This window comes from Neopsephotus bourkii, unplaced genomic scaffold, assembly GCF_033783945.1.
Source record: "Neopsephotus bourkii isolate Nb327-2 ecotype Australia unplaced genomic scaffold, CSIRO-AGI_Nbou_v1 NB_1755, whole genome shotgun sequence".
Classification (NCBI taxonomy): domain Eukaryota; kingdom Metazoa; phylum Chordata; class Aves; order Psittaciformes; family Psittacidae; genus Neopsephotus; species Neopsephotus bourkii.
Window position 1 is genome coordinate 1 of NW_026902229.1, and position 129,004 is coordinate 129,004.

Sequence of the window (129,004 nt, forward strand, 5' to 3'; positions counted from 1 at the left end):
AGTGGGGCCGTGTGCTGGTCACTGCATGGGCAGTGCACTGGGGACAGTGGGGCCGTGTGCTGGTCACTGCAGGGGCAGTGCACTGGGGACAGTGGGGCCGTGTGCTGGTCACTGCATGGGCAGTGCACTGGGGACAGTGGGGCTGTGTGCTGGTCACTGCACGGGCAGTGCACTGGGGACAGTGGGGCCGTGTGCTGGTCACTGCATGGGCAGTGCACTGGGGACAGTGGGGCTGTGTGCTGGTCACTGCACGGGCAGTGCACTAGGGACAGTGGGGCTGTGTGCTGGTCACTGCACGGGCAGTGCACTGGGGACAGTGGGGCTGTGTGCTGGTCACTGCATGGGCAGTGCACTGGGGACAGTGGGGATGGGTGCTGGTCACTGCAGGGGCAGTGCACTGGGGACAGTGGGGCCGTGTGCTGGTCACTGCATGGGCAGTGCACTGGGGACAGTGGGGCCGTGTGCTGGTCACTGCATGGGCAGTGCACTGGGGACAGTGGGGCTGTGTGCTGGTCACTGCATGGGCAGTGCACTGGGGACAGTGGGGCCGTGTGCTGGTCACTGCAGGGGCAGTGCACTGGGGACAGTGGGGCTGTGTGCTGGTCACTGCATGGGCAGTGCACTGGGGGCAGTGGGGCCGTGTGCTGGTCACTGCATGGGCAGTGCACTGGGGACAGTGGGGCTGTGTGCTGGTCACTGCATGGGCAGTGCACTGGGGACAGTGGGGCCGTGTGCTGGTCACTGTGCTGATGATGGCACTGGCAGCCTTGCACTGCATGGGGAATGTGCCGCTCATGCTGCGAGTGCCGTGGTGACAGTGGGGAGCTGCAGGCACAGGGAAGGAGCAGAGGTGCAGGAAAACATAGGTTAGGAAAGAAGGGGCCGTGGTTTCTGTGGTGCTTGGGAGCACATGAGGAATGAGCCCATCTGGTGACGGCCTGGTCTGGTACTGGACGGGGATCTATGTCCTCATGTTTGTAAACGTCAGCGGCGTGCTCATCACTGGTATTCTTCCCTGGAAGGAACAAGCTGCGGCACTCGCATCATGTGCTCCCTGAAGTGCTTCCAGTCTGCTCCTCGTGGGAAAATGGAAACCTCATCTCCTAGGGCGCATAAATACAAAGAGTCCCTCAGATGGCTTCCCAGTGCCAGGAGAGCTGGCCAGGGAGGTGTCTGCCCTGTCCGGGTAATTCCCAGTGACTCTTGGGTTGCTGGGGAGGCTCTGGGAGGGAGCCGGTGCTTTCTGAAGCCAGCAAGGGCCTGGTGATAGTGCAGCCGCATCTCCTGAAGCAGGCAGGCTCTAGTCTCTCTCAGATCTGCTTCCCTTCGCTCTGCAGTGCAGCTTCGGGAGAGCTGGAGACCTTTCTTCTCCCATCTCATGGAGTGTGTGTCCCTAAGGGTCTCCCTGCATCCCTCCATATCTGGGCTCCTGGCTGAGGCTTTTCCCTGGAGCACACTGGGCTCCAAGACCTGCTCAGAGGCTTCCCTCCTGTGTCTGTGTGGGGCTTCTTGTCAGACTCACCCAGGTTTATCAGTGTCCTTCCCATGCTGTGGCCACTGCTCTGGCAGCATCTGCAGCCAGCACAGGGGTCACTGGACCGCTCTGCAATGATTCATCTGGGGCTGTCTTCTGCTGAGCTACCAGTGGCATTGCCGAGGACGGTCGTGCTCAGACACCCTGCCTTCTGTCTCCTTTCACCTAGGCAGGACTTTGTGCTTGGCTGCATCAAGCAGCACACTGCTTGCTGAAGCGCAGCTGAACAGCTGTCTCCCATCACCCCAGTGCTGTGTTTCCTCCTCTATTCTCCACTTACTTGGTCTCCACTCCTGCAAACGGCACAGTCGCAGCATCCATCCGTGGTTCACTCTTGTCTTGCTTCGCTGCCGCCCAGCCCAAGCTCTTCATCAGCACTCGCCCTGCTTCGAAGAGCTCTGGGGCTCTTGGGCAGCGCTCCTGCAGTGCCAAAGGGCTCCTCTGGCTGGGCTTGTGATGCCTGTGGATCGGTGCTGCTGTGACCCCCTTAGCGGGGGCTGGGGTTTAGGATTCCTGCTGGTCCCTGTGGGGAGCTGCAGGGTTTGTGCAGGGCTGACGCGGGAGCCGGAGCTGTCCTGGAGGAGCAGCACATGGGGTCAGGCCCAAATACACCGCACTGTTAGATGGGCAGGGGGGTAACTGGGTACCTCCAGCCCCTGAGCCTCTTGGCTTGGGGAATGAAGAAGCTGGTGCAGGATTCAAGCTATAGGAAGCACAGGAAGGGGCAGTGTGTAAGTAGTGCATGTCAGTGCTCATGGAGGAGTTGGTGGGTGGCAGCATCAGAGTTGCAGTCCTTGGCTCAAGGTGCAAATGGAAACCAGTAACAAGTGGTGTCCCATAGGGGTCCATATTGGGACCAATGCTATTTAATACCTTCATCACTGATGTAGTGGGATCAGGCACCCGCAGTGAGTTTGCAGAGGTCATCAAGCTGAGGGGTGCTGTTACCACCTGGAGGGAGGAGCTGGGACCCAGAGGGACCTGGGCAGCCTGGAGAAGGGATCATGAAAATCTCATGAAGTTCAACAAGGTCAAGTGCAGGATCAGGTCAATCCCCAGTGTCAACACAGGCTGCGGGAGGCAGGGGTCGAGAGCAGCCTGGGGAGTAGGACTTGGGGGTGTTGGGTGAGGAGCAGCTCCCATTGACCCATCTTCAGTGAGCGCTTGAGCCCAGGACCCCGCTGTGTGCTGGGTGCACCCCCAGAGCGTGAGCAGCAGCTCAGGGAGGGGATCCTGCCCCTCTGCTGCGCTATGGGGAGACCCCCCTGCAGCCCTGATCCAGCTCTGGGGCAGCAGCACGAGCCCTGGAAGAGCTGCTGCAGGCTGCAGGGTTGGTTTGTCCTGATGGAGCCGCCCTGCAGGACCCGCCTGCAGCCATGGGGCTGTGTGGAGCAGCAGGCAGGAGCTGCTCTTAGTGTTCCCCGAGGATCGACCCCTTCCTCCCCCTTGGCCTCTCACCCGCCTCCATTCCTTGGGCTTCTTATCACCACAGGGCTTTGTAGAGCGGTCGGAGCAGGCTGTTCTGGTCCTTCCCACCCACCTTCTCTGCAGCAAGGTCGGTCACTTGTCTCCGGAGAGGCAGCATCCTCCTGGTCCCCGAGACCTCCTCACCTGGAGGTCCCTAAACACCACCCATGCTTGGCCTTAGCACCGAGAGCCCTGGTTTATGTCTTCATGTCCAACGCGCGCCTGCAGGGCTCCTGGAGCCGGGCATCGCTGGGGCTCTTATGGGGGGGCTGCGTGCAAGCAGGGCTGGAAGGCTGCAGGGCACGGGGCAGCTCTGGGGCAGGAGAGGGCACCGTGTGCGGAGCAGCTCCTGCTGAGCCCGGTCCTTGCTGCGCAGGCTGGGGCGGCAGGGCTTGAACTGCTACATGTACGCGCCCAAGGACGAGCTGAAGCACCGGCTGCTCTGGAGAGAGCCCTACACGGAGCATGAGGCAGGTACCGGCTCTGCGGCTGCTGCCGCCCCGGCTCCTGGGGGGAAGCGAGGGCTGCGGCACAGCCGGGCCAGGCTGGGGTTACGGCATCAGCCGAGAGCCTGCCCACTGCAGGGAGCCCGAGGGGACCCCAGATCCTGCCCACTGCAAGGAGCCTTCCCAGCCCCGGCCCATCAGGAGCCCCTTGGAGCCCCCCGCATGGGGACCTCCTCGCGTGGGTCTCTCACAATGTGCTCCAATGCACCAGGGCCCAGAGCCTTGCGGAAAGTCCCCTGTGTCCCAAGGGACTGGGACTCGCTCTCCTGGATGCTCTCCTATCTCCTGCTGCCCCCAGCTCCTTCCCTGTGGGTCACTGGTTTCCTGTCCCTTCCTCCCTTGTCTCCCTCCACCCCTACTCTCTCCTCACTCCTCTTCTCCCCCCATCCCTTGCCTCCCACCGCTCACAGCCCGTTCTCTGTCCCTAGCCCACATGCGTTCTCTTATGGAGGCTGCCCAAGGGCAGGGTGTGCAGTTTGTGTTCGCCATCTCTGCTGGCCAGGACATGGTGTTCTCAAGCGCTGGGGATCGGCTCCTGCTGCAGCAAAAACTCAGGCAGGTACCGTGGGCCACTCCTTCATCCCCCTGCTCCCAGGCGAGGGCCATGGTGCCTCCGTGGGGCTGTGCTGCTGCACAGGGAGCAGGTCTGGGGGTGCCCGTGGCAGACGAGCCGTCCCTGTCACGCTGGGGCCCTGTCACCTCTGGGCTCTGTGAGTGCCTGGCTGCAGTGCTGGGGCAGCACAGGGACCGGAGCTTGCTGGGCAGCACTGGTGGCCAGTGCAGGCCGGTGCTGAGCGCCAGCCCCCAGGAGGGTAAAAAGCTGCTGGCACAGGGGGTTTGCTCCATGGCATGGGCGGCTCTGCCCGTCCTGTCCCCACGGGCACCCCAGACCTCACTGTCCTCAGTGGCACGGGGCTGTCAGGGACCCGCAGCAGTGCAGGGGCCCAACAGCAGCCTGTGTCGGTGCCCGTGCCTGCAGGTGGCTGCCATGGGGTGCCAGGCCTTTGCGCTGCTCTTCGACGACATCGACCCCTGCATGTGCCAAGCTGACAGAGACGCCTTCCCCTCCCTGGCGCAGGCTCAGGCCTCTGTGGCCAACGAGGTGTACCAGGAGCTGGGCCAGCCCCCCGTCTTCCTCTTCTGCCCCACAGGTACCGCCTGCAGCCCCCAGTGCTCGGCCAGCCACAGCACCCTCGGCAGAGCTGGGTGCCTCCGGCTGCCTTCACCCATGTGTGCTAAGAGCTGACTGCCCCGACAGCTCCCCCAGCTCCCCCCGCAGCCCTCATGCCCTTGAGGGAGCCCTGGGGATCCAGTACCAGGGCAGGACAAGGCTGCAGACAGGCTGGTGCTCCAGCACCCGTGAATGCGGCTCCCCCAGCCCCTGCCACTGAGCCCTGGCAGCTCATCCTCTCCCTGCCTCTGCCCTTCAGGGGATGCTCTGTGCTCTCTCCATAGAGTACTGCAGCTCTCTGTGCTCTCCCAGCCCCAGCCGGTCCTGCTACCTGCTGACCATCGGCCGGGAGCTGCTCCCAGGGATCGGTGTCATCTGGACTGGTGAGCACCCAGCCCGGCAGGGGGGGATCCCTGGCCCCGGGCAGCTGCTCAGCGGGAGCCCGGTCTGGGAGCACTGCAGCCACGGGCTCGCTCCCGGGACAGGCAGCAGCAAATGAGCAGCGCGGGCAGGCAGGGGCTCGGGCTGGGCTGGGGGTGTCCTGGCTGCGGGGCTGAGCTCGGCCCTCATGGCCCTGCGCAGCACCCAGGGGTCTGCGTGTCCCTGCTCCGAGCGTGCCCTCTGCTGCCCCAGGGCCCAAGGTGGTCTCCCAGGAGCTCTCGGCCGCGCTGCTGGAGGAGGTGGAGGCTGTGCTGCGGCGCCGGCCCCTCATCTGGGACAACCTGTACGCCAACGACTACGACTGCAGGCGCCTCTTCCTGGGCCCCTACACGGGACGTGCCCCTGGCCTCATGGCCAGGCTCCACGGGCTGCTCCTCAACCCCAACTGCGAGCTCCAGGCCAACTTCATCCCCATACACACGCTGGGCAGCTGGTTTCGGAGCGAGCTGGGGAGCTGTGCCCACCCTGACCACGCAGGTACCTGGCCCCAGCACCCCCGCAGCTCTGAACGTGGGGTCTCGGTACAGGCAGCCAGGGCACAGCCATGGGTCTCTGCCATGGTCCTGCAGGCAGCCTGGGTGAGCCGTTCACCTGGCTGGGCACATCCCGGGCTCGGGATCCCTGCGGGGCCATGTCCTTGCAGGGGGCTGCCTGCCCTCAGCACGCCATGGGGTAGCTCTGCCAGGCAAAGACTGGGGCTGCCCAGAGTGATGAGCTCCAGTTCCTTAGGGACAGAGCCTGCAGCAGCACAGGGGGACAGCCAAGGCCGGCAGGATGGAAGCTACAGCCCCCAGGAAGCCTTGGAACTGGCGCTGCGTGACTGGGTGGCTGAGATAAACCGGCAAGCCTTGGAGCCAGGTAGGTGATGACGGAGCACCGAGCAGCATCCACCAGTTCCTCAGTCCCTCTGGAGCGGCTCTGCTGGAGGTTGGTGGGAGGCAGAGCCCCATGTCTGGGTGCTGTGGGTGCTGTGGCTGGTGCAGCAGCAGGTCTGTGGCCCGTGTGCCACATCCCAGCTTTGGTCTCTTTGCTGGCAGCGTGGGAGCCGGGCCAGGATTCGGCTCTGGGTGAGAGACTGAGCCAGGGCCAAGCTCGGTGCTGCGCAGGGTTTGCCCTTGCAGAGCCCGTGGCCGCACCACCCCCGCGGCCCGGGCTCCCGAGCCCAGAGCCATGCAAAGCCCACGATGCTGAGGGCTCAGAGGTGGAGCTGCCCAGCGTGGCCACCCCAGGGTGCTGCCCCCCGGGCTGCAGGTTCTATGTGGGTGCCCCTGCTCCTTTCTGCCAGGAGCGAGGAGCCCGGGACACGCCAGCGTCAGCCTCAAGGGAGGAGCGGAGCTGGAGCCTGGCGCAGCGGAACGGGGCATCGAGCCTGGCGCAGCGGGACGGGGCATTGAGCCCGGCGCAGCGGAACGGGGCATCGAGCCTGGCGCAGCGGAACGGGGCACCGAGCCTGGCGCAGCGGAACGGGGCATCGAGCCTGGCGCAGCGGAACGGGGCATCGAGCCTGGCGCAGCGGAACGGGGCATCGAGCCTGGCGCAGCGGAACGGGGCACCGAGCCCGGCGCAGCGGAGCGGGGGGTCCCGCCTGGCCCCCGGCCCCACGGCGCGGCCCCCGGAGGGACGGAGCCGCCCAGCCCCGAGCCCTGCGGCGCGGCGCCAGGGGACAGCGGGAGGAAGGTGACCCCGGAGCCCGAGCGGGGCAGCGGGAGCAGGGCCCGTGCCGGTGGCCAGCAGAGCCCTGCCGGGTGCCGGGAGCAGCTCTCTGCGGGGGGCGCAGGGAGCCCAGAGCCCGCCTCTGCCGTGCCCAGCGCGGCTCGGACTCCCCAGCGCACGGGAGCGCCGGCGGCTGCCGAGGCCCCGCGCAGCCCAGGGCCCGCCGTGTGCCGCAGCGATGGGACCAGCGCTGCCCAGAGCCTTCTGCCCACCGGTGGTGCCAGGACGGGGGCTGGCAGCTCCCACCAGCCCTGCAGCAGCACCCGGCCTGAGCCCAGTAGGGCTGATACCCCCCAGACACTGCCAGGGCCTGGGGCCGGTGACAGCTCTGTCCCCACAGCACTGCCCATTGATGGGGCTGGTGCCAGCCCTGGCCCCACAGCACCAGTGACCCCAGAGGAGCCCAGGTCCAGACCCATGTCCCTGCTGATCATGGAGGAGCCCAGGTCCACCCCCACAGCACCAGTGACCCCAGAGGAGCCCATGTCCAGCCCCACAGCACCATTGACCCCAGAGGAGCCCAGGTCCAGCCGCACGGCACCAGTGACCCCAGAGGAGCCCAGTTCCATCCCCATGGTACCAGTGACTCTAGAGCCCATGTCCAGCCCCACGGCACCATTGACCCCAGAGGAGCCCAGGTCCAGCCCCACAGCACCATTGACCCCAGAGGAGCCCAGGCCCATCCCCATGGTACCATTGACCCCAGAGGAGCCCAGGTCCAGCCCCACAGCACCACTGACCCCAGAGGAGCCCAGGTCCATCCCCACAGCACCAGTGACCCCAGAGGAGCCCAGGTCCATCCCCACAGCACCACTGACCCCAGAGGAGCCCAGGTCCATCCCCACAGCACCAGTGACCCCAGAGGAGCCCAGGTCCAGCCCCACAACACCACTGACCCCAGAGGAGCCCAGGTCCAGCCCCACGGCATCACTGACCCTGGAGGAGCCCAGGTCCACCCCCACAGCACCACTGATCCTAGAGCCCAGGTCCATCCCCATGGTACCAGTGACCCCAGAGGAGCCCAGGTCCAGCCCCACAGCACCATTGACCCCAGAGGAGCCCAGGTCCAGCCCCACAGCACCACTGACCCCAGAGGAGCCCAGTTCCAGCCCCACGGCACCGCTGACTCTGGGGGAGGTTCGGATGCTGGTGGAGCTCTTCTACCTGCCCTATCACCACGGGCCGCTGGCGCAGCGCCTGCTGGAGCACTTCCGGTGGCTCCGGGCAAACAGCCTCAGCGTGGGGGTCTCTGCGGCGGCGCCCGATGCCGGTGCGGTGAGTGCTGGGGCTGCCGCGCGTCCCGGCTCCGGGCCACGGCCGCGGTGACGCCCGCTGTGCCCGCAGGCCCGGTGCTGGCGTGGCCGAGCGCAGTCCTTCACGCGGCTCTGCGCCCAGACCTGCCGCCTGCACGCCCGCCTGGTGGGCGCTGCGGGGCGGGCGCTGCTCTATGACCTGCACCCCTACCTCTGGGACATCCGCAACGTGCTGCTGGCCGCCAGCGCCTTCGTCCAGTGGCTCGGTACGAGCTGTGGGTCTGCGGGGTCCCGCGCACTGCGGCACCGGGGCTTGCTCTGTGGCGCTCCCCCATAGGGGTGACAGCGCCTGGGGATCCCCCAGAGGTTCGGGGTCCCTGTGTGTAGCCAGGGTCGCTCCTGGGGTGCACCCCCCATGGAGACCCTCCCCTCTGGCCCCTGCTCAGCGCCTCTCTTCCTTTGCAGATGGCCACCTCCTGTGCGAGCCAGGCCCCACGGGCGCCTGGGGGAGCTGCTTTGGCTGTAAGTACCGGTGCTGCCTGGCTCTGCCCCTGGGGAGGGGCCCTGGAGCTGCCCTCGGGCCCCCCAAGCCCCATGGCAGCAGCAGCGCTCAGCACCGAGCTGCCCCGTCCCACGCTCTGCCTGCTGAGTGCAGCGGGAATGGCCATGGGGAGGCTGGCACCCCCGTGCCCTGCACACCGAGGCAGGAGGGGGCGCTGCTGCTGGGGACAGGGCAGATACCGGAGCAGCTCTGCACCACCCCATAGTCCTGAAGGGATGCCCATGTCTAGGACATGGTTCCTCAGCCCTTTGGATCCAAGGACCTCTCAGCCCTTCCAGTAAAAGGGATCCATGGGCTACTGGGAGCAGAAACATCCTCGGTGTCATAGGCGAGGTTGGATTTTGGATGCCCCTGTTCTGCTGATTCAGGTGTTCCTGGCTGCTCTGTGTCCCTCGTGGCCTCTTACAAACCAAGAGGTGTCAGCCTGAGAGGGTCTCCACTGTGGGATGTGGCCAAGTGCCTTGAGCCGCTTCCACAGGGCAGAGCGCGGGGCGAGCTCCCGCAGGCACTGCAGGGCCCCCTGGGCAGGGGTACCCGGGAGCTGTCTTTTACCTGACACGTTCATGGGGGCAGGATCATTCCCCATTCCCACTCTGAGCCCTATTGTGGAGGCTGTGCTGGACCCCAGTCATGGCGAGGTCCCTGGGGTGCACAGTGACCGGTGCGGATGGTGATGGTGATGGTGCTGTGTGACGGAGGCTGAGCTCCCCCCAGCCCCGCAGGTTTCTCTTCACCTCCTGTCTCTGTTCCCTTTGCCTCCAGGGTGCCAGAGCATCACAGCCCCGATCCTGCTGTGGGGAGATGCTGAGCCCTGGGCATGGCGCGGCGGCCTCTTTGGAGAGCTGCAGGTGAGAGGGTGCCCATCACTGGGGGGGCTGGAGGAGCCTTGGGAAGCGGGGTCCCAGCTGCTGCTCCTGCCTGGAGCCTTGGGAAGCGGGGTCCCAGCTGCTGCTCCTGCCTGGAGCCTTGGGAAGTGGGGTCCCAGCTGCTGCTCCTGCCTGGAGCCTTGGGAAGCGGGGTCCCAGCTGCTGCTCCTGCCTGGAGCCTTGGGAAGCAGGATCCCAGCTGCTGCTCCTGCCTGGAGCCTTGGGAAGGGGGGTCCCAGCTGCTGCTCCTGCCTGGAGCCTTGGGAAGTGGGGTCCCAGCTGCTGCTCCTGCCTGGAGCCTTGGGAAGCGGGGTCCCAGCTGCTGCTCCTGCCTGGAGCCTTGGGAACGGGGTCCAGCTGCTGCTCCTGCCTGGAGCCTTGGGAAGCGGGGTCCCAGCTGCTGCTCCTGCCTGGAGCCTTGGGAAGCGGGGTCCCAGCTGCTGCTCCTGCCTGGAGCCTTGGGAAGCGGGGTCCCAGCTGCTGCTCCTGCCTGGAGCCTTGGGAAGCGGGGTCCCAGCTGCTGCTCCTGCCTGGAGCCTTGGGAAGCGGGGTCCCAGCTGCTGCTCCTGCCTGGAGCCTTGGGAAGGGGGGTCCCAGCTGCTGCTCCTGCCTGGAGCCTTGGGAAGCGGGGTCCCAGCTGCTGCTCCTGCCTGGAGCCTTGGGAAGTGGGGTCCCAGCTGCTGCTCCTGCCTGGAGCCTTGGGAAGTGGGGTCCCAGCTGCTGCTCCTGCCTGGCACTGGGTTACCGCAAGGGAAGGCAGAGCTGCCCTGGGCCTCTGTGCCTTGGCTGCAGCTCCCAGGGTCCAGGGTGCTCAGAGGGACCCTCCTGCTGCTGCTCAGGACGAGGTTTGGGGCCAGCGGGACCCACTCTGCTGGCTCTGTCTCTTCCAGGCGCTGCTGCCCGTGGGGAACAGCTCGGACCTCTTCCATCAGCCACCTCCGCTCTTCCCATCCCGCCAGCTCCACGTCCTGCGCCCGCTGCGGCCCCGGGACAAGGTGGGGGCTGCAGCACAAGGAGCAGCCCTGGGAGCCTGCGCTGCACGAGTGCCATGTGCGATGCGCCCGCCTCTGAGGGGGGCTGAGCTGCAGCGCAGGCTCTGCGGGTGGAAGGGACCTTCGAGCAGGCAGGGCTGGGGCAGGGCAGCCCCCAGGACGCAGAGCGGGTGCTGTGGCCGGGGCAGGGCAGGGAGACCCAGCCCAGCAGTGAGCCCCGGTTGAACCGGCTCCAAGGTGGGACGCCAGGAACCGCGGGCGGGCTCCAGAGCACCCCCAGGGCTGAGCTCCAGCGGTGCCTGCGAGCAGATGCCAGGAAAGGTGCAGAGCAGGGCAGGCCGGGGGGTGACCTCCTGCAGCCTTCAGCAGCCGGCGGCTCTGGCACTGCCTGAGCCTGGTGAGGCTCAGCTCCCAGTCAGTCCCTTCTTCAGCTGGGAGGATGATTCCCCTCTGGCGGCGCAGCAGCCTCTGTCAGCTGTGAGCAGTGCGCTGCCAGCGCCCTCGCCCCGTTTCCATCCCCGCAGTTCGATGCCATGGTGAGGGACAGGGAGAGCTGGGACATCCCCGTTCAACTGCTGCCCAGTGCAGCAGAGCCCCAGGCAGCCCAGAGCCGGCAGCAGCCCCCGGCTCCCTTCCCCTGCTGCCTCTGCCAGCGAAGGGAAACGCAGCCGCTGCAAGTCCAGCATCATGGACACAAGCAGAGGAGCCGGCAGTGCTCAGCTGAGCTCTGGTGAGCAGCAGAGGAGGAGCTGCCAGCGCAGGAGAGCAGAGCAGACTGCCCCTGGCAGCATGTCCCATGGCAAGAGCTTCCCAACTGCCTGTTGCCAGGTCTCATCTGAACTCAACAGCCTGAATCCGTGTCCGGTGAGAGGGAGGGGGAAAGTGCCGTGGTGGGAATGGTGCCGGGAAGCACGCTCGCTGTCCTGCCGTGTGGCTCAGTGCTGGGGCAGCCCTTCCCTGGGGCAGCAGTGCTTCCGTTGGGATGTGCCTTTCACTGGTCCCACAGCAGCAGCGGTCTCGAGTCCGGCCGAGATAGGAGGTCCTGAGATGTCCCATGTTGAGCATGCTCTGAGCAGACTCGCGTTCCAGTCCTGGTTTCGCCGCAGCTCTGAGCATGCTCCATCCCTGGCGAGCTGCATTGTCATCAGCTGCTCCCCCGGGATGCCTGCCTGGAATGGCAGTTTCCCATTCTGAAGTGTTCCTGTGCTGGGATGAGCAGGCTCAGAGGCCAGCAGAAGGTGGTGCGCTGTGCATTGCACCCTTGGCTGCTGAGGCGCGTACCTCCATATACCCGGGTATAGGACACACTGGAGGGCTGGGCCCTGATCACGGTCCCTCTCTGTGGCCAGCTTGGGAAGCTGATGGCTGTGATGCTCTGTCGGGGGCTGTGGTGGGGCAGCGGAGGAGCAGCAGTGGGGCAGGGACCAGGCAGGCACTGAGCTGGATCTGACTCTTCCAGGGAGAGCTTTACCGCATGTGCCGGGAGAGTCTGGACTGTGACCCCGAAGTCACCGAGATCCTTGTGGCCCACCCCGACCTGCTTGGGGACAGGTACGATGTGGTCCCTCTGAGTGTGCCCAGCCTGGCCGTGTGCTGGGTGATGCTGGGCTGTGGTGGGATGCAGTGGCCTCTTGCATCCCAGCAGGGCCCAGCTCTGCCTGCACCATGGCTGGCAGTGGCCTCACCTGGGGGAGCCATCCCTGTGCCAATGCCCAGATGGGCTGTGGGGATGGACCCGCTGCCATGGCTGCCCTTGGCTGGGGGTCTCAGGGGTGTTCTGGGGCGGGGGGTGCTGTCCCACGGGGCAGGAGGGAGGAGTTTGGCTGCTCTGAGCTCTCCCCAGGGCAGGCTGGGCCCTGGTGGCAGCTCAGTGCAGCTTTGCTCCGGCTGCAGGCTGGGCCCCGGTGACAGCTCAGTGCAGCTTTGCTCTGGCTGCAGGCTGGGCCCCGGTGGCAGCTCAGTGCAGCTTTGCTCTGCCTGCAGGCTGGGCCCTGGTGGCAGCTCAGTGCAGGTTTGCTCTGGCTGCAGGCTGGGCCCCGGTGACAGCTCAGTGCAGCTTTGCTCTGGCTGCAGGCTGGGCCCCGGTGGCAGCTCAGTGCAGCTTTGCTCCGGCTGCAGGCTGGGCCCCGGTGACAGCTCAGTGCAGCTTTGCTCTGCCTGCAGGCTGGGCCCCGGTGGCAGCTCAGTGCAGCTTTGCTCTGCCTGCAGGCTGGGCCCCGGTGACAGCTCAGTGCAGCTTTGCTCCAGCTGCAGGCTGGGCCCCGGTGGCAGCTCAGTGCAGCTTTGCTCCGGCTGCAGGATGGGCCCCGGTGACAGCTCAGTGCAGCTTTGCTCTGGCTGCAGGCTGGGCCCTGGTGGCAGCTCAGTGCAGCTTTGCTCCAGCTGCAGGCTGGGCCCCGGTGACAGCTCAGTGCAGCTTTGCTCTGCCTGCAGGCTGGGCCCCGGTGGCAGCTCAGTGCAGCTTTGCTCCAGCTGCAGGCTGGGCCCCGGTGACAGCTCAGTGCAGCTTTGCTCTGGCTGCAGGCTGGGCCCCGGTGGCAGCTCAGTGCAGCTTTGCTCTGCCTGCAGGCTGGGCCCTGGTGGCAGCTCAGTGCAGCTTTGCTCTGCCTGCAGGCTGCTGGGCAGCTTCCTGAGCCTGAGCCCCGAGTACACCTTTGTGCTGGAGGATGAGGCTGGGCCCTGTGGCTACGCTGCCGGCGTGCTCTGCGCTGAAGGCTTCCTGCAGCAGCGAGACAGCGGCTGGCTGCCGGCCATGCGACACAAGTACCCCCGGGACCTGGCCACAGGAGCCCCGGCGCTGGGCAGGGTGAGGGAGCTCCTGGAGGGGAGTGAGCGCGTTTGGGGACGGGGACCCCTCACAGTGCTTGTCCCCTGCAGGATGCCCTGGAGGAAGCGCTGCTCTTCTTCCACACAGAGCCAGCGGCAGTGCCCCTGCCTGTGCTGCGCCGGTTCCCCTCCCTGGTGCAGCTGGGCACAGCCGCCCGCACGCTGGACGCGGGGGCCAGCCACAGCCTGGCCCTCTGCCTGCTCAGCGCGCTCAGGGCCAATGGTGAGCATCCCCTCGTGTGCCCTCATCCAACCCCATCCCCACTGCTCCCTGGCCCCCCCCGGAGCCAGGAGCTGGCCCTGCCTGCACCCCACCCCTCAGCACCACCGGGGTGCCCCCACCAGGGCTCCCCATCCCCTCAGTGATGCAGTCTGGCCCCAGCGCCCTGACACCCCCCCCCACCCCTTGCACCAAGGGACCTGTGCCTTGGGCATCACAGAGGCGCAGTGCAGAGGGGCAGTGCAGGAGTTGACCTTCTCATGGAGGGGGTCCCAGTCACTGGCTTCTAGTGCTGGGATCCTGGTACCAGCGCCCTGACCCCACACCTCCCTTCCAGGGTCGCGGGGAGTGTTCTGCCAGGTCAGTGCCACCGACCAGCAGCAGCTGAGCTTCTACAGCAAGCTGGGCTTCGTCGCCCTGCCAGTGGCCTGGGACGGTTGTCCCAGTGCTCGGCTCCTGGGACGCCTCCTCTGAGCACTCTGCATTGGGTGCGGGTGTGGGGAGGCAGTGCCAGAGACAGGCTGGTACCTGTCCCGCACACAGGGAGCAGGAGCAGGGGGGCACCTTGACCAGAGCAGGTACATGTGATGGGGACATGGCTTGGGGAGGAGCAGGAACTCACAGGGATGCATGTAGGGGACAGTCCTGGGGCGACAGAGGCATTTCTGCTATCTCAGGAGAGAGGCATCAGGGCCCCTCCACTCTGCCCCCGACTGTTCCAGCTTGCTGAGTGCCCTCCACCTCTGCTGGGGAGCCAGCAACATCCCTGGGCTGGCTGCAGACCTCCAGGCCTGGAAGAAGCCACCTGGCCAGCGTTTAGGGTGGTGGTCTGGGAGCGTGGCACAGAGCATTAGTGTGCGGGGAGCGTCCCTGTCCCGCAGGCTGGGCTGTCCAGATCACTCCATCCCTGGTGTGGCCCTAAGATGGGCAGCTGGGGCTGGGGCTGGCCCTCGGCATGGAGCATCTTCCTGCCTGTATGTTCCTGACCTGTATGGGATGCAGTGAGGCAGCCTCCATCTCTGCCGCCTGGGCACTGAGGGAAGTGCTGTCCATGGCAGTAAAGCATTTGCTGGTCTCTCACCGTGGTTTGTCTCCTGGGGGGAACAGTCAGGGTATCAGCATGTCCCGCTCACACCCTCATCCCCCCCCCTCAGCCAGCCCTGGCTGCCGCCTCACCCATATCTGGTCCTGTGCGACCTCAAATGAAGCAGCTCCCACACATCCACCTCTCCAGGCACTCACCAGCTCTTGGCCTCCCCTGGCAACATGCAGGGGTTGGGACTGGATGAGCTTAAGGCCCTTCCAACCCAAACCAGTCTGGGGTTCTGGGGCGCTGCTGCAGCCTCTGGAAGGGTGCTGGGAGGGAGAGATGGAAGGATCAATCCATCACTGACGGTTTCTCTTCCGTGCCCAGCCACAGAAGCGAGGAGGAGGCTGTGGCAGCGGTGGCCAAGACACGGGAGTGGCGGGGTCTCGTCCAGCCTGGCCACGGAGCGGCCCCGGGCTGCCGTGGGTACGGACAGGGCTGGGCAGGCTCTCGGTGCTCCCGCCTGGGTCCCGGTGCCCAGGGCTACGCGGGTGGGACGGCAGCGCGGGGCCGCTCCGTGGCCGGGCGGGGCTGTCTGGAGGAGGGACCCGCAGCGGGCAGGGCCCCCCCCAGGCTCCGTCCCGGGCCTGGCACCGTGCCCAGCCGGGCCGGGGGCCCCATCCCGGGGCCGGGGGAGCGGGGCCCGACTTCGCTGTACCGGCAGCGGGGCGCTCGGCGCGGGCCGGCCCCGGACACTTGGGCACGGCGCGGGGCGGGCCGGGGCGGAGAGGGGCGGCACGACTCGGAGCGGCTCGGATCGGCTCAGCAGGGCACGGCTCGGATCGGCTCAGCAGGGCAGGACTCGGCTCGGCTCAGCAGGGCACGGCTCGGATCGGCTCGGCTCAGCTGGACGCTCTCGCTCGGCGCTGCCGGAGCCGCGCATCCCGTGGGGATCAGAGGTACCGCATGGGGCAGCCGAGGGGGTGCGGCGCCGGCTTGGACCGGCGCGACTCCATCCCGGCTCCATCCCGCCTCCATCCCGGCTCCATCCCGGCTCCATCCCGGCACGTCCCGTCAGCGGCGGGGCTGGGTGCGTCGGGCCGGGCCCGGCCGCGGTAGCAGCGGGAGCCCGTGGGGCCGCGGGGCCCGGGGGGCAGCGGGGCCGGTGTGCGGTGGTTGTGCAGCCGCCGGCGGGGCAGGAGCGGCTGCCGCGCTGTGCCAGGGGCGCCGGGGCGTGCTTCAGGGAGCCCGGCGGTGGGAGATGGGAGCGTGGGATGCCGCGTGTCCCGCGGGCAGGCTGCGGGTGCGGGCAGTGCAGGCAGCGGTGGAGGAAGAGGCACCCGCAGGCCCGGCAGTTTGGGGGTGCCCGTTGGGTCTGTGCATCCCCACGTGCGGGCTTCGGCTGGTTGTCCCGAGCTGTGGTTTGCAAAGGGCGGTGCACACTCAGGGTGTCCATGAAGATGGAATTTACTGTAGCCCTTGGATGAGAGAATGGATGAAGGGGTGGGAGGCATGGGGCTGGGGGAGCATCGTCACCTGGCTGCTGGCCATGCATCTTCCCAGCAGCTCCCCAGGGAGAAGCAGGTCACCTATCTCCCAGTGGCTCCAAGTTTGGTGCCTGGGACCCCCCAGCCCCGCCGCCTACTGATGGCTGCAGCCTCTGCGCATTCCTCAGGGTCTTTCCTTCCTGCCTGCAGCGGGTTCCTGCCAGGGCTGCCCCTTCAGAGCCGCGGGGCCCTGGGCAGAGCCGAGCACCGTGGTGTGTCCTGGGGACTCTGGGTGGTGCTGGGAACTGCAGGGAGCTGTCCTGTGACCTGTCCTGGCTTGGAGGGTGACAGCAGGACAGGGGGGCACCATGCCCCCCAGTGAGGCTGGACCCAGAGTCATCAGGGAAGGGCAGCATGCCAGCTCCATGCTCTGCACACCCTGGAGAGCCCCAGGAGCCGGGGTGTGACTCCTGCAGCAGCATCCCTGTCACTGCCTGGGTGTTGGGAGGTGTCACAAAGCCTGCCGGGATGGCCAAGCTCCTGTGGTGGCCCTGGGCTGCTCCCCAGTGCTTCTGGGACCAGTTCATCTGCAGAGCCCTGTGACCCTCCAGCTGCTGGCTGAGCTCACCCCAGAGCTCTGATCCCATGGGATCCCTGCAGGCAGGAATTGTGGGGGCTCCCCCAACTCATGCACGCACTCCCGGCATCCCAGTGCTGCTGGGAAGCAGGAAGAGTGAACCAGGCCTGTCCCAGCAGCTGGGATTACGCAAGGGCCAGTGCTGGGCTCTGCATCGAAGGCCCTAGGGAGAAAGGGAGGGATGGAGCCCGGTGCCTGAAGCCATGGGACCCACCAGACCTTCTCCTGCCCTAAGCTCTGGGGACATGACCCCATGCTCTCAGGGATGTCCTGGCGTGGGCCTCGGCAGAGTGTGACCGTGTCACCCCTTACCCTTCCCAAGGAAGGATAAACAGAGGGAGCTTCTTCCTCCTTGTGCTGGCGGGTTTCCCAGGTCTTCGCTTACTTGTGCTGCTCTTCTGAGTCCTCCCAGTTGTCAGTTCTGGGGCTGCTCCATGGCCCCATGCATCCAGGGCTGGGGCTGGGAGAGCACATTCCTGAGGGATCAGCCGTAGCCTGGCCCTTCCTGCTGCTGCAGCCTGGGCTATTGCCCTGTACACGGGGATGCCCCGTGTCTGGCTGCTCTAGCACACACAGATCCAACACGCCGCCTTGCCAGGGCCCGCTCATCAGAAGCTGCCTCTTCCTGAGGTCTCTGTGTGGGAGCGGCAGCCCCGTGCGCGATGCAGTCGGGGGGAGCAGAGCTCTCATGCTCCAGCTCCAGCCCCAGCGGCTCCGCAGCCAGGAGGTGCTTTGGGGCCCTGCGCACGCCCGGCCGGGACATTCCTGAGGTTTCGTGGGCAGAGGGGAGGACCCGAGCTGCTCTCCCGCTCCCACGCCCAGCGGCCGCTCCAGGCCAGCCCGTCCTCCCGAGCCCTTTCCACTCGCAGCGCCAGGGCAGCCACGTTCGGCGCGGCGCAGCCCGGCAGCGGCCCTGCTCCCAGAGGAGACTGGGCTGGAGCTGGCAGCGGGGCGGCCGGGGCTGGGGCAGGACCGTGCCCAGCTCCTGCCCAAGACGTGCGGCGGCAGCAGCCGAGGATCAGCCTTGAACATCCCGTCCCGTCCCTGTCCCTGGCAGTTCCTGGCCCCCTGCCCCGTCCGCATGTGCTGTCTGTCCGTGCCCAGGCTGGCTGCAGCTCTGCCTTTCACCCTCTCCAGGGGTGCATGTGCAGGAGATCCCTGCTCCTCTGACAGCATCAGCCCATCAGCTGTCCCATGTGTCCATGCGCTGGGAGCTGCTGCCCTTGTGCTCAGCAGGAATAGCCCGGGGAGGCTGGGCACAGGGGTGCGCCTCTCCCCTTGCCAGAGGTGGGGAGGAGATGGGGAACCCCCCCCCCTTAGGTCTCTGGTGCTGGGTGATCAGCCCCTGCAGCGTGGAGGGACCTCCACACACAGAGCCCCAGCCCCGGCACAGACCTCCTGTCGCAGGCGGCAGGGCTGTGGTCCCCCGCTACTGTCCCCCCAGCTGGACTGCAGGCACCATAGCCTGAAAGAGGGGTTTGCTGCGCACGGATCATCCCCATCTGCAACGCTGCAGCTCCCCGGGACGGCCCCGCGGGGCTGGGGCATCCCCGTCCCCCATCCCGGAGCAGCGGCGGCAGCAAAGCAGGAAGCCGGGAGCAGAGCAACGCGCTGGAAAAAGTGATGTGGACAAGGGGAGCCCTGTCAGCCCGAGCGGCCCGGGACGTGGCTGCCGAGCACGTTCGGAGCTGGTACAGGAACAGGGAAAGGGCTTGTGCCGTGCCCCTGGGAGCAGCCGCCTGGGCTGGATGTGGGGAGTGCTGGTGCCCCCAGCAGGCATTTCACTGGGAAATGAGTGCCTGGAGGGGAGGACGGGCTGAGCTGCGAGGGCAGGGCAAGAGCAGTGGGGATGAGGGGTGCTGGAGCCTTAGGAGGGGAAAGCCATGACCAGGAGAGGGGTTCTGAGGGTGGCGGTAAGCTGGTGTTAGTGCAGGGAGGGATGCAGACGTTTGGGCAGGTTCTGGAGCAGCTGAAGGTCAGTGAAGAAGAGAAATCCACGGTGGCATTTAAACACAAAGGCTGAGGTTGCTGAGCTGAGGCTCCATGGGGACTTGGTGCTTTGCTGTGCAAAGCCATGTTGTGGTGTCTGGGATCAGAGACCAGACCGTGTTCTGGTCTCTGGTCCTACATGTTTTGTTCCTAAATGCACAAGCTTAAATCTTCCTTGCAGTCATGGCTATAGGCTACATGATGCCATCTTCCCAGGCTGCTCAGGTCTGTCCTCACCACAGTTCTGCACGGTCCTGCCCATTCCTGCCTTTGCAGACTAAACCAGGAGAGGACATTTTCCTCCTCCAGACAGGGTTTTGCTTCGGAAAGCATGTGATCCTCCCCAGAAAGCTCACGGAGGGGTGACTTCCCCGCTGACACCACATTTCAGCTCCAGCAGGTGACCAGTTCTAATCCACTTAGCAGAGGTGCACTGGTGCTGTTGAGTGCTAATTATTTATTAAAGGGAGGTGCAAGGTGAATGGAGCACATTCCAGTCTCAGCCTGGAATCAGCACAGTTACTCCAATTAACCAAAGCTGTGCTCTCAGAGAAGCTCAAACCAGCTTCCTGCCATGGGCCACCTCTGCGGAGCTGTGGGGACTGGCACCAGTTGTGCTGCTGCATGGACACGCTACAGCCCAGCCTGGGGCCGGCCCCCGCTGCTCTCTGCTGAGGTCACCTCTTTCAGTGCAAGCGCTGGAGAAGCTTCAGTCCTGTGCTTGGGGCTTCCTCGGTCTCAGCACTGGGAGGGCTCAAATTTGGGTGTTACGCAGTGGTGGAGCCCTGTGGGTTTATAACGCTTCACATGGGCAGGGGACCTCCCCTTGGTGACATGGGGTGGAATAAGATGTGTTTTAGCACTTCTGTGACATGGGAAACTCATCCCTTTGCTGCTTTCCAGACAGAGCAGAGATGTGGATGGAGCATTCCTGCCCTGGCAAGCCCATGGACCTGTGTCCTGAGCTGCTGGCAGGGCTGGGGTGCCCTTTGTGCTCCCTCCTCCTCCTCCTGCTGTCACAGGCTGATTAAAAGGTTCTGCACAGCATTTCCCTGCTGCCTGCCCACAGAGCTGCTTCCCGCTGTTACCTTCTCACAGTGCCAGTGCGGGCGTCTGAGGTGCAGGGAGCCCAGTGACAGGGCAGGTCCCTGCCTGCTGCTGGCTCCACTGTGGTGTCCCCACGCCCCAGGTTGTGACAGGGGAGAGAGCCAGACTGGGCTGATGTGGTTGCCCTGAGGGGCTGTGTGCTTTCCACCGCAGTGTCTCCCGTTGGCCTGGACCCTTGTTACCACTCCCCCTCTCTCCCTGAGCATCCCTTCAAGCACTGGGCGCTCAGCCCAAGGGGCTCGCTGCTCTTGGTGGCATCTCCAAAGCGGTGCAGGCTTTACAGGCCAGGTGACCTGGCCTCCGTCATCTGGAAAAGTGAACAGAGCAGGAATGGGGCTGATTCCTGCTTGTGGATTCTCTGTGGAGTCTGAGGGGGGCTTCCCAGGCCCTTTGCTCCACAAGGACCCTTTCCCAAAGCCACTTTCTGTCACCACGGGTGCCGAGGGGCGAGGAACAAAGGGACAACATGGGGACAAGCCTTAGCCCAGGGAAAGAGGCTCCTACAGCAGCACCAAGAGCAGCACAGTCCTGGGGATGCCCCAGTACATCCCGGTGGTCCCAGTGAGCTGTGAGTGGGGATGGAAGCTTGCAGGGGAGTGCACTGGGGAGGGTCAGTGCGAAGGGTCCCTGCAGCGCAGCCCCAGCTGGGAGCTTGTGTGGGGTTTGTCATCATTTTCCTTCCTCTCGAATCCTGTAGCTGAACACTGGAGCCGGGACTCCCCCTGCTTGGGGGTGAGCCAGGTTTCCTCTGCTCTAACAGCATCTAATGACAGGCACAGGCTGCGAGTGCAGAATGCGGGGTCTGCTCTTGGCTGGGGATGTAGGGCACGGAGATGTGTTTCTGCTGGTCCTGTCCTGGGCGGCTCCCACGTTTGGGGTCGCTTTCCCACCTGCAGAAGGGGCATCTGGAAGGGTGATGTGAGGCTGTAGTGGTGCGAGGCAGGCGGGTCCCTGTACGGGCAGGGCTCTGTGAGCATTCGAGCTTTGCCCTCGGGCCCAGAGCCCAGCCTGGAGCAGGGCTCACCCTGCCCGTGCAGAAATGCCGCAGCAGCATCCACAGGGTTAAAGTGGTCCCTGACGGATAAACGGGAATTGTGCACTGGGAACTGGGAACTGGAGGAGGTTCACAGAGAGCTGTTTTCACTACTGTTTGCCACCGGACTGGTGCGGGAATACCACATCTCCCTCGGGTATTTCGGGAGCCACACACGTTACTGGAGGGCTGGAGAAGGCTGCCCAGAGCAGAACGGGGAAGGCTCTGGCTGCAGCTCCTCGCAGTGGGCAGCAGCGTGGGCTGGCAGCGCTGCACCGCATGGGGTGGGTGCAGCTCCCGGCTGCTCCAGCTGGGCTTTCCTGGGCGCTGGTCCTGCTCCGGGGCCCTTTGGGGCCGGGATGTGACCCGGCAGCGCAGTGGGATTCCGGTAGAAGCTGCTCGAGGGGAGTGCGGGGACGGCAGAGCCTGGGCGATGGCAGCTCTGGGGTGCAGGGAGGCACTGGTGAGAGCGGGCTGGGGGCTGCTGTGAGCAGCTGGGGGCTGCAGCCGCACAGGGGGATGAGGGCAGCAGAGGATGCGGCTCAGCTCCTGCATCCGCGCACCCCGACCCCTCCTGCCCCTGCAGGGCCCGGCTGCCATGGGGAGCTGCTGCGCGTGGGCACCGCCGCAGCTGCTGGTGCTGAGCGTGTGGCTGTGGGTGAGCAGCGCCGGCCCCACGCTCCCCCCCGGCCCCGCGCTGCGGGTGCGCCTGGCTGGGTACCCCCGCAAGCACAACGAGGGCCGCGTGGAGCTCTTCTACAACGACGAGTGGGGCACCGTGTGCGATGATGACTTCACGCTGGCCAACGCGCACGTGCTCTGCCGGCACCTCGGCTTCGTGGCTGCCACCGGCTGGGCCCACAGCGCCAAGTACGGCAAAGGAGTCGGTAAGAGCGGGGCGGTGGGCATGGATTCCCGTGCTGCACGGGATGGGGATGCACGTGAGCCGGCTGCATGGGGCTGTGTGTGTGCCACAGGGCTCCCAGGAGCTGTTGGTGGGGAAGGGCAGGCGGGTCCTGTGTGTGCTGAGTGCCCAGGAGTGTGTGAGTGCACGCGTGAGCACATGTGTGAGGGCATGTGTAGATGTATGTGCACACAAAGCGGGATGGGGAGCTGCGTGTGAGCTGCTGTGCAGGTACCCAGGGCACAGGGCGGCTGCAGGCATGCACTGGAGCTGCAGGGCTGCACATGGTGCTGGGGGGTGCAGGGGGTGCAGCCGTTCCTGCTGCAGGCGGGACACTGTACAGAGCCCGGGGGTTGCCATGGGGGCTTCCTGTCTGCAGAGCAGCTCCGTGGGGAAGCGGAACCTCCCCATCCGCAGATCCCCCTCTCAGGGCTCTACTTTGGGCATTTCATCAGCCTCAGCTTCGTGCTGAGGGAGCGATGGTCCCAGCCCAGCAGCCCCCAGCAGCCCCCAGCAGGCCCCAGCAGCCCCCAGCAGCCCCCAGCAGCCCCCAGCAGCCCCCAGCAGCCCCCAGCAGCCCTGCTCTGCTGTACTCTTGACCATGCTCCATGGGCACCCTCCCTGCTCCCGGGGGATGCTGCATGGGCCTGGCCCCCCTCACCCGGGCCCTGGTGCCTGGCAGGGCGGATCTGGCTGGACAATGTGAATTGTGCTGGAGGCGAGAAGAGCATCGGGGACTGCAAGCACCGGGGCTGGGGCAACAGCGACTGCAGCCACGAGGAAGACGCGGGGGTCATCTGCAAGGACGAGCGCATCCCGGGCTTCAAGGACTCCAATGTTATCGAGGTGAGGAAGCTGCGGGCCAGGACTCTCAGGGCCAGTAGGATGAAGCCTGGGGGTGGGGACGTGGCACAGCTCTGGGCAGCGGACGCCTGCTCTGCTGCCAGGCAAGAGGAGCTGGGGCTGGCCCCCAGTGGCTGTGCCCAGGTTCCCGGCTCCCTCTGGTGGGTGTCTGGGTGTGGGGTGGATGCAGGGCCCTGAGGGGAGAGGGCGCTCCCGGGAGGTGCTCCCAGGGAGACGTGGGACCCTGGCTGCACCGTGTGGGAGCAGGAGCGTGGCCATCCAAGGCCATCGATGTGCCTGCAGGGATGCAGGACCTGGGCATCCCCGTTCCCCACCCGGGGCCGGGGACCCCATCTCCTGCGGATGCACCCCTGGGCAGGGGCTGGGGTGATGGGGGCGGTGCTGAGCCATGCCCTGCAGGCGGAGCAGAGCCACGTGGAGGAGGTCCGGCTGCGGGCGGTGGTGGTGGGCGCCCGGCGGCAGCTCCCGGTGACAGAGGGCATCGTGGAGGTGCGCTACAAGGACGGCTGGGCACAGATCTGCGACGAGGGCTGGAGCAGCCCCAACAGCCGCGTGGTCTGCGGCATGCTGGGCTTCCCTGCCGAGAAGAAGGTCAACAGGAACTTCTACAGGTGAGGGAGGCTGCCAGGAGCCGGGGGGCTGGGGCAGTGCAGGGACATGGGGCAGTGCTGGCCATAGGGGCACTCGCTAAGCGAGCCCTGGGGGCCGTGGCTGCCCATGTGCCCATGCACTGCAGCAGAGACTGCTCCGAGAGGGCAGTGTCTGCGCCCTGCAGAGCTGCACCTCTGCAGTTCCTCCAGCGTGGAGTGTGGGGGTCCCTGTCCAGAGGGGAGGTTTGCAGCCGAGCCAGGCAGCAATGCTCCAGAAGCACCATGGCCTGAGCAAGAGCTACAGGCACATGGGCAAGGACGCAATGCCCAGTGTGGTGCCCATTGCAGTGCCCATTCTGGTGTCCAGTGTGGTGCCCATCATGGTGCTCATTGTGGTACCCGTTGTGGTGCCAGTTGTGGTGCCCATTGAGGTGCCCATTGTGGTGCCAGTTGTGGTGCCTATCATGGTGCCCATTGTTGTGCCTGTTGGAGTGCCCATTGTGGTGCCCATTGTGCTGCCCATTGTGGTGCCCATTGTAGTTCCTGTTGTGGTGCCCATCGTGGTGCCCATCGTGGTGCCCATCGTGGTGCCCATCGTGGTGCCCATTGTGGTGCCCATTGTAGTTCCTGTTGTGGTGCCCATTGTGGTTCCCGTTGTGATGCCCATCGTGGTGCCCGCTGTGGTGCCCATTGTGGTTCCTGTTGTGATGCCCATTGTGGTGCCCGTTGTGGTGCCCATAGTGGTTCCTGTTGTGGTGCCCATCGTGGTGCCTGTTGTGGTGCCCGTTGTGGTGCCCATTGTGGTTCCTGTTGTGGTGCCCATTGTGGTGCCCCTTGTGGTGCACTGACCAGGCAGCTCCAGTGTTGCTCCTGCAGGCGGGTGAAGCGCGCAGCTGTGACAAGGGGCCGGAGCCTGCGGCCGGGCAGGAGGTAACGGCTGGGGCTCCCCCCTGCCGAGCCCTTGGCAGGGCTGGGCTCTGCGGCCACGCAGGTCCCTGCCGTGGGGACGGATCCTGGCACAAAGGGATCCGGAGGGAGCAGACCGAGGGCTTGGGCAGGGCTGGGCAGGCGCTGCGGTCCCCAGCCTCCAGGAGGGACGCTCGGCCTCCCAGGCCAGCTGAGCCCCGGGCTCCGCAGCACCCACCCCATGCACGGGGCAGGAGCCCTGGCACAGGGTCAGGATCCTGGGGCAGGACCCCTGGAGGTGCAGGGGACTGCGGGGTCCTGTGCGGGAGGGGAGCCCTCGGAGCGGAGCTGTTTCCCGGCGGATGGGGACGGCTGTGGAAATGCGCTGCTTTCTGCAGGAAGCTGGAACGGCTGCAGAGCCTCCATTGCTTGCCGGGGGCTGGCAGCACTGCTGAGCAAGAGCTGGGCACCAGGGTGATGGGCAGCACAGTGCTCGCAGTGCTGGCACCCCCGTGGCAGCTCTTGTCCTGAGTGCTGTCTGCTCAGCATCTCTTGCACCTCTGCCCTTTCCCTCCTCCTGCCTTCCTACCAGCCCCAAGGATAGGCTGGCTGCCCATTTCCCTCCACCAAGAAACCTGGAGAGGGGCTTGGGACAAGGGCCTGTAGGGCCAGGCCAAGGGGAATGGCTTGAACCTGCCCGAGGGGAGACTGAGCTGAGCTCTTAGGCAGAAGCTCTTCCCTGTGAGGGTGCTGAGGCGCTGGCACAGGGTGCCCAGAGAAGCTGTGGCTGCCCCATCCCTGGCAGTGCTCAAGGCCAGGTTGGACACGGGCTTGCAGCAAGCTGCTCCAGTGGAAGGGGTCCCTGTCCAAGGCAGGAGTTGGAGCTGGATCAGCTTTAAGCTCCCTTCCAACCCAAACCAGGCTGGGGTTCTGTGGGCTGGTGCTGACAGCCCTTCTCAGTGAGCCGGTATTTGCCCTGCAGCACTGGGTGCGATGCTTTGCCATCTCCATAGAGCTGGGGTCTCCTCCCTTGCTCTGCCTGGAGCAGGAGCTGTCTCCTCAGCATCACCCCCTGGTTTGCCAGGGCTGACTGATCTCAGCTGCAGTCACATGTGGGGTCACTCGGTAATCCAGGCTGGAAGGGACCTCAGGGAGTCCTGGTCCAACCCCCTGCATGGAACGGGGCTGGCTGAGGGTCGGGCCAGGCCTTCATGCAGATGGCTCTTGAAAACCTCTGGGGATGGAGAGCCCACAGCCCTGTGGGCTCATAGGGTAGAACCATTCCTTCCACTGGTCCTGAGTGGGACCTGCAGGGCTGGTGCCTTGTACTGGGAGCCAGAGCCGGGTGCAGGACACACTGTGGTCCCATGGGTGTCAGAAGGGGAGGATGTCCTCCAGCCGGCTGCTGAGTCCCATCTGTGCAGTGCCCTAGGGCTCGCTGACACAAACCTGCCACGGGCCAGCAGGGTCAGTTGCCAGCCTTGGGTTTACCGTGTCCTGGGGGTACCAGGCCCTGCCCTGCTCTGGGGTCTGCTCTTTACTCCTCGTGGTGGCAGGGATTTGGCCCTGCTCAGCTTCTTCCTCCCTGAGTGAAGCAAAGCACTGAGCGTGCAGGGACAGCGTGGGGTGCCCTGGGCAGCCTCCTCTCCCTGTAGGGAAGCTCCCTCGCTGGCAGAGGCTCCCCGCATGCCTGCAGCAAGTCCCACCATGCGCTGTGCTGGGCAGAGCTCTGGGTTCAATGCTGCTTGCTCCGTGCTGTGCTGCTTGTGCTGCTCCCCTGGGTGCATTGACTGGGGGTGGTGTCTGCACGAGGACATGGGCCGCCTGCTTGTACCCCGCAGATCAGATGGCTGCTGCTGGTGTTCGATCTGCTGTGTCACAAAGCCAAAGCAGCACGGGGTGTTGCAGCGCCCTGCACAGTTTCCTGGTGGGATGCGGGCAGGAAACCGCATCATCGCTGTGAGGGGCAGTTGTGTCTCATTGCTGGCAGCAGATGATGCTGCTGCACCCGTGTGTGACACAAGGGGGCGCACAGGAGTCTCCCGGGGGGCAGCAGACCCAGTTCCAGTGAAAGCCGCGGCCGCTGTGAGCTCCCCGTGTCCCTGCGGAGAGGACAGCCCGGGGCTGCGGGCTCCGTGATGGTTGTGTTCTGTTTTCCAGGCTGGCCTCCAAATCTCAGCCTAAACAAAAGCGCAGGGAGGACGTAGGGTCCAAGAAGAGGTAAATGGCTCCAGCGGGAGCCTGAGCGCCAGGAGCCCCGCGCAGTGTCCCCAGAGCCGAGCGTCTCTGGGGATGTGGGGCGGGCACAGGGGGACCGCGCCAGCGCCGGGGCCAGCTCCGCTGCCGCCCGTCCGCGCCGGTCCCGCCTCAGGGCTGCCCTCTCTCCGCAGGCTGCTGGCAGAGCGGCAGCCCCTCAGGTACCGCCTGCACTCGGTGTCCTGCGCGGGGACCGAGGGGCACCTCTCCATGTGCGCCTTCGAGTTCTACCGCGGCAACGCCTCGGCCGCCTGCGGCGCGGGCAGCCCCGCCGTGGTCAGCTGCGTGCCCGGGCCGCAGTTCGCCACCGGCAGCGCCCACAGGAGGAAGCAGCGGCAGCAGCAGCAGCAGCAGGGCCAGGTGAGCCCCGTGGCGAGGGGACGGGCACCCGCAGCCACCCCCGGCTTGACGCTGCCCCACGGCGGGGCCGTGCGTGTGCGGGGGCCGCGGGGACCAGCGCGTGGAGAGCAGGATACAGGGACCTGCTCCACGCAGGATACAGGGACCTGCTCCACGCAGGATACAGGGACCTGCTCCACGCAGGATACAGGGGCCTGCTCCACGCAGGATACAGGGGCCTGCTCCACGCAGGATACAGGGGCCTGCTCCACGCAGGATACAGGGACCTGCTCCACGCAGGATACAGGGGCCTGCTCCACGCAGGATACAGGGACCTGCTCCACGCAGGATACAGGGGCCTGCTCCACGCAGGATACAGGGGCCTGCTCCACGCAGGATACAGGGACCTGCTCCACGCAGGATACAGGGACCTGCTCCACGCAGGATACAGGGACCTGCTCCACGCAGGATACAGGGACCTGCTCCACGCAGGATACAGGGACCTGCTCCACGCAGGATACAGGGACCTGCTCCACGCAGGATACAGGGACCTGCTCCACGCAGGATACAGGGACCTGCTCCACGCAGGATACAGGGACCTGCTCCACGCAGGATACAGGGACCTGCTCCACGCAGGATACAGGGACCTGCTCCACGCAGGATACAGGGGCCTGCTCCACGCAGGATACAGGGACCTGCTCCACGCAGGATACAGGGACCTGCTCCACGCAGGATACAGGGGCCTGCTCCACGCAGGATACAGGGGCCGTGTCCTGTTCCTGCACATCACAGGGCCATGGCCAGCACCCTGTGTGCTGTGCGGTGCTGTGCCGCACTGGGCCATTCAGCACTGCAGCAGCCGTGCTGCCCCTGGGTCCAGAGAGGGGCAGCGGAGCTGGTGCAGGGCCGGGAGCACAGGGGTGATGGTGAACGGGTGAGGGACCTGGGGGGTTCAGTCTGGAGCAGAGAAGGCTCAGGGGGGACCTGATGGCTGCCTCCAAGTGCCTGAGAGGAGGATGGAGCCAGGAGGGGCTGGCCTCTGCTCCCAGGACCAAGGGATGGGACAAGAGGAACCGGCCTCAAGCTGCACCAGGGCAGGGTTAGATGGAGCTGAGGACCAATTCCTGCCCCAGAGGGTGCTCAGGCATTGGAACAGGCTGGGCTGCAGGCACCGGCCTTGCAAGGGTCACACATCCTCAGTGCCATGGGTTAGGGGTGGCCTTGGCAGCGCTGGGGAACAGTGGGATTGATGGTCCTGAAGCTCTTTCCCAGCCTGGCTGACTCCATGGTTCAATGATGTGATGGTTCCACCCCTTGCCCCCACCCCCGGCAGCCACGGATCCGGCTGAAGGGGGGGGCGAAGGTCGGGGAGGGCCGCGTCGAGGTGCTCAAGGGCAGTGAGTGGGGCACGATCTGCGACGACCGCTGGAACCTGCTGTCCGCCAGCGTGGTGTGCCGCGAGCTGGGCTTCGGCAGCGCCAGGGAGGCCCTCACCGGGGCGCGCATGGGCCAAGGTGAGCTGCGGGCTGCAGGGGCTCGCGCGGCTGTGCCCCTGGCGCTGTCCCTGAGCCCTGCTGCCCCCCTGGCAGGGACGGGGCCCATCCACATGAACGAGGTGCAGTGCCTGGGCACCGAGCAGTCCCTCTGGAGCTGCCCCTTCAAGAACATCACGCAGGAGGACTGCAAGCACACCGAGGATGTGGCCGTCCGCTGCAACACCCCCTACATGGGCTACGAGACCCTGGTGAGCACCACGGGGCTGCCAGTGCCTGCGGGACCGGGGGGCTCTCGGTATTGATCCTGGGGGGACCCAATGCAGGGTGGCCTGTCTGTCCCCTGGATCCCATGGCACCCCATGGCACCCCTCACTTTACCCCTGGTCTGAGGCAAGGGCTGCCCTGAGGGGCTCAGGGGTGGGAGTTCCACTGTGCCCCTGTGAGGAGAGGGGTGGAAGGGAGGCCAAGGGGGGGTCAGGATGCGCTGTGGGGTGTGCAGGGTGCTGTGGGGCCGCTGCTCCTGCTGCTCCTGCTGCTCTCCCTGGGCCAGCTCCAACCCAGCAGAGCCACCGGAAAAATCACTGTGGGAGAACTGGGAGAGGTTTTTTCAGGTGGTGATGAAACGAGCGGAGGGGGGGGCCATGTGCTCCGTGTGCCCGCCCTCATTGCCCGGCCCTCGTTTCATCCTCTTGGGCTTTTTCATCACTTAACTCTCTCACCTCTGCCATTCTGGGATGCGAGCGCTGTTCCAAAATGAGCCGTTCCCCTGCTGCCCTGGGGCGCTTCCCGAACTCACAGCCGAGTTCCTGGCCCCAAATCTGACGGTTTGGGGGAGTTCTGGGCTGGCCAAAGCTGTGCCCAGCTCCTCCCAGCTCTGGCCGCCGCCTCCCGTGTGCCTAAAGCCCGTGGGGGTGCTGGGCCGAGCTGGGCTGGGCTGTGCTGGGCTGGGCTGGGCTGGGCTGGGCTGTGCTGGGCTGGGCTGGGCTGTGCTGGGCTGGGCTGGGCTGTGCTGGGCTGGGCTGGGCTGGGCTGTGGATGCAGCGGAGCAGCAGGAGCATCACTCGTGACGGTGACGGTGATGCTGCCCCTGCCTCTCTCCGCAGATTCGGCTGAGCGGGGGCCGAAGCCGCTTCGAGGGGCGGGTGGAGGTGGCTGTGGGGGCTGGTGCCGGGGAGCAGCCGCGCTGGGGGCTGGTGTGCAGCGAAGGCTGGGGTACGCTGGAGGCGATGGTGGCCTGCCGCCAGCTGGGCCTGGGATTCGCTAACCACGGCTTGCAAGTAGGTGCCAGAGGCAGGCTGGGCAGGGCAGCGCGCGCCAGCACCACCGATCCACGGGGATGGGCACAGGGGCCAGCATGGGCCGGGATGCGCTGGGATGGGCTCGGGTCCCTGCTCACTGCCCCAGGGCTTCCCTGCAGATCCGCCTCTCCGGCGGCAGGACCCCGTTCGAGGGCCGCGTGGAGGTGAAGCGAGGCAGTAAGTGGGGCCTGGTGTGCAGCGAGGGCTGGACCACCAAGGAGGCCATGGTGGCCTGTCGCCAGCTCGGCCTGGGCTATTCCCTGCATGCGGTGACGGTAGGTGCGGGTGGGGAGGCCCCGGTGACACCCTGGTGAGCGCAGGCACCAGTGCTTGCTGGTGGGGATGTATGGGGACAGAGGGATGTAGCTGCTCCATGCCAGGGGATGGGGCCTGCATGAGCAGGCTGGGGACATGGGCAGGGCTGTGCCATGGTGGGTGCTGGCCGCAGCCCGGGCATGCGTGAGCCAGGGCACCCGCGGCACCAGCCCCTGCCACCCGGCCTCACCCCTCCCCAGGAGACCTGGTACTGGGACGCCAGCAACGTGACGGAGATGGTGCTGAGCGGGGTGAAGTGCACCGGGAACGAGATGTCCCTGAGCCACTGCCAGCACCACGGCTCCAGCGTCAACTGCAGGAACACGGGCACGCGCTTCGCTGCCGGCGTCATCTGCTCCGAGAGTGAGGGGCACTGGGGGCTGGGGTGGGCAATGGGGCCTGGGGGCACCGGGGTCTGGGGTGCTGGGGTGGGCAATGGGGCCTGGGGGCACCGGGGTCTGGGGTGCTGGGGTGGGCAATGGGCCCTGGGCGCACCGGGGTCTGGGGTGGGCAATGGGGCCTGGGGGCACTGGGGGCTGGGGTGCTGGGGTGGGCAATGGGGCCTGGGGGCACTGGGGTCTGGGGTGCTGGGGTGGGCAATGGGGCCTGGCGGCACTGGGGTCTGGGGTGCTGGGGTGGGCAATGGGGCCTGGGCGCACCGGGGTCTGGGGTGCTGGGGTGGGCAATGGGGCCTGGCGGCACTGGGGTCTGGGGTGCTGGGGTGGGCAATGGGGCCTGGCGGCACTGGGGTCTGGGGTGCTGGGGTGGGCAATGGGGCCTGGCGGCACCGGGGTCTGGGGTGCTGGGGTGGGCAATGGGGCCTGGGGGCAATGGGGTCTGGGGTGCTGGGGTGGGCAATGGGGCCTGGTGGCATCGGGGTCTGGGGTGCTGGGGTGGGCAATGGGGCCTGGGGGCACTGGGGTCTGGGGTGCTGGGGTGGGCAATGGGGCCTGCAGGTGATGGTGCATTGGGGCCCAGAGCTGCAGATGAAGGGTCTGTGGGTCATGGGACTGGGGGCAATGGGGCCTGCAGGTGATGGTGCATTGGGGCCCAGAGCTGCAGATGAAGGGTCTGTGGGTCAGGGGGCTGGGGGCAATGGGACCTGCAGGTGATGGTGCATTGGGGCCCAGAGCTGCAGATGAAGGGTCTGTGGGTCACGGGGCTGGGGGCAATGGGGCCTGCAGGTGATGGTGCATCGGGGCCCAGAGCTGCAGATGAAGGGTCTGTGGGTCACGGGGCTGGGGGCAATGGGGTTTGCAGGCGCTGGGCAGGGCTGCAGCTGATGGGGAGGGTGCACACCCCCCCCCCCCGGTCCAGCCCTGCCTGCTCTGGGCACCCCCCCACCCCTGAGCATCGCCTGCCCGCAGCCGCCTCGGACCTGCTGCTGCATGCGCCGCTGGTGCAGGAGACGGCGTACATCGAGGACCGGCCGCTGCACATGCTCTACTGCGCGGCCGAGGAGAGCTGCCTCTCCAGCTCCGCGCGCCTCGCCAACTGGCCCTATGGGCACCGCCGCCTGCTGCGCTTCTCCTCCCAGATCCACAACCACGGCCGCGCCGACTTCCGCCCCAAGGCCGGGCGGCACTCCTGGGTCTGGCACGAGTGCCACCGGTGGGTGCGCGGCGTGGGCAGAGGGTGCCGGTGCGGCAGGGGGTGGGTGATGGGGACACTGGGTGATGGTGACACCGGGCGAGGGGACACCGGGAGAGGGTGACACCCGCTGAGGCCCCTGCTGCTGCCCAGGCTCCAGCTCTGCCCGCTTCGGCTCGGGGCTGTCCCTCCATGCGCAGCGCTGGGGCTGGGGGCTGTGTCCTGCAGCTGAGACCCCGCTTGCCTGGGCCACCTGCCTGGGGACAGCCACGTCCCCTCCCAGCGCAGGGCTGGTGCAGCCACGGCGCTGCGGGGTCCCTCTTGCAGGCACTACCACAGCATGGACATCTTCACCCACTACGACATCCTCACCCCCAACGGCACCAAGGTGGCAGAGGGGCACAAAGCCAGCTTCTGCCTCGAGGACACCGAGTGCGAGGAAGGTGGGTGCCATGGATGGGGCCTTGGGGCACCATCCCTGCCCCTGTCCCCTGCCCCCGGCCGTTGTGCACGCTGGGGCCGTGCGGGCAATGCTGGAGGACAAGCCGCGTTCTCTGCTCCCTGCAGACGTGGCCAAGCGCTATGAGTGTGCCAACTTCGGGGAGCAGGGCATCACGGTGGGCTGCTGGGACCTGTACCGGCACGACATCGACTGCCAGTGGATCGACATCACTGATGTCAGACCGGGCAACTACATCCTGCAGGTGCTGCGCTGCCCGAGCCGCGGGCACCCCGCTCCCGAGGGGTTGGAGCACGCTGGGGCTGGGGGGTGTGCGCGGGGGGGCACTGCCTGTGCGTGTGCATGGAGACCGGGATGTGCGGGAGCTGCTGGGGCTCCTTCAGCCTGCACGCTCCTGCTCTGAGCAGCCCCCGTGGGCACCCGGTGCCCAGTGACAGGGGCACCCAGCGCATCCCGCTGCAGCAGGAGGCACATCCGGGGGCTGGGAATGCCGAACCGAGGAGCTGTGGGGCTGCGGCACCGCCCGCTGTGGGGCAGGGGGCTCCCGCCCTCACTGTTGGTGCCCCCCAGGTCGTGATCAACCCCAACTTCGAAGTGGCAGAGAGCGACTTCACCAACAATGCCATGAAATGCAACTGCAAGTACGACGGGCACCGCATCTGGGTGCACAGCTGCCACATCGGTAAGGGCTGCAGGCAGCACGGGGGGCCAGGGCACACGGGGGACCGGGCAGGGAGGCCCCACGGCAGCGAGGAGGCGGTGGGGAGGCTGTGGGGCGGCTGTGGGGCTGCTGTGGGGCGGCTGTGGGGAGGCTGTGGGGCGGCTGTGGGGCTGCTGTGGGGCTGCTGTGGGGAGGCTGTGGGGCTGCTGTGGGGCGGCTGTGGGGAGGCTGTGGGGCTGCTGACAGCTCCTGGCCCCTCCCGCAGGTGACGCGCTCAGCGAGGAGGCCAACAAGCGCTTCGAGCAGTACCCGGGGCAGCTCAACAACCAGATCTCGTAGGACGCAGTGCGGGAGACGCCGCGGGGAGCCGGGGCGGGGGCATCTCCTGCCCTCACCCTGCACAGGGGGGAGATGCTGCGGGGGCCTGAGCCCAGCACCGCAGCCACTGGGCTCCGCGAGGCTGCCGGGACCCGCAGGCACCCACCCGGCACCGCAGGCACCCCCCAACCACTGCCCAGAGACTGTGCCCACATCCCCTGGGCCGCGGCGCATGGGCACAGAGGTCCCGAACCCCACCGTGCCCCCCCCAGCTCCCGGTCACTGCAGCTGCACCTCCCTGCTCCCCATCGGCCCCGGTTCCTCCCCCGGACCCAGCAGGGATCTGCAGCCCTGCACGGCCACAGGAGCCCCTCCCGGTGTGGCTGCCCCTGCCCCACAGCCCCTTGCCATGGTGTGGCTGCCCCTGCCCCACGGCCCCTTCCCGTGGTGTGGCTGCCCCTGCCCCACAGCCCCTTGCCGTGGTGTGGCTGCCCCTGCCCCTGCCCCATGGGCCCTTGCCATGGTGTGGCTGCCCCTGCCCCACAGCCTCTTGCCATGGTGTGGCTGCCCCTGCCCCACAGCCCCTTGCCGTGGTGTGGCTGCCCCTGCCCCTGCCCCATGGGCCCTTGCCGTGGTGTGGCTGCCCCTGCCCCACAGCCTCTTGCCGTGGTGTGGCTGCCCCTGCCCCACGGCCCCTTCCCGTGGTGTGGCTGCCCCTGCCCCTGCCCCATGGGCCCTTGCCATGGTGTGGCTGCCCCTGCCCCATGGCCCCTTGCCGTGGTGTGGCTGCCCCTGCCCCTGCCCCTGCCCCACGGTCGCAGCGGCTCCCACACCCCTCTTAGCTGTAACTTTATTTTCTCGATGAAGTTCTCAGTTGGTCCCAGCGACTCCCGGCTCTTCCTGGGGGGATGCGGAGCCGGGCAGGACCGGGAGGCTCAGCGCAGCGCAGGGCTGGCTGGCACAGCACACCCCAGTACAGCACAGCACACCCCAGTACAGCACAGCACACCCCAGTACAGCACAGCACACCCCAGCACAGCACGGGAGCTGCCAGTACCCACATGGAGCAAGGATCCCCTCTGCTCACACAGCCCTGGCTGGGCCAGGACCAGCCCCCCACCAGCCCCGGTACTGGCAGCTGCTGGGATACAGAGATGGTGCCAGGCCTGCTGGGAGAAGCCTGTGTGGGGCCAGCAGGGCCGCAATTTCAGCTGCCCCAGCCCGAAGCATCCCCACGGCACCGGCGGGAGCAGCCGGAGCCACCCTGGCGCAGCAGGGAGGCGGTGCTGGGCTGGTTCCCCCCCCATGCAGTCCAAATGCTCCTGAGCAGGGGTCCCGCGGGGGCTGTGGTCCATGAGGAACGGAGCCGGCGCCGGCTCCGCGCTCCGGGAAGCTGCGGTCGCTGCTGCCGTGGCCGCGCTGTCAGGAACGCGGCGGCTCCGCTTCCCCCCCTCGCAGCGGCGAGAGCCCACGGGGAGCCCGCTCCTGTGCCCGGGCCGCTCCGCGCTGCCGCCCGCTCCTGTGCCCGGGCCGCTCCTCGCTGCCGCCCGCTCCTGTGCCCGGGCCGCTCCGCGCTGCCGCCCGCTCCTGTGCCCGGGCCGCTCCTCGCTGCCGCCCGCTCGTGTGCCCGGGCCGCTCCGCGCTGCCGCCCGCTCCTGTGCCCGGGCCGCTCCTCGCTGCCGCCCGCTCCTGTGCCCGGGCCGCTCCGCGCTGCCGCCCGCTCCTGTGCCCGGGCCGCTCCTCGCTGCCGCCCGCTCCTGTGCCCGGGCCGCTCCGCGCTGCCGCCCGCTCCTGTGCCCGGGCCGCTCCTCGCTGCCGCCCGCTCGTGTGCCCGGGCCGCTCCGCGCTGCCGCCCGCTCCTGTGCCCGGGCCGCTCCTCGCTGCCGCCCGCTCCTGTGCCCGGGCCGCTCCTCGCTGCCGCCCGCTCCTGTGCCCGGGCCGCTCCTCGCTGCTGCCCGCTCCTGTGCCCGGGCCGCTCCTCGCTGCTGCCCGCTCCTGTGCCCGGGCCGCTCCTCGCTGCCGCCCGCTCGTGTGCCCGGGCCGCTCCTCGCTGCCGCCCGCTCCTGTGCCCGGGCCGCTCCGCGCTGCCGCCCGCTCGTGTGCCCGGGCCGCTCCTCGCTGCCTCCCGCTCCTGTGCCCGGGCCGCTCCGCGCTGCCGCCCGCTCCTGTGCCCGGGCCGCTCCGCGCTGCCGCCCGCTCGTGTGCCCGGGCCGCTCCTCGCTGCCGCCCGCTCCTGTGCCCGGGCCGCTCCGCGCTGCCGCCCGCTCCTGTGCCCGGGCCTCTCCTCGCTGCTGCCCGCTCCTGTGCCCGGGCCGCTCCTCGCTGCCGCCCGCTCCTGTGCCCGGGCCGCTCCGCGCTGCCGCCCGCTCCTGTGCCCGGGCCCCCTCGCTGCCTCCCGCTCCTGTGCCCGGGCCGCTCCTCGCTGCCTCCCGCTCCTGTGCCCGGGCCGCTCCGCGCTGCCGCCCGCTCCTGTGCCCGGGCCGCTCCGCGCTGCCGCCCGCTCCTGTGCCCGGGCCGCTCCGCGCTGCCGCCCGCTCCTGTGCCCGGGCCGCTCCTCGCTGCTGCCCGCTCCTGTGCCCGGGCCGCTCCTCGCTGCCGCCCGCTCCTGTGCCCGGGCCGCTCCTCGCTGCCGCCCGCTCCTGTGCCCGGGCCGCCCTCGGGGCAGCAGCACCCCAAGAGCTGCGCTGCTTTCATCGAAACCCCCGGGCTGGGCGGGGGGGCCCCGGGCGCGCTGCTCCCGGCTCCACACGCGCGTTCCTCCCGCCGGAGCCCGGAGCGGAGCAGGGGCTCTCCAGGACCGCGGGGAACACCCGGGGCCGCTCCTTCCCCAGGGGCCCTCGGCTCCAGCCGCACCCGGAGCTGCTCCTTCCCCAAGGGGCTCTCGGCTCCGGCCGCAGGGCACAGGGAGGCCCCGGCTGCAATGCATGGAGCTGAGCAGCAGCAGCCCCACACCAGGCTGCGGGGGGGACAGGCAGGGACAGGCTCCCAGCTTCAGCGCTCCTGCAGCCCAGCCAGCGAGGAACTACCCAGACACTGCAGGGTCCAGCACCAAAACCCCTCTCACCATGGCTTGAACCTGCCCGAGGGGAGACTGAGCTGAGCTCTTAGGCAGAAGCTCTTCCCTGTGAGGGTGCTGAGGCGCTGGCACAGGGTGCCCAGAGAAGCTGTGGCTGCCCCATCCCTGGCAGTGCTCAAGGCCAGGTTGGACACAGGGGCTTGGAGCAAGCTGCTCCAGTGGAAGGGGTTGGGGGTGGAGCTGGAGGAGCTTTAAGGTCCCTTCAACCCAAACCATTCCAGGATTCCCTGTGACAGGAAGGGCAGCATCCTCCACATCCCAGCCTCCCGCAGGCAATGCTGCGGGGCAGGAGAGCCCACGGCACTGGGGTCCCTATAAAAGTGCTTTATTTGAGTACAGAGGGAAGGGCTGCTCCAGGAGCCCACCCCGGCACCGGGCCCGGCTCCCTCCAGCTCTCAGCGTGTCCGTGCCCGGCTCACGGCCACGGCTCGCTCCTGCCCCCCGCCGCAGCTCCGCTACTCGGTGGCCTCGGGGACCACGCTCAGCAGCAGCGAGTCGTGGCCGCGCCGCAGCAGCAGGGTCAGGCTCTGCTGGGTCCGCACCGCCTCGTACACGTCCTCGGCGCGGCGCGACGCCTGCCCGTTGATCTCCAGCACCACATCACCCGCCTTCACCCCGGCCCTGCGGCACAGACACAGCACAGGGGGTGAAGCAGGAGCAAAGAGCACCGGGCACCACGAGGCTTGGAGCACGGGTACCTGAGGCAGAGGGACACCAAGCCTGGGCATGACCCACCGGTTGGTTTCTGCTGCGCATCAGGGCCCAAGCCCTTGTGCCCTGGAGCAAACCATAGCTAAATACATCCCACCCCCCAGAGCTGCCCCTCAGGCCACCCCCAGGCACAGGGCGCTTACTGATGGGCTGGCGAGCCGATGATCACCTTGTGGATCAGCACTCCATAGGAGACGTCGGGGAAGCTGGGGTCACGCAGCTTCAGCTCAGCCAGGATGCTGCAGGGGGAAGGTCAGCATCAGGAAAGGAGCTGGGCGGCAGAGCAGGGCTCTCACCCAGCCCAGCTACACAGGACCCCTCCTCCTGCCTCCCTCACACTGCCAAGCACAAGCACAAGCACGCCGCTGCCACCCCCAGGAGCACCCCAACGCCATCACCCTGCCAAAGCCCAGAGGACAAGGTGCTGACTGTGCCCGGAGGGATGGAGCCACCAGAGCAGCTGCCAGCAGGGTCACACACACACCCCTGTGTAAGCAGCCCCAGCTCAGGTGCCCTCCTTGGTGTCAGATCCATGGAGCTGCTGCAGCTCCACTGCTCTGCTTTGGGGCAGGACAAGAACAGAAGGTGAGCCCCTGTTGTTGCCAGAGGTGTCAAGCAGAGGTAAAGCTGCTCCTCCCTCCAGAGCCTACAGACTGCACACCCCGGTTCCTCCTACCCCTGCAGTGGTGGCTTACACTGTGCACCTCTCCCTGCTCCTCACTGTGCTGTGCAAGCTGCCCCCCCTTCCGATGCTGTAACATCACAGCACGGCTGGGGTGGGAAAGGAGCCTCTGGAGATCACCCACCCCATCCCTGCTCCGCAGAGCAGCAGCCCAGGACTGTGCCCACGGAGGCTGTGGGTATCTGCAGCGCCGGGGATGCTCTGAGCTCTGCAGGCGCCTGTGCCTGTGCCAGGCTTCGGCCACTGTCCCCAATGGCAAAGGGGCTCCTGGTGTTCAGGTGCAGCCCCGTGTGCTCCGGTCCGTGCCCCCTGCTCTGGTCCCGGCTCTGGGCACTGACAGAACCACACCAGCACCATCTACTGGGCACGGCCGAGCACCCAGCGATGCAGAGCGCTCCCCAGCCACCCACTGCCTGTGCCTCACAGCCACCCTCTCCTCCGCTGGTGCGGCAAGGCAGGACCCCAGCCCCTCCTTATAGTGCCCAGGGGTGCAGGCAGGACCCCAGCCCCTGCCCGTGGTGCCCAGAGGTGCAGGCAGGACCCCAGCCCCTGCCCGTGGTGCCCAGAGGTGCAGGCAGGACCCCAGCCCCTGCTCATGGTGCCCAGGGGTGCAGATAGGACCCCAGCCCCTGCCCGTGGTGCCCTGAGGTGCAGGCAGCCCTTCACAAACCAACCCAGACACCAAAGGCACCGGAGCTTTGGGAAGGGCAGAGCAGGGCCCTCAGAGGTGCTCCTGCCCAGCAGGCTGCAAGCACCAAGCCAAGGCTCATGCTGAGCCCCAGGAGTCAGGTGAAGGTCTCTTGAGAGCCGGCTGCAGAAGCTGCAGACGCTGGTGCAGAGCAGGCACCTTTGTCCCTGGGAGGGGAGCGGCTCCCAAGGGAGCTCCCACCACGGGCTCCTGATGCACCCCTGGTGCTGCCGTCAGCACTGGGGTCAATGCTGCTGCAGCAGCTCCCTCCTGTCCCACAGCCCTGAGCAGAGCTCGGCTCCCACTGCTTGCAGGGCCCCTCTCAGGGTGTTTGGCCACAGGCATGTCCTGGGCACCCACTGAAGCCAGGGGCGATGCTCTCTGCCCAAGCAGGCTGAGTGCCTGCTGACCAGAGCGCTCCTTGAGATGCAGCAGTAACACAGGGCCAGGAGCGTCAAGAGTCTCAGACCCACAGGAAGTGACCCCCTTCCCACCTGCCGGGGCTGTACCGGTTAACACCACACCACAACGTGCTCCCTCCAGAGGCAGCACCCAGGAGCCTCCCACCACGCCAGCAGCAGCCACGCTGTGGGTGCTCGCAGAGCTGCTCTCCTGCCTTCCTCCCTCTCCCCCAGCTGCCTCCCCTGCAGCCACAGGGGTCAGGGCTCACTGGAAGCCCCACGTTACAGGAGCGCTGCTGCACCTCAATCCCCAGCAGACCCCCCCTTGCCGAGGGTACCGCTTGCCCGACTCTGATCACAGCGTTCCACTGCCCTCGTGTGTGTGACACAAGGGTTCTGGGGGTTCCTGCTGTGCTGCAGGGCCCTGATCCAGCTCCTCTGAGCAACAACTGCTCTGGAGGCAGTTCCAGCTCTGCCACATGCAGAAACCTGCGAGCTTCTCACTGACCCCTGGCAGAGCCTTGGAGCCTGCACACAACAGGAGCACAGACACCTGAGTGTGAGTGCTTCAGCCCTCCCCACGCCACGCACTCCCAGTCTGGCAGATCCCATCACAGCCACCATGCCCCACAAGAGCAGCCTTCGAACACGCACCTGGGTGTCAGAGTCAGCATCATCACCCCGATGTAGCGGCGCTTTGCCTCTGTGCTGCCGAACCAAGAGCCTGTCAAAGGCAATGACATGAGATGACCCACGTGCACTGGGAGCAGGGCTGGGCTGACACAGAGCCCACCCACCCCACAGCAGACAGTGGCTGTGGGGTCATTCTGATGCCCAAAGACACCTCATCTAAGCTGCATTCACCCCGTGGGGTTTCACATTACTGCAACTGTGCTGCTTTTTGCTGTTGGCTTTTGGACTGAGAATACCCCTCCCCGGTGTCAGCACGTCACGCAGCATCCCAGAGCAGCAAAGCCAGGCAACACTCGACACCACTGACATAACTGCCTGTCCTTCCCAATACAGCTGAACCCAGCACCTGCGCTTCCATCAGCACACACAGGGCAATGGAAGAGGCACAGGGAGCTTCGTGCCAGGTGGGGAATCTTCATCCCTGCAATGCTCTGCTTGCCCTGCTCAGAAGCGGTGCCTGGAGCCCAGCGGTGCCAGAGCCTCCCTCTCCCCTCCCGCAGGACCCGAGGCTCCCCACTCACTTTTGCGGTGCTCCTCCTTCTGCAGGAACGTCCGCAGGCGGTCAGAGGGGATGGCAAAGGAGATGCCCGATGTCACCTTCATGGTGTTCACCCCAATCACTTCGCCGTCCTGCAGGGGAGCAGGCACTGTGAATCCCGCTGCATCCTCATGGAGAGGGCAAGCACCGTGCAAGCCTGCAGTGCTGCACGTGTGCCCATCCCCTCCCTGCCTCCTGCTTCTGCACCTGCCTGGCCCTGCCAAGCTGGGCAGGGACCAGCCCTGCAGCTGCAGCCAGCACAGCCCTTCCCTGAGCCCTGCCAGCAGCAACCAAGCCACACGCACCAGGCAGGGCTCGGCTGTGCCATGGAGTCCCATGCACTCAGGCTCCCTCAAACACGCACTGCAAGGGCTGAGCCCCGGCTCCTCCTCACAAGGAGCCTGATGCACGCACAGTCCCCCCTCCCAGCAGCTGCAGCACCCACACATGCACCCACCAAGGCAGACTGAGGGCCCCCAGCACCACTGCCCCAGGAACGTACCAGGTTGACGAGGGGGCCCCCGGAGTTCCCAAACTGCAGCAGAGGAGAGAGCAGGAAAGAGGCCATAAAGCAACGTCCTCACACAGCAGGACCCAAGGCAGGGAGGCAGCGTCCAGAGAGCGGGGTCAGGCTGAGGAACGCAGCCAGCACCTGGGTGACCGGCCAGAAGCCCTCCATCTCCCAGTGCTCCCAGCTTCCTCTGACCTCACGGCACCCACAGCCCTTCCCCAGCTCCCCCCTCCCCAGAGAGGGCAGCGGGACGAGGTCCCAACCCGAGCTCCCCTTACGTCGATGGCAGCGTCCGTCTGGATGTACTCCATGTCGGAGGCGGCGAGGCCCAGCTCCCGGCTGCCGCGCTGTGCCGAGCTGACGATGCCCGAGGTGATGGTGTTCTGCAGGGCGAAGGGGCTGCCCATGGCCACCACGAACTCTCCCTGCCGCACCTCAGAGGAGCGCCCAAGGGGCAGCGTGGGCAGCGGGTGCTGCAAGGGAGGAGAGCGGTGAGCGGATGGGAGGGACGGAGGGAGCGTCTCCAGAAGCAGGATGCGCACCTTCGGCTTGATCTTGATGGTAGCGATGTCTGCAACCTGGTCCACGTCCTGCACCACGGCATCGTACTGCTCCCCGCTGGCCAGCTTCACCCGCACGCGCCGCCGGTTCGCCACCACGTGCGCGTTGGTCACGATGAGCCCGTCCGGGGACACCAGGAACCCAGAGCCATTGGAGATGGGCACCTCGCGGCCCGAAAAGGGATGCCTGCAAGGTGGGCACAGCTCAGGGAGGGGCGGCAGGGACCCCGAGGGGACTGGTGGGGACTACGGGGAGGGCAGACAGGGGCTAGGCTGGGAGGCAGTGGGGGACAGTGAGGATGTCTGGGCAACAGCGTGACGGGAGCAACTCCTTCATTCCCCACGTGGAGAGTCTGAACAACCAGGCCCGTGACTGGGGAGCACGCAGGAAGAATGAGGTCCACGCACAACTGGAAAGGTGCGATCCCGGTGGGAAGCATGGTGGGAAGCTGACAGGAGCGGAGCTGTTGTGACTCTTTGGGAAAGGGCAGCAGGAGGTAGGTGGGAGGGGTTGTGATCCGCACAAAGAAGGAGCCTGAACGCACAGAACCTTGCCCTGGAGCAGGTAACAACCACCTGGGAGGTAACGGACACATGTTCTGTAGTAGCCAGAGGAGGGCTCACAACTGCAGGTTCTGGTCCCCACGGGAGACAACAATCACCCTGACCTCTGCGGGTGACCTCGGCCTGCTGCTGAGTGGGGTCTCTTCAACCTAAACCCGTCTGTGACTGTGAAAAGCAAAGCCATGCTCCTGGGGCAGGGATCCCGCGCCACGGGACAGCCCGGAGCCGCTGCCAAGAGGCAGCTTTGCTCACACTGGACTCGGGGCCGGCAGCTCAGGGGCACCGCGTCCCTGCAGCAGAGGACCCGTGCTGAGGCTGGCTGTGCACGCAGCGGGCACAGGGGACGGAGAGGTCCCACCCGCGCCATGCCCGGTTCCGGCTGCCCGGGACACCAGGCAGGGCGGCCGCGGGCGAGGCTGGGGTAGGGGCTGCTCCGTGCGGGGAGCCAGGATCGGGGCTGTGCCGGCGGGGAACGGGGAGCGCGGGGCCGGGCCGGAGCCTCCTCGAAGGGGCAGGACCGGGACAGGGTCAAGAGGGACCCCCGCGGGGACCGGGCAGCGCGGGGCCGGGCCGGTACCTGCCCACGATCTCCACGTAAACCAGCGCGGGCGCCGTCTTCTCCACCACGTCAGCGATGAAGTTGAAGGCGGCGCGCGGCGAGGCGGGCGGGGGCGCGGGCACGGCGGCGCGCAGCGCGGGCAGAGCGGGCCGGTGCCCCTCGCCCTGCCGGGCCCACAGCAGCAGCAGCGCCGCTGTCCCGGCGCCCAGCACCGCCGCCAGCGCCCGGCCCCCGGCGGAGGAGTGGGGAGGCGGAGGTGAGGGGGAAGGAGGCGGAGGTGAGGGGGAAGGAGGCGGCGGGAGCGGAGGGGCGGCGGCGGTCCCGCACAGCGCCCGGTACCACCGCTCCGCCCCCGGCCGCAGCGCGGCCCGCGCCCACCGCGCCAGCGCCGCCATGCTGCTGCGGAGCTCACGTGCCGCCCTGCCGCAGGGCACGCCGGGACGTGTAGTCCCGAGGCGGAAGTATGACGGAGGCGACGGTCCCGCCGCGGGGCACGCTGGGAGCTGTAGTCACACAGCGCCGGAAGCCGTTGCTGGGGGAGGCAGAGAGCAGCTCACCAGGATTAATGGGCTCACCAGGATTAATGGGCTCACCAGGATTAATGGGCTTACCGGGATCACCGGCTCCACCGGCTCCACCGGCTACTCCCCCAGCGCCGAAGGGGCTCGGTGACAGAGAGAGGCACCGGGGTGCGGCGCGGTGCACGCCGGGAAGGCGCCGCCACTCCCAAGCTGCCCCGCGCGGGCAGGCGGGCGGCCGTGGGGGAAGATGGCGGCGGGTGTGGAGCGTCCGTGAGGTACCGGGTGCGGCGGGGATGGAGCCTCCCTCGGCGCCGGGCCCCGAGCGGCTCTTCGACTCGCACCGGTGAGAGCCGCGGCGGCCCCTCGCTGCCTCGCGGGGGCTCGGCTGGGAGAGGCCCGCGTGGGAAGGTGGCGTGTCCCTGGGGGGGCCGGGGCCCGCTGCGGAAGGGGTGTCCTGAGGGAGCTCCGTGGGGACGATCGGGATGTCCCGGGAGGGGCGGGTGGCGCGGCCCGGTCCGGTCCCGCCGCGCTCAGGCCGCTCCGCTGCTCTTTGGCCCCGCAGGTTTCCGAGCGATGGGTTCCTGCTCCTGGCCCTGCTGCTCTACGCGCCCGTGGGGCTCTGCCTGCTCGTCCTGCGCCTCTTCATCGGCGTCCACGTCTTCCTGGTCAGCTGCGCCCTGCCCGACAGCGTCCTGCGGCGGTGCGTGCGGCTCGGCGGGAGCCGGCCGGGCCTCGGGCGCTGCTGGAGGGGCGGGGGCTGCCCTCGCCCGGGAGGAGGGGTCCGGAGCCGCGGGGCTTGGCTCGTACAGAGCCTCACAAGGAGCTTGTGGGACTTCCTGCTCTCAGACCCATGGAGGCGCCTTCTCTGCCAAGAGCAGAGCAGGCAGTTCCCTCTTGAGAGCCCAGGGATTGATCCAGAGCACTTGGGGATCCTGTGGTGGTTCCTGCCCCTGTTCCATGCCGCAGCAGCAGCTCTGCAGGCAGCCTGCAGCCCCCGCTCTTACCCCAGCAGCTCCCGTTCCAGATACCTGTTCCCGCATGCCCCCTTTGTACCAGTGTCCTTTGTCCAGTCACACGGATTCCCAGTCTCCTCTGTCTGCTGGGTGTGCGCCAGCGATGGCTCAGGCCCCAGGATGGGAGTGAGGAAGCTGCCTCCCCCCAGGTTCATCGTGCGGGTGATGTGCTCGGTGCTGGGGCTGTGCGTGCAGCAGAGCGACCCCCGGCTGCGCGACGCCGGCGTCAGGGTCTACATCGCCAACCACGTCACGCAGTTCGACCACAACGTCATCAACCTGCTCACCTCCTGCAACACGGTGAGGGGCTGGCGGGAGCCCCCCTGCGGTCCGGGGGGTTCCTGCTCCAGGAGAAGGGCACCGAGAGCCCTGTCAGAACGCAGGTGTTGCCCTGCTCTCCTTCAGTGCTCATTTATGAGTTCCCAAGCCTGGGGTTCTTTGTGGTTCAGTGTTTACACGCTTGGGCATTGCATAGAAACTGGAGCAGGGTGTGGAGGAGCAGGAAGTGTTAGAATGGGTATTGATCTTATTGAAAGAGACTGGCAGGTCCCAGCAGCTCTGTCTCTTTCAGGTAGGTGCTGTCAGGAGCAGGGCTGGATGTGGGGCTTTTCCCCCAGTGCTGCGTGTCCCCCTCACTGGATGTGAGCGGAGCTGCGTGGTGGTGCTGGGGTTCTGCTGGGCTGCTGGTTGTGTAACTCCCTTTGCTCTTGTGAAATACCCTAAGTGTGGCACTCCTGAGTCAGCTGGCTCTGAACGTGCCTGGGAGCGAGTTGGTTGGTCCTGTACCCTGAAGAGCAGCGGATTTGCTCCTTACCTGGAGAAAAACAACCTTGGAGTAGTGTGTGCTTTGCCAAGTGTGTCAGGAGCCTCCAGAGAGAGCTCTGGGAAACAGGATTGTTGCCCAGGGCAGGGAGAGTTTGTTTCTCTGGCAGACAGCTTACAGCCTGAACTGTAGGTCAGGAATCAAACACCTGAGGACTTGGGGCCGGGCAGTAACGTGCTCTCTGCTGTAGTGCCTTTAGCCAGCAGGCTGCTCCCTTGCCCCAAGAGGAGTCTCTACTGATAAGCAGGAGCTTTGTTTCCCGTTGTCTGGTGGGAGGACAGGACAGGAACAGGGTTCCTCTGACTCTTGTTTCCCCTTGCAGCCTGCTCTGAACAGGACAGGACAGGACAGGGTTCCTCTGACTCTTGTTTCCCCTTGCAGCCTGCTCTGAACAGGACAGGACAGGGTTCCTCTGACTCTTGTTTCCCCTTGCAGCCTGCTCTGAACAGGACAGGACAGGGTTCCTCTGACTCTTGTTTCCCCTTGCAGCCTGCTCTGAACAGGACAGGACAGGGCTCCTCTGACTCTTGTTTCCCCTTGCAGCCTGCTCTGAACAGGACAGGACAGGGCTCCTCTGACTCTTGTTTCCCCTTGCAGCCTGCTCTGAACAGGACAGGACAGGACAGGGCTCCTCTGACTCTTGTTTCCCCTTGCAGCCTGCTCTGAACAGGACAGGAACAGGGCTCCTCTGACTCTTGTTTCCCCTTGCAGCCTGCTCTGAACAGGACAGGACAGGGTTCCTCTTGACTCTTGTTTCCCCTTGCAGCCTGCTCTGAACAGTGCCCCTGGTTTCATCTGCTGGTCACGAGGGTTCATGGAGCTGGGAGTGAGCGGGAGCCGAGCAGAGCTGGTGGATTCCTTGAAGGCATACTCATCCCACAGAGGGAACCCCCCGCTGCTGCTGTTCCCGGAGGAGGCAGCCACCAACGGGCGGGCCGGGCTGCTCCACTTCAGGTACCGGAGCAGCCGCTGCTGTGGCACAGAGGGCTTGGGTTTGGCTTTGGGGTCATTCCCTGTGCAATTCCTCCCTTCCAGCTCCTGGCCGTTCTCAGTGTCGGACGTGGTGCAGCCGGTCGCCCTGCAAGTGCTGAGGCCTTTGGTCACTGTGGTGAGTGGGGCACAGGGCAGGGGGGCTGTGCAAGCCTGAGCTCTGGGATGGTGCCGTTAATCCTGCTTTGAAGCCTGTGGGAGAGGCAGCCTGGCCTTGTCCTCTTACCCAGGGACTGGCTCCTCAGTGCTAACACTGTTCCTGGTGCTCTTCCCAGGAAACCTGCACCAAGTCACTACTCCTGTAGTCACACTGGCACGTCTGTGAGATGCTTTAGTGGCTCAGCTGCCCAGCAGTGTGCTACCTAGGTTCTGTGACCACAGCATCCCTGTGTCACATCTCTGTGAGCTCCCTGCTGTTAAATTCTCTTGACAGAGTAGCCCCAGTCCCCTTGGAGAGTGGCTGATGCCAAAGGTTGGCCAGGCTCTCTGGGTACGTTCTTCAACTCCCAAGTGCAGGCGTGAGCATGGTGCAACATCGGCTTCAGAGAAGTGGCAAAGTTCATGCTGCTAATGCTGGTGCTGCTGAGCAGGCTGCAGTAAACTGCTCTTAGCTGGCTTACAGAGGGAGATCTTGGTGCATTTCTGATTTCTTTGTGTGTTTTATGAATCTACCTGGTTAAAAGATAGATTTTACATTTGTCTGACCTTTTAGTTGGTCCTCCATTGTCCATCTGTTTAAGGCAGTAGATGGGCAGTGGATAAGGCACGGTGGATAAGGCACGGTGGATAAGGCACGGTGGATAAGGCACGGTGGATAAGGCACGGTGGATGGATTGAGAGGTATTGCAAGGTTTTTTCAAGGGAGGCTCTGACGGGGGTTACTTCTTTGCCAGTGTCATTTAGTGCCTTCAGTGGCTGCAGGGGACAGTGCTGAGACCTCTGCTGCTGGCGTTCAGGTTGGTGGATGGTGAGGAAGTTGCATCACTGACCCAGGGAGCCCCCAGCAGCAGTGGGTGCACGGCAGGGACCTGTGGTGTGAGTGCTCTGTGGTGCACAGCGGTGCTGGGTGTGATGGTGAGAGCTGGGAACCCGCTCTGCAGAGCCCTGGCAGCCATGCAGCCAGGAAAGTGGGGCAGTAGTTGAGGGAGTTCAAGGAGGCCACAAGCATGAGGCAGGATCCAAATAGCAGCTTAGAGGCACCCAGCACGATCAGCTCAGCAGAGGGAGTGCTGTGGGTGGGTTAGGGTTAGGGTTAGTGAGGACCCTACATTTCGAGTGACTGATCAAGAGAAGTGGGAGAGTTCTGTTCTGGACTGCTGATGGGGAACATCTTACCTTTCCGGTGGCTTTGGCTCCTCCAAGGAATTCTGTGGATGTGACAGGTTGTCTCTGCATCCCTTCCTTCATGAATGTTGGGGGGACCAGCATGCACATGGCTGCAGATGTGTTTGAAGATACTGGTTATAGCTTGGCTGGGATTGCTGCCTCCGGAGGCTGAGCAGGACTTTCTGCCCTAACTCATGCTGGTGGATCCCTTATGCAATTACAACCCATCAGAAACTTGTGAAGACTGAACTGGGGATGCAGCACTTTGAATGGCGCAGTCAGTGCCTTGCAGAAGGCTTCTGAGGTACTTGTGTGACACATGGAGCTGAGGGAAGCACCGAGCTGGGAGCTCAGGAAGAGGTTTCCCAGCTTTGGTCACCTGGAGCCTTGGAGGGGGCGTTGTTCTGTGGCACACATGGCCTGGGTTCAGCTGTGAGAGCTTCCTTCCTCCTGGTACCTGGTGCAGTGCTGGGCTTGGAGTTCAGGCTGGAGCACTGCTGGTAGCACATGGGGGGTTTAGTTGTTGCTGGGATCGGTTGGCTGGTGCTGAGCAATTGGGTTGGGCATCACTTGTGTTTATTTTTCCTTTCCCCTTCCCTTCTTAGCTTTGTGTTCTCTCCCCTGGTTATTTCCCTTATTAGTAGTGGCACTTTTCCCTTATACTTTAGTTATGAGGCTGTTCTGATCTCCACCCCTGGGGTTCACATCCCTTCTTCCATCCTCTTCCCATCCCACCCAGCTGCTGGTGCTGAGCTGCCACCCAGGGTTCAGCCATGGCAAGAAGGCAGTGGAGCTCCAGTCTGGCTGTTACCACTGCGAGGATTTGGCTGTAGGTTTCTGAGATCTCCATCTGGGAGATGAGAGTTCTTTATGAAGTCACCTGCAGTGGTTGTGGTTTCTGGGCTTTCCTCCTTAGAGCACCTCTCGCCAGGCCGGGGAATGAACCAGGCCTGGGGCCTGTCTTGGACTCATGGAACTGTTTGGCTGGAAAATACCTTTCAGCTTAGTCCAGCTGTTACCCCAGGACTGCCATGGCCACCGCTGATCCATGTCCTCAGGGGCCTTGTGTACACGTCATTTGAATCCCTCCAGCACTGGTGACTCCACCACTGCGTTGGGCAGCCTGTTCCAGTGCTGGATGAGCCTTTCGAGAAGGAACTGTTCCTCATCTCCATCTGAATCTCCCCTGGTGCAGCTTGAGGCCATTGCCTCTTGTCACATCCCTTGTTCCTTGGGAGCAAAGACCCACCAGCATCCCGATGGAGCCCTGCCCAGCTCCTGTTTTATGGATGCAGTCTCACTGTGCTCTCCTCCCCAGAGTGTGGCTGACTCCTCCTGGATTGCGGAGCTGCTCTGGACCTTCTTTGTCCCCTTCACAGTATACCAAGTAAGGTACTATCCCTCTCTCTTTCATTTGGGGCAGGGCATGGGGGGGACAGAGCTTGTGATAGGGAGATTTCCGGGTACTGCTGATGTGCCTCTCACTGTGGCTGAGCATGGCTTTGCTCAGTGATACTTGGTCCATGCCAGGTCCAGTTGCTGGCCCAGCTTCTGAAGCAGAGTGGGCCTGATTCCTGCATTGAGTTGGGGAAGGAGAGGTGTCTCCCAGGGCTTTTATGTCAGATTTGCTGGGTGTATTTGTGAAGCTGGCTGCTCTGCTGTAACTCACCCCAGGGCTCCTCAGCTCCCATGGGTGATTCCCTGCAGTTCCTTCTGGGTTGCAGAGGGGGTTCGAACACCCCTCTGGGGCCCTGGTGAGCCCAGACAAGCTGAGAGCTTTGGTGTGATAAGGGCTCATAGGCAGCAGAAGGGGATGGGAGGCACATTCAAGAGTCCTGCTGATCTGTTTTCTACTTGCATGTAGGTGGCAGTGGCTCCTCACCTGGGGCCTCTCTGGGAACTTCATTAGGACATGCTTGGCATGTTCCCCTTGGGTGCTAATAGAGATTCAATGAGCAGCTTTGTTTTCCAAACCGTGCCTTTCCCTTAACTCTGCAGCTTATGGGGAGGTTTCACACTCACCCGGTGGGGAGGTTTCACACTCGGGTTATGTTGGGGTTTCACACTCGGGTTATGTTGAGGTTTCACACTCGGGTTATGTTGGGGTTTCACACTCGGGTTATGTTGAGGTTTCACACTCGGGTTATGTTGGGGTTTCACACTCGGGTTATGTTGAGGTTTCACACTCGGGTTATGTTGAGGTTTCACACTCGGGTTATGTTGGGGTTTCACACTCGGGTTATGTTGAGGTTTCACACTCGGGTTATGTTGGGGTTTCACACTCGGGTTATGTTGGGGTTTCACACTCGGGTTATGTTGAGGTTTCACACTCGGGTTATGTTGGGGTTTCACACTCGGGTTATGTTGAGGTTTCACACTCGGGTTATGTTGGGGTTTCACACTCGGGTTATGTTGGGGTTTCACACTCGGGTTATGTTGAGGTTTCACACTCGGGTTATGTTGAGGTTTCACACTCGGGTTATGTTGGGGTTTCACACTCGGGTTATGTTGGGGTTTCACACTCGGGTTATGTTGAGGTTTCACACTCGGGTTATGTTGAGGTTTCACACTCGGGTTATGTTGAGGTTTCACACTCACCCTGGGGCGAGCTGTGGTGGGGCTGCAGGGCCGGTGCTGGGGGGCTGCTCCCCCCCCCCTTGCAGCCAGCCCGGTGCTGTTGTCCCCATCAGGTGGCTGCCGTCCGTCCCCCGGCGCGTGGAGGAGCCGAGCGAGGACTTTGCGCTGCGGGTGCAGGAGGTAGGATCAGCAGGGCCCACAGGAGAGGGTGGGCGCAGAGCTGCAGGGGGCATTCCTGGCTGGGTGCCTTCGGGTGATGGCCCCAGTTCATTGCCCCTTCCAATGACTCGGTTTTCTCATGGTCTCTTTGCTGCCCCCTTCCTTTCTGCCCATCGAGTTCAGACCTTTCTCTCCCTTTCCATAGTCCCGCAAGTCAAACGAAGCAGTTGGTTCTCCACCTTTCCCTTGTGTGCTGGGTGCCTCCTAGCTCCTGTACCAAGGATCTTGTATCTCCCTGTCAGCCTATTTTGGCAGGATGATATTGCCAGCTCCTGGTCCTTTATGCACTCCATGCAGGCTCTGGAGAAATCAGTTCCCATCCTCTTGCCCTCGCCATGGCTCCATTCAGGCCTGCACACAGGCTGCACTCCCCTGCAAGCTGGGAATGCCGGGGTCATACGTGTTGTGTGTCATGTACATGTGCCTCTTCTCTGTATGTGTGCAGCTCCTGGCCATGGAGCTGGGTGTGGTATCCACACGGCTCACTGCAGCAGACAGAACCGAGCACATGAAGAGGCTGAGACACACATCACTGCTCCCCTTTGCCCCAGGTGGGTGTCCTGGGTCCTGTCCTTACCAGGGAACTGCCACTTGGGCTCTGCCATGGAAGAGGCCTCAGGCTGCTCTTGGTTCCTCGTGCATGGAGGGAGAGGAGGAGGCGTGTTTGGGAGTAGGGGCTATGGGTGTGCTCTGGGCTGAGGCTGGAGTTGGGTGCCAGGGCGAGCACTGCCGCTCCTGCACAGACGCGGTGGTTGTGTGCAGGACGTCCAGCTTGTTTGCCAGGGCAGCCCATACTGGAGCCCGTGGAGCTGTAGCAGCTCAGGGGCCACGCTGTTGTTGCAGCCTCGAGCCAGGCGCTGGCAGCGCGGCGCCGGGTGCCCTCCGGCCTGGCTGCACCCTCTGAGGATGGGCGCATCGCGGCGATGGCGCGGCAGGTCAAGGAGGTGCTGCCTCACGTGCCTCTGGAGGTCATCAGGATAGACCTGGGTAAGCCGGGCCTGCTATCAGCAGGGACACAGCATCACCTTCCACACACCTGAGAGCAGAAACCTTGTCCCTGCGGTGCTGTAGAGCACAAGGGCATCAAGGGTGAGAGTGTCCCAGCATGACAGCTCCCTCTAACAGAGCTTCCTTGTTCCTACAGCCCAAACCAACTGTGTGGACACCACCATTGCCAACTTGCTGGAGGGGAGAATATCCTTCTGCCCTGACAGTAAGGAGGCTGGTACTGACCTGCCTGCCCCAGCTACCTCCCAGGCTCCAGCTGCTTCTGGCGTCCAGGGCTCCGCAGCTGAGCCTTCTCCCAAGGTACTTCTGGTGCTTGCGTTGTCTCTTCTGGTGTGATGGCTCATAGCCAGAGCACGCTGGTCTGTGTCCTGCACTAGCCATGGGGTCAGGGGATGGAGCGTTCTGAAGTGCTGCTGACCTGGCACTGCAGAGCCCCTGGGGAGCTCTGGGGTCTGGATGTGTCCTGATGGCTCCTGTGCTTTGTGTTCCAGGCAGCTGCAAAGCAGTTTGCCAGGTCCCCTGTGGAGCGGCACCTGTCCCTGCAGGAGCGAAAGCGAGCGCTCTACGACTACGCCAGGAGGTGAGAGCCCCCCCACGCCCCCAGCAGCACCCGGGTACCTCCAGGCAGGGGTTGGCCTTGTGTTCTCCCATGCTCTGGCCTAGGAGCAGGGGCTGGGCAGAGCTTTGGCTGCATCCCCTTGTCATTGCTGGGGAGTGCTCCTGGATTGTTCCTGGGCTTCTGTGTTTGGGGACCGGGTGTGACTGAAGCTGTTTGCCAGAAGCTGCTGAGGAGGAGGCGTAGCAAAACCCCTTGGTTGTTCTTTGGTGCAAGGGATTTGATTGATAGAAGCCATTGTGGGCCTGCAGTGAGGATCGATGCTGTGGGCACTCATTTCAGACAGGAGTTGGCTGTTTGGCAGCAGGGAGGGTGCAGGTCAGGTTCCTCAGTGTCAGTGGAGAAGTGCAGGGACCAGGGAGCGAGGCTGAGCCCTGTGTGGGGTTTTAATGAGGCAGATCCTGGAACCAGTGTCCAGTTCTGGTGCTGGGTCTGGTGTAGAGGAGATGCAGGATTGCCTGGGTCCCCTGTGGAGCAGCACCTGTCCCTGCAGAAGCAGAAGTGAGCAGTCTACAACTGAGGAGTGCACAGAGCTCGGTAGGGTCTGTGGGAAGGGGAGAACCCTTGTGGTGCTCCAGGAGAGTCAGGAGAAGGTTGCAGAGGCTCAGGGATCCCATAGACCTCTGGGATCAGCTTCTCTCTGCTACTGAGAGAAGGGAATCCCCATGTCTAGCAGCTGAAGTGAGGCAAATCTTCAGTGCCCATTTCTGGGGCTGGTCCCAGGTGGCTCTGGGCAGCTCTCGGTCACCAAGGACCTGGTTCACACAGCTTTGTTCTTCTGATAGCAGTTCAGAGGATTTCCATCTCAGAATAGTCCTGTGCCACAGGCAGCGGTTGACTGAACTGAGAGTTGTACCCCAGGCCTTATGGGAGCATGGGGATGTTGAGGGCTGGATCCACTGGTCACGATCTCTTCAGCAGCAAACAGAAGAGGTGGGAATCCTTTCCTGTGGATACCCAACCTGACTTCCTGCTGCTCTGCGTGATCCTTTCCTGAGGCTCCTCTGTCTGCTGGCTATGGAGTAGTGATCTCTGCTCCTGAGAGAGGAAGGGGTTTGGGAGGCACTTGGGCTCTTCCATGTCTGTACCCCAAAGGGCGCTGTGTGCTGTCCCAGCCTCAGAGCAGGGAGGTGTGTGTCTGGAGTTCTGATGACAGCGGTCCCCTGTCAGTGGTGCAGGCTCGGCTCAGGGCTCCTGAGTTCCAGCATTCCCAGTGTGAGGCAGTTGTTCCCGGTGGGCTCCGCAGCAGCTGGTGTGTGTCAGCTCGGTGTGTGTCAGCCCGGGGTTGGGCGCAGGAGCGGGTGTCCCGCAGTGTCACCGCTCCTTCCACTCTCCCTGTCCTGCTCCAGCCGGAGCATTCTGCATGCCTCTGTCCAGTGACGGTCTGCTTGTCCCCGGTAGTGCCCTGGTTGGAGCCGCGGGCCGGGATGGCCACGGTTGGGCTCTGGGCGAGCTTCAGACAGGCACAGGCGGGTTTGGGGAGCCCCGGGTATGGGGAGGGCCCGGCCCGGCCTTGGCCCCGGTTGGGGGGTGTCAGCCCAGCGGCCCGGTGCTGCCCTGAGGGCTCCCCGGGCGGTGCCGCTGACGCCGGTGTCTCCCGCAGGCGGTTCGCGGAGCGGAGCGGCGCGGCGCGGCTCGGCGGGCCCTGACCGGCCCTGCGCGGCTCGGCGCGCCCCCTGGCGGCGGCGGCAATAAACGGCGGCAGCGTCTGGCGCGGCTCGGCTCTGCGGGCGCGGGGGGCGGGGCCACCGGGCAGGGGGGCGGGGTTACCGGACAGAGGGCGGGGCCAGCCCGGCTCCGTGCGGGCCCGCACGCGCCGCGGCCGCCGCCCGCTCGCGCGCCGCACGTAGGCGCCGCTTAAAGGGGCAACGCGGCGGCCCCGGCGAGCTGCAGTCAGCGGCCGAGGGGCGGTGCTGCCGCCGAGCCCTGTGGGGACCCGACCTCCGCCGGCGGTGCCGACCCCGCGGGCCCCAGCGCACGGAGCCGGTGCCCTTTTAAGACGCGAGCTGCCGGTGCCGGTGGCTTTATTTACATGGGGGCTCGGGGGCGTCACGTGACGGGCAGAGCCGCGGCGGCCGAGCGTGGCGGGGCCATGGCGTGCACCGGTGATGACGGTCGGTGCGGGCGGGGGGGCGGGAGCCGGGGGATGCCGGGGGTACTGGGTCAGGCAGGGTCCCGGGCAGGCACCGGAGGGAAGGGGCAATGCGGGTTCTGGGGGTCCCGGCCGGACCTGGGGGATCTGGGTCAGTGGGAGCCCGGGGCTCCTGGGTGGGCCGGCGCACACACGGGGGGGTTCAGGTTAACGGGGGTCCCGGGAGGGCTGACGTGCACCGGGTCCGGGTCGATGGGGAGCCTGGGGCTCACGGCAGGCTGGGTGTGGGGTGGGGGCTGGTTCCATGGGAGTCCTGGGGGGTGATGAGCACCGGGGAGGGTGGCGGGGGTCAGTGGGGATCCCACGCTCCCAGCAGGGCATGGCAAGGGCAGCCCTGGGCACACACAGACCCACAGGTCAGGGGCAGGGCTTGGTGCTGGATGCCCGGGGGGGTCAGAGCGGGGTGCGGGTGCCCCTGGGGTCAGTGCCGGGCTGACGGCCCCTGCAGGCTCCTGGGTGGAGCTGCGCTGTGGCCCTGGGGGCCCTGAGCCAGAGCCCTCGCGGCTCTCCTCCTGCTCTGCCGACGTGGAGCGGATGCTGCTGGAGGCCCAGCTGGACACGGAGAGCGGCGACGGGTGAGTCCCAGGGCGCTGGCAGTGGGTGAGCCAGGGGCCTTGGGTGGCGCAGGCCTGGTGAGCGGCAGTTGCTTTGCAGTGCCCTGCTCCTGATGGGTTCCCCAGTCTGGGATGAGGATGGAGCTGGTCCAGCCGGCGAGCGGCCTGGGGACAGCGACCTGCGACCTCCCTGCAGCCAGCCCCAGCCAGGCTGCCTGCACCCCCGGCAGGTGAGGGAGCTGCACAGTGCCCTGTGCTCTGCTGACTGTGCCCTTGCTCTTACCTGTCCTGTGCCTCTTCCTAGCGGGACGTGCTGGATGCAGCCGAGCGGAGGGAGCAGCGCCTGCCAGCATCCCTCAACTGGGCCTGCACCCGCCACCCTCAGCACCTCTCTCCAAAGTAAGGCCATGTCTCCTGCCTGTCCTGCTGTCCCGTCCTGCTGTCCCGCCCTGCTGTCCCGCCCTGTCCCGTCCTGCTGTCCCGCCCTGCTGTCCCGTCCTGTCCCGTCCTGCTGTCCCGCCCTGCTGTCCCGCCCTGCTGTCCCGCCCTGCTGTCCCGCCCTGCAGTGCTCTGCCCTCCTCCCTTCCCTGTTAACTGTGCGCTTTCCCCAGGGAGTTTGCCTTTGTGTGCTCCCCGCAGCCGGTGCTGTGGAGCCTGCAGGGAGGAGCAGTGGGCAGAAAGAAGAAGCTGTTCAGTTCGGAGCTGCTGCTGCTCTTCATCCCCTCACTGCTGCTCAGCCACGTGCTGACGCTGGGGCTCGGGTGAGTTTCTGATGGGCCTGGCCTGGGCTTGGATGCATGCAGGGGGGAGCCCTGTGCCTGTATCCTGGGAGCCCCCGGCTGGCCTGGCCCAGGAGCTCCCTCATGGAGCTGGCTGGGGAACCACTCCTGGATGTGGGGTGCTCTTCCTTGGCTGCTGCTCCGAGCAGCTCTGCGGGGTCACTGAGAGCCTCTCTTTCCACCCAGGATCTACATCGGGAAGCGGCTGGCAGCCTCCTCGGCCAACCCACTGTGAAGAGCTGGGGTCACTGAGGCTCCGTGTGGGGGAGCCCGGGCATCAGCGCAGCCCAGCTGCTCCCAGGCTTCCAGGCTGTGGCACGGGGCGCCTCTCCCCTTGTCCCTTCTGTAGCCCCAGCGCAGGAGCTGATCCCGCTCTCCCACGTAGACAGAAGCCCACTGGTGGCAGCTCCCAGGGCAGCAGCCCCTGCCCCCCATCCCCTGGTTACGGGTCCATGTTCCTCCTTTTTAACAGACTGTAAATACGACTCCTGAGCTGCACCCCAGTGCGAATAAAGAGCCCCGAGTCACCGGCAGCGCCAGAGCCACCAGGCCAGCACTGGGAGGGCAGGCGAGCTCCCCAGGGTGTTGTGGCATGCCCATGGGCTCAGGCTGCAGGAGGTCCCTGCCAGTTGGGGTGCTGGGGGGGTGCCTGGCTGTGAAAGGGCCCCCGCTTGGCCTGTGGGCATGCAGGGATGAGGGCTGGGTTCATGGCAGTTTTCAGCCCTGCTGTAGCATGTAAGGCTGGTGCGTTAGTGCTTTATTAGCCATGACTGAGGCACTGGGGAGCCCAGTGCTGGGGGCCAGGGACTGCAGAGCCAGATGTGGCAGGAGAGCTGGTGCTGTGAAGCCAGATGTGGCAGGAGAGCTGGTGCTGTGAGATGTGGCAGGGGAGCTGGTGCTGTGAAGCCAGATGTGGCAGGAGAGCTGGTGCTGTGAAGCCAGATGTGGCAGGAGAGCTGGTGCTGTGAAGCCAGATGTGGCAGGGGAGCTGGTGCTGTGAAGCCAGATGTGGCAGGAGAGCTGGTGCTGTGAGATGTGGCAGGAGAGCTGGTGCTGCCCAGGCTGCACAGACCTGGCTGGGCCAGAGTTGGTTCTGGTGCTGTGGGATGGGGTGGGACGATGAGGGACAAAGGAGAGGATCTGCCCCTAGTGGGAGTGGGAGGGAAGAGCTGGGCCCATGCTGGCAGGGGCTTGGGGCTTGTTGCCCTGGGCGTGCCATGGTCCACAGGCAGTTGAGGGTGGAGGGAGGAAGATCCTTTCCAGTGTAGCGTGGTCACGGTGCTGAGGGGCTGCGTGGCTCAGAGCTCAGCTGGGGCAGGGCCTGGCACCGGTGTGTGGCCACTTGGGCTCAGCAGGAGCCTGAGCTGGGGCCTCTGGGGTGAGGAAGTGTGGGGACACCTGAAGGGTGTCAGGAGCCAGCCCTGGCAGGACACAGGGTGGCTGTGCCCTGTGCTGGGGCATGCGGGGGGGTCCTGAGCTGGGCAGGGTGCAAGTGGGGGTCCAGTGGTAGGGATGGAGCAGGGCTGTTGGCACAGCGGGCAGGGATGGAGCAGGGATCAGGCAGGGATGGAGCAGGGATGGACTAGGGCCATTGGCACAGTGGGCAGGGATGGAACAGGGCCGTTGGCACAGTGGGCAGGGATGGAACAGGGATCAGGCAGGGATGGAACAGGGCCGTTGGCACAGCAGGCAGGGATGGAGCAGGGATCAGGCAGGGATGGAACAGGGATCAGGCAGGGATGGACAAGGGCCATTGGCACAGCGGGCAGGGATGGAGCAGGGATCAGGCAGGGATGGAGCAGGGCCGTTGGCACAGCGGGCAGGGATCAGGCAGGGATGGAGCAGGGATCAGGCAGGGATGGAGCAGGGATCAGGCAGGGATGGAGCAGGGATCAGGCAGGGATGGAGCAGGGCCGTTTGCACAGTGGGAGCGGGGTCGCGGTGAGGTTTTCCATCCCTGGGCAGATGGGGCTGCTGCGGGCTCGGGCTCGGTGCTGCTTCGGGCTCGGGGCTGCTGCGGGCTCGGGCTCGGTGCTGCTTCGGGCTCGGTGCTGCTTCGGGCTCGGGGCTGCTGCGGGCTCGGGGCTGCTGCGGGCTCGGGGCTGCTGCGGGCTCGGGGCTGCTGCGGGCTCGGGGCTGCTGCGGGCTCGGGGCTGCTGCGGGCTCGGGGCTGCTGCGGGCTCAGGCTCGGGCTCGGGTTCAGAGCTGCGAGAAGCGCTTGAACCGGGGGGACGGCAGCGGCGGCGACTTCGGGCCTTTGCTTCCGTCCGCCGGGGGTGCTGGGGTCGCCTGCAGGCGGGAGGCGCCGTTAGCGGGCGCTGGGGCCGTTACCGGGGGCCGGGGCCGTTACCGGGGGCCGGGCCGGGGGTACCTTCCCTGCGGCGGCGTCGCTGAGCTCCAGGAAGGTCTCGTGCACGGCGGAGCTGATCCTGCGCGGCCCCGGCGGGGCTCTGCTGGCGCCGGGTGACGGGGGCGGCCCTGGGGGGGGGGGGTTCATCCACTGGGGAGCCGCCGGGGCCTGTGGGGGTGCCTGGGGCTGCCGGGGCAGGGGGGGGCTGCAGCGCGGTGGGGCTGAGCCCGGCCGGGAGAGGGGAGCTGCGGAGCTCAGCTCGGCACCGAGAGCCACCGGCACCGAGAGCCACCGGCCCCGAGAGCCACCGGCACCGAGAGCCACCGGCCCCGAGAGCCACCGGCCCCGAGAGCCACCGGCACCGAGAGCCACCGGCACCGAGAGCCACCGGCACCGAGAGCCACCGGCACCGAGAGCCACCGGCCCCGAGAGCCATCGGCACCGAGAGCCACCGGCCCCGAGAGCCACCGGCCCCGAGAGCCACCGGCCCCGAGAGCCACCGGCACCGAGAGCCACCGGCACCGAGAGCCCCACGGCAGTGCTGTCCCCATGCACAGAGCCCCCCTCCCTGCTGCAGCTCCAGCCCCACGGCAGTGCTGTCCCCATGCACAGAACCCCTCTCCCTGCTGCAGCTCCAGCCCCACGGCAGTGCTGTCCCCATGCACAGAACCCCTCTCCCTGCTGCAGCTCCAGCCCCACGGCAGTGCTGTCCCCATGCACAGAGCCCCCCTCCCTGCTGCAGCTCCAGCCCCACGGCAGTGCTGTCCCCATGCACAGAGCCCCCCTCCCTGCTGCAGCTCCAGCCCCACGGCAGTGCTGTCCCCATGCACACAACCCCTCTCCCTGCTGCAGCTCCAGCCCCACGGCAGTGCTGTCCCCATGCACAGAGCCCCCCTCCCTGCTGCAGCTCCAGCCCCACGGCAGTGCTGTCCCCATGCACAGAGCCCCCCTCCCTGCTGCAGCTCCAGCCCCACGGCAGTGCTGTCCCCATACACAGAGCCCCCCTCCCTGCTGCAGCTCCAGCCCCACGGCAGTGCTGTCCCCATGCACAGAGCCCCCCTCCCTGCTGCAGCTCCAGCCCCACGGCAGTGCTGTCCCCATACACAGAGCCCCCCTCCCTGCTGCAGCTCCAGCCCCACGGCAGTGCTGTCCCCATGCACAGAGCCCCCCTCCTGCTGCAGCTCCAGCCCCACGGCAGTGCTGTCCCCATGCACAGAGCCCCTCTCCCTGCTGCAGCTCCAGCCCCACGGCAGTGCTGTCCCCATGCAGAGCCCCCTCCCTGCTGCAGCTCCAGCCCCACGGCAGTGCTGTCCCCATACACAGAGCCCCCCTCCCTGCTGCAGCTCCACCCCACGGCAGTGCTGTCCCCATGACTCCCCCTGCTGCAGCTCCAGCCCCACGGCAGGGCTGTCCCCAGAGCACAGAGGCGAGGTCCCTGCTGCAGCTCCAGCCCCACGGCAGTGCTGTCCCCATGCACAGAGCCCCCCTCCCTGCTGCAGCTCCAGCCCCACGGCAGTGCTGTCCCCATGCACAGAGCCCCCCTCCCTGCTGCAGCTCCAGCCCCACGGCAGTGCTGTCCCCATGCACAGAGCCCCCCTCCCTGCTGCAGCTCCAGCCCCACGGCAGTGCTGTCCCCATACACAGAGCCCCCCTCCCTGCTGCAGCTCCAGCCCCACGGCAGTGCTGTCCCCATGCACAGAGCCCCCCTCCCTGCTGCAGCTCCAGCCCCACGGCTTGGTCCCTGCTGGCCCAGCCCTGACCGGGCCCGTGCGGTGCCATCCGCGGGGGCTGCGCTCAGCACTCACCATCTCCCGCAGCCCGTACTGGCGCTGCACCTTGGCCCGCAGCTGCCCGAAGCACTGCTCCAGGCGCTCGTGGAACGGGCGCAGCTCCCCCGTCACCTTCTGCCCGTGCAGCCGGATCCCCTCGGCCAGCAGCGGCACCTGCAGGAGGACAGGGACAGGGACACCGGGACTGCGGAGCCCCCGGGCTGGGGCGCCGGGGTCGGTGGGTGCTCAGGTCCGTACCCACCGGGACTGCGGAGCCCCCGGGCTGGGGTCGGTGGGTGCTCAGGTCCGTACCCACCGGGGCTGCGGAGCCCCCGGGCTGGGGCGCTGGGGTCGGTGGGTGCTCAGGTCCGTACCCACCGGGACTGCGGAGCCCCCGCGCTGGGGTCGGTGGGTGCTCAGGTCCGTACCCACCGGGGCTGCGGAGCCCCCGGGCTGGGGCGCCGGGGTCGGTGGGTGCTCAGGTCCGTACCCACCGGGACTGCGGAGCCCCCGCGCCGGGGTCGGTGGGTGCTCAGGTCCGTACCTGCCAGGCGATCAGGTCCTTCAGCTTCTCGATGCTCTCCTGCTCCTCGGGGTGCTCCCGCACGTAGGACTCCTGGAGAAAGGCCTGCGAGGAGCCGGCTCGGTGCTGCCGAGGGCCCGGCTCAGCCCCGCGCAGGCCGGGGGCAGCGCAGCCCCCGTGTCCTCACCATCTCGTACTTGGCGAGGCCCCCCATGACAGCAGGGTCCACGATGCCGCTGAGCAGCATGGAGAGCGGGTTGATGGGCAAGCCGGGGTCCTGCCGGTGCCGGCTGATCTCGCTCATGATCTTCTCATTGGTTTTCATCATGGTCTCGATGGCGTTTTCCAGGGGGGAGATGATGGCCTGTGCCCAGGGAGGGGAGCTCACAGCCTGGGCAGGGTGGCAGCGAGGGCCCTCCCCAGCGCTGGGGCTGCTCCTCTCATGCCACAGCACCCCTTGCCCCTGGCACCAGCTCCTGCAGCTGAGCCCAGCGATCAGGAGGAGGCACTGGAAGTGCTGGTCCCGGCTCGGAGCAGAGGCTGCAGCAGCGCCGGTCCTGCAGGCCAGGAGGTGGACGCGGCAGCTCCCATGCAGCCCCTGTGCTCAGCACAGCCCTGACGGCCCAGCCAGGGCATTCCCGTGTCCTCCCACAACACCCGAGCCACTGGGCTCCGGCACCCCCCGCTGCGAGAGGTGTGAGACCCACACATGGAGCTGCTGGAGCCCCTCCAGCGCCGCTGCTGCTCCCACACGTGGCCTCCTGCTCTGCTCGGAGATGGGCTCCCGGTGGGTGAGCACCCAGACCAGGGCCTGGCATCAGATCCGTGCTCCCGGCACCAGTCAGGGGGTGCTGGGGAGTCTCTGTGCCCACGGTCAGCAGCAGCCCTGGGTACACAGCCTGGGACACCGCTCCCTGCGGCACTGGCCCAAGCCCAGCCCTGGAACGGGGGTCAAGGGGATGCCAAAGGGGGACGTGCCCAGTGCCTGGCAGCGGTGGCAGTGGGACTCTGCTCACACTGACCCAGGCCCTGCGCCCAAAGCATCACAGGGCCACAAGAGCAAGGTGAGGGTTTGGGGGTCTGAGTGCTGGGGGGGCTGGATCTGGTTTGCACCGAGAGCAGGGGCTGCAGGGGCAGGGGCAGGACCCACTCCTGCAGCCGGGTCTGAGCTGTTTGAGACTGGGGAGCCCAGAAGGGGAAGGGGGGGCAGCAGCTGCTGCCTGGGGAAGGGATGCCCCGGGAGGGTCCCGCAGCCCCCGAAGCCCCTCACCGTGGTGGTGGAGGTCACCGCGAACCAGCGGAGGATGCCGGGCAGGGGATAGGCGGTCAGGAAGGTCGTCCGCTCGATCCACATGTTCTGTGGGAAGCGAGGGGGTCAGCCCAGCACCCTGGGACACCCCATGGGGCAGGGGCCTCCCGCCTCCCCGTGCCATGAGCATGGAACCACTGCCATCCCCATCCCAGCTCTGGGAGCCCCCTGTCCTGCTTGCACCCCCCCTCCCGTGGACTCTCAGCTCCTCACAGGCCTCCAGCACTCACGGCAAATTCGTTGTCTGGGTCCTCTGGGCCTTTCTTGAAGGGCCGCGAGTAGCTGAACCTCTGGACGTGGTTGGCTCTGTAGAAGCTGGAGGGCAGGAAGGGCAGAGGGGGGAAAGGTCCCCGTTTGCCCCTTCCCATGGGGAGCAGGGCAGCAGCAGCCCCTCCGTGCCAGGGCACTCACCTGGTGATCTGCTCAGGGATGCTCCGGTCCTTGAACCGGCCCCTGCCTTCCTCCGCCGGCTGCACGGTGAAGCACTGGATGTCTGCGGGAGTGAAGGAGCCACCAGCACCACTGCAGGGACCCATGTGGGGGCAATGACCCAGGAGCCAGCCCTCCCACCCTGCCCGTGCTCAGCGGATCCCTGCCTGCCCATCCCTGCCCATAGGATCCCTGCCTGCCCATCCCTGCCCATAGGGTCCCTGCCTGCCCATCCCTGCCCATAGGATCCCTGCCTGCCCATCCCTGCTCAGAGCATCCCTGCCTGCCCATCCCTGCCCATAGGATCCCTGCCTGCCCATCCCTGCTCAGGGGATCCCTCCCTGCCCATCCCTGCCCATAGGATCCCTGCCTGCCCATCCCTGCCCATAGGATCCCTGCCTGCCCATCCCTGCCCATAGGATCCCTGCCTGCCCATCCCTGCCCATAGGATCCCTGCCTGCCCATCCCTGCCCATAGGATCCCTGCCTGCCCATCCCTGCCCATAGGATCCCTGCCTGCCCATCCCTGCCCATAGGATCCCTGCCTGCCCATCCCTGCCCATAGGATCCCTGCCTGCCCATCCCTGCCCATAGGATCCCTGCCTGCCCATCCCTGCCCATAGGATCCCTGCCTGCCCATCCCTGCCCATAGGATCCCTGCCTGCCCATCCCTGCCCATAGGATACACTGTCCCGGGGAGCCAGTGATGTCCTGCCCAGGGGGACTCGTGCTCTTGAGCCTCTCAGCGCTGGGGAAGGGGCTCAGCAGCTGCAGCTCGAAGTCCTCCCGGCGCTCGTACTCCTTGCCCCGGTAGATGAAGACCTTGTTCTGCAGGGGGGAAGGAGCCACCTTGTCCCTCCCCAGAGAAGCATTGCCCCGAGCCCAGCAGCTGGGGGTGAAGGGAACTGAGGCACATGGAGGTGATGGGAGAAGCCAACAGCGCTTCACTAAGGGCAAAGGGTGCCTGATGAATCTGGTGCCCTTCTGTGTTGGGGGGTAAGGGAAGAGCCCCTGGCACCATCAGCCTGGCCTTGGGCAAGGTGTGTGCCACTGTCCTGCACAGCACCCTTGTCTCTGAGCTGGAGAAACACGGCTTTGACAGATGGAGCGCTCAGGACGTAAGGAATTGGCTGGATGGACTCAGAGTGGAGCTGTTGGAATGAGGCCAGAGAAGGGCACCGAGATGGGCTCCAGAGGGGCTCCAGGGAACCTGGAGAGGGGCTTTGGCCAAGGGGCTGCAGGGACGGGACAAGGGGAACGGCTTGAACCTGTCAGAGGGGAGATGGGGATGAGCGCATGAGAAGGGGCAGGGCCGCGGCCCCAGGACGCTCACCCGCAGGAACGGGGGGAAGCCCTGCCTGTAGTAGCCCACGGCAAAGTAATCCGGGCTGGGCCGCAGCACCTTCAGGATCTTCTCATAGAAGCCGGCTTCGCGCTGCTGCAGGAGAGGGGTGGGACCGGGGGTGGGACGGGACCGGGCAGGGCCAGGAGGCTGCGGCCCCTCCGCTCCCCCGCTCTCACCAGGATGTCGCTCAGCAGCTCGTAGTCAAAGAGCTCGCTCTCGTACTGCTCCGCCAGCTCCTTGCAGATGAGGATGGCCTCTTCCCACATCTGCAGGAGATGGAGCTGGGAGGCACTGGGGCTTCCGGAGGGGACCGGCCCCAGCTGCAGCGAGGACGGGGGGAGCTGGTGGCCCAGCTGAGTGCAGTGCGGTGGCTGCAGCAGGACTTGGCTTCCCACCATCTCCAGCCCCTGAGCCCCCCAGCATGAGCAATTCCTCTCCTGGGGTGTCACCAGGCACTGTGAGGGCTGGGGGCTGAGACTGGGATGGGATGGGACAGAATGGGGTGAGATTGGGTGGGATGGGACATGATGAGGTGAGATGGGATGGAAGAGAATGGAATGGGACAGGATGGGATGGGGTGGGATAGGATGGGCTGGGGTGGAACAGGGAGGAAAGGGACAGGATGGGGTGGGATGGGGTGGGATAGGATGGGCTGGGGTGGGACAGGGTGGAAAGGGACAGGATGGGGGGATGGGGTGGGATAGGATGGGCTGGGGTGGGACAGGGTGGAGGATGGGGGGGGATGGGGTGGGATAGGATGGGCTGGGGTGGGACAGGGTGGAAAGGGACAGGATGGGGTGGGATGGGGTGGGATAGGATGGGCTGGGGTGGGACAGGGTGGAAAGGGACAGGATGGGGGGGGATGGGGTGGGATGGGATGGGCTGGGGTGGGACAGGGTGGAAAGGGACAGGATGGGGTGGGATGGGGTGGGATAGGATGGGCTGGGATGGGACAGGGTGGGAAGGGACAGGATGGGGTGGGATCGGGTGGGATAGGATGGGCTGGGGTGGGACAGGGTGGGAGGGGACAGGATGGGGTGGGATCGGGTGGGATAGGATGGGCTGGGGTGGGACAGGGTGGGAAGGGACAGGATGGGGTGGGATGGGGTGGGATAGGATGGGCTGGGATGGGACAGGGTGGGAAGGGACAGGATGGGGTGGGATAGGATGGGCTGGGGTGGGACAGGGTGGGAAGGGACAGGATGGGGTGGGATCGGGTGGGATAGGATGGGCTGGGGTGGACAGGGTGGGAAGGGACAGGATGGGGTGGGATCGGGTGGGATAGGATGGGCTGGGGTGGGACAGGGTGGGAAGGGACAGGATGGGGTGGGATGGGTGGGATAGGATGGGCTGGGGTGGGACAGGGTGGGAAGGGACAGGATGGGGTGGGATGGGTGCACGGGGGGAAGCACAGGCTGAGCAGCTGGGTGGCTGTGGGTGACCCATCCACCCCGGCCTCGCTGCAGGGCAGCTCCAGCCCCACCACAGCGGTGGGGAGCGAGGCTGGGCCGGGCCGGGGCTGGAGGCTGGGAGCGGGAGGCAGCGGAGGGCAGGGAGGGCCGCGGGGCAGCAGCAGCAGCAGCAGCAGGAGGAGGATGAGGCCCCCACGGCTCGGCCGCGCTCACCTTGCCCTGGTCGAAGTACCCAATGATCTGCTTGTAAAGCGCCTCCTTGAGCTGGCGCTGGGTGCGTACCGCGGGTCCCTGCGAGCCCTGCACCGGAGCCGCGCTCGCCTCGTCCGACCACTGCGGGGGACACCGGAGCCCGTCACGGGGAGCCCCGGCCCCCCCCCCGCCCCGCGGCCCCGGTGCCCACCTCCAGCAGCCGCGCGTGCAGCAGCAGCGTGTAGGCGCCCTCGGTGTAGTTCTCGTAGGTGACGTGCAGGTCCCGCAGCTTGTACAGGTACCTGCGGGGGAGAGAGGGGGGGAACCGGGCCCAGAGCCCCGCACCCGCACCGCGGCGGCTCCCCCGTCCCCGCCCGTCCCCTAACCCTAACCCCTAACCCTTAACCTAGTAACCCTAACCCTAACCCTAACCCAATCCTAACACTAACCCAAACCCTAACCCTAACCCCAACCCTAACCCAAAACTTAAGCCTAAACCTAACCCTAACCCCAACCCTAACCCTAACCCCAACACTAACCCCTAACCCCTAACCCTAACCCTAACCCCTAACCCTAACCCTAACGCTAACCCTTACCTCGCCCCGGCCGCACTCACCTGATGTACATGGCCTGGCGGCCGATCTCCTTGTAGAAGTTCTGGGAAGAGCACACGAGGCCGTTTGAGGCCGGTGCCACCGCAACCCCCCCCCCCCCCCCCCCCCCCGGTGCCACCGCTCCCCACCGGCCCCATCGGCTCGGACCCGCGAGGTGCCTCCCACCGGAGGTTTGGCACCGGGCAGACCCCATCCCTGCTCTACCCGGGAACGGGGGGGGGGCCATGGGGCTGAGCCCCGGGGCAGGGGCACGGGGCAGGTGCCCACCAGCAGGTTAACGGTGCAGCTCATGCTGTAGGTCTTGTTCTCGTCGTTCCTCACGGCCCGGTAGTCCAGGAGCCGCTCCAGGAGCCCCGTCACCAGCGCCACGAAGCTCTGGCCGGGCTCGGCCAGCTCGGGGTGTCCCCGGCAGCAGCTCAGCAGGCTGGGGGGGCAGGAGGTGATGGGGTCACTGTGCTCAGCCCCAGCCCTGCTCCCTGTGCTGAGGGGGGCAGGAGGTGACGGGGTCACTGTGCTCAGCCCCAGCCCTGCTCCTTGTGCTGGGGGGGGGCAGGAGGTGATGGGGTCACTGTGCTCAGCCCCAGCCCTGCTCCTTGTGCTGGGGGGGGGCAGGAGGTGATGGGGTCACTGTGCTCAGCCCCAGCCCTGCTCCTTGTGCTGAGGGGGGCAGGAGGTGATGGGGTCACTGTGCTCAGCCCCAGCCCTGCTCCTTGTGCTGAGGGGGGGCAGGAGGTGATGGGGTCACTGTGCTCAGCCCCAGCCCTGCTCCTTGTGCTGGGGGGGCAGGAGGTGATGGGGTCACTGTGCTCAGCCCCAGCCCTGCTCCTTGTGCTGGGGGGGCAGGAGGTGATGGGGTCACTGTGCTCAGCCCCAGCCCTGCTCCTTGTTGGGGCAGGGGCAGTGCTGGGGCAGGGGCAGTGCTGGGGCAGGGGCACTGCTGGGGCAGGGGCATTGCAGGGGCAGGGGCATTGCTGGGGCAGGGGCATTGCTGGGGCAGGGGCATTGCTGGGGCAGGGGCATTGCTGGGGCAGGGGCAGTGCTGGGGCAGGGGCAGTGCTGGGGCAGGGGCACTGCTGGGGCAGGGACATTGCTGGGGCAGGGGCATTGCAGGGGCAGGGGCAGTGCTGGGGCAGGGGCACTGCTGGGGCAGGGACATTGCAGGGGCAGGGGCAGTGCTGGGGCAGGGGCAGTGCTGGGGCAGGGGCACTGCTGGGGCAGGGACATTGCTGGGGCAGGGGCATTGCTGGGGCAGGGGCATTGCAGGGGCAGGGGCAGTGCTGGGGCAGGGGCATTGCTGGGGCAGGGGCATTGCTGGGGCAGGGGCATTGCTGGGGCAGGGGCAGTGCTGGGGCAGGGGCACTGCTGGGGCAGGGGCATTGCTGGGGCAGGGGCATTGCAGGGGCAGGGGCAGTGCTGGGGCAGGGGCACTGCTGGGGCAGGGGCATTGCTGGGGCAGGGGCATTGCAGGGGCAGGGGCAGTGCTGGGGCAGGGGCATTGCTGGGGCAGGGGCATTGCTGGGGCAGGGGCATTGCAGGGGCAGGGGCAGTGCTGGGGCAGGGGCATTGCTGGGGCAGGGGCATTGCTGGGGCAGGGGCATTGCAGGGGCAGGGGCATTGCTGGGGCAGGGGCATTGCTGGGGCAGGGGCATTGCTGGGGCAGGGGCATTGCTGGGGCAGGGGCATTGCAGGGGCAGGGGCAGTGCTGGGCCAGGGGCATTGCTGGGGCAGGGGCATTGCTGGGGCAGGGGCATTGCAGGGGCAGGGGCAGTGCTGGGGCAGGGGCATTGCTGGGGCAGGGGCATTGCTGGGGCAGGGGCATTGCAGGGGCAGGGGCAGTGCTGGGGCAGGGGCATTGCTGGGGCAGGGGCATTGCTGGGGCAGGGGCAGTGCTGGGGCAGGGGCAGTGCTGGGGCAGGGGCAGTGCTGGGGCAGGGGCAGTGCTGGGGCAGGGGCATTGCAGGGGCAGGGGCAGTGCTGGGGCAGGGGCATTGCTGGGGCAGGGGCATTGCAGGGGCAGGGGCAGTGCTGGGGCAGGGGCATTGCTGGGACAGGGGCAGTGCTGGGGCAGGGGCAGTGCTGGGGCAGGGGCAGTGCTGGGGCAGGGGCACTGCTGGGGCAGGGGCATTGCTGGGGCAGGGGCACTGCTGGGACAGGGGCAGTGCTGGGGCAGGGGCAGTGCTGGGGCAGGGGCACTGCTGGGGCAGGGGCACTGCTGGGACAGGGGCAGTGCTGGGGCAGGGGCAGTGCTGGGGCAGGGGCATTGCTGGGGCAGGGGCATTGCTGATGCAGGGGCACTGCAGGGGCAGCAGGGGTGTGCAAGGCGCTCATGATGCTGCAGGGACAGGAGTTTTCCTCCCCTGTAGCCCTGCCCCAGCTCGGAGCCCGGTGAGGAGCAGGCCGGCAGAGGCAGTGTGGGGCAGGAGGACAGCAGGGGCCCAGGGGGCTGTGAGGAGGCCCCCGCACACTCACACGCTCTCCAAGAGCTCCTTGTACTGCTCGTCCCCGCGGCCGCCCTCCACCCCCGTGTCCAACTGCCGCAGGACCTCGTCCTCGAGCTGCAGAGCTGGGCGTGAGCAGCGCCGGGAGCTGGGCTGGGGCCCTGGGGCTGCAGCTCTGGGGCAGGAGGCTCCCAACAGCCCCGGGCTCAGCCGATGCAGCCCCTTCCCAAGGACCCCCCCACTGAGGGGTCCCTGCTCCCCTGCGCTGCGAGGAGCAGGCTCCGGCCCCAGGCACGCACCCGGGCAAGGCTGCGGCTGAGCTGGTGCTCGCAGAGCATCCTGTCAAAGAGGATGGGGATGGAGGCCTCGCGCAGCTGCGGCTCCGGCACCAGCGTCACCTCCAGGATGGGGCCCACCATGCCTGGGATGAACTCGATCCTGCGGGGGCCTGGGATGGGGAATGGGAAGGCCGTGCTGCGGGCAGGCACCGGCCCGGAGAGGGGAGGCTGCCTGCAGGGAGTGAGGGCTCCCGGCTGCTCACAGTGCTGCTGGCTCAGGCACCATGGCTTTGCCTGGCTGCGGATGGCACATCCCATAGACTCACCCATCCCATAGACTCACCCATCCCATAGACTCACCCATCCCACAGGCTCACCCATCCCATAGACTCACCCATCCCGCAGGCTCACCCATCCCATAGACTCACCCATCCCATAGACTCACCCATCCCACAGGCTCACCCATCCCACAGGCTCACCCATCCCATAGACTCACCCATCCCACAGACTCACCCATCCCATAGACTCACCCATCCCATAGACTCACCCATCCCATAGACTCACCCATCCCACACTCACCCACCATAGACTCACCCCATCCCCCAGGCTCACCCATCCCATAGACTCACCCATCCCACAGACTCACCCCATCCCGCAGGCTCACCCCATCCCATAGACTCACCCATCCCACAGCTCACCCATCAGACTCACCCACACCTGCCCCATAGACTCACCCATCCCACAGGCTCACCCATCCCATAGACTCACCCATCCCACAGGCTCACCCATCCCATAGACTCACCCATCCCACAGGCTCACCCATCCCATAGACTCACCCATCCCACAGGCTCACCCATCCCATAGACTCACCCATCCCACAGGCTCACCCATCCCACAGACTCACCCATCCCACAGACTCACCCATCCCATAGACTCACCCATCCCATAGACTCACCCATCCCGCAGGCTCACCCATCCCATAGACTCACCCATCCCACAGGCTCACCCATCCCATAGACTCACCCATCCCACAGGCTCACCCATCCCACAGACTCACCCATCCCGCAGGCTCACCCATCCCGCAGGCTCACCCATCCCGCAGGCTCACCCATCCCGCAGGCTCACCCATCCCACAGACTCACCCATCCCACAGGCTCACCCATCCCCAGGCTCACCATCCCATAGACTCACCCATCCCACAGGCTCACCCATCCCATAGACTCACCCATCCCATAGACTCACCCATCCCACAGGCTCACCCATCCCATAGACTCACCCATCCCATAGACTCACCCATCCCATAGACTCACCCATCCCGCAGGCTCACCCATCCCACAGGCTCACCCATCCCACAGGCTCACCCATCCCACAGGCTCACCCATTCCACAGGCTCACCCATCCCACAGGCTCACCGATCCCGCCCTGCCCATCCCAGAGCATCCTCCAGGCTCATGCCTGCAGCCCCAGTGCCTCCCGCTGGGAGCATCCCACCCCCCCGCACCATCCCAGGGGCCATGCTGGTGGCCAGCAGCCAGCAGGCACTCGCCAAGCCCCATGGCCATGCCGCGCTCACCGAGGCTGTACCACATGTCCCGGATGGACGCTCCGATGGTGGCTCTCATGTCCCCGTACCTGCCAGGGCCGCTTTGCTCAGCACCCGGAGCAGGATGCGATCCAAGCCCAGCCCAACCCCAGCCCCGCGGCTGGAGAGCCCGGCCCCACGGTGCTGCCACAGGGCAGGGCCAGCTGGAGGAGCTGGGGGTCACTCACCTGGCCAGGATGCTGCTGCGCTTGGCCTGGGAGAAGCGCTCGAGCTGCAGCGAGCCCTGGGTCAGGAAAGCCACGGCCAAGTGGAAGTAACTGTTCCAGAGCTGCAGAGGGACAGGGCAGGGGTGGCACAAGGGGGCCGGGGCAGAGCCGGGGACACGCGGGGTCCCCTCGCCCTGAGCTGGAGCCGCTCCCGCACCTGCAGCTCGAAGCTGTCCCCGCTCAGGAACGTCTCTGTCAAGGTGGAGCCGAACCGGTTGATGATGCGCAGGAGCTCCCTGTGGGTGATGGGGTCAGCGGCTCTGCCTGTCCCAGTGCCGCAGGCAGGGCCCAGTGCTGCCGCTGCACCGGTCCTGCCCACTGGCATCCCCACTGATGCCGTGAGGTGTCCAGCAACAGCTCCCCACTCCCCGGGAGCCCCCAAGCCCACTGATGGGGCTGCAGTGGGGCTGCACTGTCCTAGGGTTAGGGTTAGGGTTAGGGTTAGGGTTAGGGATAGGGTTAGGGTTAGGGTTAGGGTTAGGGTTAGGGTTAGGGTTAGGGTTAGGGTGGAGGCAGCAGGAGCTGCCCTGAACTTGGCCCCAGAGTGCTGAAGGTGTTTGGAGGGGGCTGAGCGAGCCTTAGGCTCCGTGCTCCGGTGTCTGGGTGCCCCATGCCCCAGAGGCACCCCAGGTCCAACATCCCCCCGTGGGTCAGTGCCAGCCCAGGGATGCGCACCGGTTCTGCACCATGCTCATCACCATCCAGTCGGACGGGTACACTGCCTTGCCAATGAGGTCCTTGAAGAGGATGAAGGTCTCCATGAGGAAATCCTGGTGCAAAGGAGATGTCAAGACCACGATACCCTCCCCAGGTGATGCAGTGCTGGATGCTGGGGCTGGGAGCAGCCTCACCACCCACCAGCTTCACCTCCATGGAGCACCATGGAGGGGTGGGTGGCACCAGTGCTGGGTGCCCAGGTACAGACACTGGGAACAGTGGGACACCATAGACATAGGGTGGAGAGGCAGAGGGGTGCTGGTGATGGAGGGCCCAGGTGGCTGCATGGGGCAGCACTCACCATCAGCTCGACCCGAGAGGGGAACGCCTTGATGTAAGATCTGTAATGTTCCGTGTCCATCTGGCTCAGGATGGCAGCCATGCAGGCCACATAGTGACACTGTGGGACAGGAGCCGGTCAGACACTGCTGGGGTCCCATCGGGGGTGCTGGGGATGGGGGTCCCTGGCTGGCACTGTGGGGTGCACTGGGGATGGGATCCTATGGTTGGCACTAAGAGGAGCACTGGGGATGGGATCCCATGGTTGGCACTAAGAGGTGCACTGGGGATGGGATCCCATGGTTGGCACTAAGAGGTGCACCAGGGATGGGATCCCATGGTTGGCACTAAGAGGTGCACCAGGGATGGGATCCCATGGTTGGCACTAAGAGGTGCACTGGGGATGGGATCCCATGGTTGGCACTAAGAGGTGCACTGGGGATGGGGGTCCCTGGCTGGCACTGTGGGGTGCACTGGGGAAGGGATCCCATGATTGGCACTAAGAGGTGCACCGGGGATGGGATCCCATGGTTGGCACTAAGAGGTGCACCGGGGATGGGATCCCATGGTTGGCACTAAGAGGTGCACCGGGGATGGGATCCCATGGTTGGCACTAAGAGGTGCACTGGGGATGGGATCCCATGGTTGGCACTAAGAGGTGCACTGGGGATGGGATCCCATGGTTGGCACTAAGAGGTGCACTGGGGATGGGATCCCATGGTTGGCACTAAGAGGTGCACTGGGGATGGGATCCCATGGTTGGCACTAAGAGATGCACTGGGGATGGGATCCCATGGTTGGCACTAAGAGATGCACTGGGGATGGGATCCCATGGTTGGCATTAAGAGGTGCACTGGGGATGGGATCCCATGGTTGGCACCATGGGGTGCACCGGGGATGGGATCCCATGGTTGGCACTAAGAGGTGAACTGGGGATGGGATCCCATGGTTGGCACTAAGAGGTGAACTGGGGATGGGATCCCATGGTTGGCACTAAGAGGTGAACTGGGGATGGGATCCCATGGTTGGCACTAAGAGATGCAGTGGGGATGGGATCCCATGGTTGGCACTAAGAGGAGCACTGGGGATGGGATCCCATGGTTGGCACCATGGGGTGCACCGGGGATGGGATCCCATGGTTGGCACTAATCCTGCAGAGGCACCCAAGCCCCAGCGAGTACAACGTGCCCTCGAAGCTGCAGGTGAATCACTCCCTCCTCCTCAGTCCTGGCCTGCTCCAGGGCTCGCTCGGGAGCGGGGATGTCCTCACTGCAAGCTAAGCACCGGCAAGGTGCTGCCACAAACCCACCCGTGGTCCCTGAGCATCCCTGTGTGTGACGCCACGGAGCCCCCGTTTCGGGAGGACCTCATGGGGGGAGCTGAGGCTGCTTCCCGCTGGCAGAGCCCGGCTGTGCAGCCACTGCAGAGGCAGCCTAAGCCCTCGCCGAGGTTCTGGGGTCCATTTCTCGTGTACAGGCAGGGATGCAGCCCCGGGACACCGGCAGGACCGGCTCCCAGCTGGGGAACAGGGTCTGTGGTACCCCCGGGGAGGCTCCTCTCGCACCCGGGGCCCCCCAGCTCCGAACCCGCCGCCGTGGGGTCCCACCGCCCACGGGCACGCTGCCTGCACCGGTGATGGCGGGGAACCGGGGCTCTGCCCCACCGTGTGCGCGGCCCCGAGCACCGCACCGGCCACGGCGCTCGCACCCCCCGGGTCCCGGTCCCTCCCTGCCCTCGGGTGCGGATGCGCGGCCCCGAGCCCGGGGCACGTACGAGGATACCGGTACCGCGCTCCCGGCCACCCCGCCCCGCCCCGCCCGGGCATCCCGGGCCCCGCCTCCCGCCGGCCCCGCCCCCGGCCCCGCCTCGCTCCTCCCCCGGCGGCTCCGCCCCGGTACCGGCGATCCCGCGCGGCTCCGCCCCGCCCCGCCCCGCCCCGCCGAGCCCGGCACCCGCCGCTGCCCGACCAGCACCGCCGCCGCCGAGCACCAGGTACGGGGCGGGCTGGGACGCGGGGCCCGGGGACTCGGGGCGGCGGAGCGGGGCGGGCCGGGCCGGGCCGGGCCGGGCTGGGCTCTGCGGGCATCGGCGGGCATCGGCCCTGCGGCCCCGCTCGGAGCGCCGGGAGCCCCGCGGCGGCGGCACCGGGGCCGGGACCGCGACCCCGCGCGATGCGGGAACCGGGGAGGGGGATCCTTGGGCCAGGAACCTCGGATCAGTGCGGGGAGCGCCGGCACCGGGACCCCGCGGCGGGGCGGGCAGCGGCCCGGGGGTGCGCGGTGCCCGGTGCGGCCGGAGACAGGAGCCGGGCGGGGAGCGAGGGGGATGGATCCGCTCTGCCCCGTTTCCTCCCCTCGCCGGTGCGCGGTGCCCGGCCCCGAGCGGACTCGGCCACCCCATGCAACCGGGGTCGTAGCACTCCCGGGTTCCCCTGTGCTCGGCCCGAGCAGGAGCTGCCCCGGGGCAGTGCGGGGCGCCGGTGGTACCGGACACCCCGTGCCTGGCACCCCTCGCCCCGGGAGCCGCGGGGCACCGTGGTTGGGGTCCGGGGGGCCACAGCGCTCTGGTGGCAGCGGCGTGGGGTGCAGCCGAGGGAGGTAAATCCGCGTTGAGATCCGCGTGTCAGAGGGGTGAGGACACCGGGTCCCGTCCCTGCGCTGCTGCTCGGCTGTGGCAGCTCCGTGCGGGAGATGCGGGATCTCTCTCTGCTGGTGCTCGGCTCCCCCTCGTTAGGAGACGCGTCCCTCAGCCAGGGCTGTGCATGGGTGCCACACGCACGACCCCAGGGATGTCACTTCGGGTACCGCACGCCGCGTTGACGCCGGCTGCTCACGCTGGAGGGATTCAGCCCACGTTGCTCGCAGCAGCTCCAAGCACCGCGTTCTGTGGTCAAGGCCTCGGTGGCTGCGGTGGGGCTTTGGCAGTGGAGCCAGGCACAGCCTTGTTTGCCCTCCGTGAGATAGGAAGGTGAAGCTCCCGGGGCTGCTCCAGTCCCTCTTGTCCCCATGGGAGCGCACGTGAAACCCAGTTAGAGCCGTGGTGTCTTGTAGAGGAGCCTGGAGAAGCTCTTCATGGAGCTCATCTCTTTGGAGCATGAGGTGGACACGTCTGAGTAACCACCGGGACTCGGCTTGGCAGCGAGTGCCTGCATGGGGACAGCTCTCAGCCTCGGGTGCTCCTCACAGCTTGCAGCTCCCGGGGGTCTCCATACCCAGCACCCCCCAGGGGACACGGGATGCTGGGGACCCCCGGCCGTGTCCTTCCCTGCTGATGCTGCCCGAGGAGAGGGGCCACAGAGGTGACCCCCGCACAGTCGGGCTCAGGCTGGTGCCCTCCATCCATTGCCGGTGTTTCCTGTCCATGGGAAGCGTTTGGTCCCTGCTGTGCGCTCAGAGTGGGTTTAGCCCCAGAAGCTCCTTTAGACTGAGGTTATCTTCCTATGAATTATAATTACTGTAATTATTTAATAGTATGGCAGCATCCAGAGGCCACAGATAATGAGTGGGTCTGTTCCTGTGTAGCAAGGATGCTGCTGCCATGCTCAGCAGTGCTCTGGGACAGGGTCTGTCCTGCATCTCCATGGAAATGGTCCGTGTCCTCCCAGCTGCTTGGGTGGGGAAACCGAGGCACAGGGTGAGGAAGAGCACTCGCTGATCCCCGAATTCCCCTGGAAGCGGCGTTGTCTGAAGCACACGGAGACAAAGGGGGGGCGCCTGCATTCAACATCCACTTAAAGGCAGGAATTTGTATTCCGAGAGGACGTTCTCCTGCTCTGTGCCGGGAGGCTGCAGCTGCAGCGGCTCCTGCGCGGGGGCCAGCACCGCGGCTGGGCTGCCCAGGGCAGCATGAGGCCAGCACGGGGACAGGGGCTGCCCCATGGCAGGGAGCAGGCTGTTGGGGGGATAGGGTATCCCTGCCTGCGCCCAGGGCTGAGCCCCTGCGGTCAGGACTGGTGCACTCAGGGCTGACTGTGGTGGTGCAGCTGCCTCTGGGAGCTGCCTGCTGGCGAAGCCGTTCCAGCTCGTTCCATAGATGCGCTTTGTGGACAGCTCGTGGTTCCCGATGGGATTCCTGGCATGCGCAGGAGCACACGGAGTCCCCTCTGTCATGGTCCTGTCCTGGTGGCTGCTCCTCTCGCTCTGATGGGGGCCCGAGCATCCCCCCCTGAGAGATGGGATGTGCCTCCCCAGGAGAGCATGGAGCTGCTCTTGTGATGGCCAGGCTGGACAGGGCTTGGGGCACCCTGCTCTAGTGGAAAGGGCCCTGCCTGTGGTAGGGGGTTGGAACTGGAGGAGCTTTAAGGCTCCTTCAACCCAAACCATTCTGTGATTCTACCCTATGATTCCATGAGCTGTGCCTCCTGTGGCAGAAGTGTTTGGGCCGCATCCTATTTCCCTCACCCTGCAGTCGCTGCAGGAACAGCCGTGCTGCAGGTGCTGGCAGAGCCCATGTGCTCCACTGCTGGGCACCAGCTGCCCTCCAGGCCGGGTCTCTGGGTCGAGCGTTTCCCCTCGTCCCGCAGCACACGGGGTCCCCAGGACAACGAGGAACCTTAGCAGAGCCCAGGCCACGTTCCCTGGAAGGACACAGCCCACGAGGGTGGTTCCATCCTCCCGCCGTGCTCTCTTCTGTGGATGCTGGACCACAGCGGCTGCTGCAGACTGCAAGGGGCACTCGCCAATGTGGAGCCCTGGGGCTCAAAGGCAACAGCCTCCTCCTGGGTACCGGCTCCCAGGGCTCCCTGCCATGGCCTGCCCGCGTTCCCAGGTCACCCCAGCTCACCATGTCCCACTTAGAGCAGTGGTGCCGGTGCTCCTGTGCCTGGGAAAGGCAGGAACACCAGCAGGTAGCAGTGGGAGCTGTCATCACAGCTGTATGAGCATCCACGGAAGACAGAGGAATCATTTGGCTTCTGAAAGCTCTGTGCACTTCACTGTGTCTCCTGCCCGACCATGTGAAGTCTCCATCTGACAGCACCAGCATCGCTGCAGCTGAAAGGGAGCAGAGCCGATGACCTCTGTGTGCCCGGAGGGGGATGCTGTTCTTCCCTAACTGATGGATCCCTCCGCGGGGCATTACCCAGGATGCAGCAGCCCTGCAGAGGAGCCCGCAGGGTGCTGCTGCTGCTGCAGGGGTGGGTGACGGGGTCCCAGCTCCCAGAGCCTCCTCCTGGGCCCGTGGCAGCGAGTGGCTGATGCTCTCACAGAGCCCCTCATCCTGTGACCTGAATAGAGGAGCAGGAGAGTCCTAGCTCCTGCCAGCGGGTGCAGGGGACCCACGTGTCCGTGACCCTGAGCAATGGTGCTGGGGTGCAGGGCCCTGCGCCCGCTGCCTCTCTGAGCAGAGCCAGCACCTCCCTTGCCTTGGGCACTGCTGCAGGAGTGGAGCGAGGAGCAGGGGACAGCGGGAGCTGGTCCTGGGGACAGGACAGGGCTGGATGGGGTGAGCCGGAGAGGGGACGTGCTCAGCACAGGGGCTGAGCTGCTCAGGCGCAGGCGCTGGTACTGCCACGAGCACAGTGGGGTATAAAGGGCCGTGACTCAGTGCCTGCAGGACACCGGGGCTCTGTGATGCTCTGTGAGCAGCCGGGCTCTGGAAGAGAACCACGAGGGCAGGGCACGAGCTGGCTTCATGGAGCAGCTTCCTCAGTGAGGAGCCGGATTGGGGGCTTGTGACCTGGCCGAGGAGAGGCCCCGGATCCTCGAGTCCTGCAGAGGCTCCAACCCGAGTTCAATCGCGCCGAGTGCTCCGGAGCCAAGGCCGGATTAAGCTCTGCTGCTGAGTGCGGGGGGTGACCCCGGCTCCTGCCTGGCCTCTGCTGAGAGCATCCCCCTCGCCCTCCAGTGCCGCCCCTGCCGGCAGCAGCAGCTCCCTCCTTGCCAGAGATGAGGAAGAGCAAAGGCTCCATCCCAGCAAAGCCGCTGCACCCGCAGGGCCGATGGGCATCAGCTCCAGCAGAATCTGCCTTCCTCTCGTACACCTCATCTCGGCTTCCTGCGTCCTGAGGGAAGGTTTAGCTGCGTGCCCTGGTTCTCCCTCTGCCACTGCCAGGAGCTGGAGGATGGGGGAGAAGGGAGCGGAGCTGGCTGGGGACCAGTGGGTTGTTCATGGTGGGGGGGGCAGCCGGACCCTCCATGGGTGCCTATGGTGCTGCCCTTGGATCTTGCCCGTTGGCTTCCCAAGGGGAGGCTGGGGTAGGAGCTGCCAGCGCACCGGCACAGCCCGGGCTGGTGATGCAGGGCCAGCTTTGGGATGCCAGCATCGGAAGTGGTGCAGGAGGCCCATGGATCTGAAGGCTCTGGGCTGGGGGTGGCTGATGCGTGGCTCAGAGCATCTCAACAACCCCCATTGCTCCGAGGAGTGTTCGATGGTGCAGGCAGCGAGGGCTGGCTGAGGGCTGGAGTGTGGTGGTGGCCATGGGAAGTGGTTCCTGATGGCCCCGGGGCTCACTCAATGGATGAGGCATTGTTCCCAATGCACTGAGCACCCACCTCAAGCCGGGAGCCCAACACCGAGTGCTCGTGTCACCTCCTGCGTGGCAGCGGTGTCGCCTGCCTTTATCCCGACATCATCTGATGTGACCCGCTGTCACACCGCGTTCACGCGCTCCTCATTCCCATAGGAACTGACAGGAGAAAACCGCTCAGACCTCAAAAACCTGCTGAGGTGCAGGATCCGCTGTGGCACTGAGGGGACAAATCCCTCCCAGGCTGCCCCAGTGCACGCTGGGGGGAAGTGGCTCCTCTGGCTCCCCCCCCCCAGCACAGTGCTGCTCCCTGCTCCTCTGTGTTCACCCTTTCCCTCTCTTGCCCTGCTCTCAGCTGCGGGGGCCCCACACGTTCTCAGTCTGGGGTTTTCCCGGGGGTGCAGAGTGCCTTTTCCCAGTAAACGTTCTTGAAGACGGCAACTGGAACGTGCTGGTGTGGCTGGGGGCTGGTTCCCTGCGCTTCCCATGGCTCTCCGTGCATCCCAATGTCCCTGGAGCTGTGCTTCCAGGCAGATTCATTGGCAGAGCGGTTTCCTCAGACCCAGCTACAGCTTGGGGCAGCCCATCAGGCACTGGAGCTACTGGTTGGGATAACGAGTCCTGATGCCGTCCTATGGCCGGGCTTTCCAGCGCTTGAAGATGCCAGCACATGGCAAAGAGTGCCTGGACGCGGCGCCGAATCCCAGTGTACCATAAAGCACACACAGGGACAGGAGGTAGGGTCCTGGCTCTTGGTGTCTGACATCCTTGGAGCTGCTCCCAAACGGAGTTAAGTGCACAGATAACTGACAGACTCTGCTTGTCCTTGTGGCTCATCCCTGCTCTGCCTGGGGTGCACTTTGGGAGGCAGGGGGTGACTGACAGCGTCCTGTCTGCTGTGTGGGCAATGGCACAGCCTCAGGTGCTCTGCTGCCACTGGGGTCCCTGCTGCAGGCCCCGGGGCTGCGCCTGGACCCTGCTGGGAGCACCCATATTGAGCTGTTGGAGCAGGTTCTGGCTCCCTCTATCCTGCGCCTGTCAGTGCCCTGTTGGGAAGCCTCTGGAGCAGGTTCCTCACTCCCTCTGCCCTGGGTCTGGTGCTCTGTTGGAAGCCTCTGGAGCAGGTTCCTGGCTCCCTCTGCCCTGGGTCTGGTGCTCTGTTGGAAGCCTCTGGAGCAGGTTCCTGGCTCCCTCTGCCCTGGGTCTGGTGCCCTGTTGGGAAGCCTCTGGAGCAGGTTCCTCACTCCCTCTACCCTGGGTCTGGTGCTCTGTTGGAAGCCTCTGGAGCAGGTTCCTGGCTCCCTCTGCCCTGGGTCTGGTGCTCTGTTGGGAAGCCTCTGGAGCAGGTTCCTGACTCCCTCTGCCCTGGGTCTGGGGCTCTGTTGGGAGCCTCTGGAGCAGGTTCCTGGCTCCCTCTGCCCTGGGTCTGTTGCTCTGTTGGAAGCCTCTGGAGCAGGTTCCTCACTCCCTCTGCCCTGGGTCTGGTGCTCTGTTGGGAAGCCTCTGGAGCAGGTTCCTACTCCCTCTGCCCTGGGTCTGGTGCTCTGTTGGAAGCCTCTGGAGCAGGTTCCTCACTCCCTCTGCCCTGGGTCTGGTGCTCTGTTGGGAAGCCTCTGGAGCAGGTTCCTCACTCCCTCTGCCCTGGGTCTGGTGCTCTGTTGGAAGCCTCTGGAGCAGGTTCCTGGCTCCCTCTGCCCGGGGTCTGCTGCTCTTGTTGGGAAGCCTCTGGAGCAGGTTCTGGCTCCCTCTGTCCTGGGTCTGGTGCTCTGTTGGGAAGCCTCTGGAGCAGGTTCCTCACTCCCTCTGCCCTGGGTCTGGTGCTCTGTTGGGAAGCCTCTGGAGCAGGTTCCTCACTCCCTCTGCCCTGGGTCTGGTGCTCTGTTGGGAAGCCTCTGGAGCAGGTTCCTCACTCCCTCTGCCCTGGGTCTGGTGCTCTTGTTGGGAAGCCTCTGGAGCAGGTTCCTGGCTCCCTCTGCCCTGGGTCTGTTGCTCTGTTGGGAAGCCTCTGGAGCAGGTTCCTGACCCCCTCTGCCCTGGGTCTGGTGCTCTGTTGGGAAGCCTCTGGAGCAGGTTCCTCACTCCCTCTGCCCTGGGTCTGGTGCCCTTGTTGGGAAGCCTCTGGAGCAGGTTCCTGGCTCCCTCTGCCCTGGGTCTGTTGCTCTGTTGGAAGCCTCTGGAGCAGGTTCCTCACTCCCTCTGCCCTGGGTCTGTTGCTCTGTTGGGAAGCCTCTGGAGCAGGTTCCTGGCTCCCTCTGCCCTGGGTCTGGTGCTCTGTTGGAAGCCTCTGGAGCAGGTTCCTGGCTCCCTCTGCCCTGGGTCTGGTGCTCTGTTGGAAGCCTCTGGAGCAGGTTCCTCACTCCCTCTGCCCTGGGTCTGGTGCTCTGTTGGAAGCCTCTGGAGCAGGCTGGCCACACGCTGGCAGCCCCCTGGGAGTGCTCAGCCTGACTGTGCTGGTCCCGATCCATGCTCAGGAGGCTCATCCAGCTTGGAAACGTGCCGGACCCCTGCCGCTCAGTGCATTGCCCCGCTGCAGCTGGGAATGCCCATGTGAGAGCAGGGTGGGAGCACGGAGCTGCGGGCCCCGGCCATGGTGACCTGACCCGCGGCTGTGGCAGGGCCCTGGGAGCGGCTCAGCACCGGTGCGGGCACCACGGGCAGGGCACGGCCCCGCCGGGGCGGGCAGCGCTGGCTCCATCCCCGCGCCGGCTCCCTCCTGCGCCCGTTGCTGCCCATACTAACGAGCGGCCCCGTCCCTCTCGTGTCTCCGGCGCCTCCGGCCTCGCTCCCGGTTCTGGGCACGGCTCCAGGCTCGGGAGCGAGCGCGGCGCCTGGAGCAGCGTCCCGACGAGTGCAGGGCTGGGGCTGCGGGAGCCGGGGCCGCTCGGCTCGGGGGAAGCGGGGTCGGTACCGGGGTGACTCCAGGGCCCTGCGCACTCTGGAGCAGCAGGAGCGAGGCAAGAGGCGAGGGGAGCCGCGGGGGGGGCTGATCCCATGTGTCCATCAGAGGGGGGCTGCAGAGCCAGCGAGGCTCCCTCACTGTGCGCCAAGCAGTGGGCAGGGGTTGCGGGGTGCGGGATGTGGGACACGGTGTGGTACAAGGGGGTAAGTCTGTGCCATAGGGAGCCCGCAGTGCTCCGCTCCTCATTTGTATTTCTGGCGTTTCTGGAACGCTGGGAGACTGAATGGCCAAGAGGAGCAGCACCACTGTCCCCTGGGGCTGGCAGCACTCCTGGGGCTGCTTCCCGAAATGAGCCATTCCTCAGCCTCTGCACCCAGGACATCCCGGGCATGGCTGCTGCTGCGTGCCCCACGCTGTCACGTCCCCAGCAATGTGAGGAGCCGGTGCAGCAGCCGGGGACTGGGTGGGCAGGGACAGAGCAAGGCAGGAACGGGAGCTTGGTGCTGGTGGGGTTATAGCCAGGGCCATGTCCCCAAGCACGGCGGGTCCCCAATGCCCATTCCAACCATGTCCCATGCATGACGGGTCCCCTGTGCCCAGTGTGGTCCTGCCCCCCTCAGGCTCGGTGCTGTGCCTACCCCAGCCATGTCCCACACACGTTGGGTGCCCCCCACCCCGGTTGGTGCCTCGTGCGCTGTGGGTGCCCTTTGTCTGCCTGCCCCACACGTTGCCCCCCTGCCTGCCCCACGCTGCCCCCCTGCAGCCAGCACACGCGGCACCAGCCCCACGGAGCCAGAGCTATTTTTAACAGCCGCTTCTGCTTGATTTGAGCTGCGAACTTGGAACGTGTTTATGCTAAAGGGGTTTCTCTTCTTTCCTTCCCTTTGTGCTGAAGAGGCAGCGCCGGAGATCAAAGCTTGTCTCTTCGCGTTTGGTGACGGGGCTGGCAGGGAGCGGGCAGGGCCGGCGGCTCCGCGGGCAGCGCGCTGCAGCGGGGGCCGCTCCGCTGCTGGGGGGCTGCGGCGCTGGGACGGGGGCTCACGCACCCCTCTGTGTCCCCGCAGGTCCGGAGCCATGGGCAGGGACGTTCAGCACCCGACGGCGCGGGCAGCTCGGCGCTGAGCGGAGCGAGAGCAGCGCGAACATGGGGGGCCGGCAGCGGGGGGGCTCGGCCACGGGCGGTGCAGCCGGGGCCGGGGGCCGGGGCCCGTAGGGCCGGGCGGGGGGCAGGATGCGCGCCTCCCCCGCAGCATCCCCCCGGCGCTCGGGCGCGGGATGAGGCTGCCCCCGGCCCCGGCTGCAGCCGCCGGCCCCGGGGCCCAGAGCCATGGTGAGCCGGGAGCCCGTGCCCAGCCCGGCGCCCGCGGGCGAGGGCAGCCAGGACAAAGCCATGACCGTGCGCTCGGTGCTGCTCAACCGCGACTCGCCCGACATCGAGAGCCGCCTCAAGCGCCGCCGCAACCGCACGCAGCAGGTCCGCTTCAAGGACCTGGTGGAGGGCGGCGGGGAGCCCGCGGCAGCACCCAGCCCCGACACCCCTCGTGCCTCGCCGCCCCCCAGGGACGCCCCTGAGCCGGCGGCCGCCCCTCTCCGTGCCTCGCCTCGCCGGGCCCATGCCCAGCCGGGCTCGCTGACGCTGCCCATGCCGCGCAGGGCGTGCATGAGCACGGCCATCCAGACCTCCCCCAGCCTCCACAAGCCCTCGGCGGCCTCTCAGCCCCGTAGCAAGAGCATCTGCAGCGTGGCCGGGGCCGCGGTGCTGCCGACTGGCGCCCGGTGCCCGGGGGGGTCTGTGCCCACCCCTCAGGAGCCCCGCAGCCTCCCCTATTCCGGCGGCGCTGTCCCCGGCAAGGGCGGGTGCTCCGCTGCCCGCTGTGCCCCCGAGGCCTGCCCGCTGCCCACTGCCTGTGTCCGGCCCCGCAGGAGCCCCGGGGGGAGCCGTGGGACCACCCCGCGCCCCGCATCCGTGCCCTGCGGCCAGCCCCGGCCCGCCGAGCCGCGGGCACTTGGCCGGAGCGACTCAGAGTGGAGCCTGCCCCGGGGCCACCTCCAGACCCTCGGGCAACCCCAGCCCCACGGACACCCCCAGCCCCTGCCCATCCAGCACCCTCAGCCCTTGCCCCATGGGCAGCCCCTGCCCCTCGGACACCCCCAGCCCCTGCCCCATGGGCAGCCTCAGTCCCTCGGACACCCCCAGCCCCTGCCCATCCAGCACCTTCAGCCCCTGTCCCATGGGCAGCCCCTGCCCATCCAGCACCCCCAGCCCCTTGAGCACCCCCAGCCCCTGCCCCATGGGCAGCCTCAGTCTCTCGGACACCCCCAGCCCATGCCCATCCAGCACCCTCAGCCCTTGCCCCACGGGCAACCCCAGTCCCTCGGGCACCCCCAGACCCTGCCCATCGGGCACCTCCAGCCCCTTGAGCACCCCCAGCCCCTGCCCATCCAGCACCCTCAGGCCTTGCCCCACGGGCACCTCCAGCCCCTTGAGCACCCTCAGCCCTTGCCCCACGGGCAACCCCAGTCCCTCGGGCACCCCCAGCCCCTGCCCATCGGGCACCTCCAGCCCCTTGAGCACCCTCAGCCACTGCCCCATGGGCAGCCCCAGCCCCTCGGGCATCCCCGGCCCCTGTCCCAGGGTCACCCCCAGCCCCAGCCGTGCCACCCGTCCACCATCCCTGCCACGGGCATCCCCGGCCTCCAGCAGCCAGCTCAGGGCACTCCCCCGACCCCCCAGCACCAGCTCTGCGGCTCGCCCTGGGGGGGCCCCTGCTGCTCCTCTGCAGACCCCCTGTCACCAGCCCCCGCGGCACCGCCCCGGCCGGAGCCCCGCGGCACCCGCAGCGAGCCTGGGCCCGGCTCCGCAGCACCGCAGGGACGCGGGGCACCGCTGGGGACGCAGCCGCCCGGGCGGGCACCGGAGCTGCCCCGGGGCTGCCTCAGCCCGCAGCAGTCAGAGACGCTGCGCCACGTCCAGGACCTCCTGCAGCTCGTGGTGGTGAGCAAGGGACCCCCCGCGGGGGACGAGGAGGCGCGGACGGCTCAGGGAGCGGGGCCCGGGGAGCGCGGGGCCCTGCAGTCCCAGCTGCAGTCCCTGGAGGGGGTGCTGGAGACCAGCCAACAGACCATCCGAGTGCTGCTGGACGTCATCCAGGACCTGGAGAGGAAGGAGGCGCAGCGGGACGGGTGAGCCCGCAGGGCTGGAGGGGGGCCTGGGGGGCTGAGGTCCATGCAGGGCTCGGAACGGGGACAGGGGCGTCCTGACACAGCGCTGGGTGCTGCCCCCTCCCACGTGAGTTAACTCAGAGCTGCCATCCCTGTGCGGGTGGCACCAGGTCTTGGTACAAGGTCTCTGGCTTGTTCTGCCCATGCCAGGGACACGGGGAGGGATGCAGCCATGGGGACAATGGAAGCTGTGTCCCTGCCCTGCTCTGGAGCAGCTGATGCGCCCATCGGGCACTGGGAATGGGAACCGGGATGTCACTTCACAGTGTCCCAGTATCACAGTATGGTAGAGATTAGAAGGGACCTCATAAGATCATCCAGTCCAATCCCCCTGCAGAGCAGGAACACCCAGATAAGGTTACACAGGAACGTGTCCAGGCGGGTTTTGAATGTCTCCAGAGAAGGAGACCCCACAACCTCCCTGGGCAGCCTGGTCCAGTGTTCTGTCACCTCACTGAGAAGGAGTTGAAGTGGAACCTCTTGTGTTCCAGTTTGTACCCATTGCCCCTTGTCCTATCATTGTTTGCCACTGAGAAGAGCCTGGCTCCATCCTCGGGACACTCCCCCTTTATATATTTATATACACTAATAAGGTCACCCCTCAGTCTCCTCTTCTCCAAACTATAGAGACCCAGCTCCCTCAGTCTTTCCTCATAAGGGAGATGCTCCACTCCCTTCATCATCTCAGTTGCCCTGCGCTGGACTCTCTCCAGCAGGTCCCTGTCCTTCTTGAACTGAGGGGCCCAGAACTGGACCCCATATTCCAGATGGGGTCTCACCAGGGCAGAGTAGAGGGGAAGGAGAACCTCTCTGGACCTACTAACCACCCCCCTTCTAATACACCCCAGGATGCCATTGGCCTTCCTGGCCACAAGGGCACAGTGTCGGCTCATGGTCACCCTGTTGTCCATAGGACCCCCAGGTCCCTCTCCCCTACGCTGCTCTCTAAGGGGTCGTTCCCCAGCCTATACTGGAACCTCCCGCCTTCAGGCTCAGCCTGCCCATGGCAGATGCCCTAGGAGCCACCTCTGTTCCCAGCCTGCTCTCACCCATCCTTGAGTTACCCATGGCACAGCTTTATCGGCTGGTGATGGCTCTGTGCCCTGGGGAGGTGCCCCCACCCTCACCCCCCCCTGCCCTGCACAGGACCTGCTCCATGTTGTTAGAGATAGGTCTGTGATGGCCCAGAGCTGAGAGCCTCCAAACCCACCTCCCACAAGGGCCACAAACGCACCAGGAGGTGCCAGGAGCCGCTCACCCCATGCAGACCTGGCCCCGGCCAGTAAAGCCTCTGGAGCTTACTCCCCTGTTCTGAGGCAGCTGGACCCCACTGGGGCAGCGCAAGGATGTGCTCATGGAACCGGATGAAGCCTGCGCTGGCTGTAACTGCAGGGGTGAAACCAGTGCCCAGTGCCCGGGCAGCTCCTGTCCCCGCTCCTCATAGGGAAGCAAAGAGCACTGTGTAGGTTGGAAGGGGCTTTAAAGCTCTCCCAGCTCCAGCCCCCTGCCATGAGCAGGGACACCTTCCATAGAGCAGCACCTACAGCCAGCAGCATCCCACCCCGAACCCCTATCCTGCTCTCTCCTGGGCGAGGTGCTGGCTGTGCACCGGATATCCCTACCACACATATATCTATGCACCATGTGTCTATATAAAAGCATCATGATCTAATTTATGTGCTAACAGGAAATCCCCAATGTACCACATAATTTGGTGCATTAAGACCTAGTTCCTGAGGGCTGAGAACAATCGAGATCAAGGTCAAGGAACAGGAGGGAGCCTGAAACGGGATAATGGGACTACAATGTGGGACAGGGGGGGGATTCTCAGCTGTCCCCCCAAAAGTTGCAGCCTGCTCTGCGCAGGAGGGGAGATGGAGCCTGCAGAGGTGACCAAAAGCATTTCAGAGCACTCTTATCATAGAATCATGGACTCTCAGACTGGTTTGGGTTGAAGGGACCTTAAAGCTCCTCCAGTCCCAATCCAGCTCCAACCCCAACCCCTTCCACTGGAGCAGCTCCAAGCCCCTGTGTCCAACCTGGCCTTGAGCACTGCCAGGGCTGGGGCAGCCACAGCTTCTCTGGGCACCCTGTGCCAGCGCCTCAGCACCCTCACAGGGAAGAGCTTCTGCCTAAGAGCTCAGCTCAGTCTCCCCTCGGGCAGGTTCAAGCCATTCCCCTTGGCCTGTCCCTACAGGCCCTTGTCCCAAGCCCCTCTCCAGTTTCCTGCAGCCCCTTTAGGCACTGGAGCTGCTCTCAGGTCTCCCCTTCAGGAGCCTTCTCTTCTCCAGGCTGCCCCAGCCCAGCTCTCTCAGCCTGGCTCCAGAGCAGTTGGGCACCACAGGAGGGAGCTTCGGCTTCATCCCAGTCCCGAGTCCTTCCCTGGATGCTTCTCCAGTCCAAAAGCATCCAAAAGACGCAAACCCCGGGTGTGGTGTGGGCTGGATGAGGCTCTGCCCATCTGCCAGAGCACTGCTCTGCTGCCAGTGCCCCCGCTCCTGCCCTGGTGCCGTGCGTGGGGACACACACAGAGACCGGGGGGGGCCCCGGCACAAGGCCCAGCTCTGGGATGGGGATGAAAGGAGGCGGAAACAGCGTGAAGGATTCAGGGCTTCCGCCCTGCTCACGTCTGCTGAGGCACCACCGCGTTCGGTCTGGCACTGACCAGCATCGCAGGAGGAGAGGAGCTGGGATCCAGGAGGGGAGCCGGGATCAGGGAGGAGAGGAGCCGGGATCAGGGGGGAGAGGAGCCGGGATCAGGGAGGAGAGGAGCCGGGATCAGGGAGAGGAGCCGGGATCAGGGAGGAGAGGAGCCGGGATCAGGGGGGAGAGGAGCCGGGATCAGGGAGGAGAGGAGCCGGGATCAGGGGGGAGAGGAGCCGGGATCAGGGAGGAGAGGAGCCGGGATCGGGGAGGAGAGGAGCCGGGATCAGGGGGGAGAGGAGCCGGGATCGGGGGGGACAGGAACCGGGATCAGGGGGGAGAGGAGCCGGGATCAGGGGGCAGAGGAACCGGGATCAGGGGGGAGAGGAACCGGGATCGGGGGTGCCGGTCCCTGCTCCCGGCTGCTCCCCGGGCTCACAGCGCCTCTGCTCTGCCGCAGGCGACGCTCGTACCGGACCGGGCAAGACATCGCCAACTGCGGGACCTGCCGGGACTGCGCCTGCATCATCTACAGGTACGAGCCCGCCCCGGCCCCCTGCCCGTCCCGGGGGATCCCTGCTCTCCTGCGTCCCGCAGGCTCCTGCTGGGGCTCCGGGACAGAGGCACTGGGGCTCGCTGCTGGGGACGGAGGGGACCTGCCTGTGCCCATCTCTCCCTGTGGTCGCGAGGGGCTGCGGGCTCTCATCCTGTGCACACCCAAGGGGCACGGCACTAACACAGGCGCGGCCTCCCCTCTGTTGGCCCTCCCTGGTGCCAGAGCCCCCCCCAGCACCTTAGGACACAAACCCGGCTGCGTGGGGTCAGCAGAGACCTCCCGAGCCGGGTCCTGACCCTGGCAAAGGCCGTTGCAGGGAGCTCAAAGGGAAAAGGTGCAGGAGAGCATGGGGAGCACTGGGGTCACCACGGGGCTCGCTGTCCCCGGAGCTGCCGGGTGCAGTGTGGGTGCGGGCACCCCACGGCGGTGTCCATGTGGGTGCAGGCACCCCACGGCTGTGTCCATGTGGGTGCGGGCACCCCACAGCTGTGTCCATGTGAATGTGAGCACCCCACGGCTGTGTCCATGTGGGTGCGGGCACCCCACGGCGGTGTCCATGTGGGTGCAGGCACCCCACGGCTGTGTCCATGTGGGTGCGGGCACCCCATGGCTGTGTCCATGTGAATGTGAGCACCCCACGGCTGTGTCCATGTGGATGTGAGCACCCCATGGCTGTGTCCATGTGGGTGGGGGCACCCCACGACTGTGTCCATGTGGGTGCAGGCACCCCACGGCTGTGTCCATGTGGGTGCGGGCACCCCACGGCTGTGTCCATGTGAATGTGAGCACCCCATGGCTGTGTCCATGTGGGTGCGGGCACCCCACGGCTGTGTCCATGTGGGTGCGGGCACCCCACAGCTGTGTCCATGTGAATGTGAGCACCCCACGGCTGTGTCCATGTGGGTGTGAGCACCCCACGGCTGTGTCCATGTGGGTGCGGGCACCCCACGGCTGTGTCCATGCGGGTGCGGGCACCCCACGGCTGTGTCCATGTGGGTGCGGGAATGCCGGGGGGCTCCAGCGCTCTCAGGAAGCCTCAGGGCTGCAGTGGGGGCACAGCCCCAGCATCCCCTGCCCAGACAGACCCAGGGCACCCGGTTCCCTGCATCCCCAGTGCAGGGAGCGATGGGCAGCAGCGCAGCCCTCGCATGCCCCAGAGCTGGGTCAGGGCTGCAGGGGGGTCTCCCCATAGCGCAGCAGAGGGGCAGGATCCCCTCCCTGAGCTGCTGCTCACGCTCTGGGGGTGCACCCAGCACACGGGGGGGTTCAGGGGTCACCATGGGCCCCTGCGAGGGGACCCCCTGCTGCCATGGCCTGCAGGCAGCTTCTGCCCATCACCCATCCCAAGCAGCCATCCTGCTGCGCATTGGGGATGCTGCTGGGCGTGTGGCACCTCTGTGCCAGAGCATCCGGGGTCCCTCCTGCCAGAGGGACGGACAAACAGCTCCTGACCTGGTGCAGGGGGGCTTTTGGGATTGGCCCCCTCAGCCGCCCTCCTGCACCTTCTTCCTCATCCATCCTCAGAGCCTGGCGCTGCCCCTGCCTTTCTCTTGAGCTCGGCTGTGCCGGTCCCGTTCCATCTCCTCACCAGAGCCCCTTCACCCTGAATGCCCAGGGAAGCTGGGGCTGCCCCATCCCTGCAGTGCTCAAGGCCAGGTTGGACACAGGGGCTTGGAGCTGCTCCAGTGGAAGGGGTTGGGGTTGGAGGAGCTTTAAGGCCCCTTCCAACTGCAACCGTTCCATGGGTCCATGATGAACCCTCCCCAGGGGCACTCTGCTCCCCAGGCTCCCACCAGCGGCTGCTCCTGGGCAAGGCCCCTTCACCCGGGGTCAGCCATTCCCAACAGCCACAGGCCAGCAGCGCTGCAGCAGGACGGGTCCTGCACCCCCAACCCCATGCATCCCTGGGCGCGCAGTGGGGCTGGCGGCGTGTGCGGGGCTGAGCACGGGGGGATGCAGGGAGGGAGGTGGCAGTGGGGCACAGGCTCATGGGGGGGTCCATGCAGGGGCACTGACGCTGCCCCCCCGTTCCCGCAGCGTGGAGCACGATTTCCGGCAGCAGGAGGGCCGCTTCCAGCGGGTCCTGAGCCACATGGACGGGGCCGTGGCCCCCGGCTCCCCGGAGCCTGCGGTGGGCGCCGCGGTGCCGCCGCACCAGGAGCCGTCACCGGGGCTGAGGCCGCCCCTGAAGCTGGACCCCAAGAAACACCGGCGGAAATGCTTCTGGTTCCTGTGAGCGGGCACGGCCCAGCCCCAGCCCTGCCCTGGACCCCTGCTCCGGCAGCGTTCGGTAGCACCAGCTTTTCTATTTCTAACCCTTGGCTCAGAGCAATGAAGCCCCTGTGGAGCCAGCCAGGTCTGTAAACTGGGTGCGTGACCTGGTGGGGCAGCAGGGCGAGGGGCCGGGGCCGGTGTCTGATGGGAACTCAATAAACCCCATGGGGACACTATTTTTGTTACATCCTCTCCACTGAGAGCTTCTGTTCGGGGTGAGGATGAGGATGAGGATGGGGCTGAGGATGAGGATGGGGCTGAGGGTGAGGGTGGGGCTGAGGATGAGGATGGGGCTGAGGATGAGGATGGGGCTGAGGGTGAGGATGGGGCTGAGGATGAGGATGGGGATGAGGATGAGGATGGGGCTGAGGATGAGGATGGGGCTGAGGATGAGGATGGGGCTGAGGGTGAGGATGGGGCTGAGGATGAGGATGGGGCTGAGGATGAGGATGAGGCTGAGGATGAGGATGGGGCTGAGGATGAGGATGGGGCTCGGGGCTCTTCCCCTGCAGCGCTCACCCAGCCCCAGGCTTGGGGCTCCCCAGGTGCCACCAACAGCCGCAGTGCTCCCGGTGCCCATCCCTGTGCCCCAGAGCACCGGTTGCCCCCCTGTATTCAGCCCGCGGTAACCACAGGCACTGAGTGCACCAGGAGAATGGTCCCTGCGAGACCTGTTCCCAACACCCCGCAGGGAGGGTGGGCTGAGGGGGGGGAGGAGAGAGAGCTTCCATCCCCGTGCAGCACCTCCTTCGGTCGGGTCCTCAGGGGCAACGACAAAGCAGGGTGGCAAAGAGGAGCCTTAACCCGGCGAGGCTCAAGGCAAGGGGCTGAGGTGCTGCTCTGGATGCCCGACACCTCCCCGGTCACAGCGCAACACAGCACAGCACAGCATAGCACTGCACAGCACTGCACAGCACAGCGCAACACAGCACAGCACTGCACAGCACTGCACAGCACAGCACAGCGCAACACAGCACAGCACAGCACAGCACAGCACAGCGCAACACAGCACAGCACTGCACAGCACAGCACTGCACAGCACAGCACTGCACTGCACAGTACAACACAGCACTGCACAGCACTGCACAGCACTGCACAGCGCAACACAGCACAGCACTGCACTGCACTGCACTGCACAGTGCAACACAGCACAGCACAGCACTGCACTGCACTGCACAGTGCAACACAGCACAGCACAGCACTGCACTGCACTGCCCCACGGCACAGCAATTCCCCATGGCACGGCGCAACACAGCACAGCACAGCACAGCACAGCACTGCACTGCATTGCACTGCCCCATGGCACTGCACTGCCCCACGGCACTGCACTGCCCCACGGCACAGCAATTCCCCATGGCACGGCGCAACACAGCACAGCACTGCACAGCACTGCACAGCACAGCACTGCACTGCACTGCACTGCACTGCCCCACGGCACGGTACTGCCCCATGGCACAGCAATTCCCCACGGCACGGAGCTTCCCCACGGCACGGCGCTTCCCCGCTGCTGCCCAGCCCCATTGCTCCCCCCGGGCTCCGGGAACACCGGACGCGGTTCCCCGTGTCCCGCAGCAGCTCACCGGGCACACAGGAGCGCGCTGGCTCTGCCCCACGTCCCATCGGTGCCCATGGAGCCACCCTGGCCACAGCTCCCGTCCCCTCCTTCGTGCTGGGTCAGTGCTGGAAGCCGGGGAGCTCTTGGCACATGAGCCTGTGACCGCTCAGCGGCTCCAGCCGCCTGTTCCCTACAGAGCACAGCCCGAACCCTCCTCTGCTCCCCAACAGGGGCTTCCAGCCCCTCGGGCTCTGCCTGCTCCTCCCAATGCCCCCCCCCCCCCTCGCTCCCGGCGCTGCTCCCCTTCCCTCCCGCATCCTGCCGCGTCCAACCCCGCACGGAGCAGCCCCGAGGCGCGGACTCACCCGCAGGGAGCTCTGGCGGTCCAGGACGATGACCCTGCGGGTGACGGGGTGCAGGAGGCGCTCCAGGACCAGCCGGACGTGCGGCTTCACCCGCACCTGCGAGGGAAGGGGCGTCGGGGCCGCGCATGAGGCCGCGGGGCCCGGAGGGAGCGGGCGGGCGGTGGCACCGGCACCGGGCTGATGGGAAGCGAGGCACCGGCACCGCAACACCGGCACCGGGCTGATGGGAACCGAGGCACCGGCACCGGGCTGATGGGAAGCGAGGCACCGGCACCGCAACACCGGCACCGGGCTGATGGGAACCGCGGCACTGGCACCGTGGCACCGGCACTGGGCTGATGGGAACCGCAACACCGGCACCGGGCTGATGGGAACCGCGGCACTGGCACCGTGGCACCGGCACTGGGCTGATGGGAACCGCAACACCGGCACCGGGCTGATGGGAACCGCGGCACCGGCACCGGGCTGATGGGAACCGCGGCACCGGCGCACGGCTCCTGCGGTCCCGGGGCTGGGGGCACCGGCCACGTGTGCGGGGCAGTTACTGCTGCCTCCGGGGGGCAGCGGGTGGCTGTAGATAGGCCTGGGATGGGGGGAGCACCCAGGCAACACAGAACCATAGAATGGTTTGGGTTGGAAAGGAGCTTGGGATCATCCAGTTCCAACCCCTGCCATGGGCAGGGACACCTCACACTAACCCATGGCACCCAAGGCTCTGTCCAACCTGGCCTTGAACACTGCCAGGGATGGAGCATTCCCAACCTCCCTGGGCACCCATTCCAGTGCCTCAGCACCCTCACAGGAAAGAGCTTCTTCCTTATATCCAATGGGGCAAGGGGGATGGCTACTGAGGTATGGACACCCCTGGCACTGCAGTGACGTAACCCAGTATACCCCAGTGCTGCTTTACCCTTCCTGTGCTCTAACAAAACCAACCTTCATCCCCAGACCTGCTCCAGCACCACAGCCGTGTCCATGTGCCCCTAGCACCTGGGTGTGCTGCAGCCCAGGCACGCACCAGTGCACAGCACAGCACCAAGTCCATGGGGCCTGGGTGTAGGTCTGGGTCCAGACCCCCCTCAGGGCAGGACAGGGGGTGCTGGGGGATCCCAGTAAGCCCCACTGGTCCCACACTGCAGCATCCCTGCAGCATCAGTGCAGCAGCTCTGGCTCTGGGTGACTGTGTGGGTTTGTCACCATAGTGGGATGCAGGCCAACCCTTCCTGACCCCTCACACTGTGTCAGGCACTGGAGCCAAGCACAGCACTCACCAGCTCCTGGTGCTGCTCCTCGCCTGGGCCCGGTTGCGCCTCCAGCTCCTCCGCTCTCTGCAATGAACAGATCCGGGATGTGGGGCCGGTGCCAGCACAGACAGCGCTGGCCCATGGGAGGCATCGAGGATGGGGCACATCCGGGCGCTCAGGCACCCAGGCAGCGGGGTTTGTCCCTTTGGCACTGGGCAGGGGCTCTGGGGCATGGGTTGCTCCCTGCTGCAGGGCTCATGGGGCACGTTTAGGTCCATCACTGCTGACCCTGGAGCACAGCGGTGCCCAGGGACCTTCTCCCTGCCCTCACGGTCCTCCCGCTGTGCAGAGCAGGGGCAGTGAGAGGCACGGTTGCTGCTGCAGCCCCTGATCCCTTGGAGGAACCTTTTCCACCTCCCCCATTGCTGGGGAGCTCTTTGGAGAGCAGCTGAGGTGGAATCAAATGGGTTTTACCCCATCGTGGGCAGGTTCCCAGTGGGACAGTGGCCACCAACAGCCCCCTTTGCCTTTGGGTAACCAACACCAGCCCCAACCATACCCAGGCCAGTGGCTCCTGCTCAACCCTTCTCAAAGGGGTTTTCAGGTCACTGCAGGGTGATGACTGGGGAGGGAAAGGAGGGGAGGGGATGGGATTTACCTTCTGGGCCTGGTGCAGCACCTCCAGGATGCTGCTGAGCAGCTCGATGCAGGCCTTGTCCTCCTCCCCCTTCTCCATCAGGTCCTGCAGCAGCGGCACGGCCACCTGCAGCAGCGGCTCCCGGCATTCTGCAGGCAACACGGGGGTGGCTGCCAGCACTGGGAGCACTGGGAGCACTGGGAGCACTGGGAGCACTGGGCAGGGCTGGGACCAACAGCATGGATGGGACCAGCACAGCGTCTGCACTGGGCTGCAACTTCCCTTCACGGGGTCATCACCTTCCCCCTCCATGGAGTGGGTTTTGGGGCAACGCTGAGCCCTGGTGAGAAAGCTCCAGGGAGGGAATCCACTGCCCCGTTACACAGCTAAAGGCACACAACTCAACCCAACAAGCCTCATCTGAAGCTGGTTCGCTTCGGCTCCACGGTGGACTTGCAGCTCATCCCATCCCACTGCATCCTACCCGGTACTCCGGAGGTACCTGGGACTGTGACCTTGTCCTCAGTGGCCACAAGGAGCCATTAAGGCTCCCAGCACCTAACGCTGTTCATCACAGAACCCCAGACTGGTTTGTATTGAAAGGAGCTTAGAGCTCACCCACCTCCAACCCCTGCCAGGGCAGGGACCCCTTCCACTGGAGCAGCTCCAAGCCCCTGTGTCCAACCTGGCCTTGAGCACTGCCAGGGATGGGGCAGCCACAGCTTCTCTGGGCACCCTGTGCCAGCGCCTCAGCACCCTCACAGGGAAGAGCTTCTGCCTCAGAGCTCAGCTCAGTCTCCCCTCGGGCAGGTTCAAGCCATTCCCCTTGGCCTGGCCCTACAGGTCCCTGTCAGAAGTCTCTCTCCAGCCACTCGAGGATCCCCGCTGGGATCCCACCCCTCGGTGCACAGGGCTCAACGGTACCGGGGGGGTGCAGGGCAGCACCCAGGGCTCCGTGCGCTGGTGCCCAGCCCTGAGCTCTCGGCAGCCCCGGAATCGGGAGTGAAGCAACGGTTCAGCACCAACCACTTCCTTCCTCCCGCCGGCTGCACCCCCGCTGGCCACGGGGACCGGATGCTCGCCCCGCACCGGCTCTGCCCGGGCTCTCTCCCCCCCAAAGCCTCAGGGGCTCCGGCCCCCAGGACCTGCCCTGGCCGGGCTGCAGCTCCCCCCTCTGCACCGGAGCCTTGAGGCAGCGCCAGGCTCCTTCCCCTGTGCTGACCCCCCCAGCCCGAGCCTGCTCCTCAGCCTGGCTGCAGAGCAGAGCTGCCCCAGCCCTCGCAGCATCCCCACGGCCTCGCTCCAGCAGCTCCACGTCCCTCCTGTGCCTGGATCAGGGCTGCAGGGGGGGCTCCCCATAGCGCAGCAGAGGGGCAGGATCCCCTCCCTGCGCTGCTGCTCACGCTCTGGGGGTGCACCCTGCACATGGGGGGGCTCTGGGCTCAAGCGCTCACTGAAGCCGGGTCATGGGGGGCTCCTCTTCACCCAGCACCCCCAAGTCCTCCTCCTCAGGGCTGCTCCATCCCTTCACCCCCAGCCTGGGTCTGTGCTCTGGATCGCCCTGACCCAGGCTCCTTGCACTTGGGGAGCTGCGGCTGGGGCCGGTGCGAGGCACAGCGGGGCAGAGCTGTCACCGGTAACGGCAGCCAGGCCCAGAGCATCCTCCCCGCCGGCAGCCGGGGATCGCGGACACCTCCCAGCGGCTGCCGGTGCCGAAGCCCCGGGGCCCGCAAGGAACCGCCCGGTCCCTGCCCGCTGCCCCCCGCCCCGTCTGGAGCTCCGTGCCCCAGCCGGGCCGTTGCCGGTCTGGCAGCTCCCCCTGCCGGCCCCGCCGCCGCACGCCGGCAGCCACCGCCAGCGGAGAGCGCCCGCTCCGGGCGTGGGTCCCGGGCACCGGACGTACAGCACCGGCACCAGGACGCTCGGACCGGCAGCGGGATGCCCAACACCGAAACTGGGATAACCGGACCGGCACCGGGACTCTCGGACCGGCAGCGGGATGCCCAACACCGGATCTGGGATAACCGGACCGGCACCGGGGCGCTCGGACCGGCACTGGGATACCCGGTACCGGGTTACCCCGCACCGGCACCGGGATGCGCGGAGCAGCACCAGGATAACACCGCCCCCAGGGCCGGGCCGCGCTCCGGGTCTGCGGCGGAGGAACGGCGGCGGGGAGCGCGCCTGGAGGTAGGGCTCGGTGCGGGCTCGGTGCGGGCTCCGACAGAGATCGCGCCGGGATCGGGTCCCTCCGGTCCCTCCGATCACGCACGCACCGGGGCGCGCGCCCACCGGCCGTTGGGCTCCGCCCCTGAGCTCTGATTGGCTGCCGCGGGCAGGCCCACGTGACGGCGGCGCCGTCACCTGACCGCCTCCCGCGGCTGGGCCCGAGGCGGCGGTGGCGCGCGCAGGTGAGCGGTGGCCGGGACAGGCCCGAACCGGAACCGGAACCGGAGCCACGGTTCGGGGGCGCTGACCCGGGACACCCGGCCCCGACCTGTCCGGTCCCGGTGCTCTGTGCCCCTCCCGGTCCGTCCCTCACCGCTGTCCCCCCGCCCGGCCCGTTCTGTTCTGCCGGGGCCGGCCCCGGGCTGTCCGCCTGCCCCCGAGGGGTCCGCGCTGCCCCGCGCCCCGGCCCGGTTCCCGTACAGAGCCCATCGCGGTTCCCCACCTGCGTTCCCCCGGTCCCCGCACCCCAGCCGGGTTCCCTCCCTGTCCGTGCCCGGGTCCCTGTGCCCCGCAGGTCCCCCCCGGTGTAACGGGCCGGGGGCAGCACCGCGCTCCTCCGAGAGACGCGGCCGAGGGGGTTCAGCCCCGGCCCGGCCCCGCTCCACCTCCCCACCCCTGCAGCCCCGGCGCCGTGTCCTCGCCATGGCCGGCAACGGGGCCCCGGGGTCCGGCCCCGCGCTGGCGGAGGAGGAGGATGAGGAGGAGGAGCCGGCGCTGGGCTGCGATGGCGACCTGGAGGTGAACCCCTACGATGGGCTCCCCTTCTCCTCCCGCTACTACGAGCTGCTGCGGCAGCGCCGGGACCTGCCCGTCTGGAGCACCAAGTACAGCTTCATGGAGCACTTGGAGGGCACCAGCGGCATCATCCTGGTGTCCGGGCCCGCGGGCACCGGCAAGAGCACGCAGGTGAGCAGGGCTGGGGTGTGGGGATGCTCTGCCCGTGCTGCTTCCCCCCATGGCACCATCACGGTGAGCCCGGTGTGGGGCTGCTGCTGGGGCCCGGGGCAAAGCCTCGGCACAAGCCGGGAGCAGGGCACCGGCGCCGGCACCGGCACCGGGGTGCTCCCGGAGCTGGTTCTGTCGGCAGCCCTGGCCCTGCATCGGAGACGCCTCAGGCAGACTTTGGCCAGGGGAGGGACCTGCTGGGAGCTGCCAGAGCCTGGGGCTGGGTGCGCACCGGGTGCTGCGTGGCAGGCACCAGGCTCGGGGCGCTGGGTGTTGGCTCCAGGGCCCTGTGCCCAAAGCGCCTCCCATGGGTGCAGCAGCCAACCGCAGGGTGCCGGATTTCAGGGCTAAAGCCTTTGTGCAGGGCCTGGGCTGGGCTGGCCCCGGGGCTGAGCTGCCCTGGGACATCCCCGCTGTGGCACCGTGCCCTGAGCAGCCCAGGGGCACGGCTCCATCCGTACTGGTGCCCCAGCACCCGGAATGGGAAGAGGCGATGCACAACTGGGTCCCTTCCCCGTTATCATGGCCAAGAGACACCCGCATGGCCCCGGGACCGTTCTGCACCACCCAGAGGGTGCTTGGGCAGGGGCTGCTTCTGGGCGCTTCCTGCCCCATCCCTCACGTGGGGCACTTTGTGATCCCTCTGGCCCCATATGGGGCACTTTGTGATCCCTCTGGCCCCATATGGGGCACTTTGTGATCCCTCTGGCCCCATATGGGGCACTTTGTGATCCCTCTGGCCCCATATGGGGCACTTTGTGATCCCTCTGGCCCCATCCGAGGGTGCTCGAGCCCCTGCCCTAGGCCTGCAGCTGCTGCAGGGTCCGGGTCTCCTGGGGCTGGCTGCTGACGCTGCCCAGGCTGGGCACATTGTTCTCCCTGGGGAGGTGGAGGCAGAGCTCTTGCCCCATGTGAGAACCGGGGCCCTTGCGTGCTGTAAGGCAGCAGAAAACTGCAGGCATGGGGTGAGGAGGATTTGGGGCTCATTTGCAGGTTGTTGGGTGCAGAAGTGATGATAATAGAGAGGGGAAAGCCCTGCCTGGCCTGTGGGGTGCTCCTGGACGGCCCCAAAGGGGACTGCCCTGGGTGAGGTACTGGGGTAGGTGTCCTAGGGAAGCTGGGGCTGCCCCATCCCTGCAGTGCTCAAGGGCAGGTTGGGCACAGGGGCTTGGAGCTGCTCCAGTGAAGGGGTCCCTGGGGCTGAATTGGGGCTGGAGGAGCTTTAAGGTCCCCTCCAACACAAACCAGGCTGGGGTTTAAATGACTCAGGATGGGAAGGGAAGGGAACGTCCCGGTGCTCGTGGCCGTGGCTGTTCTGTCCCAGTCCCTGAGCAGCATCCTCCCCATTGCAGATCCCGCAGTGGTGCGCGGAGTACGCCCTGTCCCTGCAGTTCGCCCATGGGCTGGTGGCCTGCACCCAGCCCCACAGCCTGGCCGCCCTCAGCCTCTCCCTGCGCGTGGCGGACGAGATGGACCTGAACCTGGGCCACGAGGTGGGCTACTGCGTGCCCCACGAGGACTGCTGCAGCAGCGACACCATCCTCAGGTACCGGCCCCGCTGCGGCACCGCTTGCACCAGGCTCTAATCCTGCTGAGCGCCGGCTGCAGGCTAATCCCTTCATGCAGCCTGGCCTGGTTGGCAGCGCCTGGGGGGTCAGTGACGGGGCGGCCCATGGCAGGTACTGCTCGGACGAGATGCTGCTGCGGGAGATGACGTCGGACCCGCTGCTGCGGCAGTACGGGGTGCTGGTGCTGGACGAGGCGCAGGAGCGCACGCTGCCCACGGACGCGCTGCTGGGGCTGCTCAGGGACGTGCTGGGCCAGCGCCCCGCGCTCAAGGTGGTGGTGGTCACCTCGCTGGCCATGGAGGAGCGGCTCCGCGCCTTCTGCGGGGACCCCCCCGTGGTGCGGGTGCCGGCGCGCGGGGAGCCCCCGCTGCTGCTGTACCGGGAGCCGCCGGGGCAGGGCCGCGTGGCCGCTGCGTGCCAGGCGGTGCTGGACATCCACCGGCGGCAGGAGCAGGGGCACGTCCTGCTCTTCATGGCCAGCGAGCAGGTGGGGGCACCGGGGGTGCAGGGGGGCTCTGTGCCATGGGGCAGGGGAATGGCTTGAACCCATCAGAGGGGAGGCTGAGCTGGGCTCTGAGGCTGAGCTCTGCCCTGGGAGGGTGCTGAGGCGCTGGCACAGGGTGCCCAGAGAAGCTGGGGCTGCCCCATCCCTGGCAGTGCTCAAGGCCAGGTTGGACACAGGGGCTTGGATGCTCCAGTGGAAGGGGTTGGGGATGGTGGAGCTTTCAGCTCCCCTCATCCCAACCCATGCTGGGGTTCCCTGACCCCATGGGTGCAGGAGCTGGGCTCTGCCATGCAGGAGCTGGAGGAGCTTTAAGCTCCGTTCAACCCAACCCGTGCTGGGGTTCCCTGACCCCTCTCATCCGTGAGCATGGACCCCATGGATGCAGGAGCTGGGCTCTGCCATGCAGGAGCTGGAGGAGCTTTAGGGTCCCCTCATCCCACCCCATGCTGGGGTTCCCTGACCCCATGGGTGCAGGAGCTGGGCTCTGCCATGCAGGAGCTGGAGGGGCTTTAGGGTCCCCTCATCCCAACCCATGCTGGGGTTCTGTGACCCCTCTCATCCGTGAGCATGGACCCCAGGGATGCAGGAGCTGGGCTCTGCCATGCAGGAGCTGGAGGAGCTCCCCTCATTCCAACCCATGCTGGGGTTCCCTGACCCCTCTCATCCGTGAGCATGGACCCCATGGGTGCAGGAGCTGGGCTCTGCCATGCAGGAGCTGGAGGAGCTTTAGGGTCCCCTCATCCCACCCCATGCTGGGGCTCTGTGACCCCTCTCATCCGTGAGCATGGACCCCAGGGGTGCAGGAGCTGGGCTCTGCCATGCAGGAGCTGGAGGGGCTTTAGGGTCCCCTCATCCCAACCCATGCTGGGGTTCCCTGACCCCAGGGATGCAGGAGCTGGGCTCTGCCATGCAGGGTCCCTGCGGGCTCCGGGCCCCGCTCACCCTGTCCCCACCACAGGAGATCACCGAGGCCTGCATTGCCCTGCGGAGGGAGGCGGCCGCGCTGCCCCCAGGCCTGGGCCCGCTGCTGGTGCTGCCGCTGCACCCGGGCCTGGGCCGCGCCGCACAGGGCATCTACGAGGGGCTGGAGGAGGGCGGCCGCGGGCGCCGCGTCCTCGTCAGCCAGGGGCTGGCCGAGGCCTCCTTCTCCATGGGCGGCGTCCGCTTCGTCATCGACAGCGGGCTGGAGCTGCGCAGTGTGAGGGGGGGGGGGGTCATGGGATGGGGTGGGATGGGATGGGATGGGAGGGGTGGGATGGGATGGGGGAGATGGGATGCGGTGGGATGGGATGGGATGGGGGAGATGGGATGCAGTGGGATGGGATGGGGGGCATGGGATGGGATGCGGTGGGATGGGATGGGATGCGGTGGGGATGGCATGGGATGGGATGCGGTCGATGCGATGGGATGCAGTGGGATGGGATGGGGGGCATGGGATGGGATGCGGTGGGATGGGATGGGATGCGGTGGGGATGGCATGGGATGGGATGCGGTCGATGCGATGGGATGCAGTGAGATGGGATGGGATGCGGTGGGATGGGATGGGGTGGGGTGGGATGGGATGCGGTGGGGATGGCATGGGATGCGGTGGGATGGGATGGGATGGGATGCGGTGGGATGGCATGGGATGGGATGCGGTCAATGCGGTGGGATGGGATGCGGTGGGATGGCATGGGATGGGATGCGGTCAATGCGGTGGGATGGGATGCGGTGGGATGGGATGTGCTGGAATGGGATGCGGTGGGATGGGATGCGGTGGGATGGGGATGCAGTTGGATGGGATGCGGTGGCATGGGATGCGGTGGGATGGCATGGGATGGGGGAGATGGGATGCGGTGGGATGGGATGGGGGAGATGGGATGCGGTGGGATGGGATGGGATGTGGTGGGATGGGATGGGATGGGATGGGATGCGGTGGGATGGGATGGGATGGGATGGGATGCGATGGGATGGGATGGGATGGGATGCGGTGGGATGGGATGGGGGAGATGGGATGCGGTGGGATGGGATGGGATGGGATGGGATGGGATGCAGTGGGGATGGGATGGGATGCGGTGGGATGGGATGGGATGGGATGGGATGGGATGGGATGGGATGGGATGGGATGCACTGGGATGGGATGGGATGCACTGGGATGCACTGGGATGGGATGGGATGGGATGGGATGGGATGGGATGCAGTGGGGATGGGATGGGATGTGGTGGGATGGGATGGGATGGGATGGGATGCGGTGGGATGGGATGGGATGGGATGGGATGGGATGGGATGGGATGGGATGGGATGCGATGGGATGGGATGGGATGGGATGCGGTGGGATGGGATGTGGTGGGATGGGATGCGGTGGGATTGGAGGTAGGGACAGCCCATGGTGATGCTGAGGAGGGACCCGCATGGAATCATTGCTCTGGGTCATGCGCTCAGTGCAGACCCAGGCTGGGGGATGTGTGCAGGGCACGGGACCTGCCCCAGGCCTTGGTGGCTGCCCCAGCAGCATGGAGGCACTGGGGAGCACTGGGGAGCACTGGGGGCTCCTGTGCTCACCCCCTGTGCTGCAGGTCTACAACCCCCGCATCCGCGCAGAGTCCCAGGTCCTGCGGCCCATCAGCAAGAGCCAGGCCCAGTCCCGCATGGAGCGCGCCACCGGTACCCCCCCCGGTGAGAGCTCAACAGCACCTGAACAGGGGGGCTCCGGTGCTGGGGGGGCTCCAGTGCTGGGGGGATCCGGTGCTGGGGGGGCTGCGGTGCTGGGGGGGCTCCAGTGCTGGGGGGGCTGCGGTGCTGGGGGGCTCCGGTGCTGGGGGGTTCCGGTGCTGGGGGGCTCCGGTGCTGGGGGGCTGCGGTGCTGGGGGGGCTCCGGTGCTGGGGGGTTCCGTGTGGGGGTGTGGGGGTGTGGGGGTGTGGGGGGTGGGTGTGGGGGTGCTGGGGGGTGCTGGGTGCTGGGGGGCTGCGGTGCTGGGTGGGGGGGCTGGGTGCTGAGGTGCTGGGGGCTGGCGGCTGGGGGGCTGTGGTGCTGGGGGGCGGTGCTGGGGGGGCTCCGGTGCTGGGGGGGCTGCGGGGCTGGGGGGGCTGCTGGGGGGGCTGCGGTGCTGGGGGGGCGGTGCGGGGGCGGTGCTGGGGGGCCTGCGGTGCTGGGGGGCTGTGGTGCTGGGGGGCTCCGGTGCTGGGGGGTTGCGGTGCTGGGGGCTCCGGTGCTGGGGGGCTGCGGTGCTGGGGGGGCTCCGGTGCTGGGGGGTTCCGGTGCTGGGGGGCTGCGGTGCTGGGGGGCTGCGGTGCTGGGGGGCTCCGGTGCTGGGGGGGCTCCGGTGCTGGGGGGGCTGCGGTGCTGGGGGGCTGCGGTGCTGGGGGGCTCGGTGCTGGGGGGGCTGCGTGCTGGGGGGGGTGCTGGGGGGCTGCGGTCTGGGGGGCTGCGGGCTGGGGGCTGCGGTGCTGGGGGGCTGCGGTGCTGGGGGGCTGGGGGTGCTGGGGGCGGTGCTGGGGGGGCTGCGGTGCTGGCTGCGGTGCTGCTCCGGTGCTGCTGCGGTGCTGGGGGCTCTGCGGTGCTGGGGGGCTGGGTGCTGGGGGCTGGCTGCGGTGTGGGGGCTGCTGCGGCTGCGGTGCTGGGGGCTGCGGTGCTGGGGGGCTGCGGTGCTGGGGGGGGGTGCTGGGGGGCTGCGGTGCTGGGGGGCTCTGCGGTGCTGGGGGGCTGCCGGTGCTGGGGGGCTGCGGTGCTGGGGGGCTGCGGTGCTGGGGGGGCTCCGGTGCTGGGGCTGCGGTGCTGGGGGGCTGCGGTGCTGGGGGGGCGGTGCTGGGGGGGTGTGGGGGGGCTGCGGTGCTGGGGGGGCTGCTGGGGGGCTGGGGGGGGGCTGCCTGCGGTGCTCCGGTGCTGGGGGGGCTGCTGGGGGGGCTGCGGTGCTGGGGGGCTCTGGGGGGTGCTGGGGGGGCTCCGGTGCTGGGGGGGCGGTGCTGGGGGGGCTCCGGTGCTGGGGGGGCTGCGGGGGGGCGGTGCTGGGGGGGCTGCGGTGCTGGGGGGCTCCGGTGCTGGGGGGCTCCGGTGCTGGGGGGGCGGTGCTCCGGTGCTGGGGGGCTGCGGTGCTGGGGGGGCTCTGCTTGCTGGGGGGGCTCCGGTCCGGTGCTGGGGGGCTGCGGTGCTGGGGGGCTGCGGTGCTGGGGGCTGCGGTGCTGGGGGGCTGGGGGGCTGGGGGGGTGCGGTGCTGGGGGGGCTGCGGTGCTGGGGGGGCGGTGCTGGGGGGGCTGCGGGCTGCGGTGCTGGGGGGGCTGCTGGGGGGGCTGCGGTGCTGGGGGGGCTCCGGTGCTGGGGGGGCTGCGGTGCTGGGGGGCTCCGGTGCTGGGGGGCTCCGGTGCTGGGGGGGCTCCGGTGCTGGGGGGCTCCGGTGCTGGGGGGCTGCGGTGCGGGGGGGCTGCGGTGCTGGGGGGCTGCGGTGCTGGGGGGCTCTGTGCTGGGGGGGCTGGGTGCTGGGGGGCTGCGGTGCTGGGGGGCTGCGGTGCTGGGGGGCTGCGGTGCTGGGGGGCTCTGATGCTGGGGGGGCTGCGGTGCTGGGGGGGCTCTGTTGCTGGGGGGGCTCCGGTGCTGGGGGGGCTCCGGTGCTGGGGGGATCCGGTGCTGGGGGGCTGCGGTGCTGGGGGGCTGCGGTGCTGGGGGGCTCTGATGCTGGGGGGGCTGCGGTGCTGGGGGGCTCTGATGCTGGGGGGGCTGCGGTGCTGGGGGGGCTCCAATGCTGGGGGGGCTCTAGGCTCACAGCCCCTCTCCCCAGGCACCTGCCTGCGCCTCTACTCAGAGGCCTTCTATGAGCAGCGGCTGCCGCCCGGGCCCGTGCCCCACATCAGCGAGAGCAGCCTCAGCCGCCTCGTGCTGCTGCTCAAGCGCCTCGACATCGCCGACATGGGCCAGTGCCACTTCCTTGACCGGCCAGGTACTGCCCGGGGGTCCCATGGGTGCAGGGGCATGGGGATGGGGGGGGGGGTACCGGACGCTGCAGCCGCCGCCCGCACCCCCTTCAACTGCGGGGGTCCCATGGGTGCAGGGGGATGGGGATGGGGGTACCGGATGCTGCAGCCGCCGCCCGCACCCCCTTCACCTGCGGGGGGGGTCCCATGGGTGCAGGGGAATGGGGGTACCGGATGCTGCAGCCGCCGCCCGCACCCCCTTCAACTGCGGGGGTCCCATGGGTGCAGGGCGATGGGGATGGGGGGGGTACCGGATGCTGCAGCCGCCGCCCGCGCCCCCTTCAACTGCGGGGGTCCCATGGGTGCAGGGGGATGGGGATGGGGATGGGGGTACCGGATGCTGCAGCCGCCGCCCGCACCCCCTTCAACTGCGGGGGTCCCATGGGTGCAGGGGGATGGGGATGGGGGGGGGGTACCGGATGCTGCAGCCGCCGCCCCCACCGCAGCGCCCGAATCCCTGATGCAAGCCCTGGAGGACCTGGACTATTTGGCCGCTCTGGATGACGATGGGAACCTCTCGGAGCTGGGGATCATCATGTCCGAGTTCCCGCTGGACCCGCAGCTGGCCAAGGCGCTCATCGCGGCCTGCGAGTTCGACTGCGTGCAGGAGATGGTCAGCCTGGCCGCCATGCTCACCGGTACCGTGATGGGGGGGGGGGCAGCACCCCAGGACAGTGCTACCGGGGCAGTGCTGGGGACCCATGGTGACCCCTCTGCTCCATGCCAGCATCCCCCTGCTTCCTGCCCCCCCCCCCGCACATGGAGGAGGCCGTGGCCATGCACCGCCGGGCCCTGCTGCACCCCGATGGAGACCACTTCACCCTCATCAACATCTTCAACGCCTTCCAGGAGCGTGAGTGCGGCACCGGGGTGTCCTCAGCCCCCCTCCCTCCATGGCCCTGCTCGCCCTTGGATCCTGACTCCCCTGCTCCTTTTGGGGCCAAGCCCTGCAGCCGCATTCGAGACCCCTGCAGTGCCCCCCCAGCTGCAGGAGGGTCCCAGCCTAGGGTGCTCCTGTCTGCTTGCTCACTGTCCCCTCTGCATTGGGCCTCTGGGAGCTGCAGTGCCTGGTTCCATGGCCCAAGGCCACCCCCTGGGGTCTCTCCTCACTGTCCCCCCGGTGCTGCCCTCACTGTCCCCATTGGTGCTGCCCTCACTGTCCCCCCGGTGCTGCCCTCACTGTCCCCCCGGTGCTGCCCTCACTGTCCCCCCGGTGCTGCCCTCACTGTCCCCCTGGTGCTGCCCTCACTGTCCCCATGGTTCTGTCCCCACGGTGCTGCCCTCACTGTCCCCATGGTTCTGTCCCCCCGGTGCTGCCCTCACTGTCCCCATGGTTCTGTCCCCCTGGTGCTGCCCTCACTGTCCCCCCAGTGCTGCCCTCACTGTCCCCATGGTGCTGCCCTCACTGTCCCCATGGGCTCTCCTCACTGAGTGCTCTCACTGTCCCCCCAGTGCTGCCCTCACTGTCCCCATGGTGCTGCCCTCACTGTCCCCATGGTTCTGTCCCCCCGGTGCTCTCCTCACTGTCCCCATGGTTCTGTCCCCCCAGTGCTGCCCTCACTGTCCCCATGGTTCTGTCCCCCCGGTGCTCTCCTCACTGTCCCCCCGGTGCTGCCCTCACTGTCCCCATGGTGCTGCCCTCACTGTCCCCATTGGTGCTCTCCTCACTGTCCCCATGGTTCTGTCCCCCCGGTGCTCTCCTCACTGTCCCCATTGGTGCTGCCCTCACTGTCCCCATTGGTGCTGCCCTCACTGTCCCCATTGGTGCTGTCCTCACTGTCCCCATGGCTCTGCCCCCCAGATGAGGCGGACGAGGGCTGGTGCCGCAAGCACGCAGTGAATGCGGCTGCCCTGCGCCTGGCCAGCATCGTGCGCTCGGAGCTGCTGGAGGTGATGCAGCGCATCGAGCTGCCCGTGTCCCCCCCCGCCTTCGGCACCTACGCCAATGTGCTCAACATCCAGAGAGCCCTCATCTCCGGGTACTTCCTCAAGGTGGGACCGGGGCTGGGGGCCCGGCTGCGGGGCACGGGGCTCGTTCCGTGCCCGCTCCCATCCCATGCGCTCCGCAGGTGGCCCGGGACATCGACGGCTCCGGCAACTACGTGATGCTGACGCACAAGCACGTGGCCCACTTGCCCCCGTCCTGCTGCTACCTGCTGCGGCAGCCCCCGCGGCGCCTGCCCCCGTGGGTGCTGTACCACGAGTTCACCATCTCCCAGGACAACTGCCTGCGCGTGGTCTCGGAGATCCAGCCCCAGATGTGAGCACCGGGGGATGAGGGCCTGGACCCGCAGCGCGGCGGAGCCCTGGCACCCCGCGGGTCACCCCTTGTCCTTGTCCCTGTCCCTGTCCCGCAGGCTGGTGGCGCTGGCTCCCCAGTACTACCTGAGCAACCTCCCGCCCAGTGAGAGCCGCGACCTGCTCATGGCGCTGCGGGAGGAGGTGGCGGCTGCGGGGGATGCGCCGGCGGTGCCCGCAGCGCTGGGACCGGCGCCCGGCGGCGGGGATGGGGATGGGGATGGGGATGAGGATGCGGATGAGGATGGGGACAAGGAGGTGTGTGCGCTGCAGTGACCGCAGCCGATGGAGCCCCGCGTCGGGGCTGCCTGCGCTTGGCCGGGACCCCGGGGAGCGGGGAGCCCCGGAGGGGGGGGGGCCGCGGTGCTGACCCCATCCATCCATCAGCGGGAGGTGGGGGCCGGGCTGCGGCTGCCGCAGCAGCACCGCGGGCACCGGGACCGGCCCCGGGACCGAGCCCAGGCCGGGGAGCGCCAGCCCCGAGGAGCCGCGCAGGGACCCCCCGGCTCCATGAGCCCGCGTTCTCCGGGGGTGCGTGGGGCCGGGGCCGCTCCGTGCCCCCCGTGCGGGGCAGCAGCGCCGGGGCCGCTCGGGGCTCTCTCCTGGATAAAGTTGTGGATCTTTGGTGCCGGCCTCGTGTCCGTCCCCGCGCCGGGGCTTTCGGAGCCTGCGGAGCCCCTGCCCTGCGCCCGCCGCCGCTGACGCGCCCAGGGCAGCCCTGGCCTTTGCCCCGGGGCTTCCCCGCCGCGGCCGAGGCTCTTCTGCAGAACCGGAGGGGAAGCTGCGGCCGGGGGTGGGCGGGAGAGGGGGGTGCGCCCGGTGCCTGCGGCCGGTGAGCGCAGGCGGTGACTGCAGCCGGAGTGAGTGCAGCCAATGTGAGTGCAGCCAGCGTGGGCGCAGCCAGTGACTGCAGCCGGAGTGAGTGCAGCCAATGTGAGTGCAGCCGGTGACTGCAGCCGGAGTGACTGCAGCCAATGTGAGTGCAGCCGGAGTGAGCACAGCCGGTGACTGCAGCCAGCGTGGGCGCAGCCAGTGTGAGCACAGTGCTAGTGTGAGCATAGCCGGTGTGACTGCAGCCGGTGTGAGCATCCTGTGTGGGCACAGCCAGTGTGAGTGCAGCCAGTGTGCACAGTGCTAGTGTGAGCATCCAGTGTGAGCATAGCCAGTGTGAGCATCCAGTGACTGCAGCCAGTGTGAGCACAGCCAATGTGAGCATCCAGTGTGCACACAGCCAGTGTGAGCATCCATTGTGCACACCCAGTGACTGCATCCAGTGTACGCACAGCCATCGTGTGCAGCCGGTGTGAGCACCCAGTGCATGCACCCAATGTGTGCATCCAGTGTGAGCACAGCCAGTGTGAGCACCCAGTGACTGCACCCAATGTGTGCATCCCATGTGTGCACCCAGTGACTGCATCCAGTGTGTGCATCCAGCGTGTGCATCCAGTGTGAGCATCCAGCTCCTGCTCCCTGGGATCGGGATCGGGTGCTCTGCCGCAGCGAGGAGCCCACGTCCCTCCCGAGGCCCCCTTCAGCTTCCCAGCAGTCGTGGAATCACTGAACTGAGCTGGTTTGGGTTGAAGGGACCTTAAAGCTCCTCCAGCTCCAACCCCTGCCTTGGACAGGGACCCCTTCCACTGGAGCAGCTCCAAGCCCCTGTGTCCAACCTGGCCTTGAACACTGCCAGGGATGGGGCAGCCACAGCTTCTCTGGGCACCCTGTGCCAGCGCCTCAGCACCCTCACAGGGAAGAGCTTCTGCCTAAGAGCTCAGCTCAGTCTCCCCTCGGGCAGGTTCAAGCCATTCCCCTTGGCCTGTCCCTGCATCCCTTGTCCCAAGCCCCTCTCCAGGTTCCCTGCAGCCCCTTCAGGCACTGGAGCTGCTCTCAGGTCTCCCCTTCAGGAGCCTTCTCTTCTCCAGGCTGCCCCAGCCCAGCTCTCTCAGCCTGGCTCCAGAGCAGAGCTGCCCCAGCCCTCGCAGCATCCCCATGGCCTCGCTCCAGCAGCTCCACGTCCCTCCTGTGCCTGGATCAGGGCTGCAGGGGGGCTCCCCATAGAGCAGCAGAGGGGCAGGATCCCCTCCCTGCGCTGCTGCTCACGCTCTGGGGGTGCCCCCAGCACACGGGGGGGTTCTGGGCTCAAGCCCTCACTGAAGCCGGGTCCTGGGGAGCTTCCCCTCACCCAAATCCTTCCCTTCAGCTGCTCCATCCCTTCTCCCCCAGCCCATTTGATGTGGGGCTGGTGCTGACCCCGCAGCAGGACCTTGCCCTCGGCCTGGCTCAGCTCCACGTGCTCCACTCCTGTCCTGGGTCCCATCACCAGGGCCTAGGGCTGAGCTCCTGCCTGGGGCTGGGACCCCATCACGGGCGCTGTGCTCTGGGTGCTGAGCTCCAGCGCTGCCCCAGGATCGGACCCCCCCATTGCCATGGGTGCTGCACCCCCCCCACCCCTCCCCGCAGCCCCCACACCGGCCTTGGCCGTTCCAGGGAAGGGGCCTGGAGGCTCCGTGGCCCCGTCCCTGCCGCAGTGCCTCGAAGGTCACCGCCCCCCCCGCAGCCTCCTCCGAGCCCGAGCTTCCCCTTCGCTTTCTAGGAACCACCGAGCCGGGGGCCGCGGGGGCCGCTCGCACCTCCCGCACCGGGGCTGCCTGCACCGCACCGGGGCTGCCCCGTCCCCTCGCCCCACGCCAGTGCCCGGTGCCCTGCGGGGGGAGCGGAGATCCCCCCCCATCCCCATCCCCATCCCTCAGCCGTGCGGAGGAGCAGGCAGGAGCTTGCAGGGACAGGGAAGGGGAGGCTGGGGGCTGCGGGCTCCTCTGTGCCCGCATCCCTGCCCTGGAGCAGCATCCCATGGGATAAGCGCCTGGAGCAGCCCTGGGAGGGAGGGGAGGGCTGAGACACCCCGAGGACCGGTTCCTCCCCTTGGGGACCCATCACAGCCGCACCGGCCCCCCGGGATGGGCGCTGCTGGACCCCGGTGGTCCCCGCCCCGCACTGCAGGCACCCAGGGCTGGGGATGCTCCGTGGGCGCAGGGCGATGGCAAAACCCCGCTCCTGGGGTCCCCTGTGCGAGCTGGGACCACGCGGGGCTCCCGCACCCCCCGCGATGCCCCCCCCGGCGAGTCCCGGCCGGGGACCGGGGGCTGAGCGGCCCCGCAGCGGCCCCACCCGGAGCGGGTTTTCTCCTTTCCCTCTTCCGGGAACCGGGGCTGCGGTTTTGGCCGCACCTTGGGGAGCCCCGCGGGGTCCCCAACCTCTATAAACCGGGGGGCCCGGCCCAGGCTGAGACCCCGGAGCAGCGCTCGCCGAGGGAGAGGTGAGAACAGAGCGAGGCGCTGGGGCTGAGCGGGGGTCCCGGAGGGGCTGGCGCTGGAGCCCCCCAGGGTTCGGGGCAGCCGGGAGCACCCCAGCAGCCGCTGCCGGGGGGCAATCAGTGGGGCTGGGGTGCTCCATCAGTGGGGCTGCCCCACACCGCAGCGCTCGCCGCAGGGTCCTGCTGCCTGCACCCCAGCTCCGCCGGCTCCTGGGGTCCCGCTGCCCCGCTCCCAGCATGGAGCTCCCCTTCCCCTTCCCTTCTGTCCCGCTGCAGATGCTGGGGCTGCTGGGGCTGGTGCTGTGCCTCGCTCCTGCGGACGCCCTGAACGCCTTCCCCCCTAAGTGTGAGTCCTGCCCTGATGGAACGGGGGGCTCGGAAGGGAGACACCGGGGGGGTGTGGGCGCAGGACCCCCACAGCAGCTGGAGGGAGGAGGGAGAACCCACATCCCGCATCCCACATCCCTCTGATGTGGGGCAACCCGAGCCTGGGTCGCAGCAGCTCCTCTGGTGTGGTGGGGGGTTAGAGGGGGGGCATGGGAGGTCTGGGGGTGGGAGCTGGGTGATGGGGCCGGGGATGGATGTGGGGTGCAGGAGCAGGGCGGGGATGGACAGGGAGGGGGTCATGGGGCAGGATGAGGACCATGGGGAAGGATGTGACACGGTGTGCCAGCACAAGGGGGCACTCGCCCCATGGCGGCGCGGGGGACGGGCCGCCCCCATCGGGGCCCTCGGAGCCCAGGCTCTGCCTCTCCCCTCCAGTTCAGGTGGGGAAGCTGAACGGGGACGTGGTGGTGAAGTGCAGCACCGCGGAGCAGAGCGTGACCTGGACGCAGAACGGGGAGCCCGAGCCCATGGCCGAGCTGGTGGCCCAGGGTCGGACCCTCACGATCCTCGGCTTGGACCTGCCGGCCGCGGGCAACTACAGCTGCTGGGCCGGGGGTGTCCTCCTCGACTCCATCTACGTGGTGGTCAGCGGCACCCGTGCGTGCGGCCCGGCTGGGGGATTGCGGTGGGGGCGATGGGGGAGATGGGGGGATGAGAGCTATGGGGCGATGGGGTGATGAGGGCTGTGGGGTGATGGGGGCGATGGGGTGATGGGGGAGATGGGGGTAATGAGGGCGATGGGGGCTATGGGGTGATGAGGGCGATGGGGGTGATGGGGTGATGGGGGTGATGAGGGCTATGGGGGTGATGGGGTGATGGGGTTGATGGGGTGATGAGGGCTATGGGGTGATGGGGTGATGAGGGCGATGGGGTTGATGAGGGCTATGGGGTGATGAGGGCTATGGGGTGATGGGATTGATGAGGGCTATGGGTGATGAGGGCTATGGGGTGATGAGGGCTATGGGGTGATGAGGGCTATGGGGTGATGGGGCGATGAGGGCTATGGGTGATGAGGGCTATGGGGTGATGAGGGCTATGGGGTGATGAGGGCTATGGGGTGATGGGGCGATGAGGGCGATGGGGGCAATGGGAGCGATGGGGTGATGGGGTGATGAGGGCTATGGGGTGATGAGGGCTATGGGGTGATGGGGTGATGAGGTCTATGGGGTGATGAGGGCTATGGGGTGATGAGGGCAATGGGGCCATGGGGCAGGGGGATGCAGGGAGCTGGGCTCAGGCTGGGCACCAGGAGATGCTCTTGGACCGCGGGTGCCGAGCGGGGCACGGGCAGCGCTCCCGGCCCCGTGCAGCGCCCGAGCTCCCCCTCGGCCCCCCCAAGGCGCGGCGGGGATGAACGTGTCCTGCCAGGCTGAGTCCTACCGCGGCTCCTTCCGCTGCTCCTGGCCCGGGCCCCGCTCCGCCGTGTTCCGCGCCCGCCTCACCCTCAGGTGCGTGCCCAGGGCCCCCCACCGGCCCCACGGCCCCTTTGTCCCCCGCCTCACGCTGCTCCCCCCGCAGCGACGGCTCCCTGGGGGAGTGGGTGCCCGCCTCCCGCCGCCGTGGCCGCTTCAACGCCAGCTTCGAGGACCCCTTCTTCTGCCCCTTCGCCGAGGAGCTGCGCCCGCTGCGGCTGCAGCTGGAGGGGCTCTCGGACACCTCCTACCTGAGCTTCTCCCATCACTTCTTCATCCGCGACATCGGTGAGCGGGGGCCCGGGGGGGGGGTCCGTGGGGCGGCTGCGCCCTTGCTGAGCCCCGCTGTGCCCGCAGTGCGCCCCGACCCTCCGCAGGCGCTGGCTGTGCAGCGGCGCGGGGAGCGCCTCCACCTCGCCTGGGCCCCCCCGGCCTCCTGGCCGCTGCCCCGCTCCTACTTCGCCCTCCTCTACCGGCTGCAGTACGAGCTCGCCAACGGCACCCAGGTAACGGCGAGGGGACCCTGGGCCCTGCGCCCATCCTGCCCCCTTCCCGTCCCAACCGGTCCCACCGCAGCCTGGGCTCCTCCTTCCACCCAGGGGTGCCGTTGGCAACAGGGGCTCAGCAATGGCCCCCTCCCCACTGCGCCGCTCCGCTCCTCGGGGTGTTCAATGGTCACCCCCGGCCGTCCCCTCTGCTCCCTCCAGCGCTGCCCGCACCAGGCAGCGGCACCGCTGGGGCCGGGGGCCGTGCCGCTGTCCCTCACCGTGGTGTCGGGGCGCTGCGGCCACATCCCGACCCCTCGCAGGGTGACAAATACGTGGATGGCGAGGAGGAGACGTGGCTGCGGGACGGGGCTGAGCGGGTGCGCATCAGCTGCAGGGACCCCTACACCAGCCCCGCCTGGAGCCCCTGGAGCCCCTGGCACGGGACCGGGGCACCCCAGCAGCGCCGCCTGCGAGCGCTCTGAGCCCTCGCTCCCATCCCCTGCCCCGCTGCAAATCCGGGGGCATGGGGGTACCCCAGGGTGGCAGCGACCAGCGCCCATCACCCACCTCCTGCCGCTTGGAAGGGGGGTCCTGCCTCTATTAAACACTGGCCTTGGCTTTCCCCCCACAAACCCCATTGGTCTCTATGTGGGGTGCTGGGTGCCCCGGCCCCACGGCCCAGGCAGGGCTCCTGTGCTCAAGGTGCCCCATGGGGGTCACAGGCCTGTGCCAGGCCCCCGCTGCCCCACAGCTCCTGGAGGGTCCCTGCTCCCACCAGTGCTGGGCTCGCCCATAGGGTCAGTACCCACTGCTGAAAGCAGGCGTGTGACACACATGTGCACGCGTGTGCACGCGTGTTCCAGCCCATGTCAGTGGCCAGCCCCATCCCTGGCCAGCAAAGGTCCCCAGGACCTTGTCCCATGGAGCACATGGACACTGAGCTCCCCCCTCCCGATCCTATAGGGGCTGGCTGGGGCCACGTCCCCAGCCCCAGGGGCACCCTGTGCTGCCCTATACCAAGGGGGCACGTTTGGGGGGCAGCCCCCCATGCCCATAGCCTGGGGCGCAGGACCCTGCCTTAGCGACAGCCCCAGTGCAGGGTCCCAGGGCAGGATGCGGCCATGGTGGGGATGTCTCAGGGTCCACTACCAGCACTGGGGGGCCCTCAGCTCCCACTGGGGCACAGACCCCATCACCCCATGGGGTGCCCAGGCAGGGGTGCGGGGCTGCAGCCAGGCGGGATGGGCTCAAGACCCCGCATCCGAGCCGCTCAATGGGACACGGCCGCAGCACCCACGGACCCCAACAGTGCAGGGGGTGCCCGGGGTGCAGCCCCCCCACGGACGGGCCGGCTCCCGGTGCTGCCACGGGGCTTTATTGACACGGGCCGGGGCCCCCCAGCCCCGCTGCTGCTCCGGACAGGCTGGTGAATGTGCGGCCCTACGGGGGCCGGGGGGCCCAGGGCGGGGGGACGGGAGGAGGAGAACGGGGGCTCCGGGGGTCCCGAGGGGCTCGGGGGACCCCGAGGTGCCCAAGTGCGGGGTCGGGGGCCCGGGCTCCGGTCACGGCGGCCCCAGCCCCCCCAGGCGCAGCTCTTCCCCCTCCAGCATCTCCCTGCAGAGAGACAGGCCCGGGCTGAGCCCCGCGCCCCCCACGACCCCCCTATATCCCAACCCCCCCCCCGCGTACCGGTACGCGGCGATCTCCGCCTCCAGCGCCATCCGCAGCCGCAGCAGCGCCGGGTACTCCCGCAGGCACCGGAGCATCTCCGCCTCCGCCTCGCTGATCTCCCGCTCCAGCTCCGCCACCCGCTCCTGCACCGGAGCCGTCAGCAGCGCCCGGACCCCCGGCCCCAGACCCCCCCGCACCCCGACATCACCCGGACCCCCACACGACCCCCGGTCCCGGTCCCACCGGACCCACAGACCCCAATTGGACCCCTGGACCGGTCTCCCCTCCCCTTGGGACCCCCGACCCTGGTCCCCCCCCCCGGCCCGACCCAGAGACCCCGGCCCGACCCCAGGCCCTGACCCGATCTCTGCACCCCGCTCCCAGCCCCACTCGCCCCCCCCCTCCATGCGAATCCCCACCCCCATCCCGGCCTCTGCCCCACTCGTACCCCCCCAGCCCCATCCCGGCCCCTGCCCCACTCGTACCCCCCCAGCCCCATCCCGGCCTCTGCCCCACTCGTACCCCCCCAGCCCCATCCCGGCCTCTGCCCCACTCGTACCCCCCCAGCCCCATCCCGGCCCCTGCCCCACTCGTACCCCCCCACCCCCACCCCGGCCCCTGCCCCACTCGTACCCCCCCCCCTCTGCACCACTCACCCGCCCCGCCCCATCCCCGGCCCCCACGCACCCCCCCAGCCCCATCCCGGCCTCTGCCCCACTCGTACCCCCCCAATCCCATCCCGGCCTCTGCCCCACTACCACCCCCCAGCCCCATCCCGGCCCCTGCCCCACTCGTACCCCCCAGCCCCATCCCGGCCCCTGCCTGTCCCATCCCGGCCTCTGCCCCACTCGTACCCCCCCAGCCCCATCCCGGCCTCTGCCCCACTCGTACCCCCCCAGCCCCATCTCGGCCTCTGCCCCACTCGTACCCCCCCAGCCCCATCCCGGCCTCTGCCCCACTCGTACCCCCCTTACCCCATCCCGCCCCCTCCCCATCCCCCCGGTGCCCAGCCCCCGCACCCCATCCCCCCCGTCCCCCCCATACCTGGTACTTGGCCACCTCCCCGCTGCGCCGGTCCCGCAGCCCCTCCAGCCGCCGGTGCAGCGCCCCCACGGCCCCGCGCAGCGCTTCCACCTCGGCAGCGCGGGCCCGCAGCAGCCTCCGGTAACCGGCGGCCTCCTCCCGGGCTCTCAGCACCGCCTCCCCGCCGCCCCCCCGCCGGTACCGGGGGCAGCCCTCGGCCGCGCTCATCCCGGCGCTTCTGCGGCGGCGCCGGAACGGTTCCACCCCCGGGGAAACGGGGCCGCGTCACGGACCCGCAGCCAATCCCGGGCCAACCGGATCCGGTTCGCAGCCTCCTCCCGGTACCAATGGGGGGGGCCGGTAGGAGCCTGCCCCCCCCGCCCGCAGCCCCCGCCGGGGCTCCCCCCGGCCCCGGGCAGAGGCTGCAGCACCATGGACAGCGGCGAGGGGTCGGGGGGGGTCAAGGTCAAGTTTAAGGTCAAGGTCATGGCTGTAGCCCCGCCCCCCAATTCCCCTCCATCATCAAGCGGGAGCTGACCCCGGGGGGCGGCGGGGTCCCAGGCAAAGTTTGGGGGGGAACAGGGCCTGGTAAAGGGGGGGACACCCATGGGGAAGGGGGGGGACACCCATGGGGAAGGGGGGGGGGGACACCCATGGGGAAGGGGGGACACCCATGGGGAAGGGGGGGATATTTGGTGGAGAAAGGGGGGGTTTAGCCCCCAGCAGCCCCCCTGGCTCCCCACAGTGGGGCAGTCTGGGGGGGATGAAGGAGGTCCGAAGTGGGGCTGGCGCGATCTTGGCCACCCCAAGTCCATTGCAGGGTGCTGTGGGGGCACATCCAGGCCCAAGGCTGCAAACTGGTGGGTGCAGGGGACTGGGAGCACTGGGGGCCACAGGCCGGTCCATCAGCCTGCCCCATTGCGGGGGGGGCCATGGGCCTGGGTTCAGCATCCAGAGATGCCGAACTCCAACCGGGGTAAGGCAAAGGCGTGCAGGTGGCACAGAGCCACCGCGGCTGCTGGCAAGGGCAGAGGGGGGCCCAGCACTCGGAATGGGGGGGTCCCAATCGCTGTGGGATGGGGGGAGCCGAGCCTGGTCCAGCCACGAGAGCTGCTGCTGGGTGGGCAGCAGGTCCTGAGTGGGACCCCCCAAGCAACAGGGGCCTTTGGTTGGGGGGGGTCTGGGCTTACAGAGTTGGGGGGGCCCAGCCCTTGGGGTCCCATAGCAGGGGCCTTGAGTCAACCACAGCAGCCGGAGCTGTGGGGTGGTTACGGGGGGGGGGGGGCCATGGTGGGGATGGGGCTGCCGATGGTTGGGGTCCGACAGCAGCATCCGCATCCCCACCCCTGCTGCAGGCTGGGGGCAGCGCTCCCAGCCCCCGGCTCCCCCTGCGGCCCTCACACCACGGAGGCCACCCCCGAGACGGACGTCACCTTGTCCTCGGCCCAGGGCTGCAGGTGCTGCAGGGCGTACAGGGAGGAGTTGTGCATGCAGAGCGGGTCCTGCGGCAGCGGCTGCCTCAGGCTCTTCTGCAAGGCCTCTTGCTGCAGGTGCAGCATCAGGCGGTTGGCCTGCTGGCGCTCGGCCTCGCGCTCCTCCGCCGTCTGCCTCCTGCCAGCACACACGGCACAGCCGGCACTGACGCAGCTGCTGCTGCGACCACTGCTGCAACCACCACTGCGACCACTGCCACAGCTGCTGCTGCGACTGCTGCTGCAACCACCACTGCAACCACTGCCACTGCCACAGCTGCTGCTGCGACTGGTGCTGCAACCACTGCTGCAACCACTGCCACAGCTGCTGCTGCGACTGCTGCTGCAACCACCACTGCATCCACTGCTGCAACCGGTGATGCAGCCACCACTGCAACCACCACTGCAACCACTGCCGCAGCCACCACTGCAACCACTGCCACTGCCACAGCTGCTGCTGCGACTGGTGCTGCAACCGGTGATGCAATCACTGCCACAGCCACCACTGCAACCACTGCCACAGCCACTGCTGCAATCACTGCCACAGCCACTGCCACAGCCACCACTGCAACCACTGCCACAGCCACTGCTGCAATCACTGCCACAGCCACTGCCACAGCCACCACTGCAACCAGTGCTGCAACCAGTGCTGCAACCACCACTGCAATCACTGCTACAACCACCACTGCAATCGCTGCTACAACCACCACTGCAACCACTGGCACAGCCACTGCTGTGACTGGTGCCGCAACCACCACTGCAACCACTGCCACAACAGCCACTGCAACCAGTACTGCACCCATTGCCACCACTGCTCCCCAGCCCAGCTTCCCTCAGCACTGTTCTGTGCTGTTGTGCCAATGCCCATGGCCTCTGCCCTGCAGCCCTGTCCCTCTGGGCACTGCCGGGTGCTGCTGCGGTAATGCCACAGAACCTCCCACTGCAGTGCATCTGCTGCCGACCCCACTGCGTGCCAGTGGGGCAATGCCCCAGAGCCCATCCCTCCCTTGGTGCCCCGGTGCCATCCCCGTTACCTCCCCTTGGTGCCCCGGTGCCGTCCCCGTTACCTCCCCTTGGTGCCCCGGTGCCATCCACGTGACCTCCCCTTGGTGCCCCGGTGCCATCCCCGTTACCTCCCCTTGGTGCCCCGGTGCCATCCCCGTTACCTCCCCTTGGTGTCCCGGTGCCATCCCCATTACCTCCCCTTGGTGTCCCGGTGCCATCCCCATTACCTCCCCTTGGTGTCCCGGTGCCATCCCCATTACCTCCCCTTGGTGCCCCGGTGCCATCCCCATTACCTCCCCTTGGTGTCCCGGTGCCATCCCCATTACCTCCCCTTGGTGCCCCGGTGCCATCCCCGTTACCTCCCCTTGGTGCCCCGGTGCCATCCCCGTTACCTCCCCTTGGTGCCCCGCTGCCATCCCCGTTACCTCCCCTTGGTGCCCCGGTGCCATCCCCGTTACCTCCCCTTGGTGCCCCGGTGCCATCCCCGTTACCTCCCCTTGGTGCCCCGGTGCCATCCCCGTTATCGTGCCCCGGTGCCATCCCCGTTACCTCCCCTTGGTGCCCCGGTGCCATCCCCGTTATCGTGCCCCGGTGCCATCCCCGTTACCTCCACTTGGTTCGCCGGTTCTGGAACCAGGTCTTGACCTGCGCATCCGTCATCTTGAGGGCCTTGGCCAGGGTCGCTCGCTCGGCCGAGGCCAGGTACTTCTGCCGGTGGAAGCGCTTCTCCAGCTCGCAGATCTGCCCGCGGCTGAAGGACGTGCGCGGCTTCTTGCGCTTGGGGGGGGTCCGGTTCTGGTACGGGTGCCCGATGCGGCGGGTGGCGGCGAACGGGGCCAGCGCGGCTGCGGGGGGGGCGGTGTGAGGGCAGGGACGGGAGGGGCCCCGGTGCGGGAGCAGGCGGCAATGGGGGGGGGGGATGCTCGGGGCCATGGGGATGGGGAGCTCCAGGGGGAGGACGCGGACCTGCGTTGTCCGCACCGGCTCCCCTGGACCAGAGCAGCTCCAGCTGCGATGGGAGCTCCCGTACCCATCCCACAGAGGACGCGAACCCCCCTTGTCCGCACCGGCTCCCCTGGACCAGAGCGGCTCCAGATGTGATGGGAGCTCCCGTCCCCATCCCACGGAGGACGCGAACCCCCCTTGTCCGCACCGGTTCCCCGCACCCAGAGCAGCTCCAGCTGCGATGGGAGCTCCCGTCCCCATCCTATGGAGGACGCGAACCCCCCTTGTCCGCACCGGCTCCCCTGGACCAGAGGCACTGGGAGCAGCTCCAGATGTGATGGGAGCTCCCGTCCCCACCCCACGGAGGACGCGAACCCGCCTTGCCCGCACCGGCTCCCCCCACCCAGAGCGGCTCCAGATGCGATGGGAGCTCCCGTCCCCATCCCATGGAGGACGCGAACCCCCCTTGCCCGCACCGGCTCCCCTGGACCAGAGCACCTCAAGATGCGATGGGAGCTCCCGTCCCCATCCCATGGCCGTGCCCCATCGCTGCCCCGGCCGGGCAGGAGGGCACCGGCGCTGCTGGGATCTGATCCCTGAGGGGCTGGAGGGGCCCCCGGCAGCACGAACCCCCCCTCCCCGGGTGCTGAGCCCCGGCCCTGCAGGAGGCTCCATGGGGCTGCCAGAGCCCTGCTGGAGAGGGGTCAGGGCCCCAGCAGCCGTGAGGAGGGGCCGGTGCCTCAGCCGTGTGCTGGCAGCGGCCGGCCTGGTCCCCGCAGCTCCCGGTCACCGGGGGAAGGGGCCGGGGCTGTGCGGGCAGGGCCCTGGTGTGATGCGGTGAGGCCGCTGTGCCGCATCCCAGCTCCGGCTGCAACCGGAGCCCTGGGGAGCGCAGGGACAAAGCGGCGCGGAGGAAGGTGGGAGCGTGGCGCAGCTCCAGCTCCTGCAGCCCCGCAGCCCCGCAGCCCCACAGCCCCGCAGCTCCCGCAGCCCCGCAGCTCCCGCAGCCCCGCAGCCCCGCAGCTCCCGCAGCCCCACAGCCCCGCAGCTCCCGCAGCCCCGCAGCCCCGCAGCCCCGCAGCCCCGCTGCCCCGCAGCCCCACAGCCCCGCAGCTCCCGCAGCTCCTGCAGCTCCCACAGCCCCGCAGCTCCTGCAGCCCCACAGCCCCGCAGCCCCCGCAGCCCCGCAGCCCCGCAGCTCCCGCAGCTCCCGCAGCCCCGCAGCCCCGCAGCTCCCGCAGCCCCGCAGCCCCGCAGCTCCGCAGCCCCGCAGCTCCCGCAGCCCCGCAGCCCCGCAGCTCCCGCAGCCCCGCAGCCCCGCAGCCCCGCAGCCCCGCAGCCCCGCAGCCCCGCAGCCCCGCAGCTCCCGCAGCCCCGCAGCCCATGGCGAGGCCTTGGCCAGCGCCAGCGCCGCAGGGGCAGGGCTGCACATGGCCGGGCCATGGGGTCACCAGGGCTCCCCAGCGTGGCACAGGGACACGGGGCAGAGCCCGCAGCAGCCCAGGCACAGCCGGAGATGCCCCAAGCAGCAGCGCTGGTGCAGGTGCAGCCGGAGGGGATGGGGGCCCCTCGCTGGGAGCAGCCCATGGCCCACCCCATAGCCCACCCCATGGCCCACCCCATGGCCCACCCCGTGGCCCACCCCATAGCTCACCCCATGGCCCACCCCATAGCCCACCCCATAGCTCACCCCATGGCCCACCCCATAGCCCACCCCATGGCCCACCCCATGGCCCACCCCATGGCCCACCCCATGGCCCACCCCATAGCTCACCCCATAGCCCACCCCATAGCCCACCCCATAGCCCACCCCATAGCCCACCCCATAGCCCACCCCATAGCCCACCCCATAGCCCACCCCATGGCCCACCCCATAGCCCACCCCATAGCCCACCCCATAGCCCACCCCATGGCCCACCCCATAGCCCACCCCATGGCCTACCCCATGGCCCACCCCATAGCCCACCCCATAGCCCACCCCATGGCCCCACTGCCGAGCGATGGCCGTCGGGAGGGGCCCCCTCGTCCACCCACCGCGGCGCCAAGGCGGGGGCCGGGGCTGGCGCCTCATCCCCGCCGCCATAGCGGGAGGGCCGGGGGGGACCCGGCTCTGCTGGGGCTGGGCTGGGCTGGGCTGGGCCCCCCCAGGCTCCGGCTCCCGCCCCGCACAGCCCCAGAGCCCCCGGCTCCGGCCTCGTCCCGCACGGAGCCGGGGCTGCGGACGTGGCAGCGCCGCCATCTTGGGAAGGAGCCGGGGTGAAGCAGGCAAGGCAGAGCAGGGGTCCCCAGCACCGCATCCACAGCACCATAACCATAGCACCGTAACCACAGCACCGTAACCACAGCACCGCATCCATGGCACCCCGTCCATGGCACCCCAACAACAGAACCCCAACCGCAGCACCCCAAACACAGCGCTTCAACTAGGGCAGCTCAACCGCGATACCCCACACAAAGCACTCCACTACGGCAGCTCAACCACAGCACCCCAACCACGGCACCCCCAAAATGGCACCACGATCACAGCACCATAACCACAGCACCCCGTCCATGGCACCCCAACAACAGAACCCCAACCACAGCACCCCAAACACAGCGCTTCAACTGCGGCAGCTCAACCGCAATACCCCACACAAAGCACTTCCACTGCGGCAGCTCAACCACAGCACCCCAACCACAGCACCCCCAAAATGGCACCACGATCACAGCACCGTAACCACAGCACCCCGTCCATGGCACCCCAACAACAGAACCCCAAGCGCAGCACCCCAAATACAGCGCTTCAACTACGGCAGCTCAACCGCAATACCCCACACAAAGCACTTCCACTATGGCAGCTCAACCACGGTACCCCAAACACAGCACCCCAACCACAGCACCATAACCACAGCACCCCAACCACGGCACCCCGTCCATGGCACCCCAACAACAGAACCCCAAGCGCAGCACCCCAAACACAGCGCTTCAACTACAGCAGCTCAACCGCGATACCCCACACAAAGCACTTCCACTACGGCAGCTCAACCACGGCACCCCAACCACAGCACCCCAACTACAGCAGCTCAACCACGGTACCCCAACGACAGCACCCCCAAAATGGCACCACGATCACAGCACCATAACCACAGCCTCCCAACCAAGGCACCCAACCACAGTGCCACAACCACGGTGCCGCATCCACGGCACCCCAACCACAGTACAACAACTACAGCACGCTAACCATGGCACCCCAACCGCATCACCCCAACCGCATCACCCCAACCCTAGCATCCCAATCGTGGCGCCCCAACCACAGCATCCCAACTGCAGCACAACTACAGCACGCTAACCATGGTGCCTCAACCGCATCACCCCAACCGCATCACCCCAACCGTGGCATCCCAATCACAGCATCCCAACCGCTGCACCCCTCGCCTTCTCCTTTGGGGTGCACCAACCAGCACTGGGTGCCCGGCCCCACCAACAGCACCGGGACCCCAGCTCCTCACCGGCACCCAGCAGCGCAGCCTCTCCCGCAGCACCAGCACCACCGCGGCCCCGCAGGGACCCTCCGCTGCCCCACACCCGAGGGGCCTCTCCCCGCACTCCGGCTCCCATCGGCCCCCCGGTGCCCGTAGGACGGGGCCGGCCCCGGGTGCCCCCGGGGAGCAGCGGGACACGGAGCAGAGCCCGAGGCTGGGACCTCCCGGGTCCGCCCGGAGCCACCGGGATCCGCTCGCCGCTGGCCCCGACGGGGCGCCCGATGCAGCGGGGATGGGCGGGGGGGGCGAGGACCCCGCGGTGCGGGAAGCGCGGAGCTCAAGGGAACCCCGGCCCCGTGCCCGCCCCGCCGGAGCCGTCGGGAGCCGTCGGTGGCCGCGCTCACCTGAGAGCCGGTCCTTGGCGATGCGCCGCGAGGTCTCCATCCAGGGGAAGGGGAGCCCCGAGAGCCCCGGTACCGGCGGGGGGGCTGCGGGCGGCGGGGGGGGCGCGGGCCGGTGCGCCGGGACTCGGATGACCCCTGCGGGCGCGGGGGTCACGTTGACGCTCACGTTCATGCTCATGTTGAGGTTGTAGGAGCCGAGCGAGCAGGCGGGGCCGTAACCGCCGCCGTAGAGCCCGTACTCGGCTTCCGCCGCCCGGGCCGGGCCCGCGGGCTCGGGGCCACCGAGGATTTGGTCGATGCCGAAGCTGATGGGTTCGTGGGGGGGGGGGCCCGGGCCGCCGCCCTCCCGCGCCAGCGCCGCCGCCTCCATGCCCCGGCCGCGCTCAGAGCCCGCGGGGCGCGGGCATGGCCGGGGGGCGGCGGGGGGCGGCGGGCGCGGGGCGGCCGCGGCGGGCGCGGGGCCGGGTGCGGGCGCGGGTGCGGGTGCGGGGCAGGGGCCCGGCGGCGCGCGCTTTTCTGCCCCGCTCCATCGGGACCTGCCAAAATCCCGAGCGCCCGCGCCCTGATTGGCGGCCGCGCCCCGTGATTGGCGGAGCCGCGGCCCCGGGGGGCGGGGGCTCGAGCATCCCGGGGGGGGGGGGCCGCCCCTCCCGCACCCCCCCCACCCCCCACCCCCCATCCCCGCCGCCGCCCCTCGGCTCCGCCGCCGCCACCGACGGGACGGGACCGTCGGGCCCCGAGCGCCCCGAGAAGCGCCCGGTTCCCCCGGGCGGGCCCGGCCCCTCCGCGCTCCGGTTCCCAGGCTCCGGAGCAGGCACCGGACAACGCAGACGGCGGCGCGGAGCCCGGAGGCGAGGCCGCGGCCTCGGGAGCAGCGCGGAGCCGCTCCGTGCCCTCGGGAGGAAACGGCGGCGTCGGGAGCCCAGCCCGGCCCCTCCCGCGTCCTCCCGGGAGCACGGAGCCGTTATCCGGGCTCTCGGAGCGCACGGACCGGCTCCTGTCCCCGCAGCCGCCGCTCTCCGGGCGCACCGGGCCCGATCCCGGGGCACGGACCCGGGTTTCCCCGAGCCGCCGTTCCCCGTGGTGGAGCCCCGCGCTCCCGGTAACACGGGTTCCGCTTTCCCCGCCTCGCCGCTCCCGGGGCGCGGGTCCAGGCGGTACCAACCCCTCTTCCCCCACCCGCCGTTGCCGGTAGCGCGGCCCCCGATTCCCACGAACCCACCGTTCCCGGAGCACCGACCCCGGCCGCGCCGACCCCTCCTTCCCGGGCCATAGAGACCCCGTTCTCCCGGGAGCCGCCGTTCCCGGTAGCACCGGCCCTGTGCCCCATGGCCCCGCCGCTCTCTGCTGATGCAGCCCCGTACCCCGCCCTTCCGTTCCCCCCGGGCACGGAGCCTGAACCGGCCCCGTCGGGATGCTCGCCCCTGCCTTGCAGGACCGGGCCCGGCCGCGGCCCCATCGACCGCCCTTTACACGGGCTCAGCCCCGGGCCGCGGATCCCGGTACCGGCGACGATCGCGACAGCCGTGCCTGTGGGGTGGCCCCGGGGGTCGGAGCCGACGGTTCCTGGGCTGGGGGTCACGGCTCCGGGGCAGCGGGCGGCGGCGGGGGGGGGGGGCGGGCTCCCAGGCACCCTGGCGCCACCGGTCTGGGGCAAATGACATTACCGGGGCCAGCGCCTGTAAATCAGAGCGGCACCGGGAGCTGCAGCTGCTCCACCGGGGGCACCGGGTGAGCCGGGCCCGCTGCAGTGCGGGTGAGCGGCCCTGGGGCACGGGGACACGGGCACGGGGCTGCAGGAGCACCGGTACGAGCACCCCCTGCAGACCCTGGCACACACACATGTGCATGGCATGGTGCCGGCACACACATGTGCATGGCATGGCCCCGGCACACACATGTGCATGGCATGGCGCCGGCACACACATGTGCATGGCATGGCCCCGGCACACACATGTGCATGGCATGGTGCTGGCACTGGCATGGCCTCGGCACACACATGTGCATGGCATGGCCCCGGCACACACATGTGCATGGCATGGCCCCGGCACACACATGTGCATGGCATGGCCCCGGCACACACATGTGCATGGCATGGTGCTGGCACTGGCATGGCCTCGGCACACACATGTGCATGGCATGGCCCCGGCACACACATGTGCATGGCATGGCCCCGGCACACACATGTGCATGGCATGGCCCCGGCACACACATGTGCATGGCATGGTGCTGGCACTGGCATGGCCTCGGCACACACATGTGCATGGCATGGCCCCGGCACACACATGTGCATGGCATGGCCCCGGCACACACATGTGCATGGCATGGCCCCGGCACACACATGTGCATGGCGTGGCCCCAGCACACACATGTGCATGGCGTGGCCCCAGCACACACATGTGCATGGCGTGGCTCCCACAGACACACTGCACTGCACAGATGTCCATGTGCGTGCACACATCCCCCAGGGCACGGCACAGCTGTACCGGCACATGCAGCACCCGTGTGCACGCACATGGACACACATGGACACACATGTACACACATGTACACACATGTACACACATGTACATGCACGTTGGTCCCTGCAGGCCCAGGCTGTTCTGCCTGACGCTTGTACTGTGCTGAGCTGGCTGTGCCCACATCCCACTGTATCACCGGGCATCCCATGGGTACCACCGGGCACCCCATGGGTACCACTGTGCATCCCATGGGTACCACCGGGCATCCCGTGAGTACCACTGTGCATCCCATGGGTACCACCGGGCATCCCATGGGTACCACCGAGCATCCCATGGGGGGCTTTCACTGTGCATCCCATGGGTCCCACCGGGCATCCCATGGGTACCACCGGGCATCCCATGGGTACCACCGGGCATCCCATGTGTCCCACCGGGCATCCCATGGGTCCCACCGGGCACCCCATGGGTACCACTGTGCATCCCATGGGTCCCACCGGGCATCCCATGGGTACCACTGTGCATCCCATGGGTACCACTGTGCATCCCATGGGTACCACCGGGCATCCCACTGTACCACCAGGCATCCCATGGGTACCACCGGGCATCCCGTGAGTACCACTGTGCATCCCATGGGTACCACCGGGCATCCCATGGGTACCACTGTGCATCCCATGGGTACCACTGTGCATCCCATGGGTACCACCGGGCATCCCATGGGTACCACCGAGCATCCCATGGGTACCACCGGGCATCCCATGGGTCCCACCGGGCATCCCATGGGTACCACCGGGCATCCCATGGGTACCACCGGGCATCCCATGGGTACCACCGGGCATCCCATGGGTCCCACCGGGCATCCCATGGGTACCACCGGGCATCCCAAGTTACCACTGTGCATCCCATGGGTACCACTGTGCATCCCATGGGTACCACTGTGCATCCCATGGGTACCACCGGGCATCCCAAGTTACCACTGTGCATCCCGTGGGTACCACTGTGCATCCCATGGGTACCACCGGGCATCCCACGGTACCAGGCTCAGAGCTGCCCTTTTCCACGCTGGGGGCATTTCCCTCCCTGCTGCCCCCACGGGAGCCCCGAGCCAGGGATGGGGAAACTGAACCCAGGGCACCGGAACCCCGGGACCCTCCCGGCGTTTCCTCCTCTTGGCTTAGCAGGTGCCGGGAGAAGCCTGCCCCGTGCTCCCAGTGCAGCGTTCCCGGCTGGAGCCAGCCACCGGCCCCCGGCTCCCGGCCCCAAAACGGCTCACTATGGCCTGGGGCACGGCCGGCACCGGCACCGGCACCGGCACCGGCACCGGCACTGGTGCTGGTGTTGGTGTTGGTGTTGGGGCACGGCCGGCACCGGCACTGGTGTTGGTGTTGGTGCTGATGCTGTCGGTGCTGTCGGTGCTGGTGCCGGTGCTGGTGCTGCTGGTGCCGGTGCTGTTGATGCTGCTGGTGCCGGTGTTGCTGCTGATGCTGACGGTGCCGGTGCCGGTGTTGCTGCAGGTGCTGTCGGTGCTGTCGGTGCCGGTGCCGGTGCTGGTGCCGGTGCCGGTGTTGCTGCAGGTGCTGTCGGTGCTGCCGGTGCTGGTGCCAGTGCTGTTGATGCTGCTGATGCTGTCGGTGCTGTCGGTGCCGTTGATGCTGCCGGTGCCGGTGCCGGTGCTGCTGCAGGTGCTGTCGGTGCTGCCGGTGCCGGTGCAGGCCCAGGCCCCCCGCGCCCGCCGGGGTGGGGCGGGCCCCGGCTCCGGGCGGCGGGAGGAGGCGGCAGCGGGTTCCTTGAACCGGGAGCCGCGCAGCTGTTGCCGTGCCCGGGGGCTGGAATGCGGCCGCTCCCGGGAGATGGATGGGGGGCGGGTGACGGCTCCCGCCTGCGCGCACCGCCTGTGCCGGGGGGGTCACCCCAACCCCTACCCCCCCCCCCCCACGGTGGGACCCCGGCACCGGGCACGCACCGAGGGCAGGGTGCGGGTGCTGCGAGCCCCCCCTCCCAGGGACCCCGCTCTCAGCTCCCCCTTCCCTCCCCTGTGCCCCCCAAGGCCCCCTGCCCCTGGTGTCTGAGAGCGGGGCTCAGGCCGGGTCCCTGCCCCTGCCTCCCCCCAGTGAGGAGGACTGGGAGCACTGGGAGCACTGGGAGCGCTGAGCGCAACCGCATGGACCCACTCCTCATCCCTCAGCCCCAGGGGCCTGGCTTGTGTCAACCCGTGGGGCTGGATCCGGGGGACACAGGGGGCACAGGGGACACAGGGGGACACAGGGGGCACAGGGGACACAGGGGACACAGGGGGCACAGGGGACACAGGGGGACACAGGGGGACACAGGGGGCACAGGGGACACAGGGGGGACACAGGGGGACACAGGGGACACAGGGGACACAGGGGGACACAGGGGACACAGGGGGACACAGGGGACACAGGGGGACACAGGGGACACAGGGGACACAGGGGACACAGGGGGACACAGGGGGCACAGGGGACACAGGGGGACACAGGGGACACAGGGGGCACAGGGGACACAGGGGGACACAGGGGGACACGGGGCACAGGGGACACAGGGGGACACAGGGGACACAGGGGGCACAGGGGGACACAGGGGGCACAGGGGACACAGGGGCACAGGGGACACAGGGGGCACAGGGGGCACAGGGGACACAGGGGGACACAGGGGACACAGGGGGCACAGGGGACACAGGGGGCACAGGGGGACACAGGGGGACACAGGGGGACACAGGGGACACAGGGGGCACGGGGGCACAGGGGACACGGGGACACAGGGGGCACAGGGGGCACAGGGGACACAGGGGCACGGGGACAGGGGCACAGGGGGAACAGGGGGACACGGGGCACAGGGGACACAGGGGACACAGGGGACACAGGGGGCACAGGGGACACAGGGGGACACAGGGGACACAGGGGACACAGGGGACACAGGGGGACACAGGGGGCACAGGGGACACAGGGGGACCAGGGGACACAGGGGCACAGGGGGACACGGGGGCACAGGGGACACAGGGGACACAGGGGACACAGGGGACACAGGGGACACAGGGGGCACAGGGGACACAGGGGGACACAGGGGGCACAGGGGACACAGGGGGACACAGGGGACACAGGGGGACACAGGGGACACAGGGGACACAGGGGACACAGGGGGACACAGGGGGCACAGGGGCACAGGGGCGGGGCACAGGGGACACAGGGGACACAGGGGACACAGGGGGACACAGGGGACACAGGGGGACACAGGGGGCACAGGGGACACAGGGGGCACAGGGGGACACAGGGGACACAGGGGAGCACAGGGGGACACAGGGGACACAGGGGGCACAGGGGGCACAACCCCCATAGCAGGGCCGAAAGGAGGGGACCGAGCTCCAGCGTCGGCCCCAGCAGTGCCTGCGGCCACGGGGGGGGACATCGGGGTCCGCACTGGGGGTCCTGCCCCTACCGGGGCTCCTGCAGCGGCCCCAGCACCGGCCCCTTGGCGCGGCCGCCGCAGCCGCGGAGCTCCCGTCCCCGTCCCCGTCCCCGTCCCCGCGGCTCCCTGCGCGGCACCGAGCGGCCGGGGCCTGGCAGGGCCCCACGTTCCCATCGGGAAGAGGCAGCCGAGCCGCCCGCATCACCCCCATCACCCCCCCGTAATCGCATTAGCGCTGGACGTCCCCTGCTTCCTCCCGCTTCCCCCCGAAGCCGCTGGCGAACGGGAGGGACAGGCGGCTCCTCTGCGGCTGCTGGGTTAATTCGGGGCTAATTCGATGAAGCCGGCCCAGATTGGATTACTTTGGCCTGCATTTGGTCCTCCAGTCCTTGGCCTGCGGCTCCCGGGGGAGCTGCTGGCGCCTCCTGCCTCAATCAGACACTTCTTAACCGCATGAAACGGGCCCGGTGCCCCCCGCCGCGGGCGCCGGCACCCGCCGGGTGCGTGGGGTGACGTGGGCACAGCACCCGAGCCACCGCGATGGGGATGGGATGGGGTGGGGTGAGGGTGGGATGGGGCTGGGATGGGGTCGGATGGGTTGGGATGGGGTTGGGATGGGGATAATGGGTTGGGATGGGACTAGCATAGGGATAATGGGTTGGCATGGGGCTGGCATGGGGATAATGGGTTGGGATGGGGTTGGGATGGCGCTGGCATGGGGATAATGGGTTGGGATGGTGCTGGGATGGGGATAATGGGTTGGGATGGGGCTGGGATGGGGCTGGCATGGGGATAATGGGTTGGGATGGGGCTGGCATGGGGATAATGGGTTGGGATGGGTTGGGATGGGGTTGGGATGGGGCTGGAATGGGTTGAGATGGGTTGGGATGAGGGTGGGATGGAGATGGAATGGATTGGGATGGGGCTGGGATGGAGATGGAATGGGTTGGGATGGGGTGGGATGGGGCTGGGATGGGGCTGGAATGGGTTGAGATGGGTTGGGATGGGGTTGGGATGGGGATGGAATGGGTTGGGATGGGGCTGGGATGGAGATGGAATGGGTTGGGATGGGTTGGGATGGAGTGGATGGGTGAGATGGGTTGGGATGGGACTAGCATGGAGATAATGGGTTGGGATGAGGCTGGGATGGGACTAGCATGGGGATAATGGGTTGAGACGGGGCTGGCATGGGGATAATGGGTTGGGATGGGGCTGGGATGGGGTTGGGATGGAGCTGGAATGGGTTGGGATGGGGCTGGGATGGGGCTGGAATGGGTTGGGATGGGGTTGGAATGGGTTGGGATGGGTTGGGATGGGTTTGGATGGGTTTGGATGGGTTTGGATGGGTTTGGATGGGTTTGGATGGGTTTGGATGGGTTCGGATGGGTTTGGATGGGTTTGGATGGGTTCAGATGGGTTCGGATGGGTTTGGATGGGTTTGGGATGGAGCTGGGATGGGGTGGGATGAGGGTGGGATGGAGCTGGAATGGGTTGAGATGGGTTGGGATGGGGCTGGAATGGGTTGGGATGGGTTGGGATGGGGCTGGGATGGAGCTGGGATGGGGTGGGATGAGGGTGGGATGGAGCTGGAATGGGTTGAGATGGGTTGGGATGGGGCTGGAATGGGTTGGGATGGGTTGGGATGGGGCTGGGATGGAGCTGGGATGGGGTGGGATGAGGGTGGGATGGAGCTGGAATGGGTTGGGATGGGTTGGGATGGGGCTGGAATGGGTTGGGATGGGATTGGAATGGGTTGAACTGCTGAGATGCTTCCCCATCAGCCACCCCATGGGCACCAGCGCCAGAGCCGGGGGTGCCCGGTGGCCACGGGCGGTTGCGCGGTGTCCTCAGGGGGGAGCTGGCTGCGCTGGGAACGCGCAAGGTGACACCAGCCCCGAGCTGCTGCCCCTGGGGGGGTCCGGGCACCCCCGCCTTGTGTGTGTGAGCCCCCCACAAACGCATGGCCGGGGGCAGGGGGGTACAGAGAGAGGTGCCCGTGTGGGGAGGTTGTGGGGAGCCCTATGGGGGGGTGGCACCCGCCATGGGCAGCTCCAATGCACCCAAGGCCTTCAGTGGGGATCCATGGGGTCCGTGGCCATGGACCCCCTTGGCTGCGGACAGGGATGGGGAGCTCCGGCCCCACGGGCGGGCACCCGGGGATCCTCCCCCATCCTCCAGCCTCCGTGCCCAGGCGCCCCCGTACCCCATCCCCATCCCACCCCCGCCGGGGGCCGTGCCCGGGGCTGCCCGTGCCGTTGGGTACCGGTGGCCGCGGTTGCCGCGGGGCCGTTGACAGGAGCCGTCGCTCAGGACCTCGTTATCAGGGGCCGAGGGCAGGTAATGGGATTGTGCAGATGCGCTCGGGTGCGTGAGGCTGAGCTCAGTCCATAACCACCCCCATAGAGCGCCGCAGCCCCTGCCCGCACCGGCACCGGCACCGGCCCCATAGAGCTGCACCCCCATAGAGCGCCGCAGCCCCTGCCCTCACCGGCACCGGCCCCATAGAGCTGCACCCCCATAGAGCGCCGCAGCCCCTGCCCGCACCGGCCGCCCCATAGAGCTGCACCCCCATAGAGCGCCGCAGCCCCTGCCCGCACGGGGGTGAGCCCGTGGCGGCCCGGCCCCATAGAGCTGCACCCCCATAGAGCGCCGCAGCCCCTGCCCGCACCGGCACCGGCCCCATAGAGCTGCACCCCCATAGAGCGCCGCAGCCCCTGCCCGCACCGGCACCGGCCCCATAGAGCTGCACCCCCAGAGCGCCGCAGCCCCTGCCCGCACCGGCACCCCATAGAGCTGCACCCCCATAGAGCGCCGCAGCCCCTGCCCGCACCGGCACCGGCCCCATAGAGCTGCACCCCCAGAGCGCCGCAGCCCCTGCCCGCACCGGCACCGGCCCCATAGAGCTGCACCCCCATAGAGCGCCGCAGCCCCTGCCCGCACCGGCACCGGCCCCATAGAGCTGCACCCCCATAGAGCGCCGCAGCCCCCGCCCGCACCGGCACCGGCCCCATAGAGCTGCACCCCCATAGAGCGCCGCAGCCCCTGCCCGCACCGGCCCCATAGAGCTGCACCCCCATAGAGCGCCGCAGCCCCTGCCCGCACCGGCACCGGCCCCATAGAGCTGCACCCCCATAGAGCGCCGCAGCCCCTGCCCGCACCGGCACCGGCCCCATAGAGCTGCACCCCCATAGAGCGCCGCAGCCCCTGCCCGCACCGGCACCGGCCCCATAGAGCTGCACCCCCATAGAGCGCCGCAGCCCCTGCCCGCACCGGCACCGGCCCCATAGAGCTGCACCCCTATGGAGCTCCGCAGCCCCTGCCCGCACCGGCACCGGCACC

The 129,004-nt window shown here is 67.4% G+C and overlaps 10 protein-coding genes across 19 annotated transcripts; 6 read left to right on the top strand and 4 right to left on the bottom strand.

Moving 5' to 3' along the window:
• Nucleotides 1-3,377: 3,377 nt before the first annotated feature.
• On the top strand, nucleotides 3,378-14,631 carry LOC133225286 (protein O-GlcNAcase-like; the record flags this gene model as incomplete). Its single annotated transcript, XM_061377488.1, has 18 exons — nucleotides 3,378-3,475; nucleotides 3,936-4,066; nucleotides 4,487-4,658; nucleotides 4,963-5,061; nucleotides 5,312-5,596; nucleotides 5,849-5,977; nucleotides 6,405-6,493; nucleotides 6,692-7,251; nucleotides 7,438-7,743; nucleotides 7,819-8,107; nucleotides 8,177-8,351; nucleotides 8,551-8,607; nucleotides 9,410-9,495; nucleotides 10,404-10,508; nucleotides 11,965-12,056; nucleotides 13,119-13,311; nucleotides 13,383-13,554; nucleotides 13,889-14,631. Coding segments are annotated over 18 exons (3,175 nt in total), but the record flags the coding sequence as incomplete, so codon positions are not given.
• An 816-nt stretch (nucleotides 14,632-15,447) lies between these two features.
• Nucleotides 15,448-33,250, top strand: LOXL3 (lysyl oxidase like 3). Of its 6 annotated transcripts, XM_061377497.1 has the most exons (17): nucleotides 15,448-15,537; nucleotides 21,418-21,718; nucleotides 22,418-22,581; nucleotides 22,999-23,210; nucleotides 24,066-24,119; nucleotides 26,256-26,315; nucleotides 26,486-26,720; nucleotides 28,024-28,204; nucleotides 28,280-28,434; nucleotides 29,290-29,463; nucleotides 29,604-29,759; nucleotides 30,000-30,162; nucleotides 31,167-31,410; nucleotides 31,717-31,832; nucleotides 31,957-32,093; nucleotides 32,420-32,531; nucleotides 32,776-33,250. In XM_061377497.1, the coding sequence occupies exons 2-17, from the start codon at nucleotides 21,430-21,432 to the stop codon at nucleotides 32,847-32,849; spliced, it is 2,526 nt and encodes an 841-aa protein (XP_061233481.1). In that variant the 5' UTR covers nucleotides 15,448-15,537; nucleotides 21,418-21,429; the 3' UTR covers nucleotides 32,850-33,250. The 6 variants fall into 6 exon arrangements, with proteins under 6 accessions (XP_061233481.1, XP_061233484.1, XP_061233482.1 ...); XM_061377500.1 differs by lacking the exon at nucleotides 29,604-29,759; XM_061377498.1 differs by lacking the exon at nucleotides 24,066-24,119.
• A 3,092-nt stretch (nucleotides 33,251-36,342) lies between these two features.
• HTRA2 (HtrA serine peptidase 2) lies at nucleotides 36,343-42,220 on the bottom strand. Of its 2 annotated transcripts, XM_061377490.1 has the most exons (8): nucleotides 41,830-42,220; nucleotides 40,671-40,875; nucleotides 40,407-40,601; nucleotides 40,120-40,152; nucleotides 39,601-39,709; nucleotides 39,041-39,110; nucleotides 36,759-36,854; nucleotides 36,343-36,525 (listed from the first exon to the last, which is right to left on the bottom strand). In XM_061377490.1, exons 1-8 carry the CDS (start codon nucleotides 42,204-42,206, stop codon nucleotides 36,360-36,362), a joined length of 1,251 nt encoding a protein of 416 aa, XP_061233474.1. In that variant the 5' UTR covers nucleotides 42,207-42,220; the 3' UTR covers nucleotides 36,343-36,359. The 2 variants fall into 2 exon arrangements, with proteins under 2 accessions (XP_061233474.1, XP_061233473.1); XM_061377489.1 differs by having other exon boundaries at nucleotides 40,407-40,875.
• Nucleotides 42,221-42,516: 296 nt separating this feature from the next.
• On the top strand, nucleotides 42,517-52,613 carry AUP1 (AUP1 lipid droplet regulating VLDL assembly factor). 4 transcript variants are annotated; one of them, XM_061377491.1, is made up of 12 exons: nucleotides 42,517-42,675; nucleotides 42,895-43,032; nucleotides 43,495-43,645; nucleotides 44,935-45,122; nucleotides 45,204-45,276; nucleotides 47,803-47,876; nucleotides 49,175-49,241; nucleotides 49,726-49,831; nucleotides 50,124-50,267; nucleotides 50,425-50,588; nucleotides 50,780-50,868; nucleotides 52,508-52,613. In XM_061377491.1, the coding sequence occupies exons 1-12, from the start codon at nucleotides 42,626-42,628 to the stop codon at nucleotides 52,551-52,553; spliced, it is 1,290 nt and encodes a 429-aa protein (XP_061233475.1). In that variant the 5' UTR covers nucleotides 42,517-42,625; the 3' UTR covers nucleotides 52,554-52,613. The 4 variants fall into 4 exon arrangements, with proteins under 4 accessions (XP_061233475.1, XP_061233478.1, XP_061233476.1 ...); XM_061377494.1 differs by lacking the exon at nucleotides 50,124-50,267; XM_061377492.1 differs by lacking the exon at nucleotides 45,204-45,276 and having other exon boundaries at nucleotides 47,803-47,871.
• A 193-nt stretch (nucleotides 52,614-52,806) lies between these two features.
• LOC133225289 (BCL2/adenovirus E1B 19 kDa protein-interacting protein 3-like) lies at nucleotides 52,807-54,877 on the top strand. The gene is made up of 6 exons (XM_061377496.1): nucleotides 52,807-53,018; nucleotides 53,505-53,631; nucleotides 53,711-53,840; nucleotides 53,915-54,009; nucleotides 54,222-54,371; nucleotides 54,576-54,877. Exons 1-6 carry the CDS (start codon nucleotides 52,937-52,939, stop codon nucleotides 54,622-54,624), a joined length of 633 nt encoding a protein of 210 aa, XP_061233480.1. The 5' UTR covers nucleotides 52,807-52,936; the 3' UTR covers nucleotides 54,625-54,877.
• Nucleotides 54,878-56,577: 1,700 nt separating this feature from the next.
• Nucleotides 56,578-92,025, bottom strand: LOC133225283 (dedicator of cytokinesis protein 2-like). Its single transcript, XM_061377484.1, has 26 exons — nucleotides 92,013-92,025; nucleotides 91,735-91,862; nucleotides 91,104-91,160; nucleotides 89,833-89,928; nucleotides 69,875-69,973; nucleotides 69,532-69,626; nucleotides 69,014-69,092; nucleotides 68,818-68,918; nucleotides 68,621-68,679; nucleotides 67,069-67,217; nucleotides 66,801-66,886; nucleotides 64,599-64,755; nucleotides 64,334-64,374; nucleotides 63,929-64,019; nucleotides 63,739-63,858; nucleotides 62,290-62,379; nucleotides 62,102-62,206; nucleotides 61,455-61,596; nucleotides 60,752-60,833; nucleotides 60,571-60,655; nucleotides 60,302-60,388; nucleotides 59,219-59,395; nucleotides 59,053-59,136; nucleotides 58,399-58,682; nucleotides 56,761-57,280; nucleotides 56,578-56,678 (listed from the first exon to the last, which is right to left on the bottom strand). The coding sequence occupies exons 1-26, from the start codon at nucleotides 92,023-92,025 to the stop codon at nucleotides 56,589-56,591; spliced, it is 3,117 nt and encodes a 1,038-aa protein (XP_061233468.1). The 3' UTR covers nucleotides 56,578-56,588.
• A 2,544-nt stretch (nucleotides 92,026-94,569) lies between these two features.
• Nucleotides 94,570-104,478, top strand: DQX1 (DEAQ-box RNA dependent ATPase 1). Its single transcript, XM_061377485.1, has 11 exons — nucleotides 94,570-94,848; nucleotides 96,240-96,433; nucleotides 96,567-96,942; nucleotides 97,919-98,158; nucleotides 99,516-99,615; nucleotides 101,712-101,870; nucleotides 102,351-102,542; nucleotides 102,632-102,757; nucleotides 103,706-103,896; nucleotides 103,974-104,164; nucleotides 104,262-104,478. The coding sequence occupies exons 1-11, from the start codon at nucleotides 94,585-94,587 to the stop codon at nucleotides 104,476-104,478; spliced, it is 2,250 nt and encodes a 749-aa protein (XP_061233469.1). The 5' UTR covers nucleotides 94,570-94,584.
• Nucleotides 104,479-107,470: 2,992 nt separating this feature from the next.
• LOC133225291 (interleukin-12 subunit beta-like) lies at nucleotides 107,471-110,281 on the top strand. The gene is made up of 7 exons (XM_061377503.1): nucleotides 107,471-107,515; nucleotides 107,789-107,858; nucleotides 108,275-108,496; nucleotides 109,239-109,347; nucleotides 109,418-109,599; nucleotides 109,669-109,817; nucleotides 110,120-110,281. Exons 2-7 carry the CDS (start codon nucleotides 107,789-107,791, stop codon nucleotides 110,279-110,281), a joined length of 894 nt encoding a protein of 297 aa, XP_061233487.1. The 5' UTR covers nucleotides 107,471-107,515.
• Nucleotides 110,282-111,306: 1,025 nt separating this feature from the next.
• On the bottom strand, nucleotides 111,307-113,003 carry LOC133225292 (alpha-internexin-like). The gene is made up of 3 exons (XM_061377504.1): nucleotides 112,515-113,003; nucleotides 111,489-111,613; nucleotides 111,307-111,413 (listed from the first exon to the last, which is right to left on the bottom strand). The coding sequence occupies exons 1-3, from the start codon at nucleotides 112,719-112,721 to the stop codon at nucleotides 111,362-111,364; spliced, it is 384 nt and encodes a 127-aa protein (XP_061233488.1). The 5' UTR covers nucleotides 112,722-113,003; the 3' UTR covers nucleotides 111,307-111,361.
• Nucleotides 113,004-113,883: 880 nt separating this feature from the next.
• Nucleotides 113,884-120,150, bottom strand: TLX2 (T cell leukemia homeobox 2). Its single transcript, XM_061377487.1, has 3 exons — nucleotides 119,781-120,150; nucleotides 115,578-115,815; nucleotides 113,884-114,104 (listed from the first exon to the last, which is right to left on the bottom strand). The coding sequence occupies exons 1-3, from the start codon at nucleotides 120,148-120,150 to the stop codon at nucleotides 113,891-113,893; spliced, it is 822 nt and encodes a 273-aa protein (XP_061233471.1). The 3' UTR covers nucleotides 113,884-113,890.
• Nucleotides 120,151-129,004: the final 8,854 nt, after the last annotated feature.

Excerpts from the sequence above, each read along its gene's own strand:
- LOC133225291 (XM_061377503.1), top strand. The coding sequence starts at position 107,789 with ATGCTGGGGCTGCTGGGGCTGGTGCTGTGCCTCGCTCCTGCGGACGCC. Across the intron at positions 108,497-109,238 it reads CGTGGTGGTCAGCGGCACCC|GCGCGGCGGGGATGAACGTG; the intron begins GTGCGTGCGGCC and ends GGCCCCCCCAAG. Across the intron at positions 109,348-109,417 it reads CGCGCCCGCCTCACCCTCAG|CGACGGCTCCCTGGGGGAGT; the intron begins GTGCGTGCCCAG and ends CTCCCCCCGCAG.
- DQX1 (XM_061377485.1), top strand. The coding sequence starts at position 94,585 with ATGGCCGGCAACGGGGCCCCGGGGTCCGGCCCCGCGCTGGCGGAGGAG. Across the intron at positions 99,616-101,711 it reads CGCCACCGGTACCCCCCCCG|GCACCTGCCTGCGCCTCTAC; the intron begins GTGAGAGCTCAA and ends CCCTCTCCCCAG. Across the intron at positions 102,543-102,631 it reads CCTGGCCGCCATGCTCACCG|CATCCCCCTGCTTCCTGCCC; the intron begins GTACCGTGATGG and ends GCTCCATGCCAG.
- LOC133225283 (XM_061377484.1), bottom strand. Across the intron at positions 68,680-68,817 it reads CGCAGCAGCATCCTGGCCAG|GTACGGGGACATGAGAGCCA; the intron begins GTGAGTGACCCC and ends CGGCCCTGGCAG. Across the intron at positions 56,679-56,760 it reads GCGACGCCGCCGCAGGGAAG|GCGACCCCAGCACCCCCGGC; the intron begins GTACCCCCGGCC and ends TCCCGCCTGCAG.
- TLX2 (XM_061377487.1), bottom strand. The coding sequence starts at position 120,150 with ATGGAGGCGGCGGCGCTGGCGCGGGAGGGCGGCGGCCCGGGCCCCCCC. Across the intron at positions 115,816-119,780 it reads CGCCAAGGACCGGCTCTCAG|CCGCGCTGGCCCCGTTCGCC; the intron begins GTGAGCGCGGCC and ends CCCCCCCCGCAG. Across the intron at positions 114,105-115,577 it reads AACCGGCGAACCAAGTGGAG|GAGGCAGACGGCGGAGGAGC; the intron begins GTAACGGGGATG and ends GTGTGCTGGCAG.
- AUP1 (XM_061377491.1), top strand. The coding sequence starts at position 42,626 with ATGGAGCCTCCCTCGGCGCCGGGCCCCGAGCGGCTCTTCGACTCGCAC. Across the intron at positions 49,242-49,725 it reads TTGCGCTGCGGGTGCAGGAG|CTCCTGGCCATGGAGCTGGG; the intron begins GTAGGATCAGCA and ends GTATGTGTGCAG. Across the intron at positions 50,268-50,424 it reads GGTCATCAGGATAGACCTGG|CCCAAACCAACTGTGTGGAC; the intron begins GTAAGCCGGGCC and ends TTGTTCCTACAG.
- LOXL3 (XM_061377497.1), top strand. The coding sequence starts at position 21,430 with ATGGGGAGCTGCTGCGCGTGGGCACCGCCGCAGCTGCTGGTGCTGAGC. Across the intron at positions 23,211-24,065 it reads GTCAACAGGAACTTCTACAG|GCGGGTGAAGCGCGCAGCTG; the intron begins GTGAGGGAGGCT and ends TTGCTCCTGCAG. Across the intron at positions 30,163-31,166 it reads CGGCGTCATCTGCTCCGAGA|CCGCCTCGGACCTGCTGCTG; the intron begins GTGAGGGGCACT and ends GCCTGCCCGCAG.
- LOC133225289 (XM_061377496.1), top strand. The coding sequence starts at position 52,937 with ATGGGGGCTCGGGGGCGTCACGTGACGGGCAGAGCCGCGGCGGCCGAG. Across the intron at positions 53,632-53,710 it reads GACACGGAGAGCGGCGACGG|TGCCCTGCTCCTGATGGGTT; the intron begins GTGAGTCCCAGG and ends GTTGCTTTGCAG. Across the intron at positions 53,841-53,914 it reads GCTGCCTGCACCCCCGGCAG|CGGGACGTGCTGGATGCAGC; the intron begins GTGAGGGAGCTG and ends GCCTCTTCCTAG.
- LOC133225292 (XM_061377504.1), bottom strand. The coding sequence starts at position 112,721 with ATGAGCGCGGCCGAGGGCTGCCCCCGGTACCGGCGGGGGGGCGGCGGG. Across the intron at positions 111,614-112,514 it reads GGGAGGTGGCCAAGTACCAG|GAGCGGGTGGCGGAGCTGGA; the intron begins GTATGGGGGGGA and ends GCTCCGGTGCAG. Across the intron at positions 111,414-111,488 it reads GCGGAGATCGCCGCGTACCG|GGAGATGCTGGAGGGGGAAG; the intron begins GTACGCGGGGGG and ends GTCTCTCTGCAG.
- HTRA2 (XM_061377489.1), bottom strand. The coding sequence starts at position 42,206 with ATGGCGGCGCTGGCGCGGTGGGCGCGGGCCGCGCTGCGGCCGGGGGCG. Across the intron at positions 40,153-40,406 it reads AGACGGACGCTGCCATCGAC|TTTGGGAACTCCGGGGGCCC; the intron begins GTAAGGGGAGCT and ends CCTCTGCTGCAG. Across the intron at positions 39,111-39,600 it reads GAAGGAGGAGCACCGCAAAA|GCTCTTGGTTCGGCAGCACA; the intron begins GTGAGTGGGGAG and ends TGCCTTTGACAG.